Source organism: Nomascus leucogenys, chromosome 21 (genome assembly GCF_006542625.1).
Source record: "Nomascus leucogenys isolate Asia chromosome 21, Asia_NLE_v1, whole genome shotgun sequence".
Lineage (NCBI taxonomy): Eukaryota > Metazoa > Chordata > Mammalia > Primates > Hylobatidae > Nomascus > Nomascus leucogenys.
The window spans coordinates 43,492,980-43,613,159 of record NC_044401.1 but is presented as its reverse complement, the minus strand read 5'-3'; the positions used below and the strand labels follow the sequence as shown (position 1 = coordinate 43,613,159).

Below are 120,180 nucleotides of genomic sequence, written 5' to 3'. Positions count from 1 at the left end.
TCTTGCACTGTTTCTCTTTTTACAGTGTCTCATAAACTCCCTTCTTGGATTCAGAACCACCCTTTCTTTCCCATTATCCTGTCAAACTGCTTCTTGCCATGGTCCAGGGGTAGGAGGATGGCAGGGAGGAGGTGCTTCTCTGGGGCTCTCCATTCTTCTGCTTTATCTGGGGTTTCCTTTACCCAGAATTTTATTATGTAAAATGCTTCACTCAGACTTTGTTCTAATTATCCAATTTTTGGCATACTCTAGAAAGTCTTTTGATATTTTCCTTCCTCCAACTTATCTATTTTTATTTCATAGATCTCTTTGGTTATCTCTTAGAATCACACTTTCCTGATTTTAATTTTTCAGATCCTTTGTCTTTCTCACTCCTTCTTAGGTCACCTTTTTTAAATTTTCAAATATATTCTTTGTTCAGCAGAGGGCTCCCTTCCCATCCCTCTTGCAGCACGGGCAGCTAGGATTTGAAGCTTGCCCCTTGCATCTTTCTCTCCCGCCTTCTAGCCATCAGAAACACTAGCTCACTTAAACTTGTAAACAATTCGGCCTCGCTTGTTGTGATTGCGCTAAACCTTCCGTCCTCAGCTGAGAACGCTCCACCACCTCCCTGGATCGCTCATCTCTTGGCTGCCCTCCCACTGTTCCTGATGTTATTTTACTCCCCGTATCCCCTACTCGTTCTTCACAATTCTGTAGGGTGCGTATTACTAACCCCAGTTTACAGCTGAGGAAACTGAGGCTTGGAGAGGTTCGCTCAATATCGCACAGTTTGCAAAGTTAACCCTAATCCGGCCAGTTCTGGCTTTCCAGCCCAGCCCAGCAGCCTAGCCTCCCTCTCTGCCGCTGCAGGTTATAACGGCTCTCCCCCGTTTTACACGAGGTCCCTTCCCCTTCAAATCCACAGGCAGGAAGATCGTTCCGAACTGACGGGGCTGGGGAATGTGGGAGTCCAGGGTGGGGTTTGGGGGAGCTTCCTCAGGCCCGGAGTGTTGGGGTGGGCAGGCCGCGCCGATGGCCCTCGAGGATGTCACATATCGAGATGGGGTGACCGAGAACCGCAAGGCGGGATGTGGCAAACGGCGGCAAGTGCTCGGAGTCCTAGGTCTCGCCGCCGGAGTGCCGGCCGGGGAAGGGGCTTCGGCCCACCCGGCTGGTAACCACACTCGGCAGGCCCGGGGCGGGAGTCGGCCGAGCAGCCGCGGGATGCAGGGCGCCCCCTCGCGCTCCTCCGCGCGCCTTGAGGCTGGCGGGTGCAGCGCCCGCCGCGGCAGGTCTGCTCTAGCCCCCCCGCTCTTTTTCGCTCCCGCTCCCCTCCTTCTCTGCCTTTGCTTGCAACCCCTCCCCCACCGCCCCCTCCCTCCTTCTGCTCCCTTGGTCTCCTCCTCCCTGCTCTCTCCGCGCGCGGGGTCGGGAGCTAGTTGGAGCGCGGGCGTTGGTGCCAGAGCCCAGCTCCGCCAAGCCGGGCGGGTCGGCAGCGCGTCCAGCGGCTGCTGGGAGCCCGAGCGCAGCGGGCGCGGGGCCCGGGTCGGGACTGCATCGGAGCACTGAGAGCTGGATGCCGTTCCTGCGCGGCCGCCCCATTCCCAGACCGGCCGCCAGCCCTCCTGGTTCGCCCCCGCCGCTCCGCGCCGCCCGGGAGTCGGGAGCCGCGGGGAACCGGGCACCTGCACCCGCCGCTGGGAGGTGAGTCCCGGGAGCCCCGGGCGCTTCCCCTGCGCGGGTTGGGGCTGCAACTTGCAAACTTCGGCAACTCGGGAGGGTATCGGGGTAGGGAGGTAGGGGTCCGGGCTCTGGCAAGTTGAAGCCAGGTAGGTGAGGCTGCGGGCGGGAGGACAGGGGGTCCCCTGGCTTCCGCGCCTCCCGCTGCCACCTCGGCTTAAGAGCCCTCAGCGCTGCTGCGTTCCCGCCGCCAGCCAGCTCTGGGTCCGGGTTGCGCTGGGCCCTGCCAGGGCTGTGGTCGGCGCATCTGGGCTGCAGCGGCGATGGGGACCCGGGACCCAGGCCTGGAGAAGGAGACGGACGAGTGAAGCTAAGGGACAGAGGGACAGACGTGCGGAGATGGAGGCTCAGAGAGGGCCGGCTAGTAAACAGCACTGAGCGAGAGTGCGGGCGGCGAGGCGCGTGGGAACGCGTGGCCCGCCCAGAGTGTGAAATCTCCCGCTCAGGGACGTCCCCGCTCCACCGCCGCCGCCCGCGGAGCCGCCGCCCGGATTCTTCCCAGACCCCCCTCCAGGACACTCTCGCCCTGACCAGGCCTGCGGAGCATGAACTCTGCCCGCCAGGCTCCAGGGGCAGTGGTTCAGCGCCCCGCAATCCCGGCTGGGAGGGTGGAGAGGGGTGCGGCAGCTGGAAGCGGGGACGCGAGCGGCGATTTCCCGATTTATGTTTCTCATGGTAATTTGTCTTTGTGGTTGGGGCTGCCCATTCACTTTCTGCTCACGTCCTGCGGGAGATCCAGCGAGGAGGGAGGGAGCGGGGGGCGCTCGGGCACAGAGAGGGATGCAGACGGGAGAGGGGATCGGGGACCGGCGCGGGGCGGGAGCCAAGAGGGAAGTGGTCGCGGGACCGGCGGAGGAAGAAGGCGAGGCTCCAGAGGACCCGGCCCAACCGAGCCGACTCCTTTGCCCACCGCAAACTTTAAACAAGGAGGAGGACCACCTGCAGCGCCGTTCTTGCCCCCTCCTCCCCGCCCCCCCCCCCCCACCCCGAGCCCAGTCTTTGGGTAGTTCCGACTGCCCGCTGCGCCAGGCGGGAGTGGGCCGCGAGTCTGGATGGGGAGAGAGGAGCGCTGGATTCTGCCCGCACCCCTGCGATCCTGCCCAGGCTTTCTGCAGAGGGGCGGGGTGAGAGCAGCGGGAGCCGGGAGGGCTGCCTACCCTGGCGTGCACTCATTCCCGGCCAACGGAATTGGGAGTGGGGGTTTGGAAGCTTGCCTGTATCTAGACCTCGCCACGATCCTACCTTCTCTGGCCCTAACCCCATCTTTTTCCTTCAGCCCCTAGTGAGTCCGACTGCCTTCCGCGTTTCTCAGGCACCCCAACCCACTTCGGCCGCGGGGCCTCTCCCCACAGCCCTCCCTGCCTGCTTGCTCCTCGGCCTCCCCACTTCAGCTCATCTTTTTAAGCCTGTTCTCTTCTTGACAATCAGCAGTGGCCTCTCACTTTTTCTGAGCCGGGACAGATGACCTTGAGGAACGGGCAAGAGGGGAACTTGAACCTTATAACTGGACCTCACAACTACGGAAAAGGGGGGCAGATTTAAAAGCAGCTTGCAAAGAAACAGCCAGTACCTTGCCCCAAGTCTAGATTTTCAACGGAGGAGGAAAGGAGATAAAATATAGGAGAGACGGGGGAACTTGCCGCTTGGTCACTCATGGGGCGTGAGAACTGTTCTGGGCCTTGGGGCGTGGGGGTTGACCACTTGGGAGGCAGGACTGCCTCTGGCTTGCTGTGTTGGGAAAGGTGTGTGTAGGTGAGTGTGGCTTTCAGGGGGAGCTCTTTTCTCCATATCAACACCTATCACCACCAGTTTGGGAAGGAATGGCAGATCTTCCATCTCTTTTCTTTTTCCAAGCAGCTAATGCCAGAGCCTTCCTCCTCCAAAGCCAACAGTAGCCACCATAATCATCACCGTGGACATCTAACACTGTTTAAGCACCTACTGTGTGCAATGCACCATGCTAAATGCTGGTAGATAAAAAGAGGTACAGGGCAGAGCCCATGCCCAGAGAGGTTACTAAGTTCACCAGTTTGATCCTGAGACACATGTCTATGTGTCTGGGGAGGGAGAACATGGAGAGGAACATGCAGTGGCTGTGCAGGCAGCAAGGTGCCTGATGACCCAAGGGTTTAGGAGAGGAAGGGTTAAAGAAAGCTCGATGACTCAGGTGGGACAGAGCGCTGGGCTTATTGACTCTGCCCTGAGATAGAACAACCAGCACCTCCTTTCCCGCTAGTGAGGGGAAAAAGTTCCTTTACCACTTCTAGTGCCAGACTAGAAAACCAGAGAAGCCTAGAGGTCCAGCCCAACACTGTAGATTGCTACCTCCCCATTAGGACTGGAGGAGCCCCAGAAACTTTCTTGTCTTAGGATGAACTTCCTGGCTTGTTTGAAAGACCCTACAGTGGTCACTTCTTATTGAGACTCAAAGCTGGGAGAGGCCCTGGAGATTGTCCATGTCAGGGGAAGCACAAATTCAAATGCCTACAGAGGGCAGGCAGGTCACAATGTGTTGATCAGGCAATTAGAGTGGCCCAGCTTATGGACAATTGGGAGTTCAAAGCCAAACTGGCCAAGTGAAATAGTCCTAACAAAATCAATTAACAGCCTTTAAGTAGCCTGACCCCTTATATCTATAGATTAAGATATTAAGATTCTAATAATGAGCTCATCTTCCTTGGATGTACATGTTATCTTGTCTCCCTGTACCTTGGGGATTGACTGGAATATCTCATGGCCTGGTTCTACCTCTGACCTGTTGGGCCCTTGGCTTACCCTCATTCTCAGGGCCCATTAAGATTCTTCTGTCAGATGATATGTTCCTTAAGGACGCCATCTTGTTTTACTCAAATCTGAGCACATCACATCCATTGATATAAGGTTCCACATGCAGAGCCAAGACTGGATTCAGATCTCCTGTCCCCATTCCCACTAGGAATCCAGTGGGTGTAAACCAATTTTATTCTTTACAAAAAAGAGAAAATTCAACCATAACTTTTTGTTTCATCTAATGTAGCAATAGGGTTAGATGAGGTAAGACTAGAAGCTCACATTGGATGTTTGCAGATTCCAAGGAACATCCAGAAAGCCCTGATGCCTGAGTGGGGATCTAAAAAGAGGGATCAGAACCCATCAAGGGGATAGAGGAACAGCAGACATTTATGGATGGAGTGTGTGTATTTGGGAAGATGATGCTATTGGGTCCAATTATTTGAACACTGACCATGACACTCCTGTCCTTAGTCTTGGTCACCCTCTTATATCCAACTATCTGAGTTAGCAACTCATTACCAGCCAACAAGTTCACCACTTTCATTGATGACTGAGGTGGTAGAATGGACAAAGAGGACAAAAAGACAAGATCCCTGATTAGAAGTGCATGCCACCTTGTTATGTTATATTGCCTTAAAGAACCCAGAGCTGAGTTCTGGTGCCCCACCACCTATACCCTGGCAGGGGACAGATGTTTCCCTTGATCTTCAAGTGTTGGCTTTGTCACTGCCTGGGTACAGGATAAAAGAGACCATCAGTGGCAGTAAACTCCTGTGTTCACTCACCTACTCTGTGTCAGGCACTGTTCTAGGAGCCATGGATACAACAGTAAACAACACATGCCTCTGATCTCCCAGGATGGGGTAAATCAGCATGACTAAGAGTACACAATTATCAGCATGGCCTCAACATGTGTGGTGATTTGCCGTGGTGTCTTTTCCCCTGTGGGTTTGTCTGGGGGACCTGACAGCTAATGTGGAGTTGTCCAAAGGACTTGGAGTCCAGGGTTTTGGGGGAGGGTGAGAGGGCTAGGATTCCATCACCTTAGCTGTTTCCTAGTTCCAAGTTCCCTCTGTGTGCCTCAGATTCCTCACTCATCAAAGCTAAACACCTACTTTGTACCTGTGGTGTAAATAGAGGCAAAGCCAGGCTCCTGGAGATCTGGGCATCTGGAGCTCTCGGGATGCACAAGTGCTTGGAGGGAGTGTTATTTATACTTAAAGATCTAAACCCCAGTGGGTTCTGGGGACCATGTTTTGCCTCATTCAGTCACCTTGATCACTAGTTTGTCTTCATTTCGTGTGTGTGTGTGTGTGTGTGTGTGTGTGTGTGCTGTAAATAGTTACTTCTAATGAATGAGTTTTCTTTACATTCAGATCTTTGCATTTGAGTTTACCCATCACTAAGTTGGCCTTAAATTTATGACAACACTTAACTAACTTGGTCTTAAATGTATGGCAAGAGGCCAAAGCAAATGCCTTGACTAATGGAATTTCATTGAATTGACAGAATTGAGCCCTTCGTTTATAGCTTGTGTGAACAACACCTGGATTTTTCACTGGCATCGTGCTATACTTTTGCAAACACCCTCTCTGTGACTTTTGGTTTGATGATGTCTGCCTTAGCTGAGGAGATGATCCTCTAATGGGTAATCTGGAACAGGATCTTCGTGTATGCCATTCTCTATTTCAGATGGATCTCCTCCAATACTTTCCTTCTGAAGAAATTTCCTTTATAACCAGCTTGAATTCTAGAAAATGGCAGGGAGAAGTTCCAGCTGAGAGTTGAGTTCTGAAAGGAAAGGGACAGAAGGGTGCTGAATGTTGTGTGGCTCTGCCATGATACTTCCCTTCCCTTCTGTTTTAGTGAGCATGAGAGATGAAACCCAAACCTTGCAGAATGGCCTCTCAGTCCTGATTTGAGTGGGGGACACACCAGTGAGAAATTATTCGACTTGGTGGCTTCAAAGTGGAAGAAAAAATGAAGATCGTTTTCTGTCCAATTTGCTGCTGGGCACAGGAGAGAAAGCAGAAGGAGGGACCTCTGGGATGGGGACTGGGTTCAGGAGAGTTTAACCTTGAGCTCTCTTCTTGGCAGTTGGTCTGCTGACTCTCCTCCACTCTCTGACTTGAAATAGAAGGACAAAGATTCCATCGGGCTTTCCCTGAGTACATGAAAGCTTTAAAGGCAATGCTGTATGTTCTGAATCCTGCCATGACACTGTCCTCATTGTTCTGCATTTAATAAGAATGACTTAATCAGACTTGCGCATGGAACTCGTTTGAATTTGAAGCCTTGTCGATATTATCAGAGTATCTTTCATTTGAACCAGAAATGTCCTGGCCAGCATTCTTCTGTGATGGGAAAGGTTGGTACTTGAAGGATGTTTAGTGACCATCTGTCCTGCCAGTCCCCTGAGGATCAAATTAGAGGTTTCAGTTACAGAGTGGGGAGGTTGGGTTAGAGGGAGGCTTTTCTGCTTGAGTACCTCTGCCAAACCATTGGGTTCTTCATCTGTGAAAGGGAGGTGTTCAGAAGAATCCTAAAGCCCTTTCTGGCCCTCAAGTCAGTGGTTTTGAATGAATATTGCAGTCACTTCTTGATTTTCCAAGAGTGGCTCATTGACTTTTCTGTGGATTCTTTGTGGGGAATGTGAGTCTCAGGCTAGTTTCCAGTTACCATCCAGCCCCCCTGTTGTTAACCCATCTGACCGACTGCCAGTCGCTGCATCTTCAGAGAATGCATTTTCCTTTTTGCCTCAGCCTGAGCCAAACATCATTTGGAAGGTAAATCTGCTGTATATTGTGGCATACATGTGCATATAAACATATATATATATATATATATATGCACATATAAATGTAGATGCAAGGCATTCCAAATCTGTGTGTTACCGGCTGACCATCGGATTAACCGCAGTTCTGTCCGCAGTTTCGTTCCCTGCCAGAGCTGATGTAAGCCCGCCCTGGGAGGCAACTTTAGGGAAATGGCTTGCGGGGTAACAATTTAGATCCATCCCTATTTGCCAACCCCACTGGTCTACCTGAGCCAAAGCTCCCTCCCTACTGCCCTAGCCATTGTCCCGAAGGCCCCCCAGAAGCCCCACTGTTAGGAATACAAAAGAGCTGCGGTTGGCTCTTAATTATTCAGGGATGGATGGATCCAGTGTGTGAAGCATCCAACTCAGTCCTCTTCTTTCCCTGCTTTCGGTGCCTTGAGTAACTCTATATCTGTAGTGAGAAGCTGGGGCAGATCTTATCATTTAATACAAACTTTTGTTTCTAGCGGCCAGCTCCCTCTGCTTCTCTTCCCTCAAGGCACCTGGGGGAAACTAGGAGCCCTCTCCGAGAGGCCTCATCCACTCAAAGCAAACTGCTTTTAAGGTTTACACATGGCCCTGTTGGTTGGTGTGTATTTCTGCCTGAAAGCAGGACAGAAGACGAAAATACCACTAGCTCTCGTTGATGCAGGGTCAGACCCCTGCAGATTTCCCAGGATCCGGGCTTTCTTTCCTTCCCCCTTTTGTACAGCCTGGACTTTCAGTGTTTGGCATCAGGAGTACCCTGGGTCCCATCAGGAGTCTAAGTGTAGAGCAGTGTCCTTGTGGTAAAAGCTCCAAACCGGCAAGGTCTAAGGAGCACTTCTATTAATGTCCCCAAGGCTGAGGGTAATGTTTCTGCACAGACCAGGTGCCTTGGGGCACATGCTCCCTTTTAACAGCTCTCCAGGTTCCAGAGTGAGACTGTCCTCACTTTCCTGCTGGGCCCTGTCCAGAGAGAAGGCGGCTGTGAAGTGGGGTGAGCAGCCTCAAGTCTACCTCTGTATACAGGTAACAGTGGCTTGGTCCAGCTCAACACATAATTCACTGGCTTCCGTAAAAATCACCTGCAGAGCTTTAAAAAATATATACTTGACAGCCCTATCCTAGACCTTAATTAAGGTAGAATTTCTGCGGAGGGAGCCTAGGCACTGGTATTTTTTTGAGCTTCGAATAGGCAGCCATGGTTGAGAGCCACTGACCTAAATCTTTTCTAGGCTCTACCTGGCCTAATGCCAATGGCATGCAGAACCTCTTAGCCCTCAACCCTTCTAAACAGCCAGGTCCTTTCTAATGGGCACCAGCTACAGCTTCTGGCATTCAGATCATAGCTACTGTTTGTGTTCTGAATTTAATGGCTTTCTATTATAAGCTGATTGTGAGAGCTCCTGTCTGGTTACTTCTTTTTAGTCATTTTTTTTCTTAAAAAGCATTTACAAAAGTAATGAATATTCATTCAACATTTTTGTGTGTTTCGTCTAGATAGGTATGTAACCAAATTGTGATTGTACTGTTTGTAACCAGCCTTTTCATTTAACAGCATATTGTGATAATTTCACCCTTCCTAAGTATCCTACTAAGATGGGCTTTATAATGGCTGCCTGGTATTCCATCATATGGATGCGCCATAATTTATTTAACAAACCCCCCGTGGTTGGACATTTAAATTGTACACCATTTTTCACTATTATAAATAATGCTGCAGTGAACATCCTTGCACATAAATCTTTGTGCCTATCAATGATTATTTCCTCAGAACAGATTTCTAGAAGTGGAATATTGATGCTTTTTCTCATGGACCATTTAGACCGTTTTTGACTGACTTCCTACAGCAATAAAAAGTTTTTGGATTCAGAGTTTAAGAAACACTTTTCACTGCTCTCCTCTGAGGCTTCGCACTGACTGCTTCCCCCTCCCTGATCTGAGGTCAGAATCCCTTGACCTAGCCTTGGTCCTAGGCTCTGCCTCCAGATCAGTTCCACAGAATGCTGCCTCTCCCTTCATAGGAACTCCTAGGCTCTCCTGCCCCCACCTCCAGCATCCTTGTTTCGCCTTTCACCTGCTCAGCCCTTTCATCTTCGTACCTCCAGCCCCTGAACCGTAACACTCAGTGCCTTCCAGCTAGTGTTCTGTAAAAACAGCTGTGGTTTATAGAGTTGTTACTATACACCAGCCTGGTAAACTTTTTATGTGCTTTATCTCTTTTAATCCTCAGGTGCCTTATGTACACATTTTAAAAAATATTTATTAATTTATTTGAGACAGGATCTTACTCTGTCACCCAGATCAGAGTGCAGTGGTACAATCACAGCTCACTACAGCCTCACCCTCCCATGCTCAAGCCATCCTCCCATCTCAACCTCCCAAGTAGCTGGGACCACATGCACGCATCACCACGCCTGACTAACTTTTGTGTTTCATGTAGAGACGGGGTTTCTACCCAGGCTGGTCTCAGACTTCTGGGCTCAAGCGATCCACCTCCCTTGGCCTCCCAAAGTGCTGGAATTACAAGCATGAGCTACTGCGCCTGGCCCACATATTATTTTTATCTCCACTTTCCTCATGAGGAAACTGAAACCTTGAGAAATAAAATGATTTGCCCAAGGTCACACAGCGAAGAAGTAGTAGAGCTGGGATTTAAACCCAGAGCCTACACATTTAACCACTACATACACTTTTCTCAATCCTCTTGGTGTTAACTCTTGGCTTGTCGTCAACAAGTTGTTCACAAATGTTCCCTCAGCATCCCATGGACATATGCTGTGTCTTTCTCCAGCAGAAGGGGCATTTCTCAGTACAAATAGCAGTAGAGTGGGGATGCTATTCATCAATGCCCCCCTTTCCTTTTTACTTCTTGGGTCATGTCCTCATCCCTTTATCCAGGTAACCCATGCTAGAAAACTTTTCTTGCTCCTCACTGACCAGCTGCCAAGATTCCAGCATGCCTTGCAGCTGAGCAGGTCCAAGTTATGATGTATTCCTATTACAGCTTCTCCAGCCAGTTGGAAGAATTTGGGTGCTACTTTCCCAGTATGGAATATAAGGCTGTCAGGGAGGCATGCTATAGTCATGATGGAGGATAGGCAGTTTGACTTCTACTGGAAATCAGATACTGCTTAAAGTGGAGAATTGGATGTTGGGGACAGACCCGATTTGGTTGAGGTCCTGAGAAAAGGTCTGAGGGGTTTAATTGTGCATAGGCTTCATCAGAGCCGACAAGGTGATGGGGTGGCTCAAAACAACACCATCTTAAATGGAGCTAAGAGAAATGTGGGGTCCAGATTGGGTTCTTCCTGGTCATTCTGTGCTTATTTATGAATATGGATTTGAGAGGGGACCCTGCCCAACTCAGGTGTGCTTCGTGGAGGGCATCTGGCATCAGGAGGAGGTTGGGAAGCCCAGCTACAAAAGGTCTGGTGAAAGAAGCTCCTCTGTTAAGACAGGGAGAAAACGCTGAGGGTGACTGTGGTCAACCACAAAAGAAGCAGGACTTCCTACGGAAAAACATACTCATCAGCCCAGGAGAACCAGAAGAGCCCAGAGTGAAAAGTACAAGAACCTAGGTTTTCTAGAATGAGCATCTTCCCAACCAGATGGGTAAACAGTAAACTGTTTCAGCACTGGCCAGCAGTTCTGCTGCCTGGCTTTTGCAGGACTCCTGCCCTGGGAACGAGTGGTCATCCAACCAGTGTACCTCTATGTCTTTGCGGCTCTGAGACTGGAACACCACTTCCTTTCCTGATTTCTTTAGAGCAGGAATTCTCAAAGCAAAGCCCCTGACCTGTGGCATTAGTGCCACCAGAACTTGTTAAGAATGCAACAATTCTTGGGCTGCACCCCAGACCCACTAAAAAGGTTCAACCAACCTTTTGCTGGGCTGTGGCCCAGCAAAAAACCCTTTTTTTTTTTTTTCAGATGGACTCTCACGCACTCTGTCGCCCAGGCTGGAGTGCAGTGGTGCAGTCTCAGCTCACTGCAACCTCTGCCTCCCGGTTTCAAGTGATTCTCCTGCCTCAGCCTCCCAAGTAGCTGAGATTACAGGCACCCGCCACCATGTCTGGCTAATTTTTGTATTTTTAGAAGAGATGAGGTTTCACCATATTGGCCAGGTTGGACTTGAACTCCTGACCTCAAGTGAACCACCCACCTTGGCCTCCCAAAGTGTTGGGATTACAGATGTGAACCACCGCACCCGGCCAACCTGTGCTGTTAAAAGCCCTGCAGGTCATTCTGTTGCATGCTAAAGTTGGAGACACTGCTTTAGACCACATTAGGTCATTCTTTCTGTTGCTAGATGTTTGTGGTGCTTATTTGAAACTCACAACCTGCAGCCCTTTACTAGGGAAGCACTGGAGAACCTTGGAATGAGTATGGGTTTGAAAATGAGACAGACTTGGCTTCAAACCCAGCGTGGCTGCTTTTTGGTTGTGAGTTTTGTATAAGTTCCTTTCCCTTTCTGAGCATTCTTTTTTTTTTAACTGTAAGATGAGGTAGGGCTGTGTTTAAAGGAGGATTAAATGAGCTCATTATTTAATAATCCTGGGAAGTATAGTCAGCCCTCTATATCTGTGGAATCCATGTGAGGATTCAACCAAACTTGGATTGAAAATATTTTTTAAAAATGCATTTGGGCCAGGCGTGGGGGCTCACGCCTGTAATCCCAGCACTTTGGGAGGCTGAGGCGGGCAGATCAGAGGTCAGGATATCAAGACCATCCTGGCTAACAGTGAAACCCCGTCTCCACTAAAAATACAAAAAATTAGCCAGGTGTGGTGGTGGGTGCCTGTAGTCCCAGCTACTCGGGAGGCTGAGGCAGGAGAATGGCGTGAACCTGGGAGGTGGAGCTTGCAGTGAGCCGAGATCGCGCCACTGCACTCCAGCCTGGGCGACAGAGTGACTGCGTCTCAAAAAAAAAAAACGCACCTGAGGCGGGGCAGAGTGGCTCACACTGGTAATCCCAGTGTTTTGGGAGGCTGAAGCCAGAGAATCACTTTAGGCCAGGATTATGAGACTAGCCAGAACAACAGCAAAGCTCTCCCTATCTCTACAAAAAAAGTTTTTTTTTAATTAGCCAGGTATGGTGTTATGCACCTGTAGTCCTGACTGCTTGGGAGGCTGAGGCAGGAGGATTGCTTGAGCCCAGGAGCTCAAGGCTGTGATGAACTATGATAGCATCATTGCACTCTAGCCTGGGCAACAGTATGAGATCCTGTTTCTAAAAAAAAAATTAAAATTTTTAAATGTATCCATGCTAAACATGTACAGAGACTTTTTTCTTGTAATTATTCCTTAAACAACACAGCATAACAACTATTTACGTAGTACTTATGTTGTATTAGGTGTTACAAGTAATTAAGTGATGATTTAAAGTATACAGGAGGATGTGTGTAGGTTATAGGCAAACACTACACCATTTTATATAAAGAACTTGAACATTTGCGCATTTGAGAATTTGCAGGAGGTCCTGGGACTGATCCCCCAGGTATACTTAGGGATCACTGCATCTTCTTACTGGCATCACAGTTGCCTCTCCTACAGAATACTGTCTTCCTGGTGAGCTCTCCCTGAGCCCTTCAAAGAGAGGTCTGAGTGTAGGTTCCTCTGTGTCCCCTCACAGCACACACCGATGTGGGGCTCCCTCAAGTTAGGGATCAATTAAGGCTGCCAGCTCCCTCACTCCCTGGATAGTGGAGAGTCAGGGCAGCTTTCCTTCCCACCCCTCATCCTCCTTGGACCCCTATTCTGTGAGCATGAGCAGGTTCATCCCTCCAGTGGACCTGGGTCTCACCAAACCTGATCTTCTGAGACTCATGATTCCCTGCGTCAGCACACAGTTTAATCTGCTGAAGCCATGGATGAACAGAGAGCCCAGACATCGCATGGTGGCCTCTAACTTTAAATAGGTAAGAATCTCGAGTTGCTGGTGTCAAGCCAGGCTGGGAATGTGAGTGGACCCTCTCTGGAGCTGCAAGTTGCCTGAGTCTTTGGCACAAGTCTCTACTGAGTGGTCAGCAGGTGGAGTCTTGAGTTAGACAAGAGAGTTCAGGTCCCCAAGAGATGGCCCATTTGATGTTTTGGGTGACACTGCCTAATATAATTCTTTTATTTCTCTGAAGTCTGTTTCTCTCCCTGTGGGTTCCATCTCTTCTCGCTATGGCTGGCTGTTCATCCCTCTTCCATGCCACAGCTCTTCAATCATTGGAAGTTGATGAGCTTCCCATCTCTTCCCCACTTCAGCAGTCCTACTCGGGCTTGTCTCTTCATCTCTGGGCATAGGACTCTGAAGATCTCCCACTTCTCTCCCGTTGAGGTCACCAGGACCAAAGGTGGCCCTCCAGGTGAGGCCTGACCAGCATACCCATATCAGCTTAGCTAGTGCACCTTCCGTTAACATAGCCTCAACTCTGATCTGGCTGTCTTTAGCAGCCACACAGCACTGCTGATTTCTACTGAGCTTACAGCCAACCAGCACCCCATGGTCTCTTTAACATAATGCACTCAGCCGCATCTTCCCAATTTTACCTTTGTGTTTGTATTAGTTTTCTAGGGCAGCTGTAACAAAACACCCCAAAGTGAGGGGCTTAAACAACATAAACTTATTATCTTCCAGTCCTGGAGGCCAGAAGTCTATGTTCAAGGTGTGGGCAGAGCTCCTTCTGAGGGATATGACAGAAGATCTGCTCCGTGCTTCCCTCCTGGCTCCTGGTGGTTTGCTGGCATTCTTTCGTGTTTCTTGCTTTATAGAAGCATCAATATAATTTCTGCCTTCATCTTTGCAACACGTTCTCCCTGTGTGCGTGTGTGTCACCAAATTTTCCCTTTTCATAAGGACACCAGTCATATTGGGTTGGGGCCCACCCTCCAGTGTGACTTCATCTAACTACATCTGCAACAATCCTATTTCCAAATAAGGCAATCATCTGATATACAGGGGGTTAAAACTTCAACCTGTGAGCTTTGTGGGGGGACATGGTTCATCCTACAGCAGTGCTGTAGCTTTTTGACCTCCTGTTTTGAGACTTTACATTTTTCCCTAATTTATTTTATCTTGAAATAATCTCTCCAGCTGATGAAGATATTGCGGATCCTGCCTCTGTCATCCAATGTATCTGCTGTTGCTCTCAGCTTCAAGTGCTTCTTGTATATTGATCCAAGGATTTGCTAAGAGGTTGAATGAGGTGGTGTGGGCTGGAGCTCTGCAGCATGGCCCCTGGACACTTCCCTGCAGGTGACCGGGATCCATTGCTAAGCCCCCTTGGGGTACAACTGTGCAACCAGCTATACGTTCCACTAATGCTACTGCCTTCCAGCTTCCTCTCTCTAGCTTATACACAACGATTTCATGAAGAGCTTGTCAGATGTTTCATTTAAGATCTGCTTGATGGGCAAACCCCATTTCCCTTGTCTACCAATATGGTGACCCTGTCAGTGGAGGAGATGTGCTTTGCCTAACAGGACTTTGCTACCAAACACACGTTGTCTGCTGGTGATCTCAGCTGCCCTTCTCAAATGCCCACTAGCCTTCGTTTAGAGTCTCTGCAGGAGGCACATTGAGTTGACTTCTGTGGTTTGCAAAACCCACCTCAGACCCCTTTCTGGAAGTGAGGACTGCGTGGCCCACTGGAGGCCTCCCAGCTGCCCTAGTGCTTGCCAGGATTCTATCAGGATTCCCATGAGATCAGGAATCTACAGCTGTTCTAAGCCTCATTTGCATGTTCCCTGTTCCCTGGATGTGTGTCCCGGCCAAGTGGCTTGAACACATTCAGAGCAGCTGGAGCTTCTGTGGGCCTCTCACCAGCCTCCGGCTTGGCCCTCCCATGCCCAAAGCTCCTCTCACTATTTCCTTCCTGTGGAATACCGCACCCTGATGGGGAAGACAGAAGCCAAGCTGGAGACAGCTGTAGGACGTGCCAGAGAAGCCTCCCAGATCGATGAGCAGCAGCCTCATTCCCCCTCAGCATCCTTTACCCTCCAGCTCCCCTATTCCCTGAAGCCTTTCCCTCTCTCCTTTCTATTCTGGCTCTTTGACTCCGTGGGGAAGGCACGTAAGTGAAGATGAGGTGTGTGCTTCCAGAGGCTGGACGGGGGTGAGTGAATCTGGCTAGATTGGGAGCAGGGAGGAGAGCTGGATGTGAGGGCCTCAGACACTCTGCTGAGGAGTAGGGCTTGGAAGCCAGCTTGGGGTGGGAGGAAAAGCCGGGAGCCACACAGACTGGGTCTGAACACCTACTGTGCCATTTACTGTTAGAGTGGCCTTTGGGCAAATTATTTCTCCTCTCCGAGGCTCAGTTTCCTCATATGTAAAATGGCAATCATACCTACTTCAGAAGGTTGTCATGGGAATTGAATGACACAAGTTCCTTTCTGTGTAGCAGGTCACCTGGAAAAGCACCTGAGACCTCAAGGTACCAAGCAAACTGGTCCTTTTGCAGAGTGGGCTAGCGAGCTGCAGCCCAGGACTCAGCAGTTTGCAGAAGGGGGTGGGTGTTGTGAGGATTTCCTGGTTTCCTGAGAGCTTACACTGTAGCAGTTTTAAAAGCTGCATGTATTTCAGCTCATGAAATTCCTCACAGCACCCCCATTTTACAGATGGAGTGACTGAGCCAGGCTGAGATAGGAAGGTATTAGATAACCAGTAAGCCAATCCCAGGCTTCCTAGCCATATGGGCCAGTGCCTCCCAACTCTCTCCTGTGTCTGACCGGTGTGTTCTTTTCATTCCTGCTTTTCCTTCATCCATTGCATTGCCTCCATCCCTGGCTCCATTCTGCAGGACGCTGCATTGAAAACAGTCCTTACACTGTCTCCTCCTCATGGTTGGGTTGGGGGCGGGAGGCGACTCAAGGCTCTGTCCATCTCTAAGGACACCTCTCCAGGCACCCTCCATGAAGTCCTAATCACAACCAGGTCTGTTCTCTCCACTCCCTCCATCCATCTGTAGAAGAAAGGATGTCATCAGTTAGACTACAGCTGATGGAAGGCAATTCTGGCGTGGCCTGGCTGGAGAGATTTAGGACTGGGGTGGAGGAGTGAAGGAGGAAGAGGAGGGGGAAGGTAGTGTGGGTCCCCTTCTTGCCTCCTGCAGCCCTGAACCTCTGGATGCATGATGAGAGGAGGTGAGGTGCTCCTCTTGGCAAGATGGCTGCACACCTAATTAACCTGTGGCTTTAATTACACTTGGCAGTGCAGTCCTGCTGGGAGGAAGGATTGTTCAGAGATTGTCACACTGGGCTAAGTGTCTGCAGCGGTTTCCACTTCAGGAATGCCTCTCTTTGAAAGGGTAGGACCGGGGAGGATGGCTCCATACAGACTTGGGGCCTAGGTCGGGTAGGGATGGAAGGGCCATGCCTGTGGCTTTGCCCTGGTCACCTGCTGGGGAAATCTCCCTAACCTAGGATGAATCTTGGCCTGGTTCGGTGCTGTGGCCTCCTCCAGGGGCACAGAGGAAAATGGTGGTAGGAATTGGGAGAACATGGGGGAGAAGGCATAAGAAGCCTTAGGGGTGGGTGAAAGCCTTCAGCCCCAGGGATTCTGATGGGATCTGCTTCGTATTCTCAAACAACAACTACCATGTGTGAGGACTTACTACGGGCCAGTCTCTCACTGAAGTCCTCATAAAGGCCTCTGAGGGAGTGATGAGCCCTGGTTTACACACGAGGAAAAGACCTCAGAGAGGTTAAGAAACTTGCCTAACATCTCACAACTATGCAGAGGTAGAGGCAGGATTTGAACCTAGGCCACAGTGAAGCCAAAGTGTGCTCTTTCCACCTGACACTGGGCCTCTCCTATGGCTCTTGCAGAGCACAGTGCCAGACAGAGCCCAGGAAATGCATGTGGTGTTGGAGGGAGATTGGAAACCAGGAGGGTCAAGCAATTTGAGGAAGCAGAGTTTCCCTGCAGGGATGTTGTTCAGAAGCGCTGTCTTGCTGGGAGCCCCAGAGGGGGGTTTCTGGCTCATTCTGTGTCCTGGAGAGGTGATGGGAAGCCACTCTATCCTTCAGTACAGGAAGTGCTTTCTCAATGCTTTCTCAACCAGCATTGCCATGGCCTCCTCCTCTCTCTAGCCCTGTACTGGTTCCCAGGCTGTCCCTCTCCTGTGGCCTCTCTGGGATAGCAGCCTTGGTGCCTGCTTCTCTGTTAGGCGTGTGTGTCCTGGGCTCACTTTCTGAGCTTCCAGGATGCAGGCATTAACCTTGGATTGCAGGCTCTGTGCATGTGTGTGCTGGGCAGGCCTTCATTTCACAGAGGCCCAGGGGCAGAGTCTGCTGTCCTGGGGAAACCCCACCTTCCAGCTGGGCCGGAATTCAGGATTCCCCCCTTCTTGGGCAAAACCCCAGATTCCATCTCAGATCTTTCCATATGCACAGGGAATGTGGGTACATCAAGGCCTGGGACGAGCCCCGGCTGCCCCGCAGTCTCCTACACTGAACTGCACAACCCTGACCTTGCTCAGGTGTGACACAGAGGCTGAATGTGGTGACCATGTCTTGGATGCTCGATGTGACAGGCATTCTGTTCTCTAAACACAGGCTCCCTAATCCCCAGGGGGCCATCCCAAGAGCTGTTCCTTCATCTCATGAATAGGGAAACCAAGGTTCTGGTTGCTAAGTCACCGACCCCAAGACACACTCTTTCCATTCCTTTGCCACTCTGATGGGGGTGGGAGAGTGAGGGTCGTGAGATGGCAGCTTTGGGAAGAAGGGGCTTAGCTGTTACATGAGAGAAGGGGCTTGCTGTACATCTCCCCCGACTTCTGTGTGCTCAAGAACGGCCTTTGGGCCTGTGCACTTGAGAGTAGGCTCCCAGGACGGGTTGTCTGCCCCCATCTTCACAGGAATGTCCTGGCCTCGGTGACAGAGCCCATGGCTGTCAGCCCACATGTTCAGCCTGATTCACACCCGCTATTTGCTGTAGAGGTTTGGAGTGGTGAGTCCCAGATAATTCACCTTCACCTGCTCTGGGCTAAATAATGATGATATTGAGAGAAACCTTTTTTTTTTTTTTTTTTTTTTTTTTTTTTTTGAGATGAAGACTCGCTCTGTCACCAGGCTGGAGTGCAGTGGTGCAATCTCAGCTCACTGCAACCTCCACCTCCCAGGTTCAAGTGATCCTCCTGCCTCAGCCTCCTGAGTAACTGAGACTACAGGCACGTGCCACCATGCCCAGCTAATTTTAGGTATTTTTACTAGAGATGGGGTTTCACCATGTTGGCTAGGATGGTCTCCATCTCTTGACCTTGTGATCTGCCTGCCTCAGCCTCCCAAAGTGCTGGGATTGCAGGCGTGAGGCACCGCGTCCAGCTGAAACCATTTTTTAATGGACCACTTCGCTGCTGTTGAAGGACATCTGCATCCTCATTTACTTCTCCCAGAAGCCACAACTTTCCTTTCCTGAACTCCATGCCAGACACTGTTCTAATGCCTTCTGTACATTATCTCACTTAATTCTTAAAATTAGTAAGTTCTGAGTTTGGTACTGTTATACCCATTTTAGAGGTGAAGAAATTCTCCAGAAAGGGTATGACCAAGGACGTACATCTACTAAGAGGAAATTTGAAACCCTTGTCTTCCAATTCCAAATTCCATGGTCTGTCCCATCCTACCACATGGCCTCTGCTGTTGGTATGAGCATGCTGGGGGATTATGGGGTGTCAGGCCCCGGCCCTGAGCCCTGGGGTTCCAAACTTCCCGAAGGCACTCCCCACCTCTCACCCATCCAGAGCCAGCCACCTCCGGTCCTCCAGGCCCCACCATCAAAAAGGAACTCAGTTCATCCAGCGAGGAGCTTGGGCATCAGCATATTTTTTAGGGCTCCCGGGTCAATCAGGCACCTTTTCCTGCCTTTGCCTTCAGCACCTGGTGCTGCCTGTACTGCATCACCATGTGGTCTCCTGCTATGAGCTTCATCTCCCAGGGCAGGGACAGAGCAGCGTTTGTCTTTGTGTCCCTTTGCCCAGCCCAAAGCCAGGCACCAAGCCCTCAGTAAATGTGTGTCGAGTTATTGTTAAAGAGAGAGCTAAAGCCATAAAACATCCCAGTTTCCCCCTCCTGTATCTTTCTTTCAAAGCCTGGATAGAGCATCTTCTCAAAAAGGAGATCCTTGATTTTCTATTTCCACTGTAGGGTGAGGACCAGAGGTCCTGAACCCCTGCGGGATTTCAAGGTCACTTGATGAGCCTCACTGGCTAGAAATGGAGCAAGGGACACAGGCTGGTTGCTGTGTGGAGCAACCATGGAATAGCATTGTCTTTCTTTTTCTTTCACTTTTTTTCCTCTCACTGTCTCTCATACACACACATGCACAGACACACATACACACACACATACGTGTGAATTGAGCGAGTAAATCTTTAAATACAGTGGTGGGTGGGCACGATGTGCAAGGCTTGGGGGAACACATTTTGTACTCTCTGTGTTTATCCCTGATGTGTTCACAGGACCCTCCCTCATCCCACAGAAGAAGCTTAGATAATTAAAACCTAACACATACCTCTCCCTTACCCACAGTCCCCTCACCTAAAGACACTCCCACTGTGAGTTCTTCCCCAGAAGGAAATGAGGAAATGGAGAAGAAAGTAGGGAAGTCTCAACCCCACTCCCTGCACTGAGAACTCCTCTCCAGAGAGTGGAGAGTGGAGTGTGGGTGCATTGATAGGAGTCTGGGTAAAAGCTCCCTTTCATCTCAGGCTGAAACACTGAGCCTTGATTTCCTGCCAGCCGCTCTGTCCATAAAACAATTGCCCTGCCACGGGTCCACCGGGTCCATGTCTTATGCAGCCTCGTTGAAAACTGGGTGGCATTGATGGAGCAGGCTGCTCTGGGAAGCTTGGGTTTCCTCTGCCCAGCAGTCTGAGCCACATCAAAGGTGCACCTGTGGTGGGAGGCAGGGCACTGCTCTTTGGGCTGTCCTTTGGTGACACCCAGCCCTGGGCAGCTGCAGCCCCCCAGCTCCAGCTGCAGGCCTCTGTGCCCCTCAGCTCCTGAACCCTGAGCCCAGGGGAAACCCCTGCCACTGTTGGTTGACACCTACCTGCTGCTTGGATAGCCATGCCTCTCTCCCCCTGTCTTCAAATGGGCCCAATTTGGTCCTTCTCCAAAAACCTGCACCTATCTCAGCTGGCTCCTGGATTGTCTACGCTTTTTCTTGTCTGTCAAGCTTTCGAATACGTAGCCCCTACCTACTACATCTGTGTAATCTCCCAAATTTGACATTGTTGACAACATCTTCTCAAAACCCTGTCCTTCCCTGGCTTCCTCCTGACTCTCCTCCACACCTCATCCTCACTCCCTCCTCTGCCTCCACTCTCCTCTCCTCCCATTTGGATTTCACCCACCCACCAGGGCTATATCCAGCCATACCTGATGCACGAGGCCCCTTCTCCTGGGCCCCGAACTCCGGAGTGCCTTCAAATAATCCTTTAACAAATACCCACTGTGCATCTACAGGTGCCAAATCCTCTTCCACTGCCTTGGAATGGGAAAGTACTGACAAGGACCCTGTCCCCATGGAGTTTATATTCTAAGCACGGGAGATAGAAAAAACAGTGTTCGATTCTCAGTTTATTATTGATTAGAGGCCAGACCTTATGAAGCTAGATGTTAACATACAAGTGGATAAGTTGCAAGTGATTTTTACCAAGTAGAGATGCAAATTATTTCTCTCCAGTAGAAGAGATAACTCCAAAAGTTATGGTGTTATTGTCCTGTAGGACAGTTCTGTCTCGACATAACAGGCTTATTTCTGCATGCCTTTGTTGATCATGCAAACCCCGTTCTTCAAGTTCTTTTGAGCCAGCTTTGCTATTCCTCATTAATGAGTTAAATAAATGTACATATATAAGAGCATTTTGAAAATTATACTTTGACAGTGGCTTATACATTTTCTGTGTCTTTCCTTAGTTTGGTCTGCCTCCTGGCATTTCTGGAATTGGAATTATGCTATATTGGAGTATACTGGAATTAGATTTATACTGTACTTGGTATCTGTCTTAGTTCATTTTCTGTTGCTTATAACAGAATACATGAAACTGGGTAACTTATAAAGAAATGGAATCTATTTGTTACTGTTATAGAGGCTAAGATGTCCAAGGTCGAGGGACTGCATCTAGTGAGGGCCTTTTTGCTGTTGGGAACTCTACAGAATCCCGAGGTGGTGTAGGGTACCACATGGCAAGGGGGTCAAGCATGCAAATGTGCTCACTTAAGTCTTTTCCTCTTCTGGAAGGAGCCACCTTTTCCCCTTCCATGATAACCCATTAACCCATGAATGAACTAGTCCATTCATAAGGACAGAGCTCTCATGATCCAATCACCTCTCAAAGGCCCCACCTCTAATACTGCTACACTGGGGATTAAATTTCAACATGAGATTTGAAGGGGATGTTCAGACCATAGCAGTATGGATAAGGGGAAGAATCAATGTTTCAATTGAGAAGTGCTTAGCAGATATCACTTAGCTCTCTAGTGAGGGTGGAGGTGGCCAAAGAAGGTTATCCTGGCTTTGGCTTCCCTGTGATCTACCCTAGAGAATGAGGGGAGGGTCAGGGTCTGTGTATGTTAGAGGTAGTCCCAGGGGCTATCTAGTGAGCCCTTGTCCACCCTCAGCTCCTGAGAGCAAAGCCCTGATACAGCCCTAACAATGAGTGGGGCAGAAGGAAGGGGGCAAGAACAATATCGGTGTGCATGAGTAGGTGTTGGGAGGTCAGGAGATGTCTCCAAGGGTACGCTGGCTTGCAAATTTGCCCCATGCTCAGAGGGCAAGGGTAACATTGTGGGAGTGTTCTTTTATGTCTAAACATTACCACCCTCTCATTCCTCATGCTTTTCTGGGTGGGAAGTTCTGCTTTATATTTTATTCCAATTATTCCATTATAGTTTAGACCCGGGGATGCAAAGAGAGGCTGGAATATCTGAAAATGCAGCTGGGATTGTAGTGGGAGGGCTTGTTTGTGGTGCAAAGCAGCTGCCCTTTTCATCTAAGCGGCTGTGTTTCTGTTCTGAGAATGGGGGTGGTGGTGGTAGGGGATGTGTATGGAGCAGAACTGAACATAGATGGGCGGAGGGTGGTAAGGATGATTGGATGATTCTGCGGGTTCCCAGGCCTGGCCGTTGCTCAACACAGAAGACCAAGGCTTCCCTTGGCTTAAAAAAGCCCAATTGCCATCCTGGCTCTCTCAGCCTCCTGTGTGCCTGTTCCTCCAGGAAACCAAAGCAGCCCAGAGTTAGGGAAAGAGTTTGCCCCACCCCAAGCTTCGAATCTCCCAATTCCTGGTTTCAGCACTCAATGCAGCACCAGCAAGCCCCTTAGAAGGCTGTTGTTTAAAATAGGGATTTCCATTCAGTTTAAAGGTTGAATGTGTTCAGTGTTTATATAAATTGGTATGGGAAAGCTTTACTAACATCCTTTTCTAATTGGAGCTGAGGTGACTTTAAAAAGTTACCTAATCAGTGCTGTGGGCCACTATTTGGGGAGCATTGTTATTTCCTCGAGACTGAGGGTGACAGGAAAGGAAGGACATTTCTTCTTTTCTCTTTCTTTCTTCATTTTCACGCTCCTGACTTGTCAGTTACTCCCATCCTGCTCTGTCGTCCTCTCATTTGGTTCGTGTACCACCCAGCAGCCACCCCTCGGGGGTCATTTACCAACACCAGACATTGGAGATGCAAAGATGGATGAAATGCTTTTCCCAGCTGCAGACACTCTTAGCCCAGTGGACAGTGACCCTTCATGAGTGGGCAGTGCTTTCAGGTTGACAGAGCACAGTCACATTTGTTGTGTTTTGAGTCTCATGAGAACTGGGGAGACAAGCCAAGGCAAGCATTAACCATCTCAGGAGGAAGTTGAGGCTCAGAGAGGTTGCAGAACAGCTCCAAAGTCACACAGGTGGTGTTTGGCTGAGCCAGAATGATAAGCGCCTTCCGGGTAATGGCCAAGCCCATAATTTCTGGCCATGCAGGGGCTGGCAATCAAAGGTTAAAGGAATTGGTGGGATGGAGACAAAAACAGTCTGCATGGCAGGAAGGCCCTTGGGAGCAGGATCCCCCTGAAACTGGAGTGTTACAGGGATCAAGATTGCTCTCTCCATTGCCTAGAAAAAAGTGAAGAGCTCAAATGACCCCCTCAGGCCAACCACTCTTTCATCCCTGGGAGTCACATTCTGGTGGCCAAAGAGTCCTGAGTCCCTATTTATTCTCTATTCCACCTCCCTACCCTCAACCTCAGCCAGTTACAATGAGAGGAATTGGAGTTAAATATACAATGAAGCCTGGGCAACATAGCAAGACCCTATCTCTCTAAAAAAATACAAAAAATTAGCCAAGTATGGTGATGCACAGCTACAGTCGCAGCAGTTCGGGAGGCTGAGGTGAGAAGATCACTTGAGCCCAGGAGTTTGAGGCTGTAGTGAGCTGTGATCGCACCACTGCACTCCAGTCTGGGCAACAGAGCAAGACCCTGTCTCTAAATAATAATAATAATAAGCATCAAATGAAGAACATTTCTTCAGTGAGACAGGATGGGGTGGGGAGTAAATTACAGAAGGAACTTGTGAAGTAAAAACTGGCATGATGTCTTTTAATAGGTGACAGAAAATGTCCTTTCTGGCTGGGGAGGACTCTGATGCTGTCAGGGGTGGGGACAGGTGGAGGAAGGCTGTGGGCAGGAAGAGGGTGTGTAGGGGAGCAGTGGGGTCTGAGTGGTGGATTGGCTATGGTGCTTGAGTGAAATTGTGCTCATCCCCAGAAGGAGTGAGTGCTCAGGGCTTCCGCCATTCCTCTGACCTTTCATGCTGGCCTTCCTGAAGGCAAGAGAGGGTGCAAAAGAGATAACCTCTCAGAGTTCCACAAGGCCCTGGTTCTCCCATTCAGGAAGTTTTTCCTACAGAGTATTCTGGATTTTCAGGGAGGCAGTGTGAAATTTGGTCAGACTGATCATCAGATTTAGTAGGGGAACTTTAAGAAAAGACTGAGTATGGGCCCACCCATGAGATTTAGATTTGATAGGTCCAGGCGGGGCTGGGAGCCTGAATGTTTGTTCTAAAAGAGCAACATCCTAATCCAAATACCAACTATTTGTTCACTGGAAATGAGGTGCAATCAATGTCCATCAGTGTGGAGGAGAGTGGTGAGAGGCCAGCCGTAACATACTGTTGCCTGGGTATGTTATATTTGCAGTCTGCACCCTAAATCCCAGCTCTCCAGAGAAGCTGGGGTGGGTCATTCTAAAGTGTAAAGTGTTCTAACACACTTTAGATTGGCCTCTTTAAGCAACAACAGTTTTACATTGTTAGCCATTGTGTTTGTGGTTCTCTATAAAATGTGTTATATGCATCCCTGCCTTCTTACACGGAGCAATGCAAGCATAAATGTAACCTTTTCTTGGTGTCCCAAGGGTATGTTAGAAACCTTAATTAATGGACTGGGCTCTGATTCAGTGGGGTGTATGGGACAATTTGCTTACGCCAAATGGCCCCCTGAGGTTTTGAGTTTTGTGCCTGCTCTTTCCTTTTTCCAGCTATGCCTCTTGCTGACAGATGTCCCTTCTTGCTAGACACAATGTATCTGCCTAAAGCAGATTTTTCTTCACTTTTAATTTGCATTTCTTATATGGGCTTGGAAAATGGATAACTAAAGTCCTTATAACTGAGTAGGGCACCTTGTGGTAAACTTCCCGTCCTCTATTCCACACCTTCTCCCAGAGTAGCTGCAGTGAAACTTGGGCTTGCCTAAGGAGATGGCCTTGACAGGTTTAAGGGTACGTATGCTGTTTAGCTTTAGCAGGGGTTGGGCCATAAATGGACACATGACATAATTTTGACTAATGGGATTCGAGGAGAAGTTTTTGATTTCTAGGAAAGTTCTTCCTCTTTGTCAATAAAGAGCCACTAGAAGTCATTCTCTAGGTAGATGTTAAACAAGGAAGGCTGCCCTGATTGTTCTTGGCAGCTGAATTAAAACTTCAAGAACTTTCTTTTTTTTTTTTTGAGACAGAGTCTTGCTCTGTCGCCCAGGCTGCAGTGCAGTGGTGCAATCTCAGCTCACTGCAATCTCTGCCTCCAAGGTTCATGCGATTCTCCTGCCTCGGCCTCCTGAGTAGCTGGAATTACAGGCGCCTGCCACTGTGCCTGGCTAATTTTTTGTATTTTTAGTAGAGACGGGGTTTCACCATGTTAGCCAGGCTTGTCTTGAACTCCTGACCTCATGATTTGCCTGCCTCGACCTCCCAAAGTGCTGGGATTACAAGCGTGAGCCACTGCACCTGGCCACCTTCAAGAACTTTCTTTGGGAAGAGGCCCCCTGAGGATGGAGAATTGGCAGGATGTGGAATTTTAGCAGCTGGCAGAGATGGAAAGAACCTGAACTGCATGGTTTTTTTTTTTTTATCTCTAAAGCTCCTCTCATGTGAATTATTCTATTTTCTCTGGTTTAAGCCTCTTTGAATTGAATTGGGTTTTGGGTTACTTGAACTAAAAGCATGTCAATGGTAAATACTGAGTGGATGAACTAATAGTGTGTGGGTGCAAGGGGAAGCCTGAGGCTTTAGTGGGGGCACTTTGTTACTGTGTTTCGGTTTCTCCAAACGTGGTTTTATGTTTTGATTTGGAAGTAGGCTTATTTCTTTATGAGATTTCCAGGTGGGTAGTGACTGCTTCTCATTCACTTTTGTGTCCTCAGTACTTGTCGCAGTGCCGTGCACTTACTGGACGTTCAAAAAACTTAAATTGACTTGAACTCAGCCATCTGCAGGTGTCCGCAGCATGCTTTCCCTTTCTTGGTGGTAACTATACCTGCTTGTTGATCTTTACCTATCACGGTCACTGGGATGATAGATATATGACACACTATGGATGCTAGTAATTTTTTTTGTAGTGCTTTCCAGGTTACAAAGCGCCACCTCATCCTTATCTGTGGAAATAAGTATGTCTGGGGTCATCACCATTTTACAGATAAGAAAACCAAAGGGCTCTGTGTTTACGTGAAGTTTAATTTTCTGACTAGTTCTTAACAAATTTAATTTGGAAATGGCATCCAAAGCATTTTCTTTGAGAATAAATAACCTGTGCTCAAAAAGGAATCCCTCTTTTAATACTTCTCCTAAACAAGTGTCCCACTGTTTGCTGAGACGTGAATGACTTATAATGATCAAGGTCCGCAGGTCGGGGCTTCAGGAGGCTACTTTGGCTGGGGACTGCCCCTGCCTCCCACGGCTCCCTCCAAAGAACTGCAATTTGCTGTCAGGTTACAACTCTTCAGGATTCACAGCTTGAGCTTCTCACTTAGTTAATTGATGCTTATTCTTCAAATTGGGTTGTTTTCATCAGTAGAAGAGAAGCAGGAGTTTGCATCCGTCTGCTGCTTTTGCAAGCTTTGCAGCAAGAAAATGAACTGGGAAACTTGAGGTGTCTCTTACTTAGAACGGTGATTATCCACACAAAAGCATTTGGGAGCAGGACACTGAGTAGGTCTGCTTCTGAGGGAATGCATGGGTTCTCCTGTGTCTATCAAGACTGGCAGGCTCCTTTGGAATGCAATGCACTGGGTTAATGGAATAGTGAAAGTTGAGCTCCACCTGCAACCCCCATCCGTGACGCCTGTCCACCTGACTCCAGCACAGGGCTCCAAGAATGATGCCCTCCAGACGCCTCTTCCCTTGCTCTCTCCCCATTACCCCATGGGTTTCACCCATTTGTGTTTTCCGGCACTTGGGTTTCTCCATCCTTGTGCTCACTGGGGCCTCTTGACATGCTGGGATGCACAGCCTATTCTGATTCTTGTGCTTTGGTTGTCTAGCTGATTTCTCTTTCACTTCAAAACACCTACAGAAATTGTTGAGGAGAACACTTATTTTGACATTGTTTCAAAAATGGCATTGCATGTGTATCTTGTCTCCTGGAGGGCAAGGATTGCGTTTTACATTGCTTTTGGAGGAATGAGCAGTGCCCAGCATGCACCTTATCATGTAGAATTTAGAGTTATCAAAGGAGTTGGTTACCCAGTAAGTGCCTGAGGAATGTCATCACCTCTTCTTTTTGCTATATGGATTCCCTGTGCTCGCTCCTCCTGCCACTAAGTACCTTGCCTGGCTACTCGCTGTGAGGTTGAATGCAGGTGTCACCAGGCCTGGGCTTTTAAGGGCATGAATGGGTATGAACTTAGCTCATGTTGTCTAAATGCATTCTTCAGTACATTACAAATGTAAATTATAAATGTACATTCAGTACATTATAAATGCATTCTTCAGTACATTATAAATACATTCTGGATTTTTGATCACTGGGAATTATGAAGGGGAGAGAGGTAGGAAGAGGAGAGTTGGATAGAGTGGGGCAGATGTATTGAGTATGAAGGGAAAAAGGTTTGAAGATTCCTCCACTGCCCCGATGGCTGCAGCTCTTTCTGAATTTTCTGCTGCCACCAGCTAAGGTTTAAAAAAACAGTGGGGGTCAGGGTGGGAGTGCTTCCTTCTCCAAAATCTATGGTTCTTGGACTTGTTTCTCTTTTTCTCTATGATACACCTGCTGCTCCCCAGGCCTCCACAGAAAAACTCACCCCAGGGAGGCTGAGCTGTGGCTGGTGGCTGCCACCCACTGTGTGAGAGAGGGTGGGGATGCTGAGGTCATTCCCACATTCAGACTCCCCTGAGATTTCCCTTCAAGCATTGGCTGTGAGTTTATGGTCTCTTCCCACTGTCTTTCCTTCTCCAGCATCACCCCCTACCCCCTGTCGCATCTTGCTGGGGCCCAGTACCTTGAGCTCTGGGGGGCTCTTGGATACGAAATCTGCCCTGCTCCTCCCAGGGCTGCCTCCTGGGGATCAGCCAGCTCCCCGTCTAGTGCAGTCCCTTGCAGAGCGAGGCCAAGCCTCTGAGATTCAGCGTGTGCTCCCACTTCATCCTTATTTCTCACCTCAGGTGGTTCTCCACCTGGAGTGGATCGACTACCACCACGTACGCAGGTGTCTGAAAGTATGGGGCTGTTTTGGGTATCCAGGTGACTGGGGTACCCTACTGTCATTTGGTGGCCAGGGATGCTAAATCCTTGCAGGTCACCAGGAAGGTGCATCCCTCAAAAAATGCCATGGCTCCCCTGTTAAGAAGCACTGTGCACCCCAGGCTGGAGTTCCGGCTTTAGTTGGAGTCACAGTAGGTTTGAGTCCCTGGGTTTGAGTTCCTGCTCTGCCACCTATTGGCCCTGTTACTTTAGTTCCCTAGCCTCTGTCTCCTCACCTGCACCCTGGGGTGATGACAGTGACCCCACTTCACAGAGCTTAGATAGGGTTAGATTTGTGAATATACCTAAAGCACTCTGGACAGCGCCAGGTGCGTGCCAAATGCCAGAGACGCATTTGCTGTTATGATGCCCTTTACAGCCTCTTCCTGCCTGGCCTCCAGGGCCACCCCTTTGGCCTCAGGTTGAAACTGTTGTCTTGGCACTTGCCTCAGGACGACTGGGCCGTGGCCACCATGACTGAGAACCTTGGCCCAGGGTTTGCACCTGCGCCACCTCTGGGACCTGCTCCCCATGCCCAATTCCTTCCCAGTCCAGCTCCTCCCTCCTGCCCTTGCTCTATTCTATCCTTCGAGAGGGTTGCTCCTTTGTTCCTTTTTTTTTTTTTTTTTTTGAGACAGAGTCTTACTCTGTCGCTCAGGATGGAGTGCAGTGACCCAATCTTGGCTCACTGCAACCTCTGCCTCCTGTGTCCAAGCGAGTCTCCTGCCTCAACCTCCCGAGTAGCTGGGACTACAGGCGTGCGCCACCACGCCCAGCTAATTTTTGTATTTTTAGTAGAGATGGGGTTTCACCATGTTAGCCAGGATGGTCTTGATCTCTTGATCTCATGATCCACCCGCCTCAGCCTCCCAAAGTGCTGGGATTACAGGCGTGAGCCACCGTGCCCAGCCTGTTCCTTTTATTAGGAGTCTATTTTCATGGCTCTCTTTTTCTCTCTGTCCCCATAGCTGTTGTGGATGCTTGTTGTTTTCTTCTTTAGAACCTATTTTAGCCTGTGTAGATTCTTAGGCCCCACTCCAGAGATTGTGCTGCAGGATGTCCAGTTGGGACCAGGTATCAGCGTGGAACCAGATGCTGGCTGTCTTCATGGAGCCAGCTTCCTGCTCCATTGGTCCTGTCTGTATGACTGCTCCTCCCTGGGGAGGGGAAGGGGAAGGGGAGGGTCCTCGCTGCCCTCAGCCCCAGGAGGTAGAGGCTCATTTGTGGTTACAGCTGGTCACCATTTGCCTCAGGTACAGATGTCATTATCTTTGGTGGGTTTTTTTTAAAAAAAAATCTACTTAAGGCCGGGTGCGGTGGCTCACGCCTGTAATCCCAGCACTTTGGGAGGCCGAGGCAGGTGGATCATGTGAGGTAGGAAGTTAGAGACCAGCCTGGCCAACATGAGAAAACACCATCTCTACTAAAAATACAAATCAGCGGGGCGTGGTCACAGGCGCCTGTAATCCCAGCTACTTGGGAGGCTGAGTAACGAGAATCGCTTGAACCCGGGAGGCGCACGTTGCAGTGAGCCGAGATCGCGCCACTGCACTCTTGCCTGGGCGACAAGAGTGAGACTCCATCTAAAAAAAACTACTTAAAATTCTACATTTATATTTTCTTCCAGCTGGGGACATGCCTCAATTCTAAATTGCTGCTTTGGGAAATGAAAGATGATAGAAGGTGAGAGATGGCATTGCTTTCCCTTAGGAATGTGGTGTAATGGGAAGGGGGGCCTCTGGGCTGGAACTTGACTGCCTGGGTTTCTAGCTCCGACTCCATCACTAGCTGTTGTGTGACCTTGGTTGAGTCACCTACCATCTCTCGCCCTCATTTTCCTCATTTCTAACATGAAAGGGTTGGACAGGTTGGACTTGCTGAAGTTGTCTTCCCACCCTCAAAGTCTGTAAGTCAATAAGTCTATTTAATTGTGCTGACAGCTTTAGAGTGGCTAATTAATGAGAGTTTAGTGGGAACACAATTAGGTGATAATGAAGGCCTCAGAAGTAAATCTCTCTACTTCTTGTAATGAGTTGAGCAGATGAGACTTGGAGTGTCTTTTCACTGAGTGGAGCCCCTGGGAAGAGGGAACAAAGAGCCCCAGGCTCCTACCTGGGGACTAAAGGAGGCCAGGAGTCAGGGATGAAGTCACACCTCAGGGGAAGCTGGGTAGCTAGCTGACTGTCCTGCAGCCAAATGGCTGGACTAGCAGGGTAGGCCTGGAGATTTGTGGGGTGGAATGGAATATTGGCAGCTCTGCAGACCTGGGTAACACTGACTCAGCCTTCCATCCATTTCCAGAACATGTTCACCTGCTTCGCCTTGTGGAATCCTCTCACATCTGGAGAAATAGATAAGCCTGGAACTTTTATCTTTCCCATTTAACAGATGAGAAAAGGAGGCTCAGAGCAGTGACTGGCCCAAGGTCAAGGAGCTGATAAGTGATAGATCAGGATTCAGCCAGGATTCTTGATCTGAAAGCCCTGTCCTTTCTGCTCTACCTGACTAGCTCCTCCAGTCTGCAAGCCAACCTCTGTGGTCTGCTGTGAGTGGCCGACCCCAGAGTGAAGTGGGTCTTGCTGTTCAGAGCTATCCCAAGAGGGTTTGCCAAGCCTCCCTGTGCCTTGGCTTTATGGATGGGCCCCGGGAGAAGGAAAGATCAGGTTGGTATACGAGGTGGGGATGCCTGGTCTGTGGTAAGAAGGCCCCAAGGGAGGCTTCTGTGAGGCTTCTCAGCGTCCTGATAGGCTGTGGCCTTGCTGCTGAGAGCTGGCTCAGCCAGGTACATCACTGTCACCGAGCTCACCATGGCGGTCGTCAGGCAGTGTTTGCTGCCTGAGGTTGCATCAAGCTGGGAATGCCCTAAAGTGGGGGCGTGAGGAAGAGAAAGGGTGATACCTAGAGGCTGGGGTATCTCTGTCCCAAGGAGACAAACTATAACAAGACCCAGTGAGGAGAGAGGCCCACTCTGGGTGGTGTGGGGCAGGGACAGGGTCTCCTGGCCTGCGGGTAGAGGCCTTAGGCTGATGAACTTCCCTCAAAGACTCTGGCTGCTGGTGACTTTGGCTGCAGAGATATAGACCTTGACCTTTCCCTTCTGAGTGAAACAGGGCGCAGGCATTATGCAGAGATGCAGCATCTTTGCTGCAGAGGGAGGGAAGCGGGAAGGGAGGGAGGGAGCAAGCGTTCGTCTGGGTCCTGCCCTAGAAATGCTTAAAGTAATAAAATCAGGATGACTTAAGAAATCCATTACCCCTCTTGGCCTCCCACGGCCACCAGCATGCCCTGGTGGAGACAGGGAGGGGAGAGGCCTGGGGACCAGCCAGGTAACGTGGCCTCAGTCTCCTGGTCTGTGAACCAGGGGATGGGGTAAGGTCCCTATCAGCTCTGACCTCAGGCGGGTCTGGAGGAGAGAAAATCTTCTGGGGAGGGGCAGAGGAGGGATTGAGAGGAGATGCCAGAAGGAAAGGAGAGAAGAGGAGGAGCTAGAGGAGAGGAGAGGAAACTGAAGGAGGCTGAGGGGAGGGGAGGTGAAGAAAGCCATGAGAAAGCGAGCAACCCACAGAACACAGGTGTTCCAGTCTCTGCCTTGCCACGGAGAAGTCTGTGACCTGGGTCCGGTTAGGCACTCTGAGCCTCGGCTTCCACACCTGAAGAGGAGATGGCAGTGCCCACTGCACTGTTGTGAAGGGGGAAAGGGCAATTTACAAACCATAAGTGCCACACAAAATGATATGTTGAATTCACAAGAAAAAAGCAAGAAAGGAGGTAAGGAAGGTGGAGCCAGGGCAACAGGAGAGAGCCTTTTTGGGGCTTCCCTTCCCTGGGGTGTGGACACAGGACAGCGGGTGGGAGTGACAAGTAAAGACCCCAAAGGTGGACCAGAGAGGGAACTAATCCTCCCTTGGTGAGGCTGTTTGCATCCCCTCCAGGAGACAGAAACCAGGGGCTCCCTGCGTCTCTAGCTGAGGGATCTTTGTCTGTGCAAGAACATTCCTCATGGGGGCTGGGCAGGTTGAACGCTTCTCCGGCTTCCTTCCCAGAGGCCCAGGGCAAGGACAGGGCAGTCTTGGGCTTTGGGGTCTCACAGAACGTCCCAATTTCTGTCAGACTTAAACTCTTGAAGGGCTGAGGAGGCTGGTGTGAGGGGTGCACGGTTATAAAAGAAAGCCCTTGACAGAATCCTGCACAGGAAGGCTAGAAAGACAAAAAGAGAAAAATATGGCTGAAGAACATTCTGGAAAGCCCCAAACCAAGACAGTGCTCGCAGTCCATGTGGGCCCAGCCCCACAGTCCCTCCTTCCACTGCTCGTGCCTGGATCTTGGCATGTGCGAGGCCAAGGCGGGGAAGCACGGGGCCGGGGTCAGGGCAGCCAGCTCCCCTGGCAGGCTAGATTTATGATTTGGCTGAGCTGGGGAGAGAGGGAGCCTGCGACAATCCAGGGTATGAAAGGCAGCCCAGTGTTTCCTAGAGCAGCCGTGGTGCCAAAGGCAGGGACGTCCATCTGGCCTTTTTATGTGGTACATTTGTCACCCGGATCCCGGGGCCTAGACGACCTCCCTTCTGCCACCCGTAGCCGCCAAGGCCAGCTCGCACCTTCGGCAGCCTCTGTTGTGGGACCTGCAACCCCAGTAGATGCTGAGTGTGTGTTGGGGAAGAGCTGCCCCTTCCCTTGGGACCCTCTTAGGCTTCGCCCTCCAGCTGGCGTCCATCCAAGTTGGTGTCTACTCAGTGTTCCGTGGGGACGAAAAGCCCTGGAGTCAGAGAGGGGAAAGGCCCTCAGACTACTGCTGTGATCTCAGGCTGTGTTCTGAGGTGTTCGGAGCACCTCCAAGCCACCTTAAGAGCTGCTGAAGGAGGCTGACAGCCAGGCTCCAGCCCTTGACCCATCAACGTAGCTCTGCTTCTGTCTGATCTGGATATGTACAGGTATTTTAGGTAAGATGTCACTTGAATAATGAGAAATGGAGGCTCAGAGTGGTGAGAATGGGTTCTGCTGCTGAAAAGTAAACAGTTTGAAGACCACAAATCTGGTCTCATTTCAAAGAGGAAGATACAGTGGGCCAGAGAAGACCAGCAGCCCAGCCAATTGTTGGCAGAATAAGGACGAGAACCCAAACGTCCTGGCCCCCCAGCCATGATCTCCCCATGATACTGGGCTGTCTCATTTGAGGGGCTGGCCTGAGCATTTATGGCCATCCCTTCTTTTCAGCCCCAGGGCCTCCCTCTCAAGCTTGGGTGCTGTGTCCTCTCAGCTTTACCTATGCTGGGGTTGGGGGGCTTCAGGATGTAAACCATGTGTGGCCCAGGCCAGCCGCTTTCAGGTATGAATCAAGACCTCTGTGGTTGACCCATGATTACAGCTTCTTCTGCCCAGAGCCTGTCTCTAGTGTGGCAGGGTGTGGCAACCCTGTCATCCTAGGGGCCGTTGGTGGTTATCGAGGGTTTTCTGGTAGAGTGTAGGCCATTCCCTTTTCTTCCCTTTTGGTCTCTGGAGAAACTTGTCCTGTTCTACTCAGGCCTCCATTTGTCCATTTGGGATTCTGATGGTTGTTGCTGACTCAGCCACCCTCAGCCATGGTCCCTGGGTTCTGTTCCAGAAAACCCCAGACTAACATTTTTCCCAGGCAAGCAGCTGTCTCCACCCCCACCACCCAATGCCCTGCTTCTCACAGGGTCCCTCCAGCCCTGGCCATGGTCCTGGTCCCCAGCTTGGCTTGCCCAGGGTTACATTCCGCCTCCTTGGCTGGACTCGCTTTTCCAACCTGACATGTTGCCCCTCCGCCTCTCCTCTCTGGGTTTACACCCTGGCTTCCCTTCTGCTAAACACCCCACTCAGCTCCTTCCAGCCTGGCCCTTCCCCTTTAAGCAGCTCACCTGGGGGCGTCCTTCCCACTGCAAGAGCCACCACCTCCGTTTCCCAGGATTCCGTAGAAGAAGAAATAAAGGATCCAGCATCTCTGAGGGCCAGGCATCGTGGACGGCACTGTATCCATTTCATCCCATTTGATTTCTCACAACAGCCCTATGAAGTAGATATTAATATTCCCACTTGTCATATAGGGAAACTGAGTCTTAGAGATTTAGCAGCTTGCTCAGGGTCACACAGTTGATAAATTTACACTCCTGGTCCTGCCTAACTCCTGAGCCAAGGCAGTGAACCACAATAGCAAGCTGCCTAGGCGGTCACCTCTCATGGTCAAGCCAATAACCCTTAGGACTAGGATGGCACAGCCTGTGGTGATCTGTCTCCAAAGAGCTCCTCCCAGTACCAAATCCCTCACTGTTTACCTTGTTCCCCATTTCTCCCTACAGACCCATCAGCACACACCCATCATGGCAGGGAAACGTAGGAAGGAGAGGTAGGGGCCTCCCCACTTTCACAGGCCAAGAAAGAGTAATCACTTTTGTACTCGTTGAGAACCACCATGATTGTTTGCAAAGAAGGAGGTAAATATGAAAGCCATAGATGGGGTCCTGGCCCCCTCTGTGGTAGCCAAGATATGAAACAGAGAGGTGTTCAGAACTACAGGTGGCTAATCTTACAGGAGAGAGAGAGACGAGAGGCTGTGGAATATCCGCTACTCCCCACTACACTCTCTGCAGTCCTGGCTTCCCTCCAAATGAATTGTGCAGGCAGCCTGGAGTTACCACTCACTCTTGTTATCTGTGGGGTGTCTTGGTGGGCAGCACAGAGGAGGGAAAGTTGAGGAAGTCGGGCTGCAGTGGCGCCGGGCTGATGGCACACTCCAGAAGGGCTTGCTGTCCTCCCAGCCCAGGACCCGCAGGAAGCCTGGTGAAGAGGATATGGCTCTGAGATGGGGCCAGGTGGGGAGAGGCTTCTGACGCTTATGGAGAATGGGCATGGGGACAGGTGGGCTTAAGGCGCGGGGGACAATGACCAAAATGGGAGCATAAAAGGACCTGGGCTGGGAAAAGGAGGGGCGATGCCGCTGACTGTTTCGTGAAATGCTTCTTCCAAAGTTGTTCCCCGAGAGTATTCGGCAGGGGGAGCTGACTGCTGACAGCAGCAGCTGTGGGGGAGGCAGGAGCGGGAGGGGTGGCATTATCACCCTCCCAGAGCGGGTGGCAAGGGGGCGGGGAGGAAGGGATGGTGTCTCCTGCCTGTTCTGGAATCTGTGTCTCTCACTGCCCATCCCCCCGTCTCCAAATCCAGGAGGAGAGAGGGATTGGATGAAATTAGAGAGGGACAGATAGATACTCTGGGAAGATGCACGCACTGCTTCTCACCCTCCTCTCTTGCTCACATACACACATACAGTCTCTCACACACTCTTACACACACTCTTTCTCTTCCTCCCTGTCTCACTCTCTAAGCCAGGGCATTACACCACTGCTCTCTGGTCCAGCCAAAGTTAGAGTATTCCTGTGATGAATAATCCACCCCACGAGGATAAATCATCCTAAACCATCCTCAGGCAGCTTTGAGGAAACACAGGAGAGGAAGCCAGCCCTTGTGGGGTGGCCAGGGCTCGGCCAGCTGGGAGGACAGTCTGGCGCTGGTGATTGGTGTGTCAGCCGGGCTGCGAGCTGCTTCCAGCGCTTTTGTCTGGTGCTGGGAGTGAGGCTCAGCATTGAGAGGGACAATTGGAGCTGCTCGGAGGCAGGCTGCCGCGTTGTGTCCTGCTTTCCTGCGGCCAGACCAAGCTGCCTGGAGCTGCTGGTCAGGTTTTCTTGCTGACCTCACCTGAGCACAGTGGCCTGGGTGGACTCTACAGGGAAATGTTGTTTTGTCCCTGTGAGCAGTAGCAGCAGTCCTGGCTACCCTGGACTGAGAACTCCTCATCAGCCCCAGGAAGCCCGGAGCCCCTTTCAGGGATCTGGAACCGGCGTGCCTGTGGCCCCAGGTCTGCTCCCAGGTATGGGCTGAAGTCCTGACCTCTGTCGCTGGGGGCGAGGAGTGGGAGAGCCCAGCTGCTGCCTGGGCTTTGGCAGACAGCAGGCTGATGGTGCTGGCTTCCCCGGGACTGCTTCTCCTGCCTGCTGTCTGATTTCCCTGCATGGTGCCCGCAGCTGAGCTGCTACGGGTGAGTACTTGGACAGATGTCCCTTTCTGCGTTCGCTAGGATGTACCCAAGCGAATCACAGTGGACCAGCTCTGAAGCTGTATTTTCAGAGAGACTAGACATTAGTTTGCCTCACCTCATGCCAACTGGATGGGGTGGGAGATCTAGGGAGCAGGGCCAATAGGGGGTGAGGAGGTGGGGCATCAGGGAGCTGGGCCTGCAGGTATTTTTCTCAGGAGTCAGGAGACCCTGGAAGAAGAAGTTTCTCCTACTGCTTCCCTCTCCTGGTTGGGTAGAGATGTGTCTAAGAGCATGTGGAGGGATGGTGTCTGAAATGCCCCACATCCACAGGTGCTCCAGGCTTTCACTTGTACTCTTGCTGCATAACCCCTGCTAGGTGAAGCGCACAGAACGCAGAGTGAGATCTGACCTTTCCTTTCCCTGGCCATGTGGCTTATCCCTCCTCCCACGCTGTCATTATCGTCCCGGAGCCATTGAAAAGTCTCTGTGATCCTTCTGCTTTTGCCCTGGAGCCCCTGACCCGTGGGCTGCTGGGCTTCACAGACTCACTTTGCTATCAGCACTGCCAGGAAAGGGCACAGGAACTCTTTTTTTCTTTGCAAACAGTGGTGGGTTCCCACTTTGAACGTGCACAAAATGAAACACAGTGAGGCTGGAGAACCACAGCCCTTGGACCCAGGGACCCTCTGTTATAGCCTGGACCCCTGCCTACCCATCAAAACCCTTCCCCTTGGTGGTTACAGTTTTGCTTTCAGCTTGGGCTGCCTCCGGGAATAAGGAGGTCTGGGAGGTCGCCACATGCTTCCTGTATCCGTAACGGGTTCTCAGCCATCTGTTTTGCCGTCACAGGGATGCCCATCTTCCTGGAATTCCTAACATGCCTGCGATCATGTTTTCTCTCCTTTGTGATAGTATGGTCTTTGCTTATATCTCGCTAAGTTTCATACGATGAGTATGTTTCGACAAGATAACCTCTGAGGTCCCATTGAGAACATTTCCAACTTTCCAGAGGGTTGTGTGTGGGACAACTCTGTGGTGCACCCCCACCCCCCCCAGTATACCCCAATCCTTTGGAGCTTGCCTGAAATCTAAGGCAGGGCTGAAGGACCGTGATTCCGACTCATCTGAGATTTTCCTTCTTACAACTCACTCAGTAATCATGGCATGGAGGGTGCAGCAGTGTTTAGGTCAAGGTTTCTCAACAGCAGCACATTGAACATTGGAGATGGATAATTCTTGGTGGAGCGGAAGGGGACTGTCCCATGCCTTGTAGGATGTTTGGCAGCTTCCCTGGCTTCCACCTGTGAGATGCCAGTAGCACCTTCATTTGTGACAGCCCAAATGCCTCCGGACATTACCAAAGGTCTCCCAAGGGCAAAATTACTCCTGGCTGAGAACTACTGGTTCAGGTTAACACTGCTGCTGCTACACCTTCTCCTTGGGCCCTCATGTGGCCTTTGGCCCCGTGAGACTCGGTCTCAAGATGGCCAAGTATTTGGCCAAGGGCAAAATCCTTCTGCTTAGGAAGTATTTCCTCCTGTGTAGGAAAAAAGGCACCGCCCTTCTTTCCATGTCTCCCATTGACTCTGCAGAAACTTGTCCTCAAAGCTGGAGGTCAGTATCACCAGCTCCCCCTTAGCAGAGGAGGGACTGATAGGAAGCCTCATGTTGCAGAGAAGTTATTGGCCAAAATCCAATTTGTGGAAGGGAGCTGAGAGGTGCTCCAGGTGCCACAAACCAACAAATCATCTCTTAATCAGCCTGCTGGGCTTTGAAATGCCTTGTATGATCCATTTCAGCAGATTTTATCTCTAATGATGCTTGATTCTAGGTAAGTGTACAATCTCTAAATAGCATCTAAAGAACAGGGACAGGGAGGTGGCTGGACAGTGCTGCCTGGGACCTTTAGTCAACCCAGACAAGCCACAGCATATTATTTTTAAGGCCCCGAGTCTTCATGGTCTCTACCTAACTACGCAGAATCAGTTTGCCCCCAGCAACTGGGAGCCTTCAACCTTCTCCTCTTTTTCTGACCTTTACTCCCCCAAGGAACCACTTTTCTCTGAAAAGCTCAACGGACATTGGAGTAAGGGAGAGAAATCTCGCCAGATGGGCAGCTTTGGGGTAATAAGCAATTCTGTGATTTGCACCTTTCCAACCTCTAGGGCGTAATGCTCTGAGGTTCGCAGTTTCATGGCCCCATGACAGAGCTGGGTCCCATCTACCCTGTGTCTATTCTGTTCTGTGCTGGTCTGTGAAACTTCCAGAATTGACATGAAGATTACCCCAAGTGGAATAGAGACAGAGAGGTCCTTCAGCACCCCAGAGGCCCTCGTGGGCTGCCGTAGAAGGCACAGCACATGTCCATGAGACCAGGCATGGAATCAGGAAGCCTTACCAGAGCCCTGGTGGGCCAGTCCAGGGTCGACTATGAGGGGAAGGTTCAGAGCCAGGACACTGCCTCTGCAGCCTCAGTGCAGCTCTGCACTTGGGACCTTTCTCCCCACAACTAAGCCTGGCAACATCAGGCAGCAGACCGCAGCTCACAGCCCTCCCTGACCCACCAGCAGCCTCTGTGTGGCTGCTGGGAATCTGCAGGGCTCTGAACCTCCCATCTGAAACTGATTGGACAAGGGGCCGTCTGTGGACAATAGGAGCTTCTCATAACGTTAGGGATTCCAAGACTGTTCTCCCAGAGCAGGGGTGTGGACTCTCTCAGAACATATGCTGGTTAGATGCGAAAAGATTGTTTTCCTCTAGCAGAGCAGGGAGAATGATGTGGAGGGGACATTTTGGAGAAGAGGGACTCCTGTGCCAATTAGCAACAGAAGCCCCACTGGCCATCCCCAGCAGGTGGGATTACTCGGGTGGGATTCCTCTTGAAGTACACTGATGGCAGAGCCTGCTTCTCCAGAGCAGAAGGGCTGCATTCATGCCTGCATTCATTTCTTTATCCAACTTTTACCTAGTGCTTACCAGACTAGAGCTAGGTGATGTGTCTCTGACTTCGAGGAGCTCCCAGTCTCGAGGAGGACGAGGCTGATTGAGGTGTGGTATCCCTCACGGGCATGAGAGCCCAGATGAGGTGAGATTAATTGGTTTTCTGGCCATTCTCCCAGCAGAGCTTTCCAGGCCCCACCCCAAGGCCTTAGGAGATAACAGATGTGAAGTCAAGTCACAGCTGGAAGCAGCAGACTTGCTGCCAAACTGCCAAGTCCTAGAGAGGCTTGTTAATCTGTGCCCCCCATGGCTGGCAGAAGGCTCCCCAGTGTCCCTCAATTGTCCACTCTGTGTTAATTGCCTTCCGTAATCTGTGTGCTCCATCTCTTCCTCCTGCTGCTGTCTGCCTGTCCAACTGGTTGCTTCATCCTCAGTTTCCCATTCCTCCCCTCCAGTGGGATCCAGGTGGTTGGGGTTCTGTAGACTTGACCTTAGCACATGGGGGATACAGACGGTGTTTGATTTTAGCTGGGTATGGGCTTTGTCCTCTCCCTTCTGCCTCACCTCCACACTGGGGTTTCATGCTAGAGCTGGGTGCCACACCTTCTTTTCAGGAAACCTGGCTGTGAGTTCCTGGCTCTGCCATTAAAACCCTATCGCCTCAGTTTCCTCACCTACAAAAGGAGGGGTTTTCTAGAACAGTCATTCTCCCTGTGTGTTCCTTGCACCAGCAGCAGCAGCATCACTTGGGGACTTTTTGAAATGCAGATTCTCGAGTCTCACACCAGAGGGAGAATCAGGATCTCCTGGCTAGGGGCCAGCAGCCAGGGTTTCTGCATGGCTTCTGGGTGGTTCTGATGCAGCTCAGGTTTGAAGACCACTACTCTTGTACATCTCTGAGGCCCCCTTCCAACTGCACTTCTGTGGCTGGTCTCAGCATTTTCCAACTCGCGATAAGTAACCAGTGACTTGCAAAGATCCACTAACCACATTCTGGAGCACTGCCAGCTATTTGGCAGGTATCATAAAATTCTCAAAATTAAAAAAAAAAATCCAAAAACCCAACCCCAGCAAAACTCACTACTTATGTCCTGATTTTTCCAGAAAGGGATTCAAGGTAGTTTACATCCCCATTAATTTCAGTGGCTCTCTTCTCCCAGTCCCTGTCAGGAGGAGGCTGCAGAGGTATCTGTGCAGTCCAGTGACCAATACAGGGCGTCCGTCCATAGCACACCATGGCCACCTGAGAACCACTGCTGCCCCAGCAGCATAAACACTCCTGCCCTTTCAGAGCCTCTGGGGAGAGTGGTGCCTCAGTGGTTTTCATAAGGGCTCTATCCCCAAGGAGCAGAATGCCCGAACATCTCTCTCCTGCTGCTGGCATTTAGCCCATTGCTGAGTTAATTCAAGCAGGACTAATAACCAGTTTGAGGGAGAGAACCTCTTGCAGACCCCTAAATCCTACTCACTGGGGTGCTGATAGCAGGATAAGAATCCTGCCTGGCCACCTGCAGCCATTCAAAAACAGCACGTAAAAGTCCCGCTGCTAGCTGGATTCTATGGAGATACCAAAAGAAGTAGAACTTTTGTCCCTGTCCTTTGTGAACCCATGTATTGGGGGGGACAAGACTATGTCTTCAATGTTTAGTAGATTCTCCCCTCTACCTGCTTTTTTCCAATCCCAGGACTTTCCCCTCTCCAAGCTCTCTCTCTCTCCCTCCCCTGTCTTCCCGGCATCACTTTCCTGGAGGTCCTCAAACCCCGGCCCATCTGACTCCACTGGGTTAAGTGCAGCATCCCTTTTTCCGCGGGTTCTGTGAGGGCCCAGCCCCAGCTGAGACCTTTCCTGGCCTTTCTCTGGTCTCCAAGGAGCCTGCAAGAAATGCAGCCTGAGAAAACAGCCTCCCTTCCCTTCCCCCACCTCTCTGTTCTTCTTCCCCACAATCCCGGGCCCCACACAAGCTCCCCAAGGCCTGCTAGCTCACGGCCCTCCTAAACTCATGTTTTATGCAGGAACATCCCCATTCTCACGGAAAGTGCAGCAAAGTTTGGGAAAGAATTTCAAACCTCTTTTGAAGATGGTGGAGCAAATGCAGGGTTATAGGGTTAACTTCAGCTGAGAGTTTTTTCTTGGCTGAGTGGACACCCCCTTGGCAAGTGAGTGTGTGTGTGTGTGTGTGTGTGTGTGTGTGTTCCTTCCTACCCACCATTTGCATTGCAGGGAAGTAGGGGGAAGACCAGCACGCTTACACACACCACACACACACACACACACACACACACACACACACACACGTATGCTCTGGGACTGCCTCATCTCCCAGTGCCCCCTCCTGCCTCTCTTGCCTCATGAGGAGCAACGGGAGTGACTTATCTTGGATTTAAACATTCTTTGGATGCACAGGGAAAAGAAATCATTTGTTTTTCTAATATTAGAAGGAAAATGAAAATTTGTGTGCAACTTTGGTTTTGGTGATTTTTTAGAAGATCTCATGTCTCTGTTTTAAAATGTCAAAAATGGTTGTATATAATTGATTTAATAAACATGAAACTAGCTTTTTGGGTATATCAAATTGTATGTTGCAGTTTGCTCTGCTAATAATTTCAAGTTTCCCATTATAAAAGCACCTGTCCTTTCAGAAGTCTCGCATCCACTCTCTTCTGACACTTTTTAGTAAGTAGGCAAAGCCTTGAACAGAAGAATCCATCTACAACGCACTTAGAGTAAGACAAAGGACAGTATTATGCTTTCTGGACTTGGTGTTGGCAAGAAACAGAAAAGCACTTATTTTCAGTAAAGGAATTGTGAAAAGAAAGGAGAGGGAAACCTTTAAATCTCATTGAACACAATTTACTCCATAGAATTTTATCTAATCAGCCTCATTCTTTGAGCCATCACCTTGAGTCATTTTTGATTCTACTAGCACTTCATTTTTATCGTCTTCCCAGAATCCTGAAAACTGAAGATTTGCCTAAATTGGGACAAGCTTCTCTCTCTTTTCACATGTTAATTTATTTCTTGATTTGGACTATGTTTTTCCAAATATGGCTCCATTTCTTTTCACATGCAGTAGAAGATGGAAGGGGCAGATTGGAACCATAGGCTGGCGTGGCCACCCTGTTGGGGGATGGGATTTGCTTGGGAGATCCCCCAGCTTTCTCTGGGCTCACACTTCCTCCCGAAAGATTCCAGCTATCTGCAGCAGTGAGCAGCTGGGCGCTGGGGTTTGGAAGCTTTTTGGGGGTAGATCTATCAAATGCTGTGGCCATTCCCCTTTTACTTCTTCATAGATCTGCCTCCAAATCCTAGATCCAGTACTTTCACAGAAGCTGGAGGTGCTGAGGACAACATTTTTCTTTTTCTTTTCTTTTTTTTTTTTTTTAAGAGACACTCTATCACCCAGGCTGGAGTGCGGTGGTGCAATGATAGTTCACTGCAGTCTCCAACTCCTGGGCTCAAGGGATCCTCCTGTTTCAGCTAGGACAGAGTAGCTAGAACTACAGGCAAGTGCCACCCACCAGGCTAATTTCTTTAAATTTTTTTTTGTTTGTTTAGAGACAGGGTCTTGCTATATTGCCCAGGCTGGTCTTGAACTCCTGGCTAGAAGCAATCCTCCTGCCTTGGCCTCTTAGAGTGCTGGGATTACAGGTGTGAGCCACTGTGCCTGGCCATTTTTCATTACAGTAATCCATTTTACTTCCTCTGTACTTGTAAGTGGAAATGTACTTGGATTCTCAGGAACAATTGATTTTTCTGTAGGTCATTTAGAAAGGAATGTCAAACAAGTTGCATCATTATATGCAGATGAAAATATTGATGTAACTTTTTTAACTTAAAATCTTACTGTGTAATTTTTAGGAGTGGTTGGGGAACATAAAAATACCCTATCCTAGACACTTTATTCATTCTAAAAAGTTTTAGGATCCAGAAACATATTTGAAATCGTATGTTTCAAAGAAGTCTTTGGGACAAACAGGGGGAAATTATTTTTTTCCCATATGTGATTTTTCTGGACCTTTACATTTTCAGTTGTGTCCCTGGGGAATTGCCTGTGTCAGACAAATTTAGAATAAGATCTAATTTCCTCTTTCCTTCTCATAAGCTTTCTTTTTAATTACTTTTTTTTTAAGTAGAACTTTTTTTCAGTTTAAATTTTCCTTCAGATTCAGGGGATACATGTGCATGCTTGTTACATGGGTATATTGTGTACTGGTGGGGATTGGGCTTCTAGCGTACCCATTACCCAAACAGCAAACATTGTACCCAATGGGTAACCTTTGTCGTTATTCTTAATGAAAACTATTTGTGATGTGCCCAGGATTCTGCTGTGGGTTTTTGTTGGAGCAGAGGAGCCCTAGAGGGAGAGAGAGCAAAGAGACAAAGACATGGACCCAAACAGAGGCCACAGACGGACGTGAAGAGGCATGGGCATTTTGGCAGCCTCGACTGACAAGCAAGAGCAAAGGGGGGTCTTAGTGACAAACCCGGATGCTCTCCTTCTGAGGCCACCCCTGCTGGCCAGAATGGGAGTCACAGGGTTAGTGGGAGGACCTCCAAACACTTTGCCAGGCTTCTTCATTAGCTGTGCGGTTGGGGAGGTGAGGCAGACAGACCTGAGTGGAGGGTTCCCGCTGGACCTTCAGAGCCTGCCTGCAGCTTCCAATCCCTGAGGGATGGCCCTATGGCCCTATGTGAATGAGCCTACAGCGCCACGGTGGGAGGTGGGAGACAGTGAAGGAGAAGAGAAGAAGGAAGTTTACTTAGAGAATTATGGGCAAGCCCGCCATAGCAAAACGTTGTAGGAAGGAAAAGGCATCCTGATAGCTGTTTATTTCTTTACTCCTCTGCACGTAGGACCAATGATGAAGCGTATGATGTATTTCCAACTAAGAGCCAAACTCTTGGAATGACCTGCCCTTGCTTCTTGCTCCTTCCTCCTCTTTTCCCTACCCCTCACCCTGTCCCTTGCCGCTCCCTTTCCCTCTGCTTCCACAGCAGGGGTAAGATAATCATAACATTAACGTTTATTGAGCAGTTACTGGGTGCCAGGCTCAGGTGAATTGGCCCTGGTCAACCAGGTCCTGCCTGACTCTTAAATTCAATTTGGTAAACATCAGTAGCCTCCAATCTTTTTTTTTTTTTTTTGAGACAGAGTCTCGCTCTGTCGCCCAGGCTGGAGTGCAGTGGCACGAACTTGGCTCACTGCAAGCTCCACCTCCTGGGTTCACGCCATTCTCCTGCCTCAGCCTCCTGAGCAGCTGGGACTACAGGCGCCCACCATCATGCCCGGCTAATTTTTTTTTTTGTATTTTTTAGTAGAGACGAGATTTCACCATGTTAGCCAGGATGGTCTCGATCTCCTGACCTGGTGATCCACCCGCCTCAGCCTCCCAAAGTGCTGGGATTACGGGCATGAGCCACCGCGCCTGGCCAGTAGCCTCCAATCTTTAGTGGTAGGTGAGGGCTGTAGGCCTCCTCCTCACCTCATTCCTGGGTTATCATGAAAGTCAATCTCAGGCCAAATTCTGTCTGTCTAAGATATTTGTTAGCAAACCAGCACAAAACAGTCACACAACCTGTTCTGGAAGCTCAAAGAAGTCCTGGCTCTCTGATCCTTTAAGTGCTCTAGCAGTACCTGGCCTGAAAGTTTCCCTCGAGGCCTGAAAGATTCCCTAGAGACAATTGTCAAAGGATTTGGTCAACCATCTGGTGCAGGGGTTCTGAGCCTTGGAGGAGATGCTAAAGAAGTGGGGGTTGTTCACCCTAAAGGAGAGCTTCATAGGGGAGCCTGAATGAAGACACAACTGACTAAACACTCTGATGATATATTTTTTCTTTTAATTTTCAAACTTTGAGATGCTATAAAACAAATATAGAAAACCACACAAAGTAGATATTTTACTAATGGGTTATTATAAAGTTAAGCTCTTTACATCATCACCCAAGTCAAGTAATAGGACTCTGCCAGCCATTCTAGAAGCTTCTCTGTGCTCCCCCAAAAGTAGCTTGGCTTTCTTGTGTGTCTTTATAGGTTTTTTCTCTCCCCCAGATGATTTATTGTGCACAAGGTGAGGCTCCAGCTTCCTGAGCTCAGAACAACCCATAATGCATTGAACCTGCAGGAGAAAAAAATTAAGTTAGACTGTAAAAAGAATGTTCAGGATTTTAGAATACTAGAAATAGTGACATGAGGACAGAGAAAAAAATGAAACAAAACCAAAAAAAAAAATCCTTGAGATGACTTACATGTACTTCTGGTTGGAGGCAGGGAAATAAAGGAGACGAGCCTTAAAGATCACCCCAATGCCTGGAGCTGCCCCTCAAAATTAGACTGGCCACATGCCCCTTGCCTCTTCTGACCAGCAGGAGGTTGAGGAGTGCTGCAGGTGGGGTTGGGGGAATGGACAACAGTGATCGCTTCATCCCGCAGCCGCCCTGCCTGGCCAGCTGGGGTCGGCCTGGTGTCTATAACCCTTCCTTCTGTGATCAGAGGCACGCTCTTCCTCCTGACGTCTTTAATCCTGCCTCAGCTAGGCAGAGAGAGTGACTCTCCAAAGAGAGAATGACCAGCTGGTGGACAGGCCTGGGATCTGAGCCCACCCCATTCCTGGGTGACCAGGGCAGCCGAACAAATACACTCTGGCCCTAGGCCTGAGGGACATCAGGCAAGGTGCCTGGAGGAAATGGGGCAGTAGAATAAGAGGAGAGTGAATGGTCTCCCTGCTTTTTCTCCATTCAGTGTGTGGTTTCCATGGGACTCTAAGTGTGTTTACAGGCAGCAGACCTGCGGGGTGGGGGGTGGTGCATGAAGGGATCTGGGCTTCGTGGCTGCAGGGACTGGAAAGGGAAGACCAGGGGTTGGTGGGGGAACAGGAAGAGGGCTGGGGACTTGAAAAAACCAAATAAAAAGCTGGCTGTTGAATGCTTTTTGCCAACCGTAGTCAATTCTTAATTATCCCCGTAATGGGCGGGAGCAGTGGCAGAAATCATGCAAAGTAGCAAACAATCCCAAACCATTTAAGCTACATGATTTTTTAAAAGAGAAGATTTCCCTTCCTAATGATGTCTGGCTCAGGCTGATGTTAAATGAGGGAAGTATTAACAGCGAGCTCCCCAGGGATCGAGGCTAGAGCCAGTCTTATTTAATGTGTTTATGAATTATTTAGCATCCACATTTCCTGATTTTGTGAACTAGTGCTGGGAGGGGGCTGTCAGTCCTTCCAGGAGCCAGAGGAAACCCTCTTCCGGAGACTATGCCCTCACTCGAGGAAATCCTCCACACGGGAAATGAGGAAGGGTTTGGAGGTGTCAGGCCAACCAGCTGCTGCTCACAGGACATGAGAAGTCAAGAGACACGACCCTCCACCCTTGTCCTACCTGTGGCTAAAAGGAGAGTGAGTCTCTGCTCTAAAGCATTGCAGAGCTCCCAACCTCTCTCTAAATTAAGTGCAGCCAAAGCCCTCCACTGTATTGTCCCAGCCTCTGCTCCTGTCACTCCAGCCCTGACTTGAGGCTCACAGTCCGCAGGGGCTGATGACCTGCCATGGTCACGTGGCCAAATGCAAAGCACTTGGAATTATACCCAGACTTCCGACTCAGAGACTCCATCCATCCATGTCACACCAGATCCTGGTTGCCTCCCAAACCCACATCACCTGTTTCTGGAATGTGACTCCTGCTCCTTCTATCTGCTGTCAGGATTCTGTCTATCTCAAGTGCCACCTCCTCTGAGAAGCTGAGAAGCCTTCCCTGCTCCAAAAGTGTTCTTTATCTGCTCAAAAAACAGTGCCTGTGTGCCTCTCTCATGGCGTGGGTCAAGCTCTGCCTGTGTGACAGCCTCGGTGTTCTTGTCTCATTCTGCCTCCAGCATGCTGCTTTGTCCTCCGTGTGCTGTTCAGGAGTTCGTTGAGAAGAGAATGGGGACTTCCATGGGAAAGAGAGTAGGAAGTGAGTATAGGAAGTTAGATCTGACTCTCATAGCCCAGATATGCTCTCGGGGATGTAGTGACCTTATTTCCCAATGGGGCCCTCTCTGTTGGTTTTCCCAGGAAGCTGTCAAATGCAGCCTGGCCACACATGAACCAAGGCTGGGGTCATGTCTTTCCCTTATGGAACATGGAGCAGCCCTGGGACGGAAGGCCTCCCAAAGTGGGGTGCCCAGTCCCCTACCTCAGCATCACCTGTTGCACCGGGCCCAACACAAGCTCCAAGGGGCCTAGGACCCACATTGTGACCAGCTTTTCAGGTGTCTCTTATGTTACACACAGGACGGTCTGAGAACTGCTCCTAAAGGGAGGGAGGGCAGGCCCCTGGGATTCGTGGAGGGCACTTGGAGGGGGTGCACAAGCACATGTCCATTTAACACACACCAGCCCGCAAGAGCCAAGTGTGTGTTCATGCCCACATTGATGGGTTCCATTCCAGTAACTATGTCCATTCTTTCTTTGCCATGTCCCCAAAGTGCTATCTGGTGACATGCTTTAAAAAATAACTTAGGGATACATGCTACAACATGGATAAACCCTGAAGACATTATGCTAAGTGAAATAAGCCAGACACAAAAGGGCAAATACTGTAAGAGTCCACTTACGTGAAGAACTTACAGTAGTCAAATTCAGAGACAGAGAGTAGAAATGGTGGCTCTCAGGAGCAGGCGGGGAGTGGGGATTGGGGAGTTATTGTTTAATAGGTAGAGTTTCAGCTGGGAAAAATGAGTAGGTGCTAGAGATGAATGGTGGCGATAGTACACAGCAGTGTGAATGCACTTAATGACCCTGAACTGGACACTGAAAGATTGTTAAAATGGTAAATTTTGTATTATGGATACTTCACCACAATAAAAATAATAATAATTTGGGCCATTGCCCAAATGGAAGAGCATCCAGGAAGAGCGCGGCTGGCCAGAGTGATTGGCCTTGGTCCTGGTCTTGAAGCTCTCCAGGGAAGCTGACCATCAGTCACCACCGCCTACCACAGCATCCCTGAAACAGGGAGCGCTTCCTTGCTCCTTTTTTTTTGACACGGAGTTTCACTCTTGTTGCCCAGGCTGGAGTGCAATTGCACAATCTCAGCTCACCACAACCTCCACCTCCTGGGTTCAAGCAATTATCCTGTCTCAGCCTCCTGAGTAGCTGGGATTACAGGCATGCACCATCACACCTGGCTAATTTTGTATTTTTAGTAGAGATGGGGTTTCTCCATTTTGATCAGGCTGGTCGCAAACTCCCAACCTCAGTTGATCTGCCTGCCTCAGCCTCCCAAAGTGCTGGGATTACAGGCGTGAGCCACCGCACCCAGCCAATTCCTTGGTCCTTTAGATCCACACCAGAATACGTCATCCTGGGACTGGGATGGGGTTTTGTGTCATGAGTCAGAGATTGGCTTAAGAATGAAACAGAAGAGAAATGATACTTTTTAGGTGGGAGATGTCAGTAGCAAAGTCCAGTACAAAATGTGGGTAACATCAGCAGCTTCCAAGTGATGAAATGTCAGGCGAGCTATTGCATATGGCCCAAGTAAGTGTAGCATCACTTTACCCTGGATATGCAAGGCCACACATTTAAGGGAAAATAAGTAAAGTCATATCCACAAATGGGGAGTTTCCAGTGCTCTGACATAACCCAGTAAATCTAAGGAGCTGTCAGAAATGTTCCCTTAAAGGTTTTGAGCCCATATGCTGGTTTGGCCAAAACAAACAGCCAGATAGTCAGGCATTATTGCAAGGGGCTGGAGACAACATGGTCCCGGCCTTGGGAAAACCAGGTGGATGGCCTGTTGTTCCTTCTTTAAGGGATTGTCTTTCTGAAGTGAGATGAAATATCTACCAGGATCCCAGGACAGAGAGGAAAAAGTGATGGGGGGACATCCCAGTTGTGAATCCCCCTCTCCCTTAAGGCTGCCATAGGGTGACATGCGGATTTCATCTCCAAGTCCCTGAAATCACAACAAGACAGAAGGGGAGCCCTTGAAGGCAGCTAAAAGAAACTGTAGCACAAATGAAAGTAAGTGCTATTTATATAGCAGGTAGTAAACCTATGTGGAACTGGGAACCCCCAGAGGTGGCACAAGCTAAATCCGGGAAGAGAGTTGGAAGGATGTGAAAGTGTTCATGGATGGCGGGCTGCTTGGCTGGCTCTGCAGTCCATGTCAGGCAGAAAACCATTTCTTCCTGGAGACACCCAGGCGATCTCAGAGACAGAGGGGCTCTCTGCTGCTCTGATCCTGAATGTTCTCCTCGGCGGGTCTTTCCACTGTCCACGTTCACCTTGTCTTGTCCTGAGAGTGATGGTGTCTCTGGTCATCCTCTCTCAGTTATAACCCTTCAGACACCTGAGGACTTTGCTTCTTCCCCCACCTCCCATCCCATTTATCCCATTGTTCTTTTCCAGCCTGCAGAGCCCCAGTGCTTTGTCCCTTCTTTTCAAGACATTCTTTGTGTCTTGCGTCTCCCTCCCTGAACCACTTTCCCAGCGGCTGTGCGATGGCTCACAGGGCAGGCTGAAGATGGCTAAGCAAGACCTGGGCAGGAGGACGGGCATGAAGAGAGCCAGGTGACATTTGAGGTTGCACAGGAGTGGAAACAGAGCAGCCAGAGCTGCAGGATGTGGTAACAGGTGTAAAAGGTGCCTGGAATAGGGGCAGCACTAGCCTCCTCTCCTCTTGTTTTACCCTTTGCTCAGTTGAGCTGAACACGCATTTATTGAGCACCTATTTACTCCCCATCAGGCAAGGCCCTGAGGATGAACGCCTCTTCTGACACGAAGCTGGCTGTCCATGCCTCTCCACCCCCGGAGGCTGCCCAGCGGAGGGGTCTGCCCCCAGCCTTCTATCACACTGAAATGTTTAGAACGCTGGTCCTGGGAGATGGACCTAACTCACCACTGAGAGTCTCTTTCTGCCCGGACGCTGTCATTCTCTGGCAGTTACCTATTTAGCTGTAAGGTTTTCAGGGACATAACTCTAACCACCAGTCTATGGGAGTCTATTAAAAGAAAAAACCCAGCTCTGTCATCATGGGCTTGTACAGCCCAGGGTTGATTTTCTTCCTTTCTGAAGTGTTTGGGATGCTGCGCGGGTCCCTGTGGCCCTATGCCCCGCCTCCCCAGCCGGCCTGTGAACATTCAGCTGCCCGCTTCCCCAGCTCAGTGAGTGGTTCTTTTCAGGGGCAACCGACTGCACAGAGATTCCTGAGCCATGATCTCATCGGCTCATGAGAGGCCGAGCACGTCCACCCACCGACTCGCATGGGACGGAGAAGGGCACCCTGGGGCCCAGGTGGGGCCAGGCCTGGTTCAAGGGTTTGCCCTTTGGGTTAGTGCCAGGGCTGGTGGAGTTGCCCTCTGCCTGCAGCCCTGTCTCCTGTGTCTGTCTGCAAACTCAGCTGTGGGTCCCTGCCTGGGGGCAGGACTGGGTGGCTGGTTCCCCATCTGCCATCACTCCACTGGGGGCCATTCACAGAGACCCTAGGACACAGTCTTGCAGAGGTGGTCTGGCCCTGGCTCAGATGCCTTCCTGCCCACACTCCTACCTCCAACATCCCTTTAGTCGGCAAATATTTATTGAGTGACAACTGCAGTGCTTCCCAAAGTGGGCCCATGGAGCCCTTGGATCGCAGCCATCTGGAGTGATGGCTAAAATGCTGGCTCCTGGGCACTGTGCCAAACCTAGTGCATCAGAATCTCTGGGGTGGGGCCTGGAGACCTGCATTTTAATTGGCTCTCCCCAGTGAGACTTTTGTACTCTAATGTTTGAGACTTGCTGACTGTGATGGTTAGTTTTATATGTTAATTTGGGTGGGCCACTGTGCCCAGATATTTGGTCAGACATTATTCTGGATGTTTTTGTGAGGGTGTTTTTGGATGACATTAACATTTAAATCCTAGGAGCATGAGAGGCTGGCTAGGCAGAGCTGTAGTCCCTGTTGCCAGCCCTGACTCTTCTCTGGGTAGAGGGTTCCGATCCTGGTGCTCTCCATAAGACAGGACTGAGTTCTAGGAGTGCTAGACTTAGCAAGTAAAAATATAGGTTGTCCAATTACATTTGAACTTCAGGTAAGCAACAAAGAGTATTTCAGTATGAGTATGTCTCAGGCAATATTTGGGATACACTTACGCTAAAGAATTATTTGTCATTTATTTGCAATTCGTTTATTATTCAGCGATCCTGCGACAGCTCTGGACACCTTCCTCTCCAGCACGGAGTCAGGGATTGCTTTCTGTTAATCACATGACCCTTTACAAAGGGCTTTCTCAAATGTGATCTCATTCAATCCTTGTAAGAGTGGGACAGGGAGGCATAGTAGGCATCCTCCCCCTCCTCCTCCTCATTTCATAGCAGGAGCTGAGCCTAAGAGACTGTCAGTTTCCCACCTGGGATCAGAGAGGCCCTGACTGCACAGTGTAACCATCTGGAGGGCTTTTTTTCTTTTTCAAGACCGTGTCTCACTCTGTCGCCCACGCTGGAGTACCGTGGCCCGATCTTGGCTCACTGCAATCTCCGCCTCCCAGATTCAAGCGATTCTTGTGCTTCAGCCTCTCGAGTAGCTGGGATTACAGGTGCGTGCCACCATGCCTGGCTAATTTTTGTATTTTTAGTAGAGACCAGGTTTCACCATGTTGGCAAGGCTGATCTCGAACTCCTGACCTCAAGTGATCCGCCCGCCTTGGCCTCCCAAAGTGCTGGAATTACAGGCGTGAGCCACCGCGCCTGGACCTGGAGGGCTTTTAAATCACTCAGATGTGTTTGTGTGATGTGTATGATGTCTGCAACTTACTTTGAAATGCAACAAAAAATAAAACGGATGAGTGCATGGGTAAATAGATGTGTGATAAAGGAAATATAGCAGAATGTTGGTGATAGAATCTAGATGGCGGGTATACAGGTGTTCACTGTGCAGTCTTTTAACTGTTTTGTATGTTTGAAAATATTCGTAATAAAATGTTGGGAGACAAAAAAATCATGGATGCACAGGCCCAACCCCAGATCAATGGCCCAACCAGCTGTATTTTTTCAAAGCTACCCAAGTGATCTGATCTAACCCATCATTTCTATCTGTGTACCAAGCATCACCTATAGGGTACAGGTACCTTACATCAGTGGTTCCCCAACTGAGTGTGCAATAGAGTCTGGAGGGCTGGTTAAAACACAAATTACTGGGCCCTGCCCCCAGACTTTCTGATCCAGTAGGTCTGGGGTGAGGCCTGAGAATTTGCATTTTAAACAAGTTCCCAGGAGGTGCAGATGCTGCTGGTCCTAGGAGCACACTTTGAGAAGCACTTCTTGCATCTGCACAGCCCAACACGGGGTGAGGAAGTGATGAGAGTATACAAACCACATGGTGCATCTGTCAGCAGAGGAAGTCGTTGGCTGCATGAGGGTCAGAAGGAGCTTCATAGATGAGCTGGCGTTTGGGAGAGGGCATTCTACAGGGACGGGCGAGCAGAAGCGAAGGGATCAAGGTGGGCAAGTGCATGACAGGAAGAGTATCTAGATTTGGGATGTGTTGAGGAGGTTGGATGGAGGGGGAATGGCCAGAGAGGAGGCAGGAGAGGTAGTCTGAGGCAGATGGAAAGGCCTTGCTATGCAGGGTGTTTGGATTTGGTTGTGTAGGCAGTGGGGAGCTGGTGGGGGTTTTAAGCAGCAGAATAATGTGACCAAATCATTGCTGTAGACTGTGTTCTGGCAGCTTTGTGTAGGACGGATTGGAGAGGAGAGATGAAAGATAGGAAGCTTACTTAGGAGGCTATTGTGAGCGTCTGGAGAGAGAGATGGAAGGTCCGCATAATCACAACACTAATAATGATGATAAAATAATGGCTGACATTTATTGAGTGTTTTCTAGGTGCCAGACAGTGCTATGTGCTTCCGCAAACATTATCTTTTAATCTTCACAACTGCCCTGTGTGGTTTTACAGTTGAGGGAACTGACTTAGAGAGGCTAAGGGAGCCTGGGCTAGGATTTGAACCCAGGGCTGCACGTTTGTGGCATGGGTGCTCAGTGTCAACCCAGGCTGTGCCAAGGCAGGGGGGTGGTGGGGAGGAGAAGCGGGAGAGCAGGTCTCTGCCTTGGTCTCCACCTCCTCAGGCAGACATCCGTGTTCCCTGGCTCAGGGTCTCATCGACCTTCCTTCCCCTGCCAAGGCTGAGGTGCAGCTGGGCAGGGGAGCATCCGTCACACTCCTTCCCCGCCAGCCAGCAGCGGCAGCTCTCCTGGCAGGCAGGGGATCAGCTGTGCCTCTCCTTACTCCACTGCTCCTCAGTCCTGGACCCAGGGCCCACCCTCCATCTCTCCTTGTCTGGTGCTCCCCACGTCTGCCTGCAGACCACACCTGTGGGCACTGGACTAAACCTTCTGGTAGGAAAATGACATGGTTTCCCACTCCCTTCCATTTCTCTGCTGTCCTTGTGGACCTGAGCAGAGGACACTTCCACACTCCCTCCCCAGAATTCTGGCATTTCAGATGCTCCTCCAACAGGCCTCTACGAAGATAACTCTATTCTAGTTCCATTGTGGAAAAGGAGAGCTGGGGGTGGGGGCCGGGCCTGCAGGGTGAGTCATAGATAAAGTCCTGCAAATAGTAAGCCTGTTAGCTGTTATTCTTATTATAACTGAGCTCTATGAATATGGAACTCAAGGGGCTTTGGCACCAATGGCCAGGTTTAAAGAGAGACATTCATTAAGCATTGGAAGGGTTTTGTCAGCCCTTGACCATCTTTCTGTCTCCAAGAAGGGCTTCTTTTATACCAGATCAGAAAGAGCTACTGTGCTTCTCTTAAAGACCCCCGTCCCCTTCTCTTCCCACCCCCTGGCCCAGGGCTGGAGCTCTCTATTCTGCCCACAACCAAGCCCCATGGCCTGCTCACCTCCTGGACACCATCCACCTGAGAGGTCCTCAGGCACGTTTCCCTGCCTCACTCTCCCCAACCCATACACCCAAACCCAGAACGACCAGTCACCTGCCTTGTAGGTGCTCAGGGCTGGGGCAGCAGTGAGGCTGCATCATTGCACCTGCAAAGAAGCTTTGAAGGAATGATCTGGATCTCAGGCATGTGTGCAGGCGAGTGTGCACCCACTTACACATTCCTGTGTCTGGGGCAGTGGTGGTGGAGTCCCAGGCCTGGCCTTCACTCAGACCTGTCTTTCACCTGTGTGTGTGCAGGAGTGAGGAGGCTCACCTGGCAATGGGAGTAGGGCTGGGAGCAGTTCTCAGAAAGGCTTCTGGCCGGGGCTGGACAGTGGGTTTGTGCTGGTCCCTGTTCTTTCTCCCAGCCTCCTCTCTACATCAGCCAACCACCTGCAGGCTTCTCCCTCCCCGCCTGCAAGCATGTGTCACATGGCAGGAGCAGATGGGGGGTGGTGTGCCTGGGCTCTGTCTCCCCTCAGCCAGCCATTTGCTCTCCAGATGGATCTGGGCACTGACAGGGTGTACATTCGAGGAACGGCAGCCTGCTCCTAGCCGGCCCGAGGCTGTGCCCTGCTGAGCTGGAACACAATTATGTTCTGGAAGTTCAGGAATCTGAGCTGGCAGGACCCAGAGTACCAGGAATTGGGCCTGGTGAAGAAGACTCACGGCCCTCCAGAAGGAAATCCTGAAGGAGTTTAAGGAATTTCTCCCTACCTTCTCCTCCCTCTCCGCCCATCCCCACTCCCATACCTCTGCCCCTTTGTCCTGGGCTCCACACTTGGTGGGTTGCAGATTCCCAGAGTGGGACAGGGAGGCTCCACATTACCTGCCCTCCCTGGGAATCTACAACCTCCCAAGTTTGCAGCATCGTGCAGCTCCAACACAGACCCCAGACACTTTCCCTTCACTGTTTCACTTACTGTACAAACACCATCATAAATGCAATAACATAAACCAAAAGAAACAAAACTCTGTCCATTTCATGACCTTCACAGATTAACTGGCCTCAGTGTTCTTTATTCCCTTCTGGTCCCTGTTGATGTTCCTCACTCATTTTCTTTTTTCCTCTCTAAAAGAGGAAAGGGAGCAGAATGCGGCACCCTCCACCACCCGCCAGGCTGGACCCCACTCATCTTGGGGTGGGGGTTTGAGGTTCTGCTTTTGGCTGGTCACATGGCAGAGGCTGAGTTGGACTAGCTTATGTCCTCTGGGTTAGCAGCTCATTGGCTGCCTCCCCTCAGGGCACTAGAGGCCCAGGGCCACTTGGCACCTAGACTAGAAGCTAGGGGTGTAAAGGGAGAGAAGGACATAAACGTAGCCTGAACACAGGCTGGAGTCGGGGCTCAGACTGGGATAAGAGTCCATCATTTTTCTTTCCTGCCCCAGTCTCAACACTGCTCACTCCCCAAAGACAGTATTATGAGTGATTTTTCTGAAGACCTTGGAATCCAATTATGTTTACCTCTTAGATTTCCAAAACAAGGTATATAGACACTCTGAATGACCTGTCATTAATCTGTAGGGTTTCTCCCACAGTTTCCAGGCTCCTAACTCCCAGTGGCTCGGGACCTTATCCAGTGTGAGCCATCACGGCTTGACTTGGGGAATAAGGGTGTTTCTGGGAGCCTGGATAGGCTGCGGGGTGGGAAGGCAGACCTGGGCTAACTTCCCACTCTGAGCATTTGGATCTGTAGCTGCTCTCAGGGCCTCTGGCTTCTCATCAGTTAAATGGGAGCCATGACGAGCCTTCTGCAGACTTCACAGGGAATCTGATGGCATCGTGGTTGTGAAGAGCAGCAAGGACCCACTACGTGAAGGGGACTTGCATGATTCCTGACACCACCTTTCCGCTGGTCACCTATGCTGCACCCAGCCCAGCATCCCAACAGCTCTTACCAACTCAGGTGGGGGTCTCTCTCCCCAGTGCTGGCCCAGTTACATCTGTGGGATCATCTGGAGCCAGTGGTTAAAGAGCTGAATAAAGTCAAATCATAGCACAGATAATGCAAAACAGGGTGTGATCCAAGAACAATTTTTAATTTTAATTTTATTTGATTCAAATTTCAAGGGTGACTGATCCAGGCTGAGTTTTGCACACACAAAACTGGATGAAGGGAGAGATCTGGAGTGTGCCACATGCCAGGGAAAAGGGCTGGCATGCTTTACACATGGGCAGCAGAACCATTTGTGTTACCATGTGGCTTGGAGTTGCACTGATTTAGATACATCTTAAGTCATTGCACACTCTCCATAACATTAGTTCCTGACTCCAAAAAATCTGTTTCTGCTGCTTTCCTGGAAAGGCAGGGGAGATCAGTGTTAGAGAGAGCTTTCACCAACTGCCGGCCTATTCCTTGTCACCACAGACAGTGGAGTAAGAGGGTTTAAGTTGCAGCAAGAGGAAAAGTAAGTCAGGTAGTGGCAGAGCTTCCTACCTGGAGCAGTGAGGGACTCTTCTCAAAACTCTCCACGCTGGAGAAGTGACCCAGCCATGGTGGATCTATCAGCGGATCCATGTGGACAACAAGCATTTGTCGAGTGCTTGTCCGCTCTCAGTGCACAAGTATTTCACACAAGTATTTCACCTTCACAAGTCTGTGAAGAAGTTGTTATGATTGCTTTGTTGTTGCTATCATTATTCTCTCTGTTTTAAAGAGAAGGGAGGCAGCGGGGCCCACAGTGCCTGTTGCTCCCACTGGGATCGCGTCTATTGATGAGTTCAGGAGTGGCTGACATCAGGGCTTGCACCATGGCTTCCCACTCCAAGTCCATGCTCTTCTCACCGTGCCCCACCTGCCTTCCAGAAAGCCTTGGGGAAGGCTTCTTGGGCAGAGGCCTGCCAGCACCCATGCAGCAATAAGTGTGTGAATACCTTCCCCACTGGGCATTCAGGAGGAGAGACTCACTTTCATTCATTCAATAGACACGGGCTGAGGATCCAGAGGTGAATAAGACCTTATTCTTGCTGGCTCTTGGCAGACCTGTTAATATCTTTGCTTCATGGCCCATGATGGATTTGGAAAACATTTCCGATCAATTACCTGAAGCAGAATTATCACCTGCCATATCTCCCTTCTCAAGGCTGGCTGCTTTATGAGGGTCTACACTTTCAGCCATGAGTGGGCACATTATCTGTAGTCCCTTTGGCTAAGAGCAAAGATTCCTTGCCCTTTGTTCCACCATTCAGTCATTCTCTCATTCAACAAATAATTCAGCGTCTCTTATGTGATTGGTGCTGGGTTAGCAGCTAGGGATATAGCACTGAGCAAAACAGACATGGTTCCTGCCACCAGTTTGCAGACATTAACCAGATAATTCTCCCATCCTGCTCTGATGTATTCCCAAGGACTAAGGTGATTTGTTCAGGAGTGACTTCCTCAGGCCTGGCACTTCCAGGGCACTATGCTGCCCCAGGGTCAGCCCTCCTGTCTCCTGGGAATTATAGGCCACTGGGTAGTGCTCCAGGACCAGGTCTTTATTGATCATTCCCTTTGGAAGGAGGCAAAAGACTCTCCCCTCTCCAAGCCTTCTGGCTCTTGATCCAGCCCTTACTGTGAGCTGCCCCGATGGACAAACTTAGAAGGGCCCCTAAAGGGAAGGCTATTCTGCTCAACCCCCAGATAGAGGGTATATTTTGCAAAGAGGCCCTGATTCTCTGGGCAGTTTGATGATTTGGGAAAAGCATGGGCACTGGAGTTAGGCTGTTGTAGATTTCGGTCCCAGAATTGTCCTTCCTAGCTGTGCGGCCTTGGGCAAGTCATGAACATCTCTGTGCTTTAGATCCTCAGCAGTAAAGTAGGGGCGATAATACCTACCTTGCAGGAAGGCTGTGATGATTAAACGAGATGTTCATGAAAGCTTCTGATGCATATTTGCCATTTAATAGATGTGTCTCACCCTTTCTTCTGACTTTTAGCTTCGAAAGGACACGATTACCTCTTGAGTTGACACTTACCAAAAAAAGGCTTGCAAATACTAAAAGGTAAGGAAGTGGGAAGCTCTCCTATTCTCTAGCTGCTGGGCTATAGCAGTGGTTCCCAAAGTGCGGTCCCTAGACCGTAAGCATCACCTGGGAACTTGCTAGAATTGCAAAATCTTGGGCTCCACCCTAGATTGACTGAATGAGAAACTCTGGAGAAGGGGCCCAACAATCGGTTGTAACAAGCCCTCCAGGCAATTCTGATGCACATTAGTGTGAGAACCACGAGGCAGGAGACTGCAAACCAGTTGTCAGTGGGCCAAATTCCTTCACAGATGTGTTTTGTTTGGCCTCTGTCATCAGCTGGAGCTGAGGAGCAGCTGCCCCTGAGAAGTGATGGTGCCTTCCTGAAGGGGTTCACAGTCCTCGCTCTGCCATTCCCTTTTGTGTGACACCAGCTGGCCTCACTTGGCTGCCCACCTGCTGTGGGCATCCACATTTGCAGCCCAGGCTCTAGGTCAGGGGCAAGTGTGGTTTCTGAGCCCTAGAGAAGTAGCAGTTCTGCTTCAGCTGGTCCTGAACATCAGCCGAGACACGGAGTCACCCAGCTCTGCAGGAAATAGGAACAGGGTGGACAGCTTTCTAATTCCTGAAACCAGCAGCCAGGTCCTGCTGGTTGAGCTTCAGTATTTGGTTTGAAGTATTGTGAATTCCTAGCATATAACACACACCCACATTCAACTGTAAGTCCAAAAATACCTTCCACAGCCAAATAGAGACGATTCTTACATTCCCCACTACCTCAGATTATCTGCCTCGCTGCTCTCTGCCACCTCCGCTGTTGGCACAAACTAATGAGCAGTGACTTTCCCTGCATCAGGGAACTTGGGAAAGCAGAAGGGGCCAGTGACTCCAACACCCACAGCAGTGAGAGGGACACAGAAATATCAGTGCAGGTGGGTGCCAGGAAGGCTGGGGTGACCTAGGGGCTGTGATGTCCATGAGGTGGAACAGAATGAGAGTGGAGCTGGGAGCTCTCATTGGAGACACTGGAATAGAGAATTATGATCAGAGGCCCTGGCAGTAGCAGGCATACCGACCAGGAGAGAGAAAAAAAATGCATCCAGAACCCAGCACAGGATAGGATGCAGGGAGGAAGCCCTGGGCAGTGGGAGAGGAACTGGGCTGGACTCAACTTTGGATACAGGGAATCAGGAGGAGACCTGGGTGGCATCCCTTCTCTGTGCCCCCACAGCCAGGAGAGAGCACCTTCACCTTCCTTCCTGGGGAATGTGTCTCCAAAGCATCCCTGGAAGGAGGTGGGAAGCAGGCTGACTAAGAGCATGGGCTTTGGCATCAAAGAGATCTGAGGGCAGATCCGGCTCTGCCACTTCTGGTGTGACTTTGGGCAAGCCACCCAACCTCTCTGAGCCTCAGTTTCCTCATCTGAAAAAAGGCAGTAAAGCTTATTTTATAGCCATATGGTGAGGATAAAATGAGATCACATTTGAAAAACAATTAGCACACTGTCTGTCATAGAAAAAAGAACACAAGGAAGCTTAGATATAATTAAAATTATTCGAGCACAGAACCCATGTATTTTCACCAGAAGTCCTGGTATCTGGGATTTGACAAGTTGGGGATCATTGGTGAGAAAACTGGAGTCAGATGTAAGCACTGGTAAGTGAACAGAAGATGATAGAATGCTCAAAAGAGGGGTTCTCCAAAGAGAGAAAATGACCTGCCCCAAGACTTATGGCCCATAGCATTTATTAGGATCCTTGATGAATGTTGGCTCATGTGGCAGAAAAGATGTAAGAATGTCCTGACAGTGATGGGTACCAGACACAGCTGAGGTCACCAAGAGATGTGGCTGGAGGAAAGCTACCCTGGACTGAAGGAGGAACTGTCTTTCCTGGAGCCTGGAGGATGGACAGGATGACCTCAGATGCCCACAGAGACATTATTAACCATAGGAAGATCCAAACTGACCTGATTTCCACTGCCCTTTCACTTCTACTGGAAAGAAATGTATTTCCAGTAGTGTTGGGGCGGGCGTTGGAGTAGGATACATATAGTGCAAACAGCTGCTTCTCCCACACTTCCAATCTAAGAGGCACAGCACCTTGGGGCTGGACCCCCATCCTACCCTGCTACTAGGTCACCCCCAAGGCGACCATCCCTCTCTGACTCAGGTTCATTGCCTCTAGGGAGGCAAACCCTGAAAAAAGAGCCTGGGGTTGGGGATTTGCATCCATGCATTTCCATCTCTGTTCACCTGTGTAAATGGTCCAGAAGAGAATAAAGCAGACCATAATTATCGCAATTGTAGTGAGAGGGGAGTGGCACAGATGCAGAAGTATAATCCAAATTAAACTGTGAAGGAGGTAGCTACATCGCCTCCCAAGGCCCTTTTTTACACTAATACTCTGTGAGTCTCTGAGCCTAAACCTTCCTGGGGGCCCAATTCTGATAATGTGGTGACATAAAGACCAGTTGATTTTTGGATTTACAGTTTTCTGGGAAAGTGTTGCTGGGACTTGGAGAGGATCTGCACATTTTCTGGAGAGAAGGTGATAGCCGGGGAGGTCAGGAGAGCATGGAGGATGCAGGAACACATGCTAACTCTGGTCAAGGCTGCAGTCCTTGGGCGGGCTGAGGGCTGGGCCCGGTGCATGGTCTCTCGTACACACAGTGAGAGGGCAGAGCCCTGGGCCAAAAGAGAAGTGTGCAGAGCTTAGTCTTGATACCAGCCTGCTTCTTCCCCTACCTCCTTCTCAGTCCTCATCTGGGAAGGCAGAAAGAGCCTAAGGGCCTATCTCAGGCCAGGTTCCCTGGAAGAAGCAAAGCCTGAGCAGATATTCTTGAGCAAGTGACTGACCGGGTAGTGTCCTCCAGAAGAACCAGGGTAGAGCAGAGGACGAGGCCAAGGCTACATAATCCCATGATCCCACAATCCCACGAGGAGCCCTGGAGCATGAATGGCACCACAGAATCCACTGCACCTGGAGATGTGGGGGCTGGGCTTCTATACGCCTCTGTCAGCTGGTGATTGCCCAAGTGCCTTGGAATGGTGGTGAGGGTTGTAGTCTCCAGGAGTCTGCATTGGGTTAAGGGCAGGCCTCTGGAGAAGGTTGCAGGTGTGAACTATTAACAGCCAATCTGGATGGGTGCACCCACCTATGAATGGGGCAGGCACCAACAGCACCTGCTACTCTTTCTTTCCTACGAAATGCCACGTTAATTCAACTCGAGAAGATCCTTGCTTACTTCTGAAGATAGTTTAGAAGTCGTGTGGGGGTAGTTAGGAGGAGGAAATCTAAGGTCCTTCACCACCCTAAAATCTACAAGATTACATTCAAAAGTGAATAATTGCTGGGATAATTCTTCCAAGACTCATCACATTTAAAGGCTTATTATAATAAACATTCTTAAGGCTGGGCGCAGTGGCTCATGCCTGTAATCCCAGCACTTTGGGAGGCTGAGTTGGGCAGATCACTTGAGGTCGGGAGATCGAAATCATCCTGGCTAACAAGGTGAAACCCCATCTCTACTAAAAATACAAAAAAAAAATCAGCTGGGCGTAGTGGTGGGCGCCTGTAGTCCCAGCTACTTGGGAGGCTGAGGCAGGAGAAAGGCGTGAACCCGGGAGGCGGAGCTTGCAGTGAGCTGAGATAGCACTACTGCACTCCAGCCTGGCGATAGAGCCAGATTCCATCTCAAATAATAATAATAATAATAATAATAATAAACATTCTTACAATGAATTTCCATGCTGAGTTGGCACTCCCCTCACACAAAACTGTTGCTGACAGTGGTTGTTTCACTTAAGGTGACTCAGCTAGTCAGTGTAGTCCATGTCTGACAGTACAATTTCAGGCAGTACTACAGACTTCTGGGACTATTCTTTTTAGGAGGGGCTCTTCCCTGAGCAACTCTTTAAGTCACAAACTTCTTTGCACCCTCCAAAGCATCAACTTCAAATGAAAACATTTATCAACTGTCTTCAGTGTTCAAGACACTGGTAGGTCCTGGAGGCTGAAAAAGGAAGTGGTATCTGCCTCCCGGGGTTTGCAGTCAAACCAAGAGCCATATTTGGAGCAAATGGGGAGGTTTGATTAAGTGCCAAATAAGAGGGTAGGTGGGCATCATAGGAAGTGGGGAGGAGGAGGGAACTTCTGAAGGGGAGAGGTGTTCCAGCATGGCCTTCTGAGAAGGGTCTGGAATCAGAGAGATTCAAGCTAGCTGCTGGAGAGTCCCTTCCTTCCAGCTGGTTGTTGCTGGGCCACCTGTGCCAAGAAGTGACACATTCAGCCATTCATGTATCCACACAAACCCGTGTCGGCTAAGCTCCCACTGTCTGGCAGGCTCTGAAAGGACTCCCTCAGAGCTCCCATCTCATGCGGCCATGGCCTACTCTACTATCTGCTTTCCAGTTCCTAATCCTGGGTCCTGGGCCATCTAGATTGGGAGGCACTCTGAGCAGCATGTCTGCTCTTGAATTTACCCCACTCTAATTAAACAAGTGGTCACTTACTTATCTCCCTAGAGAGAAGAGATTTTAGGGTAGGGAGTGTATCACTTAGGAATGCTTTTGGATGCATGTAACAGAAAACACCATCTACAATAACTTTAAACAGAGGGATTCATTTAATCACTTCACAAGAGGTTTTGGAAGTGGCAGCAGCTGCTGGTCTTTGCTCACTGGCTCAACAGTATCAAGGTATTCTGTTGCCCTCTTGGCTTGTCTCTTGTCTTATGGTTAAAACAGGGCTGCTGTAGCTCAAGACATCACATTCAAATGCAAGGGAGGAAGGTGGAGAAAGGAAAGGGATTGGTGCCCACTGAGTCTATCTCTTACAAGGAAGACAAATATCTTCCCAGAGCCTGTAGCAGACTTCTGCTTATTTCTCCTTGGTCAGACCTGAGCACCCGTAACTTCAAAAGAGGCTGAAGAAGCAAGTGTCTCACCTGAGGCTGGGAACATTGCCACTGTGTGCAATGTGGGAGTTTACTATCGAAGACAATGGGGGAATGAATTTCAGGGAGGCAATCACGTTAGCCACAAAGAGAGCTGGGGACTTCCTTGTATAATCCCAGGCACTGAGCTCCTGCCCCCAGCTCCTGCCCAAGAAACTTCTGGACAGCCCCTATCACTGAAATGTCAAGCTGCTTCTTCCTAGCCTGTCCTTAGATGAACCTTGAGAACATTATGCTAAGTGAAGTAAGCCAGTCACAAAGCTACCCTACTGTCCTCTTTCCTCCAGCACATGGAATCAAACACCAGCCTCCTCGCCCTCCCTCCCTGACTCAGCCAGGAGGCTGTTCTCCTGGTTTCTGCTCAGTTTCACCCACTGTGGAGCCCCTCTGGGAAAGTTAAAGGGAGGGAGAATGAAAGAGGAGGGAGAGTGTTAATTAAACACCAGATGTTTAACTCTGTTAATTAATGGCTCTGTCACCCTGAGTGGCAGCAGCCTTCTCTTCTCTGTCTCCTTCCCCCACACTATTCTCTTTTTCTCTGGAGGGCCTTGAGTTTGAAGCTAAAGAACTCAACATTTGTTCAGTGGGGCCCTGAGACCAGCGAAGGGTAAAGGGAGAAAGCTGGCTAGGGCGACCCAGGAAGAGGGGGTTCCCTTGTCCAGGAGGGAGGCATGGACATATTGGCAGTAGGAATGGAAAGAAGGAACAGTGGGAGAGAGAGACCAAAGCCCAGAGGTCACAGAGAGACATGTTTTGTTTGGTGCACATAGGGATTTCAAAAAATGCAAGCGGTTGCAAGCATTTAAAAATGGGAAAAATTTCACATAAATCCAGATGTGCAGATCTTCTTTAAAAATAGGCAGGTCTGGGCCTGTGTCCTCACACAGCAACAGTTAGCTGGTGGAAAGTAGAGCTGGGTAGCTGGTAGCTGTCCTACCCAGACGAAACGTGTGTCCTCCCATCCTCCTCTGCCTCCACCCCACATACTTAGCTCATATGTCACATGTCACCTGCCATCCCATCTGGGGTTGGGATCCACTGAGGTACAGGTGCCAGGACTCGACAGTGGGTTGCCTGTAGGAGAAGAGAGAGAGGAGAGCCTGAGAATGCTGAAACATGAGTCAGGACATTTGGGGAAATTGTAGGACCAATGACAGAAATGAGGAATGTGGGAGGAGCAGGTTAAGGGACAAAAATGGCAAATTTATTTTGGGCAGGCTGCAGTAGTGATGCCTGGATGACATGGAGACGGAGGTGGCCTGGTGGTCTGGAGTCTGGAAGAGAAGGGCTGGCAATCCGCAGAGCTGGTGGGGTAGGGGTGGAAGTGGAAGCCTTGGGGATGGAGGAAGGGAGGGTGGCTGAGACCACCCAGTATTGGCTACAGTGAGAGAAGAGGGAATTGAGGATAGAACCTTTGAGAACCACACATTTGGGAGAAAGAACCAGAAAGAAAAGTTAGGGCCAACTGAGAGGGTAGAAAGAACCCGGACTGTGTAACAACAGAGAAGTAGAAACAGGGTTCAATATTTTTATGGCACCTTCCTCTATATGATCTGTTTTGATGCCCAAGTGGTATTTCCAGAAAGCCAAGGGAGTCAAATGTTCTGCTCCTCCCGATACCCCATGTTCTCTGTCTCCTTTCTTATCTGCTACAGCTGGCTCCCCAACGAGACACAAAATCAGCCACTTATATCACAGCTTTTTGACCTCTTTCAGGCCATTTGGATTCTTATCTCTAATAACTTTAGAATAAAATCAGCCACTTATATCACAGCTTTTTCTTTTCTTTTCTTTTCTTTTTTGAGTCAGAGACTTGCTTTGTTTTCCAGGCTTGAGTGCAATGGCACGATCTTGGCTCACTACAACCTCTGCCTCCCGGGTTCAAGTGATTCTCCTGCCTCAGCCTCCCAAGTAGCTGGGAATACAGGTGCAGGCCACCACACCTGGTAATTTGTTTGTTAGTAGAGATGGGGTTTCACCATGTTAGTCAGGCTGGTCTCGAACTCCTGATCTCAAGTGATCTGCCCACCTCGGCATCCTAAAGTGCTGGGATTACAGGCGTGAGCCACTGCACTCAGCCAGTTCAGATTCTTATCTCTAATAACTTTAGAAGGAAAGGCTTGGTCTGTAATTGAAAGTTTCATTAACATCCCAGAAATGACCTGCTAGGTAAGCAATAGCCCCTGGTGCTGTCTGCTCATCTACTTTAGCGTGTAGGAGGGATGTAGCTTCTGTGACCAACACAGACACACACACAACTCTTTGCCACCCTGAAAAGTCTCTGCTCTCTGTGAGTGGCCAAAAGAACGGGGCTTTGGGGTCAGAGTGCCCTTAGGCCAGACCAGACCTGTAGCCACCCATTGTGACTTTTCCCTCCTCTCTAGCCTCTCTAGTTTATACATGTGTCAAATGAGAGTAAGGGTGGTGCGTGCATTAAATGGGATAATTTTCATGGGGGGTCAGGGGGTTGGGGAAACTGGGGCAGAGTCTGAGCCCATCACCACAGTCTGTGGTTCTTTCTGTCTCCCTCTGACACCACCAGCCCAGAAAGCAAGGAAGCAGATGTTACTGGTCTCACTTCATTTCCATAGATTTGCAGGCATCCCTTTATGTGTTACTGAAAAATTGGGTGTAAATCCTATTTTAAGAACACAGTGGAGCTCATTACTTAAAGAACACTTTGGAAAATCCTTTTGGGAAGTGAATAATGATCACCTTGTGTGCCGGTGTTGATGAATTTCTTTTTGTTGGAGTGCAGTTCACCTGGAAGGTCTTCCCGCGATCTCCCCTTTCTATTTTGTGGCCGTCCTCTTTCTCACCGGACAGACCCTGTTCTCCTTTCCTGTGCCTATCATTTCCACATCTCTGCTCCTCCCTCTGCCCCGCCCCCCGGGCCTGCATGTCCGGCTTCCTGATGTTCCCCCAGCAGTAGCTCCTTCTTCTCTGAGAACATGTGGCCATGACTTGCCGGGATCCATTTACTAGCTGCTACTCCTTCTTCAGAAATTCAGTCACAGATGAGTCTCTGGATGCCAGAAATGTGTTTGCCATGTGGGAATGACTGAGTGGGAGTCCCTAGGGTAGGTGTGGCAGGCAGAATAATGGCTCACCAAAGATGTCCATGTCCTAATCCCTAGAACCTATGAATATGGTGCCTTATGAGGCAAAAGGGAATTTGCAGATGTGATTCAGTCAAGGACCGTGAGGTAGGGAGATTATCCTGGATGATCTAGATGGACCCAATGTAATCACATGGATCCTTAAAAGTAGAGAACCTTGCCCAGCTGTGGTCCACGGGAGAGGTAACAGTGGAAGAAGGGTTAGAGATTGCAATGCGGCTGGCTTTAACTATGGAATGTGGGCAGCCTCTAGAAGCTGAGAAAGGTGAAGAAATGAATTCTCCCCCAGAGCCTCCATTGAGGAATGCAGTCCTGCTAATGCCTTGATTTTAGCCCACTGAGACCCATGTTGGACTTCTAACCTATAGAATCATAAGGTAATACATGTGTGTTTGAGGCCTGGCGTGGTGGCTCATGCTTGTAGTCTCTTTGGAGAGAGAGAGAGGCAGGAAGACACTTTGGGAGGCTGAGGCAGGAAGATCTCTTGAAGCCAGAAGTTCAAGACCAGCCTGGGCAACATAGTGAGATAATATTTCCAAAAAATTTTAAAAATTAGCCAGGTATGGTGGTGCAACCTGTTGTCCCAGCTACTTGGGGGTGTGAGGCAGGAGGATCTTTTGAGCCTAGGAGGTCAAGGCTGCAATGAGCTGTGATCATGTCACTGCACTAGACCCTTGGCAGCAGAGCAAGACCCTGCCTTAAAAAAAAAAAAAATTTGTTTCAAGCCACTACTGTGGTGATTTGTTAAAGCAGCACCAAGAAACAAACAACAGCAGTAACCATGTGGTCCCTGGGGCAGTCTGGCCTCATATCTGACCTCATCTCTTTTGCCTGGTTCATCATGTATCCCTGACTCACCCAAAATTCTCCCCCTTCAGTGAGTGGTTCCAGCTGATGCCTGGCCTGCATCTCTTGGATGCCCTGTGGCTTCACTCCGTCTCCTGTTGCCCACCACCTCGTCCCTGGGCCGCCCGATACCCCAGCCCAACAGCTAAGGTGTGGACGGACAGTAGGGGGCTGGCTTCTCTCACTGGTCAGGGGTAAGTGTGCCCAGGGGAGTGTGAGGGGGCTGCAGCAGGTACCAGACTGAGGGGAGAGCAAGGAGAAGACCCCCTCATCTGGGGCATCATCAGCATACCTCCTAGGACCTCAGTCCACTGTATTTGAGCAGCTCTTCCTTTTTAAAAATTGTGGTAACATATATATAACATGAAATTGGCCATTTAACCCTTTTTAAGTCCATGGTTCAGTAGCATCAGGTACACTCACATTGTTATGCAGCCATCACCACCCTCCATCTCCAGAATACTTCATCTTGCAAAACTGAAACTACACCCATTAAACAATAACTCCGGCTTCCTCCTGCCCCAGGCAAGCACCATTCTACTTTCTGTCTCCATGGATTTGACTACTCTAGGTACCTCATATAAATGGAATCGTGCAGTGTTTATCTTTTTGTGGCTGGCTTGCTTCACTTAGCATAATGTCCCCAAGGGCCATCCATGTTGTAGCATGTGGCAGAATTTCCTCCTTTTATAAGGCTGAATAATATTCCATTGTATATACCTTTCACATTTTGTGTATCCATTTGTCTGTTGATGGACACTTGGGTTACTTCCACCTTTTGGCTATTGTAAATAATGCTACTATGAACATGTGTACAAATATTCGATATCCTACTTCTGGTTCTTGTGGATATATACCCAGAAGTGGAATTGCTGGATCATATAGTAATTCTATATTTAATTTTTTGAAGAACTGCCAGACTGTTTTACATAGCGGCTGCACCATTTTACATTCCCACCAACCCATTTTAACTATTTTCAAGTATGTGGTTCAGTGGCATTAAATACATTCACACCGTCCTGTAAGCATCACCACCATCCATCTCTGTAGGAGCTCTTTGAATTACAGAGAACTAACTCTCGGGATGTGAAGAAACTTACTGGGGGAAGTGAGTAGAAATGGGCCCTCCCCACAAAGATTTATGCTGAGCAACTGAATTGATGCTGGAAATCCCAAGAAAATCCAGGGCTTTAGTTGGATTTGCTGCCTGTTTTTGAGCTGTGGGCATGTTTTCAAATGCAGTTTTCATTTTATGCAGCAACTGAATATCTGATAGTGAAATGTTTCTACGGAGAGAGCCTGCCCATGGGGAGGAGGAAAAGGAGGCTGCTCTAATGAATAGATAAGCTTGATTTGCGTCTGGTGACATCCTTAGCATTTAATTTCAGCAATTAAAGTAGGCAAGTCTGCTTTGTTTTCTTTTTCCTTGCAAAAACAATAAAACATTACAGAATGTTTGGTAAATAAGAAACAAAATCCTACTCATGATATTACCTTAGTAAAACCACCACCACCATTTGTAATGCTAATCTGTGCAAGGCATGAACCAAACATGCTATTCACCTTATTTCATTTAAGCCACACTGCTACTCTATGAGGCAGGGGCCTGGTTCTCCCCGATGGTTGCATGTTCTCTGCGCATGCATTTGGTCCATCTTCCTCCACATGCCTGTCTTCTACACAATTGCCCTCATGATGTTCACACTTTGTTTTCCCAAGTGATGTAAACATTCTTGTTATATTCTTGTTTTCAGTTCTTACTGTGTGTTGACTTACTCTGTCTGGAGGAGCAAGACCAGTCTCTATGATCACAAATACAGAAGATTATAGACCATGTTTATGAGATTTTCGCCATCTGCAAACATTCCCTGGAGTGGCCTGGGCTCCACCCACATGGCTATGTCAAATAATGTCATTTTCTAAATAGCTGAGTCCTGTGTGGTGTGCTGGCATCGAGTAAGGGGCAGACTCCTGAGCCCGACTGCCTGGGTTTGAATCCAGCTTTTACCAGTTTGACCTCATGCAAGTTACTTTAACTGGTCTGTGCCTCAGTTTTCCCATCCATGAAATGGGGGTGATTACAATATCCGCCTCACAGGGTTATTGTTTGGATTAAGTGGCATAATATAAAGAGCATAGAACACTTCTGGGTACATAATAACATGGTTCTTGTTGTTGTTGTCACTGTTACTTAATCCTACTATTACTTAGTCTCTGCCACGAGCTCCCTGCCCAATCTTGCTGTCTCCTCCCATTCTCAGTTTCTTCATCTATAAAGTACAGTGTTGAATTATGTGATCTGTGTCAGAGCCCTTCTTGTTAAACTTTTGGTCATCACCTTGTTCCTTTTATCTTCCCCATTGCAGCTGGAGGGATGTGGGTGGGACTGCAGGGAGGACTGCCAGAACACTCATGACACACATGTGTGACTTGGAGGTTTCTAGGAATATATGGAGGAGAGAAGAACGCCGCCCAGACTGCAGAAAGCAGAGGCAGGGGATGAACTTGCCCCTGGGAGAGGGCAAGGGGGTGGGGGTAGGAGAGGCTCCTACCCCCCCCAATTTTAGAGCTGAAGAGTGCTAGGAAGGCTTTCCTCCCTCTGCCCCTCCCCGCTCTGGTCCAAACCTTCCCTCTGGGCCCCAGTCCCTCAGATGGTCTAAAAGGGAAGAAAAGAGGAAAATCCGTATCAAATCTGCTCTATTCAGAGCAATGGGAAGGCATCTGCATCTCAATCTTATCTTTGTGCTGAGTTGGGCTAAGCTTGGCCCCCCAAGTGGTGAGTGATGGGTGGGTGGGAAGATGCCTTCACTGCCCCCACGGAGAAGCCCACTGCTAGGCCACCATACTCGGTGGCCCTGGGCAGGGGCAGGAGAGAGCTGCCCCCACAATGCCTTTCCCTCCCTGCCAAACTGCAGACAGTACACATTCTTCCCTGCTCTTGGTTTCCCCTCTATTTCCTCTTCTTTTATTTTCCTTCTCTTTTTCTCCCCCTTTCCCAGGCAGGCAGCCAAGTGGAGACTTTGAATGGAGGCAAGGATGGAGGGGACCCGGGGAAAAGGGGACCATGGATCCCCTTCCCCAAAGATCCTCATGGACTGAGCTGGAGGTGGAGACTAAAGGAAGCATGGCCTTCCTTCCCACCCACACTGGCCCCTGGCTGTCAGGCCTGGGCTGGGGGAAGCTGCCAGGTGGCTGTCATCGCGCTAGGCTTGTGGCTCCAGACTCTGCCCTCTCCATCTGGAACCTCTAGAATTTTTTCTCTGGAGCCATTCAGGACCCGGGAAAAACTGCCTCCCACAGCCCCAACTCACAGGAGGCTGGTGTGCAGCAGGAAGTCAGCTTAATAATTTATAGCCAGAAAGCACTCTCTGTAGTAAGGAAGCCAACTCAGAAAACCAAATTAAACTGGGAGGGCTGCTTGGAGAGCACGTGGAGCCAGGGCTGTGGAATGCAACCATAGGGCTGGGGCCAGTTTGTCCTCCAGGGAGGACGGTGAGTGTAGCGGCCCAGGGTGTGGGCTTGTGCGGCAGACAGTCTCGGATTCAAATCCCAGCTTCACTGTGGCAGTGGCAGGGGGACCTTGGGCAAGTGCCTCAGCTTCGAGAATGATGCTTATGTGGGCACCTCTCGGCCTTCTTTCAAAGCTGCCATGAGATCTTGCATGGAAAGAGCTTGCTTAGCACAGTGCCTAGCATGCTGTCAATATGCTCCAGGCATTTGTACTCAAGCCCTCATCTTTTAGGGTCGTAAGTTGTCTTTTTCTTCCTGATGACACCCTTCCATGGTTTTTTTCACTAAAAAGAAAAGACGTCTGAGGTTACCCTGGAGAGGACCTCCTTGTCGGCCGCAGTATGAGTGGCCGTGCTGCTCCTGCCTGAGTGCAGCTCTGTGGGCCACACAGCTTCCGACCTGGTCCCTCATTCTCCCTGCTTCTGTCTGGAGCCAAGCCCCGCAGTTGGATTGGGGAATTCTGCACAAGGATGCAAATGGGGCTGAGATCCAGCTGCATTCTGTGTGCAAGACCAGCTTCCCCATGTCTAGAGTTGCCCTGCTGACAAATGGCCTGCTCTAATCCACCTGTCCCCTTGCTCACTGCTATCAAACTTCCCAAAGCATGCACGGATCTGACCACATCTTTCTACTGTCCCAAACTATCCACAAGTCCTCCGCTTCAGCAGAAGGAAAACTCCTGAATCTTTAGGTTTGTGCTCAAGTCTCACTGTGATTTGGCCTCGGTCCTGCTTTCCAGACTCATTTCCCTCTCTGCCTCTCTCCACCAGCTTCCCCAGATTGTTGAAGGATAGGCCAGGGCCAAGTCTTCCCCCTGCTGTGCCCTCTGTCTGGAATGCTCTTCACCCCGATGGCTGGGGAAGCTCCACCCTTGTTCCCTTCAAGAGAGTTCCGCCTTCTACATGAGGCCTCTTAGATGGCCGCCTGATTGCAGCCCGTCACCCGCTTTCCCAGGACGTTTTTTCCCTTTTAGGGCACTCACATCAGCTGCTTCCCGCTGCTCTACCCATGCGTCCGTCTTGCTGGACCCTGCAGGAGAGCCGGCCCGATGCATCCTCGTGCTGAATGGAATGGTCCCAGTGCGGCAACTCAGCTGCTACCCACCCCAGAGTGGTCAGGGCAGTCCCCTCTCTGAAAACGGGGGAGGGTTCGGGGGGCACCTGTTGGGAGACTGATTTGCGCTCTGTGGGGGAATTCAGCTCTGAAACGCACTCTCTTAGCCTCTGTCTCCGTCATCCTTCGCTCCTGAGCAGAGGGCACCCGTCGCTCTGCAGCTGCGGGCCTCTTGATTGCTCTGGCCTTTTCTCCTGTCCCCGCTTCTCTGCGCTCCTTCACTGTCACTCGCCAATTTCACCCACTCCCCCTGTTACAGCAAACCCTTTTTCTAATCTCTGTGCTGGGAAAATGAGCCCAGGAGAAGTCCCATACAAGGCGGGGAGGCCTCGGGGGGTGTGTGCGTGGGCGTGCCTTCTCTAACACACATGCGCGTGCATTCACACGCCTCCAGGCACCATTAGAGTGACCTCAAACCCAGAACCCACAGGGAACTGGGACAGCAGTGTGAGAGAAGGCAAGAGAAGCTCTGACCGAAGATTTGGGAAAATGCTTTCTTCACCGCTGAAGATTTCCCAAAATAGCAGGAGTTGGCTGGTGCTGCATCTCCCCTCCCCCACTCCTACAGCACCCTGCCCCAGCTCCAATGCCAAGCAGGCCCGAGGCAGGGCAAGGCACGCACCTTCTGTGCCCCCTTCCTCATCCAGACCCGGGGCCATGGGTCACTGTCTCTGCTCACTGGAGACATGTCTCTTTTCCTCTTTTAGACTGTAAGTTTCTTGAAGGCAAGGACCATGCTTTTGTCTTGTGAACCTCCCTCCTCCCCACTTTCTCATCTATACAGGGCCCAGCACGTAGTAGGTGTTCAGTAAATGCTCAGTGAAGTATTGTATAAATGAATGAACAGATACTTAGGTAACTAGTGGAATATGTTTTACATATACTAGTAAACTAATATGAATGGATTTCATAAAGAGCCTACTCGGTACCAGACTTAGTGCTGGGTGTATCGAAGCATTCTCTCTAAGCAAGAAGCTATTAACCTGATTTCACAGGTGATGAAACCAAGGTTTGCAACCAGGTAGGGCAGCCTCCCAAGCTCAGGGCTTTCTATGATACTATACAACCCTCGGGATAATTGGATTGGCTATATACTGCTGGTGGGAAATTCTGGAATTATTTTAACATCAAATCAGGCAGACGTGTTAGAAATAGAAATTTCTGTTTGTCTTGGGAGTATTTCGTCGTATGTATGAGAAACCAAACTGTATGGGATAAGAATTATATTTAGTTAATATAATTGAGATGTGAAAAGCAAGGGCTTAAACTAGTTAAGACTGTATTATTTGCTAATAATAATAGCACTTAGACAATGCCTACTTTGTGGCAGATGCTATTCTAGGCCTGTTAGATAAAAATAACTTATTTCATCTCCACAACAGCTGTGAGCTGGGTGTTATTATTCTCCCTATTTTGCAGAGAAGGAAACGAGAGACACAGCAAGCATAGGAAAGGAGTCTGGAGGTAGACAGAATGGAGCTGGTTCCATCTTCAACGTCCCAGGTTCCAGCTACCTTAGCATATGGCTAAAGGTCACGTCCTTTGTTTTTTTAGAGACAGGGTCTAAAAAAAGAAGAAGAAGATGATGATGACTACTCAGGTAGGCTCAACACCTGTAATCCCAGCATTTTGGGAGATTGAGGTGATAGGATAGCTTGAGTCTAGGAGTTCGAGACCAGTCAGGGCAACATAGTGGACACTGTTTCTACAAAAAAAAAAAAAAATTGCCCGGCCTGGTGGTATGTGCCTGTAGTCCCAGCTACTCTGGAGGCTGAGGAGGGAGGATCGCTTGAGCCTGGGAGGTTGAGGCTGCAGTGGCTGTGATCATTCCACTGCACTCCAGCCTAGGTGGCAAAGTGAGACCCTGTCTCAAAAAAAAAAAAAAAAAGATGACAACTCCACAGGGCCCATATTTATCTGTTCCAGTTTCCCCTACAAAGACTGACTTGACCTGCTTTGCTATCCTTAGCATATGGCTAAAGGTCACTTACCAGCTGCAGATGGCTACTGTGGCACCATTCCTCCTATCTGCCGACCACTCTGGAAAAAGGAAAGCCCTCTTAGAGCACGTCCCTGTAAGCCCCACTGACAACCTCCTCATGCATCTCATGGGCCACCTCTTCCTGAAAGACTAGGAAAAGTTTTGAGCAGGGCAGGTTGCCTCCTGCCCTCGTGAAGCAGAGGCTCCTTTAGAAAGGAGGAAGGCAAGGACAGACTGAGGAGGCAATGCCTGTCGGCAACTCCTAGTCTGACACAACTCCAATGGGATTAAGTAAAAACGGGAAATTTTATTTTATTTTATTTTATTATTATTATTTTTTTGAGACGGAGTCTTTCTCTGTCCCCCAGGCTGCAGTGCAGTGGCATGATCTCGGCTCACTGCAAGCTCCGCCTCCCGGGTTCATGCCATTCTCCTACCTCAGCCTCCCGAGTAGCTGGGACTACAGGCGCCCACCACCCCCCCGGCTAATTTTTTGTATTTTTAGTAGAGACGGGGTTTCACCATGTTACCCAGGATGGTCTCGATCTCCTGACCTCGTGATCCACCGGCCTCGGCCTCCCAAAGTGCTGGGATTACAGGCTTGAGCCACCGCGCGCAGCAAAAACGGGAAATTTTATTACAAGGATCTGGGAGTGGGGGTGGCTCATGGAAGCAGAATGTATTTAAACCTCAGGAAAGGGCTGGAACTGGGAACTGGAAAGCTGTCAGCATGCCTCTGTCACCTGTCACTGGTCTTTATCTTCAGATTGTCCTCAGCTCACATGGCAGGTAGCAGATAACCACCCCACGGTGGGCACAGAGGCTCATGCCTGTAATCCCAGCATTTTGGGAGGCTGAGGGATTACTTGAGGCCAGCAGCTTGAGGTTACATGAGCTATGATCATGCCGCTGCATTCCACCCTGGCTGACAGCAGAGTGATATCCCGTCTCCTAAAAACAAAACAAAACAAAACAAAAAAACAAAAACAAAAAAAAACCAGAAGAATATGACCACCCCACACATTTACATATTCCAGTTTCCTCTACAAAGACTGACTTGACCTTGGGGGTTCACACACCCACATTGCTGTGGGAGAGACCTGATTTGTCTGTTTTGATCACATGACCATCCTGGTACAAGCAGCTATGGCTGGGATGGGGATCCCATGGTACATATGGGGATCATGGTACATGCTGGGGCCTACCCCTTTGACCATAAATGGAGGGGAGATGATTTCCATAGATGGGGAATTCTTGGGAGTTGGGAAGTCACCTCCCAAGTCTAGAATTCGCCTGGAAAACTCAGACCCCGTAACATTTCCAGTGATATGGGAACAGACCACTCTTCTTTTTTCAGTATGATCCTGCAGTTGTGCTGAAATTTGCAAAGCTGCAGGCATAGACTCCTTGCTCTTGCCTCACCTGGAGGGAAGGTAATTGAGTAGAGGAGATCCCAGATCTAGGCCCTCCTCCATCCCTTCCCCACTCATCATGTCCTGTCCTTCCCTTCTCTCCTGAAACAGCAGACAGACGTGCTGTGCTGGGGCCCAGGTGAACACAGTAATATTAATCTAGCAATTACTGATTCAAGAGGGACTTGGAGGACATATTTACATAAAAATCATAATGAGAATGGAACTTCTGCTGCAAAACTTAGGTACCTTAAGGCCTGAGGTTCAGGGTAGAAGAGGCCCAGGATATGCTCCTAATTCGGGCCCCTGGAGCTCAGGATCTGGCCACATAGAAGGCCAGGCCTGGGGCTCTGAAGATGGTGGTCAGACCTGGGGCGGGGAGGCAGAGAGGCCTGGGAAGGGAGCACAGGTCAGCGGGAGGGTGGGAAATAGTGACGGGAGAGGAGGGCAATTGTCCTGGCACCTAGGATGTTCTTAGGGGCTGACAGGAGAAAAGCCCCAGCTAATTAAGGGCTAAAAAGCTGCTATTTGCATATGCATTGAGTATCCCTAATGAGGTGTTCTATCAGTCAGGGTCCCCCTGGGAAACAGATGACATACTCACTTGGGGCAATGCGAGGGCAGTTTAATAAAGGAACTGTTTACAAAGGTGTAGGACGGGGATTTGGGAACCATATGGGACAACTCCCTGTGCAGTACCCAGGGGCTGGTAAGCAAGGAGGCGGCACCGCCCCTAGTTCTGAAGGAAGGACAGAGGGAGCGATTTCCTTCCGAAGCCTGGAAGCAGATGAGCTCTGGTCTGTTGAGGGATGCAGCTGTGCTCACTCTGCTGCCTTCTCCTCCCTCTGTTGGCCAAACCCAAGCAGGGCCTCCTTGGATGCCGTTCCCCCACATCCATCCACCTCCCAGGCGCAGAGCAGGGAGGAGGAGAGCCAGGGCAAATGTGGAGGTCCAGGCAGAGGGCATCCAGCATAAGTGTCAGAGGGCAAAAGGAAGTGCTCCAGTCCCTGTTCCTCTTTCCCCAGAGCACCAGAATAACTCATGCTAGTTGATCACTCAGTGTCGGCCAGGTACTGCTCTAGGCCTTTTAAAGGTAATAACTCCTTTCCTCCTCACAACTGCTAAAGAAGTTGATATTGTTATTATCATCCCCAGTTTGGAGAAACTAAGGCAGAGAGAGGTTGTTTTTCCCAGAGTCACACAGCTAGCAAGGAGGAGGGCTAGGACTCGGCCTCGGGTTATCTGGCTCCAGAGATTTGGCCTTGCCCTTTGAATCCCTCTTCCCCAGCCCCGTGGCCTTGTTTGAGGGGCCAGGGGTCAATGTCAGGAAAAGGGGTTGGTGGGCTCCAAGAATGGGCAGCACGGCCAAACCCCATGCCACAGGACGGACCCAGGCTAGCACTGAGGAAAAATTCCATGTGAGTGACAGTGTGAAAAACCATTCAAGGGAGTAGGTTTGGACCAAATCTCCCTCCCAGAGGGTCTCTGCTAAGAGGAATGATTAGGCCCTTCTGGGGAGGAGCAAAGTATGAACAAGTTTGAGCCTGAGGATAAGGGGATCAAAAAGGTGCTGTGGGTCCTAATTCCCTGTGGGGTGCAGACCAGGGAGAGAGTGAGGGGAGAAGGGGCCAGTTGGATGAAGCTCTGGCTTCATCCTGTTATTTCCTTGGAGGCTTGCAGCCATTCAGTGATGGGTATTATTCCATTTCACACACACGTGAAGAAACTTAGGCAGGAAAAAAGTAATCTTACTGTAATTTTCCAGACCTGGAGTAAGGTAGGGGCAGTAGGAAGGGAAGAGAGAGGAAGGGTTGGGGCAAAACTCTTAGAGCAGGAAGGAGCCCCAGCCCTCTAGTCCTCCAGATTCTACCCTGGGAGCTGCTCATCAGAATCACCCGGGAATTCCATACCTGCCAGCCCAGGACTCTGCCCCCTCAGGGGGATGATTCTGATTCACCCCAGCTCCTGTCGGGGATCCCTAATCTAGTTAAACCTTTCATTTCATTGCTGAAGAAAGTGACACCAAGGAGGTCACTCTGGGTTAGAGACCTTTGAGATACGTAGGGTCAGTGGGGCTTGGTGACATGTTGGATAGACTAGCGAAGGAGAGAGGAGGTGGAAGGCGACAAGTTAGACAAATGTTAGGCCTTTTCCAGGAGTTTTAGTGAACCCAAACTAGTTGTTTAAGTTTCTTAAATCTAAAAACTTTATTGAGTAGCCAATATGTTTACCTGGTCACAAATGAAAATAATGTAAAAAGATATTTACTGAGAAGCCTTGATTCCCATTTTGCTACTTATAGATAACCTACTAAAATTAGTTTTGGTTTATTTTTCTAGTGTATATCAATGTTAATATAAGCAAATATAAATACATATGTTCTTATTTTACCCTCTTATTTTCACAAAAGTTACCATGCTATTAAGCTGTTTTGCACCTTGCTTTTTTTACTTTTTTGATATGGATATTTCTCCATATCAAAACCTAGAGAAAGCCTGGGCAGCAGAACAAAACCCCTCCACTTACAACAGAACATGCCCCTCTAGCCAGGCATGATGGTGCATGCCTGTAGTCCCAACCACTAGGGAGGCTGAGCTGGGAGGATCACTTGAGCCCAGGAGGTCAAGACTGCAGTGAGCCATGATCATGCCACTGTATCCCAACCCGTGCGAAAGAGCAAGACCCTGTCTCTCTAAAAATAAAATAAAATAAATAGAGAAAATCTTCACACTTTTTAATGGCTGCATAATATTCCATTGTGAAGATACACCCTAGTTTATTTGGGCAATCTACTGTTTCTGAATATTTGGTTGTTTCCTGCCTTTCTTTTCTTTCAAAGAATGGCACAATGAACAATCTCGTTCGTAAGTCACTTTGCACATGTGCAGGTGCCTCTGTGATCTGTTTTTGCCTCTCAACTATCTGTGAAGAGGCAGGTTTGATTTTTCAATTTACAATCTGTCACAGATGGATACTTATGTAAAATTCAATAAAAGTAAATTACTAGAGAAATGAATTTAAATAAAACATGAAGCGTACAAGCCTGAATATTTTGTTATTAGATTCAATACACATAAAATTACTCTGTCAAATTATTGTAAAGATTTTTAAACACTGACTCTCAAATCTCTGCATTTCTGTGACTGTGGAGTTGTTCCAGTGTGTGAATCGACACTGGTTTGTGGAACACACTTCAAGGAGCAAGAGTGTAGACACAAAGAATTAGGTTGCTAGGTCAACGGGTAAATACATGGGTAGTTTTGCCAGATATTGCCAGGATCACTCCACAGGTATTGTACCATCTTGCACACCCCAACCCCCACAGCAGTATATGGTAGTGGCCCTCTCCCCACTGCTTCACTGAAAGACTGCAGCATGTAAATTGGATTTTTGCTAAATCGATAGATGAGAAGTGGTATCTCAGTCTATGTTTTAACTGGTGTTGCTCTTATTATGAGTGAGGATAAGTGTCATTCATATTTTAAGCCCCTGTTTGTATTTATATTCTTTGCCTATTTTTCTACTGCATTGTTAGTCTTTTCCTTCTTGATTCCTAGAAGTTCTATAATCACCCGATGAATTCATCTTGCTCGCTGTCCAGAAAAGCCAATGCATTGAGAACAGTGGGTTTTTGCAATAGAGAAAGAACTTAATAGATGCAAAGCCAGCTAAGCAGAAGGACAGGAGTTTATCATTATTCAAAGCAGCCTCTCCCAAAATTCAGAGGTTAGGGCTTTTAAAGGGTAGTTTGGGGAGCAGTGGGGCTAGGGAGTGGAGAGTACTGATTGGTTAGGTTGTGGATGAAATCATAGGGAGTTGAAGCCTGTCTTCTTGTGCTGAGTTCAGTTCCTGGTTGGGGGGGCCACAAGGTCAGATGAACCAGTTTAGCAGTCTGGGTGGCACCAGCTGATCCAACAGAATGCAGGGTCTGAAAAATACCTAGAACACCAATCTCAGGTTTTACAATAATGTTATCTATAGGAGCAATTAGGAATCTTGTGACATCTGTCTGAATGACTCCTGAGCTATACTGTCTTATCCTGTGGCTAATTTGTTAGTATTACAAAGGAGGTCTGATCTCCAAGCAAGGAGGTGGTTTGCTTTGGGAAGGGGCTGTAATCTTCTTTGCTTCAAAGTTAAACTGTAAACTAAATTCCTTCCACAGTTAGCTTGGCCTAAGCCTAGGAAAGAGCAAGGGCAACTTGCAGGCTAGAAGCAAGATGGAGTCTGTTAGGTCAGATTTCCTGCACTGTCATACTTTTTGCAAAGGCAGTTTCAGTTCTTTATATATTAGGAATATTAGTCTCTTGTCTGTCATATGAATTGCAAATATTTTTTCTAGTTTGTCATTTTCCTTATGATTTTGATTGATGTTGTTTTTGGGGAGAGGAAGGGGAAGTGCAGGTGTTTGTTTTTTAATGTAGTCAAATTTATCTATCTTTTCTTTGATGGCTTCTGGATTTTGAGCCATGATTTCCCATGCCAAGATATAAAGGATCCTGCCTGAATTTTCTTCTAGTATTTTTATGATTGTTATCCTTAATATTGAAATCTTTTGTCTGTTTGAATTTTTTCCTAGTATATAAAGTATGAGTTATGGATCCAGATTTATCATTTTACAAATAGCTACCCATGGCCTCAGCTCCATTTATTAAACTCCCTAAGATACTACCTTTATCATTAAAACTAATTTTAAACCATTTGGGATCATAAATAGAAAAGGCACTATAATTTGTCCGTTTTGTACAGAATGCTATTACAAGGGAAATTAGCTTTCAGGGAATGATCTATATCTTTGCATTTACTAGAGCAGAGCAAACTCTGAGTAATATAAATACAATAGAAATTTATTTTTCAAATCCTGTGGGGGCACTGATAACTACAAGGAAATTGAGGGAAGTGGGCCCAGATGGAGGGAGCGCTTGGTGAGACTGAGTGTTTACGTTGCAGGTCTTCTCCCCTGTCTGCCTCCCGGAGCTAGGACCGCAGAGGGGCCTACCATGGTGCTTGCAGGCCGCCTGGCTGTCTCGCTGCTGCTGCCCAGCCTCACACTGCTGGTGTCCCACTTCTCCAGCTCCCAGGATGTCTCCAGTGAGCCCAGCAGTGAGCAGCAGCTGTGCGCCATTAGCGAGCACCCCACCGTGGTCTTTGAAGGTAAGAGCTGCTTCCTACTTGGCCCTGTCTTGCAATGGCCGTGTCCTGAAGGACTTAGGTCAGACCTTGGCAGTATATTTCTGGCTGTTGGATGTCCTCGGGATGTTCATTAACTGCTAGGTCCTGGGGTCCTGAGACTCTACCTCTGGTGCTGGGTGTTTTAAGAAGGATGGGCAGCAATGGGCTGGAGGGGTCTAATTTTTGTCTTTCGGTAATTTATTCAGGCCCTTCATGCACGCCAACCTGGGGAAAGGGGTGTCTTTTGCTAGAAAAGGAAGTTGTGGATGCCCTGGGTGGGGGTGGCCGGGGGTCTCAGCATGACTCATGCATTAGGAGGTGCCTGGAGATCTCTGGAAAGCTTCCTTCTGCTCTAAGGGGCTTCAGGGATCCCTCTCTTTAGGGTCTTGGGAAACCCCAGTGCAAGGGCCCTGGTGACTCATAACTCCTTCTGTTTGTCAAGGGAGGGTATGAGAATGTCCTATTAAAGTGTTTCCCAAACTGAGATCTGTAAATCACTGGACATATTCCAAGGGGTCTGGAAATTCTTGATAAGAGTTTCTAAAATTAGTATATACATTCTAATACTTGCTAAAAAACAAAGCACAAATACCAGAGCATCCCAGACATTGTCTCACGACCTGTTGCCCAGTTTGGGGGGAGTCATGGTTGTGTTACAGTCACATTAGTACTTCTTGAACCACCACCTCCTTGGCAGCTCACACTGGGATCTGCAGATGTAGTCTCAGGGGTCCTCAGGTTCTTAAGTTTGATTGACACTGGCGGGTTTCCTCCTCATAGTAACCCTGTTGGGGAGGCAGTGCCAGGAGATCGTCACTGCCTTTTACAGATGGGAAGGCCTAGGCGTGGTGGGCCAGAGAGGCTTGTCAGAGCCAGTCCTCAGTGCTGGGCTCCTGACTCCACGTGCAGTGCTCTGTCCACTGCCCACTGCAGAGTGATCCGTTGTTCTATGCTCCGGTGGTGGCCCATACAGGAGGACATGCAGAGCATCATCCTGCAGGAGTGGGTGGGGCGAGATGGAACCCAACTGGAAAAATCAACCAATGAGGCCTAGGATTTGAGAGGTGGGAGAGGCAGTATGCACGAGAGTCTGGGGCAGTTGTGGAAGGGTGGGATTCCCAGCTGTGGGCTGGCTCCTCTCAAAGAGGAAGGTTTCCAGCTGTCTTCTCGGCGCTGTCTTATTTGAGCTGGGATCCAAGGCTTTGAAGGCTTAAGTGGATTAAAGTAAATTAACAATGTCCTAAGCATGCAAAATGCATGCACACCCTCAGACTTCTGATGGCTCCTGGAGTGCTGGTGGCTGTCACTAAAGAGGACAGAGGGGGACAGAAGGAGTGGATTCTTAGGGCTACCCTCCTCACATTGGGGCCCTTGTAGCAGCTTCTAATGAAACATTTCCTCCCAGGGGCTTTGTTGGGGGCAATATTTGCCTGGCTGAGTCTGGGGGCAAGGACATGGAAGGAGAGCCAGGGAATCCCTGTCTCCCGACCAGGCAGGTCTCTATCTGTGCAAATTGGGTTGGGGGAGGAAGTCAGAGAGGTGGGAGATGTCTTCTGTGTGTGCCTGGGTCCCTTGAGACCATTTTTGATCCTCAGGTATGAATTGAATGAATCTGACTTCTCACCCCATCCTCCTACAGAATGAAGGAATGCCCCCCTCCTCTTCCCCATTCTGACAGCTTTGAGTTTCCTATCCATTCACCGAATTTTTATTGGGCCCTGCTTTGTGCCAGGCATAGAAGGGGATGCTGTGGGGCCTCGGAGGTGAACAAGAGTTTCCTTTGTGTACCTAATGATCTCGTATTGTTGGTTAAAAGTCACTGCCTTTGGTCCCTCAGCCCAGCTGGTACTGGTTCTGGTCTTGGACCAGGACTGGTTCTCTTGTGTTCCCACATGCCTTAGCACTGCTGAGCACACAGTAGGGACTCAATTCCCATTGGGCAAAAGACTGTGCTCTGGGGATGCTGTGTTCAGGAGAAGTTGCCCTAATCAAGGACAGCACCAACCCCAGCCTCCAAGCCCCCTAGGATGTTACACTTCCTTTCTGACCAATCTGTAGGCTGCCAGCCTTGTATCTGTGAGTTTCCCTCTCCCCTGACACCTGACTGAGCTGTGAATAACCCCTAAATACCCTAGAGGAGCTGCCAGTCGCAGAATCTGACTGCTGTTTTTCTGTTTTGTAAGGTTAAATTTTCTCCTGTGGGTTTCTCTTAAGGGGGGCCAAGCTGTGTTTCTCTTCAGCCTGCATATTCTCTCATTTGCCAGTGTTACCTTTCCAGGCAGCAGGAGAAGCCAGCCTGGACTTAACACTGGCGGTGGTTAATCCACAAGGTGGGTAATTGAATTGACTATAATTAAAATCACAGGCACGTCATGGAGAATGTCATTTTTCTCTTAAAGTCACTGTCCAAAGCCTTTGCCGCACACGGAGCTCAGAACGTGCTTGGTGTTTTAAAGACAGCCTTCCCTCTGGTCCCCTTGGCCTGTTTAATATGAGCAGGCTGGTTCCCTTCCCAAGGCCCCCCCAGGATCCCCGTGCTATGCCCGGCCCCTTCTCTCCCCACTTCCCCCATTCCCCTTGCCCATGTGGGTGAGGGCTACTGGGAGAGGAATGGAAACTGGAAGAGGCCACCACCCTCCATGCCCCCACCCCCACCTCCCCATTTTTATCCCATCTTCTACCCTGTTTCCTCTTCTTTTCCCCTCCTCCCCAAGAAAGGGCCTAAGTGAAGACTGAGCTGGGAAGTCCCCAGATGGAGTATCTACTGCAGACCCGTCATGCCACCTCCTCCTTCATTTAGCTGCCTACATCTGGAATGCCCTTGTTGAAAGGGAAGGAGGAAATTAAGGTGTTTGCTGCTGTTAGGGAGCTCCCAGTCTCATAGGGATGGGGAAGACCCCGCCCTACACACACAGAAAATATTTGACCACATTCAAAGTGGTCAAATACACCATAACATACAATGCGAATGGAATGGAAAGAATAGACAGAATCTGGAGCAAAATAAGATCAGGGTGGAGAGGTTGTAATCCAGGAAGGCTTCCTGGAGGAGGAGGACCCTTGGTTTCATTTCTAAGGTAATATAATATTTTTTCTGAGAGGTCAGCTAAAAACCTAACCCACGAGACTCCAGATCCACTTCTTATCCTATATTGCCCAAAAGCCATCGTGACTACATGACAATTCTTGCCAACCTATAGTCACCAACCTATAATCACCTGCTGGGGGCAAAGGCAGGCCCAAGGGGTTTGCTTCATTTTGCTGCAGAATTTCTTTCTTCTTCTTTTTTTAATCATGCCTATCACAGTTTTCTGAAAAACATCCAACTCGCAAAACCTCCAGTTCTCCAGGGAGCGATTAAGTGTTTGCCTGTCGTGCAGAAATGAAGGGCTGCTTTTACTCTGTAGTGGAGGGATAATGAGCAATGATTTATTTCCTTTGGATTACACACACACACACAGACTCTCTTTCTCTCTCTCTCTCTCTCTCTCTCTCTCCCCTCTGGCCCTTCTGTGAGTCAGTTGCTAAGGTACTGTGGGGAGAAAGCATAGTGCCTCCCATTACCCTGAATCTTTATCACCATCGGCAGGAAAGTTCCTCTGCTCCATGGCTCTCTCCTTACTGCTGCCAATTCCCACCCATCCATGGGTCATGCATAGGCTGAGGGAGAGCTATCAGGAGGCTGTGAATCAAGAAGAGAGAAGTGTGTCTCCAGCAGGAGGGAAACAGGGAGAGTCAGCTGGCACTTTCTAAGCAGGCCCTCCCAGACCACTCCCCATCCACCCAGAGGCTGTGAGGTCTCCTCTCTGCCCACCCAGTCCCTTTGAAAGGCATTGATTGGGAACAACCTTCCTTGGAGGCAGGGTGGACACTGACCACCCAATCTCTGCACCTCCCACCTCTGCAGAATCTTGTCTGAAAATCCAATTCCCCTCATACAAGAAGGGATTGAGGATTATTCATATATTTGTTCAAACACTGCTAGGTGCTGGACTGAGCCTGGAGATCTAGGAAGCAAAGTCTTTCTTGGCCCCCAGGACAAACTACCAGGCTAGACACACAGTGTAGCAGTAAAGTAGAAGACTATGGGAGCCCTTAACCCTGGCTTGAAGCAGGCAGGGAAGGCTTCTTGGAGGAGGTAGGGATGGGGGTGAACAGGAATTGTTCCATCGAGGGAGAACAGAAGCACAAAGTTTGCAGGCTCTTGTGGGATGGATTTGGGGCAGTGTGAAGTGTTTGTTTAGTGTGGCTGGGGTGGAGAGTTTAGGGAATGTAAAAGGTGAGGCATCATTCTTTCAGGGGATCAGTAAATAATCACTGTGCCAGGCACTGGACTTGGGAGGACAGTGGGCCAGAACCCAAGGGCCTTCGCAGGAGTTGGACTTTTCCTGGGGGTAGTTGGGAGCTGTGGATGGGTTCTGGGCTGGAGAGTGACATGACCACATTTGCATTTGAGAACAAGCATTCAGGTTGCTTTGTGGGAAATGGACTCGAGGGGCTGGCCTGGAAGCCAGGCTGGTTAGGAGGCTGTTGGCACTGCTCCAGACAAGAGCTGGTGGTGGCTTGGATGGGGGTGGGATACAGTGGGAAAAAAGTGGATGGATTTCAGAGGCAGTGTAGAGGTAGAACAGGCAGGATTTGCCAGTGTGTACTCCTGTGGCTAGTGAGGGTCTGGGAGAAGTCAAGGGCGAGTATAGGTATCCCTTCGTGCCTCTGCTGGGAAGGTAGTGCCCTCCTCTAAGCTAAGGAATGTGGCAGAACAATGACTACAACACACACTCCCAAGTCCCTGGGGGCACACAGAGGTGGGCAGGTGGCACCAGGTCTCCCGGGTGCCACTGCCCCACTTCCCCCTGACTTTCACCCTTCTGTTCTGTGGTCTGCCGCGGTGCAGCTGGGATCCCCTGGCCCAACAGTAACCACAGGGTTGCCTCTCCCTCCACCAGATCTGCAGCCATGGGTCTCTAACTTCACCTACCCTGGAGCCAGGGATTTCTCCCAGCTCGCCTTGGACCCCTCCAGGAACCAGCTCATTGTGGGAGCCAGGTAACAAGGGGCAGAAGGGTCGGGGCCGGAAGTGCAGGGACCTGGAGCTGGGTGGAGGGAATATTATTCAGGATGAACTCACCTGGGCAGACCTGTGTGCTGGGCCCCGTCCTCTCTGCTGGGCCCTCTCCATGTGGATGTCTGTCCCCCCACAGAAGGAAGTGTGTGTTGGCTGGGTGGGGGTGGGGGTGACTCTTGACCTCGCAATCTCAGCCAGCTGCAGGCCTCTGTGGTTGGCAGTTAGTGAGGGCAGGGACGCCTGCTGGCCACCTCCTGCCCGGTCCCTGCCCGGCTGTCAGAATGGTTTTCTGGGCCAATTCCCTGGGAGCTCCATGCAGAGAAGGTGCCCAGGAGCCCCCTGCTGGCCAGCTGGCGGCCTGCACCTGAGACGGCTGGGTAGGGGTAGAACCTTTCCCGAAGGACCTCACCTGCCTGTGGCCTGACCTCTTAGTCCACTGTTCAGATCCAATATCAACAGATAGTACTCTCCGGGGGGACCTGTGGAGATTTTCTGGGTGGACTAGGAGGAGCTTATTCCTCATGAAACCACAGACCATTGGCTCTGGTAGGGAGGGGGCTTAGAGAGGGCCAACCCCAGCGGCTCTCACGGTGCAGTCCCTGGTCCAGCAGCACCTGAGAATGTGTTGGAAATGCAGATTCCTGGGTCCTTCTCAGACCTCTTGAGTCAGAAACTCTGGGAAGAGGCAACCTGTGTTTTAGCAACCCTTCCAGGTGGCCTGATCACACTCAAGTTTGAGAATCTCTGGTGTCATCCAACCGTCCTTATTTTAAATAGGCAGTAGCAGAGGCCCTGAGAGGGGAAGGTGACCTTCCCAGCATCACATAGCATCATGACAACAGGGTGTGGGGACTAGAGCCAGGTCTCCTTAACCCAGGCCTAGAGTTTCTCTGCAGGTCTGTCTGTGTTATCGCCTGGGACTGCACTACTTTTCAGCTCTGCAGCCCAGAGGTTCTGACTCAGTGGGTGTGCGGTTGGGGAGAGGGTGGCCACGGGGTTGAGCACTTCCAGTCCACACTGTAGCTGACCATCCTTGCCCTGGAGCTTTCCTTAGTGTCTCCACCACTTCATTTGCTGTATGAAAATGAGGCAAGTCAAGAACAGAGCTCTGGATTAGGTGTGGATGAGCTGGGTTCCTGTCCTGGGGGATCTTGACCTTGTAGCCTCAGTTTCCTCATCTGTAAAGTCTGGGTTACAGTCTCTGTGCCACCAATCTCACAGGGCTTCTGTGAAGCTGGGCCTGAAAGCATTTTTCTTTTAATTTTTCAATTTTTAAATTAACTATTTTGTCTTATGGTAGGACATTCAAAAGGTACAAAGGAGTATATGGTGAAGAGCAGGGCCACCCCCTCAAACAAGCAGGACCCCTGACTGAAGGTCCACCCAGTGGTGAGGTTCTTGACTGTGCCCCCAGAGGGAGTCTGTCCATATGCAACTATACAAGAGGATGGACTTTATTTTCCCAGCAAAGAGAGTAATTATTTTACTCTCTATTTTGAGATGATTGTAGATTTACACGCAGTTATAAGAAATAATAGAGAGAGATCCCATATACCCTTCACCCAGTTTCCCCCAAGGCTAACATCTTGCATAACTGTAGGACATTACAATCAGGAAACTGGCCTTGATGTGATCCTTCAACCTAATTCTGATTTCACTCGTTTTACATGTGTACTTTAACAAACCCAAATGGTAGCGTCCGAAGACTCTACTCTGAACCTTGTGAAATCATTTCGAAAGCTGCCATTTATTCTGCACCAGCCATGTGCCAGGCACTACTTTATGTGTCACGTATGTAGTAAGTCAGTTACCGCATGTAGTAAACGTAGTAAATCACACATGTATTTAATCTAATACATGTAGTGAATCATGCCTGCAGTAAATCATTGAATCTTCACAAGTGGGTGAACCCAGGAAATGGGTTCTATGTACCCCCATTTTATGGACCAGACCAGGAAACTGAAGCTCGGAGAGGTTAGGTTACCCTATGACTGTGGTCACACTGTTCTTCCTCATCAGCTCTGTGGCTTCCCCAGAAAGTGGTTATGTTTTCTGTCTGGAGGCTTCCCACACAAAGATGGAGGGACATTTTTCCTGCATCCTTGAGCCTGGCTATGCCCTCAGATAGATGGGGAAAATCAATTCTAGACCTGGTCCCTTAGGCTTCTTAGAGCCAATGTAGTGGGTCTTTGGCCACTTTCTTTTCCTGTCTCCAGCTCATTTTCCTTCCTCCTTTTCTTCTGCCTGACATTGTCTTCCCTTCTTCTTGATCCCCTGGACCTCTGGAATTCAGGCTAGGGAAATTTTTTATTCATTTATAACCCTCCCTTGTTCCACATGGGATTTAGGGTGGGTCAGGCTACAGAGATTTCTCTCTGTTCTCATATTCCAGCTCCCAGGAGAGCTGACTGCAATGTTGTGATGAATGATTTTTGATGGGATAAAAATGAATAAAGTGATGCAATGTTTCCCCTAATTTGTTAAAGCTGTGAGCAGATGCCTGTGTTACCTGAGCAGGCAGCTGGGGCACAGCCATAAGCTGAAGCTCATCTGTTCCCAGGCCAAGAGGGTGGGATGGGGAGAGCTCTGCTAAGGACTTGGGGAGGGGGTTGGAGAGGGACAGCAGAGGCCTGGAGCCAAGGTCACCCGGGAGGCCCGCCCAGCCCCAGGACAGCAAAGAAGCTGAGTGGGGCCTGGGCCTGGAGCCAGAGCTGGGAAGAGAAGCCTCCCGGCCTGTGGCATCTCCTTCCGGCTCTGGATTCCTTCAGCAGGGGCCCTCTTTCTCTTTCTGGCCCACTCCACAGCCTTTCCCCTCATTTCCCTCCTCAGCTGAGGTAGGCCAGAACTTTCTAAAGTCTTTATTCCTAAAAAGTTTAGGAACCAAAATAGGAATAGCCCAAAAAAGACACAAGAACCAAAGAGAGAAAATTGTTGGGGAAAACCAAGACTTTGCATCTGTTCAGCATGAACAGAGCCTTTAAATGTGCATCACACCATTCCTCTGTCTCCACAGTCCTGTGAAATAAGAAAGACAGCCATTCACGTCCCCATTGTACAGATGCAGGCACTGAGGCTCTCAGAAGGTGGCAGGTGGCTGAGCTGGAATTCTCCCTGTCTGTGCATGGTGGCCTTCTGACTCCAGCATCCATGCAAAGAAATTTCAGCAGCGGCTGACACTTAACGATACTCAATAAGTGTCTGATATCATTATTACTAGTAGTAGTATCCTCTTTATTACTGAAGGTGAAAACTGTTTGAGGTAGATGAGTCTGGAAGCCCTGTGCAGGCTGGACTGTGGGGAGAGGGATGGTGAAGTGGTGGATGGGGTCGTTTGGGCTAGAGGAGAGAGGGTGGTCCATAGAGGTGGCCACAGAAAGGTCAGACCCGGAGTCACTGACTGCTGGAGAGACTGCAGGAGATGAACAAACAAATCGGACCCAGGACCCAGGGACGTGGAGCCAGGAGAGATGGCTGGCCTGTGTGAGGAGGGGCGAGTCAGGGTGGCGGGCCAGAGTAGGAGGAAACTGGCTGTCTGCATCCCTGTAAGAGTGCTATGAGGCTTTACATTTAACAGCCTCCATGGTTGGAAAAGGTGGGGTCAAGGGGTTCCTCCCAGGGCCAGCTGAGTTGGCTGGGAGCAGAGACAGCATGGGACTTAGAGGAAAGTCTGGGTTTGACCCCTAACCCCTTCACTTACTATCTTGGTGACTTGGGCCATCTACCCACCTTGCTTCCTCATCTGTAACTTGGAGCTTCCTGGATTTCCTCCCAGGGTTGTGTGAAGATTAAGTGAGTAAATGGAGGTAAAGCTCTCCTTGGGGGTTGACCCTAGGCAATCAGCACCCAGTCCTGGCATCCCAGGAGGCCCGAGCCAGGAGGCTGCTCCCTGGGTTCTGCCTGCAGAACCAGCGTCACTTAGGATGTCTGTTTCCATTTTCACAGGAACTACCTCTTCAGACTCAGCCTTGCCAATGTCTCTCTTCTTCAGGTATGATTGCTTTCTTCCCTTGCCTTCCTATAATTTCCCCTATTCCAGAGCCCAAGGCAGGGCAACACAAGTGGCGCCATTCAGAATTCAGCCTCTAAAGTTGAAAACAGGAGCCACTTGTTCTTTTCACTGGCCATGGACTCAGACCCTAGCTATCAGAGTCACTGCAGGCAATGTATGTGGAGGGAGGGTGTGGCTCACATATATGCAGAGGCATACAAGGCTCTTGCATCATGCAGCAAGGCTGCTAATGAGGAAGGGAGGAAAAGAATGCCAGGCTGGGGTGACCAACTGTCCCTGTTTGTCTGGGACTGAGAATGCAGAACTTCCAGTGCAAAAACTGGGACAATACTGGGCAAACTGGGTTGGTTGGTTATTGTAAGTCCCCAAACCTGGCTGCACAGGAAGGTCTCTGAGTTCAGGCCTCCACAGAAAGGGTGTTCCTAGTTCCTTTCTTAGCTCAGTCTGAATGATCCCATTCTAACTCAGCATTTTCTCTGAGCTGTGATTGATTTATTATCTGCTGCCAAGAAGGACTTCCCAAGCATAATTCCCTAAGTGCTCTGAGAGGCGTTTTAATGGGACTCCTTGATCCAGAACATTTATCCCAGATTGAGAAACAGATGCCAAACCATCTTTGCAGAGGCTGAATATTGTAGAGAAAGGAAGGCCATCTCTTCTTCTTCAATGAGAGGAGAGCCTCAATTCTCATGTCCAGGAGACATGTTCTAGTCTCCCAATGATTAAGCATTCATTGAGCACTTACTGTGTACCAGAACTCGTGGCTAGGGGCCATGAGACTATAAGAAATGCAGAGTCTCTGGCCTTCAGGAAAATATGATGAGTGACTAACCTAATCAGAAGTTAGAACTTAATCATTTGCTGGGCTGTTTGGTATAGAGTTTCACTGCCACAAGGGAGACCTTCTTGGGGAGCTGGTATGACATTCTGGTCACACCTGGGTTCACACACCCAGGGGCATTGCAGCTCTTGGCTGGTTGCTAGAGGGGAGGTATAAGGAAGCAGAAAATGTGTGCCCATTGGAAGGGAAGGGTTGGGAGGAACTAGGGCAAGTTGAAAGAAAATGCCATTCATCCATTTATCTGTCCATCTGTCCTTCTATCCATACCTTTACTAGCCAGCCTGCCCATCCATCCATCCATCCATCCATCCATCCACCCATCCACCCAATAAACATTTGTTGAATAACTACTAAAGGCCAAGTCTCATCCTAGGCATGGTACAAGGCATTTGAGTTCTAAAGTGAATCAGGCCCAGTACCTTGCCGCAAGGAATATGCACATAAGAGATCACATATGATTCCCTTGAGGGGCTGTGCAGCATATTCCTGGGATCTGGGCTGGAGCAAGGCAGGGGAAGTCCCCCAGAAGCAGCATGTTGTGGCCTGTGAGCTCAGTCACAGGCAGCCAGTCCAGAGCCTAGTTTCCACTGGCAGGAAAGTAAGCCAAGATGCCAAACCCAGCAGGTCAGTGCCTGGGAGAAGCCAGTGCAGAGGAGGTTCAAAGTGGGCGGGAGGAAGTGGACCCAGGGATCCCACCCTGAGCTCCAGGCAGCTGGCTTTTTATTTGGTTCCTGTGGTGTGCAGGTGAAGGCCTTCTAGGAGCGTAATGTGGCTGAAGGGAGGAAGAGAAATAGATACACAGATATAAAAGCAAGGCCGTTAAGACTCTGCACCTGATGACTGAGTTCTGGGGTTTGGTTCATCCCGGTCAGTGTTGACCTGGTGTCAGCCTGGGGCAGGTATCTTATGGCAGCCCATAGCTCAGGCTTGGAGCAGGGTCTCAGCTCCAAGGGCATTCCCTGAAGGGCCCTACAAACAAGCCCCCAAAGCGCCAGGAACTGGCTTGGCCACCCTTCCCAGTGTGTCTCTTAGGGGCCTGACCTCAGGATTTCAGACTGGATTCACTGTGACAGAACTAAGGAAATAAATACATTTTATGTCCACATTCCCACCCGGGTGCGTACCATCTGTCCACAGAGGGGAGAGAACAAGCAAGAGGTTGGGGTGGGCCGTCCAGTGTCCCCTGGAGCAGAACTTGGGCTCTGGTCTTCTGCCCGGTCCTCCTGTCTGTTGTCTGGCCTGGTGAGGAAGCCCTGACTTGTAACTCTCGAAGCCCTGACTTGTAACTCTCAAAGCCTGACTTCAGGGGTTGCCCTGCCAGTGCCCTCTCCAGGCGCTTTGGGTCCCTGGTTATAAGCTTTCAGTTCTCAGTGTCTGCTGTCACCAGCAACCAAGTGCTAAAAATGATCTGTACCACTTTGCTGACGGGCGGCTGGGCCACCCCAGCCCAGCTTCCTCTACTCTCCCTGTGGCCTGGGGCCACACTTGGGTTAAAACTCCCCATTACGGAGCCAACTGATTCTCCCACTTGGCCCCAGGGCATGATTTAAGCAAACTTAAAACTCAGTGCTTTATTGATAGTTTAAATAATTAACATTCCGTAAAGAAAAATCTAAATGTAAACAGTTTTTGCAAACGAGTATCCATTAAGGGACTTCTAAGTACCTAACCCCTATTAAACAATTTATGTAAACCACTCTTCCTTAAAGAAAATCAAATGCCCAGCTCCCTCCCAATCCTCCAAGTTCTGAAGTAGGGAAGAGGTGCAGCTAGGAGCAGATGGGGCAGTGCGTGTGTTGGGGGTGGAGGAGTGGGGGGAAATCAGATCAGCTCACCTGTGTGGTTATTTATCAGTGTAACTTAATAAACTGGTACTGGGAAAGAAAAGGAGGCCAGTGATCGACAATGTCCCCGGGCTGCTGAGAGGACCAGCATGATGAGCTGTCTTGGAGTTGGCAATTAGGAGCTCGTGAGCGACCTTTGCCAGAACAGTTCAATGGGACGACCTGTCTGGAGGCCTAATTGCAACAGATTTATGATCTCGGTTTGCCAGATATCCCGCGAGGCAGAAACGAAGACTGTTCTGCACATATGCATCAGGACGCACAATGGGGCTTTGTTCGGGCCTGGGCAGACATGGAGGGCAATGCCTGAGCTCTCTTCCAGTTTATCTCCACGTCCTCCAAGCTCAAATCTGGCAGCCCTGGAGTGGTTTGAAGTTGAAACTCCACTGAGCAGTGGACTTAACGCTCCAAAGATGCGTTGACACTCAGCCATTGTCCCTGGCCCCCAAGTGTCCGTGGGAGTTGCTGAGTTTACACGGAGATGATCCACGTCCCTGGGTGTCGCCTGCTTCCTCTCACAGCATGAAAACCACACAGCTACTGTTACTAGAGATCATCCTGGAATTTCTGGGACAGCCCTTGTTGAAAGCACTCTGTGTTCCAGATTGGTCAGACACGTCTCTCTCCACCCCTTCATAAAACTCCACTAAAAAGAGTGAGAAATTTTAAAGGGTGCACATTCACAACAACAGAGAGAATGAAAAAGATGTCAGTGAAGAAGAGATTATGCATTCTAGGGCAATGGAAAGTGGATAGAGGCTGGGCACAGTGGCTCACGCCTGTAATCCCAGTACTCTGGGAGCCCAAGGTGGGCGGATCACCTGAGGTCAGGAGTTCAAGACCAGCCTGGCCAACATGGTGAAACCCCATCTCTACAAAAATACAAAAATTAGCTGGGCATGGTGGTGGGTACCTGTAATCCCAGCTACTCGGGAGGCTGAGGCTACTCGGGAATCACTTGAACCCGAGAGGCAGAGGTTGCAGTGAGCAGGGATTGTGCCATGACACCCCAGCCTGGGCAACAAAGCGAGACTCTGTCAAAAAAAAAAAAAAAAAAAAAAAGGAAAGGAAGAAAGAAAGTTAAAGAAAAAAAAGTGGATAGAGCAGGTCAGCTTGCAGAAGAGATGCAGTGGACAGGCAGTTGACTCCTCAGAAGGGCCCCAAAACTGGGTGTCCCATATTGTGTGATGTGAAGATGAGGTACAAGGACAAAAGGGAGGATTGATTGAAATTCTCTAAATTAAAGGGTTGGGACCCAGGTCTCCTATCCCATCCCAAACAGCAATCCCTTCTTCCATCTTCTCCCTCCCTCCAATAAAGGAATCAAGACCCTTTCTCCAAAGATTCAACTGGAAAGGCTCCATATTTAGAGACTCCTAAAGGGCACTGATGGGGTGTGATCAAATGAAAGTCTACTTCCTCCTCCCACCCCCTGCTCCCCCAGCCCCACTTCCAGGCAGAAGACTGAGGGAGTCTTTGCTGGAAAAACTCAATGACTCCAGAGACAAGACTTTTAGAATAGGACATAGAGGGTCTCCCAGTGAAAAAGGCTCCTCACCCAGCACCCCACGAGAAGCCCACCAGTCTCTATGAGCCCTCCCATGGAGTTTCCAGTGAGCTGCTTAGTACTTTACTCTTAAAGCAAACAAACAAAGATGCTTTTTTATCATGTAATTTCATACACACACAAAATCAAAGAGAATTGTACATGAACCCCGTGTATTCAATAGCACTTAAAAGCTTTAACAATTATCAGCTCATGGTCAATCATCTTTCATCTACATACGTCCCCCCATGTCCCTGTCCTAAAGCAAATCTCAGACATACATAACATCCAGAAATATTTCAGTATACATTTCTAAAAAATAGGGATTTTTTTTTTTTGAGGTGGGTCTGATTCTGTCACTAAGGCTAGTGGCACAATCATTACTCACTGCAGCCTCCAACTCCTGGCCTCAAGCTGTCCTCCTGCCTCAGCCTCCCAAAGTGCTGGGATTACAGGTATAAGCCACCATATCAGGCTGGGATTCTTTTTATTTAAGTGGCCCAAAGTTAATAACTTCATATCACTAAAAGTCCAGTTAATGTTTACATTTCCCTACTTGTCTTATAAAATTTTAAAATAATTTTGGTTATTTGAATCAGGATTCAAATATGCTGCAGTGTGTTGATATGTCTCTTTAAAACAATATTTCTCTCTGTGCAATTTTTTATTGAAGAAACCTGGTCACTTGTCCTATCGAGTTTCCCACAGCCTGGATTTTGCTGATTGTAATGCAGGTGGCATGACTGAACATGTTGCTCTCTTCCCTGTATCACCTGTACATTGATTGTTAGAGCTAAAAACTTCATTCAATTTAGATTCTGGCAAGATTACTTCATAGGTGTTCTTGTGTCCTTTCTTTAGGAGGTACATAGTGTCTGATTTTCTCTCTTTTGATGTTAGTAATCAATGATGATCTTTTTCTAGATCCTTTAATTCTTTAGGTATTACAATCAATTAGCTGGGCTACTTCTATAAAAACAAACATTTTAGGCCGGGCGTGGTGGCTCATGCCTGTAATCCCGGCACTTTGGGAGGCCAAGGTGGGTGGATCACCTGAGGCCAAGAGTTCAAGACCGGCCTGACCAGCATGGTGAAACCCTGTCTCTACTAAAAATACAAAATTAGCCAGGTGTGGTGGCATGCACCTGTAATCCCAGCTACTCAGTGAAACTCTGTCTCAAAAAAAAAAACACCTTTTCCTCATCTACTACATGATGACCCAATGATGTAGTCATATAGGAAAGGCAGGATAAATATTTGATATTCCATCTTTACCTACCAGTTTTCAAATAATGAGCTGATTTGCTAGTATCTTTCAATGGTGATCAATTAGTCTTTTATTCTTATGTTCACCACAGACTCGTGGATATAAACATTGCTGATATCTTTCAATCCATTGCAGTTACCTTTCATGACTACCCCATCTTTCACCAGTGGGGACCTCTTCATGTTGGCTCCCGGGTCCTTTAGACCCACCCTAATCATCTGTGATTACGTCCTTGCTGTCTGATGTGACAAAGTTTCAGCCTTACCTTGTGCATTTGCTGCCCCAGATCTGGAATCAGCCATTTCTCCAAGAAGCCCTGGTTCCTTTCTGGGGGAAGTGGTTAGTAATTTATTTTTAGGTTAGAACAAATAGCCAGAAATCACCAGACATTTGAGGAAAGCCTCTAAAGTGAAAGAGAAGGCCAACACAAGCAAATGGAATGAGAAATACTGTCAGAAACAGAAACAATGAGAGAAATAATTTAAAAAAAAATTTGGCTGGACAGGGTGGCTCACGCCTGTAATCCCAGCACTTTGGGAGGCCAAGGTGGGTGGATCACCTGAGGTCAGGAGTTCAAGGCCAGCCTGGCCAACATGGTGAAAGCCCATCTCTACTAAAAATACAAAAAATTAGCCGGGCATGGTGGCAGGCGCCTGTAATCCCAGCTACTCAGGAGGCTGAGGCAGGAGAATCGCTTGAACCTGGGAGGTGGAGGTTGCAGCGAGCAGAGATCGTGCCACTGCACTTCAGCCTAGGCAACAGAGCAAAAGTCTGTCTCGAAGAAAAAAAAAATCAATTAATGATAAATAACCAATTAGTATCTTCTGAGATATACAAAATATTTTGTTTATAAAACAGTAAACTTAAAATATGGAAATTTAAAATGTGATTGGAAAATAAACTTTGAATTGAAGGATTAGAAAATAATGTTGAAGAAAAACCTACCAGAACAACAAAAAACAAGGAATGAAACATAGGAGAGAAATATCAGAAAACTAGAGGATCAATGCACAAAGGCCAAGAGTGGATTGGAATATTAAGCATTCCAAAAAGAGAACAGAGGAAAAGGTGAGGAAGAAATTAAGGATGAACTAACATAAGAAAATTGGCTGAAACAGAGAATGAGTCTTCAATGTTAAAACGTTGACTGAGTTCCCAAAAGAGACCCGTCTTAAGGCACATCAGTGTGAAATTCAGGACACTGTTATGAAGGAGAAGATCCTCAAAGTTTCCAGGGCCTAAATCAAAAAAGAAAAAGAAAATGTCATCAGACTCCTCAACAGCAATGCTGGAACCTAGAAGACAATGGAGGAATAAATGCCTTTAAAATTCCAAGTGAAAATTATTTTCAACCTAGAATTTGGTATCAAAACTACCAATCAAGTATGAAGAGAGAATAAATCAGACATGCAAGAATTTGAAAAATTGATCTACCATGTTCCTTTTCCCAGGAAGATACTGGAGATGTGTTACACCAAAATAAGCAAATAAATCAAGAAAGCGGGAAACATGGGATTCAGAAAGCAAGAGAGGAAAGAAGGTAAGTCCCAGGCTAACAGTCAAGCAGGAGGCCTCAAGAGCAGCCAGAACACTAGGCAGGAGGATGGAGGTTGGGGGATGAGGAAGAGGATGGGAGCTTACAGATTATCTGAATCATTTGTGCATGCAGTAAGAAAATCATATTGAGGCCAGGCACGGTGGCTTACACCTATAATCCCAGCACTTTGGGTGGCTGAGGGGAGCAGATGACTTGATACCAAGAGTATAAGACCAGTCTGGGCAACATAGCAGGACTCTGTGTGTACAGATAATTTTAAAAACTAGCTGAGTGTGGTGGTGTGCACCTGTGTTCCCAGATACTTGGAAGGCTGAGGCAAGAGGATCACCTGAGTTCAGTGTTAGGTTTTGAAGGGAAGGTGAAGGTTAAAGAAAGACACACACACAGCAAGAGGGTGGCTCAACAGCAAATGCAGGCTTTATGTCCAGCATAAAACCCACAGAAGTGGGAAACTAGCCTAACGCCAGAGCCCACTGCTGCTTACAGGCTAGGGGTACTTATAGGTATGGGCGGGAGGGGTCTGGGCAGTATGGCTTGCTGCCCAGCGGGATATTGATAAGATGTTCCCATGATGAGGCGGTTCTGGCCCTTATTCCCGTGGGATGTCATCATAGTGTTCCTTGGACCTTTGCCCAGCAAGATATGATAGGGATGTTTCTTTAGTTGGGCCTTTGTCTACCTTGTGGTCAGGTGATTAGGAAGGATGTTTCTCACAGCCCAAATGCCTGGGAAATGTTTCACTTTGACCAAGGTTTGCAAAATAGTGGGGAAGCTTAAAATGGTGCAGTTTGGACTAACACCCAGGAGGTCGAGGCCGCAGTGAGCCATGATCGTGTCACTGTACTCCAGCCTGGGGGACAGAGCAAGACCTTTTCTCCAAAAAAGCAAAAAAAAAAAAAAAATCATATTGAGAGGGATGTGTAAGACCTGTTGGACATTTGGGGAAAATCAGTGATAGGGCCGTGCAAAACAAGCAAATGGAGACAATCAAGACAATTATTCAGTCCAAGAAAAACAAAACATTGTCCAAAAAAGGAAACCTTTTCAGAATATGAATATTTCATTGATTCTCACTCACGTGCACATGTTTTCACATTTTAACGAGTCTGAAGTTGGGACGTGTCTTTCAGTCAAAGACATCTGACAGTCACTATCAGCCAGGTGCAGTCTTGATGTTGCCATGCCCGTGCAGGTGTGAACTTAGTCATTTTTTCTGGTGTTCTGACCAGACAACAGCAACCCCTCGACGTTTCAGTCCACAGACCATTTTAGGATCACATGAGGGAAGAATGTGAGTCCTGGTGTGTCAGAAAACCTGTGGGCATCTTTTGGTATGGTGCTCACTCTGTAAGCGTCCAGACTTGCAGGATGAGGCCAATGGTATGGGAGAAAATTGTGGAGATCAGAGTGGAACGCTCTTTAAGAATTATTGCAACACTGACACCTAGGTAGTTCAAAGAATGGTTCTCTAAACAGACAAACACAAAAATGAGCACTGACAACTCTAAAAAGTGATTCAGAAGAGATGAACACTGAATTCAAAGGTTTAAGGATACTCAATTTTGCATATATTTTTTGTATGCCAAGATTGATATATGATAAAACATATGTCTGAATAAGAGCACTTTCAATATGTGTACGTTAAAATTTTAACTAATAAGAGCATTTGATTGGCAGCAATTTTCTTTCTCAGTGGTTCATATTACAAGTTGATGGTGCCATACATTCAGTGAAATCTGGGGTACTGGCTGTAAATACCAATGTTGATTTTAATTAAAACTGTCATTATAATGGGAGGATGGGGAGACGGGAAATGTTATGTGTGCTTTGGTGCGGGGAAGAACGGTGGTGGGTAAGTGGGAAAAATCTTCACCTCCGTAACAGGAATTCAAAAGATGAAGACTGAGATTGATACATATTTTTTAGAAATCGATTTTAAAAAACAGAGAAACAACTAAAAGAGGTGAAGGTGGTTGTCCTTGGGAAAAGGGGTGGGGTATGGGAGGAGTGGGTCGCCAGGGTTTTAATTAATACGTTTTAATGCTATTTAACTTTTTAAACTCTGTGCATCATTAATTTGATAAAAATAATTTTTGAAATAAATTAAAAATAAATAAATGGTCTCAAAAAAGCCATTCTGTGCTGTTCTCTCTATAAACATATATACGCTTTTTGGGGCATATGGCCTAACTTTTGGTTAGAGAAATCTATTCACTGTGAGAGGCTGCAGGATGTGGCAGAAAGAGCTTAGTTCCGGAGACAATTGTCTGGATTCACATCTTGAGTTTCTCGCTTACTAGCTGTGTGACCTTGGGCAACTTGCTCCGCCTCTCTGGACTTTAGTTTTCTTCCCTGTAAAACAAGCAAAAGGCTATGTGTTCCACTGTTTTCTGTGAGGATCGAAGAGAAAGTGTGTCAAGTCCCTGGCACAGTGCCTGTCCCATTGTTGAGTTCAGCATAACTTTAACTCCTTTTATGGTACAGCCCCCCCTTCAATGGGATGAAGGCTGACCCTTTGATGTGCTGCTCTGCTCAGAGACTCGAGGACCCTTTGGTCATGCGGTGCTCCCAAAGCCACCCACCATCCAGGGCTTTTGGCTTGCACAACTGCAATGTTTGTGGCTCATTGCTCTTTTCTGTCCCCCGAAGCCCCGAGATTTCTTATTTATGTCCCTCTCTTCTCTCATATCAGGCTCAGCCTGGGAGTATGACAGTGCTCAGTTGTTTCTGTCCAGATGAACACCATGGCTCTGTGGCCAGACTCAGGGGTCCTTTGCTCTTCTCCAAGATCTGGGAGACACAGAAGCCTGGGCTCCAAACTCATCACTCAGCTCCTGAATCCAGGGTGTGCAAGAGTCAGCCTCCCTCTGCCTTACAAAGCAGCCATCACTGGGGCAGGTTGGCTGTGGGCTGGAAAGCAGAGAGAGGCCTGCTGCTCGCTCTCCTGGCCCCCTGCCTGCCCTCCCACACTGCAGCCTCTGGGGCTCTGCAGGCAGTAACTTCGTGGCTAGAAACAGCCTTGTTAGAAATTAAAAGCAGGTGGGCTCTTTTTTTTCCCCTCCCCATTTGGGTGACAGAGCTGCTTGCTCAGGGCTCCCTCTCCCAGGACAGGTAGGCCGTTCATGTTTATACATGTGACCCAGAAATATATAATGAGCCACACCAGGGCTGTTGACATTGCCTGGACGTGGAGGGCATCACGCCTCCCTTCAGCTGCTGTTCAGAGAGAGTAGAGGCAGAATAGATGAAGGGGAAGAAGGGATCCTGGGTTGGGGACAGCCCTCCCCTAATGCCATGGGCATGTGAGAACATGGCATTGTCCTGCAGGTCCCCACATGAAAGCTGTGTCCCCAGACACATTATCCCACGGCAGAGCATGAGCGATGCTACCCGGGAAGCCGGAAGGAAAGTGCAGACAGTGGGGGTGGGAGGGAGGAGAGCAATTAGGAGAGGGGAAGTCCTAGCCCTTAAGACTGTGGGAACACACACAGCCTTTGGAATCAGAAATGTGGGCTCCAGTCCCTGCTCTACACGAGGTTCTGTGTGACTTGCTTAGGTCACACAGAACCTTGGTTTTCCCCATCTGTTAAGGAAAAAGCCCAGAGTTGTCACTAGAAAACTAAATCTCCTACATTCAGGGTTTGCCAAATGTTTTCTCCCTTCCTGCCTGCCACTCAATTGAGGGCCATCTGGCACAGAATAGGCGCATTCCCCACTCAGGGCCTGGGGTGGGATTGAAGGTCCTTCGGCCACTTCCAGCTCCCTGGCTGACTCTGAGGGCAGAGCTGCGTGGGGATGATGAAAGATTCAGAAGCTGTTCCTCCAGGCCTCCTCTGACCCAAGCAGGCAGTGGGGTGTTGGGATGAGGGTGCCCACCTGTGAAAGTCCTCTGGGTAAGGAGATTGGGAGCCCTCCCAGGTCCATGTGGATGTAGTGAGAGGAGCCCTCACACTGCAGACCATCCCTGCTTCACAGCTTCCTGTCCACTCCCGACACTGGCTGCTGCCTGCTCTGGTGGCGAGTGGCAGTGAATGACACAGCCATGTGATGTCTGTGTGTTCCTGTGTTCCTCCCCCAGGCCACAGAGTGGGCCTCCAGTGAGGACACGCGCCGCTCCTGCCAAAGCAAAGGGAAGACTGAGGTACGTGGTCTCGGTGGTCCAGGGGCCTAACCTGGAGCTGGAAGGAGGCCTGTGGTTGTGGGGATGGAGGGGGTACTTTGTGGACATGAGGTCCCCTGCTGGAGAGGCCTGGCCGGGATGAGCTGGGGCTCCTTGGGCAGGTGGGGATACAGCCCTGTGGCAAGCTGGTCCCAAGCATCTGAGTGAGCAGTGATGCGGAGAGATGACCTTGGTGGGAGGGGACGTCCACAGATGTGACTCGGACATCGGGACAGGTGGATCTGGGGTCAAGTGGAGTGTTTAGAATACTTGTTGGCATCCATGACGCAATGGTGTGAGGGTGAGATATCCAGCATCGCACCTGGAGAGCTGTGCTGTCTGCTCCTTTCCTTCCTGCCTCAGGAGGAGTGTCAGAACTACTTGAGAGTCCTGATCGTCGCCGGCCAGAAGGTGTTCATGTGTGGGACCAATGCCTTTTCCCCTGTGTGCACCAGCAGACAGGTGGGCAGCTCAGGGTGGAGCAGGCTGAAGGGGACACCATGCCGGGGGTTCTCCTGCCCAGGCACACAGCCTTAAAGGGGGGTTGCCAAATTTTGCAAACAAACAGACACCCAAAACAGAAACAAAAGGACACCCAGTTAGATTTGGAGTTCAGATAAATAATAAATGATAGTTTAGCATAAATGTGTCCCATGAAGTATTTGGGACAAACTTATACTAAAAATTTACTCCCTGTTGGTCTGAAATTCAAATTGAACTGGGCCTTCTGTATTTTGTTGGTCAGGCTTACCTTGGAGGGTCCTGACTGGGGCTGGAAGCAGATGGAGCTACTGGGAGGACTGCTCCCTCAGAGGGACCATGAGCCGGGCAGTGAGATGACGCTGGAGGAGGGGAGAGGCCCAGAGAGACTGGGGACCAGGAGGAAACAAAACTCAGATGGAAAGAACAGGCAGCCCCAGGGCCTCAGGGAAAAGTGTCCGCTTCTCCCCATTGTCCCCAGGTGGGGAACCTCAGCCAGACTATTGAGAAGATCAATGGTGTGGCCCGCTGCCCCTACGACCCACGCCACAACTCCACAGCTGTCATCTCCTCCCAGGGGGAGCTCTATGCGGCCACGGTCATCGACTTCTCAGGTCGGGACCCTGCCATCTACCGCAGCCTGGGCAGTGGGCCACCGCTTCGCACTGCCCAGTACAACTCCAAGTGGCTCAATGGTAAGGAGGCCCCCGTGCCAGGGGTGGGGACTCCCCTGGTTCTGATCCCACCAGCCCACCCTGAGCCCCCCATTCATTCTCCTTCTTGCCAACCTCTGCAAGCGCTCCCACTTGCCTCATCAAGGAAGAGGTCCAGAGTAGGGCAGAGTAGACCGGAGCATGCTAGAGATGGGCCCCAGATGAAATCACAGATGATGTCCCGAGGCCACAGAACAGATGGAGGATGGGCTATTAGGAGAGAGGGAGATAATTAGGAATTGTTTAGGAAAACAAGTTATGGATAAGAAGAAATTATGGGGCCAGGTATAGTGGCACATGCCTGTAATCCTAACACTTTGGGAGGCTGAGGCAGGAACGTCTCTTGAGGCCAGGAGTTGGAGACCAGCCTGGGCAACATAGCAAGACCCTGTCTCTAAAAATAAAAATAAAAAATAAATCAGCCAGGCATGGTGATGCATGCCTGTATTCCTACCTACTCAGGAGACTGAGGTGATAGGATGCCCTGAGCCTAGGAGTTTGAGACTGCAGTGAGCTATGATCACATCCCTGAACTCCAGCCTGGGTGAAAGAGCAAGAGCCAGCCTCTTAAAAAAGAAAGAAAGAGAGAGAGGTTATGGAAAGGGCCATATAAGTTTCCTAACCCTTGGGGTTGACCCCCTGCTTCCTCACTAACTATTAGGTTGGTGCAAAAGTAATCGCGGTTTTCGCCATTAAAAGTAATGGTGAAAATTGAGATTCCTTTTGAACCAACCTAAATAGCTGTGTACTTGAGCAAGTACTTAACCTCTCTGTGCCACAAGGTTGTATCTGTAAGATGGGGATAATCACAGGATTTACCTCATATGTTGATCAACTGGATTAATCCACATAAAGTACTTAGGATAGTGTCTGGCACCCAGTGACAGGTGGGCGGTAGCACATGTTTAATATTATAGCTGCCCTTGGTATTGGAAGTGGGAAGCGAGTTAGTTAGGGCCCCCAGGTCACCAAGCTTGCAGAGAGAGAGATGTCAGGATGCCCATCTGGGAAAACTGAAGTAGTTGAGTCCTCCCGACTCTGCCGTCTTCTTCCCCCCTGGCCTGCCCTGCCCCTTGTTCCTCTTCTGCCCACCCAGAGCCAAACTTCGTGGCAGCCTATGATATTGGGCTGTTTGCATACTTCTTCCTGCGGGAGAACGCAGTGGAGCATGACTGTGGACGCACCGTGTACTCTCGCGTGGCCCGTGTGTGCAAGAATGATGTGGGGGGCCGATTCCTGCTGGAGGACACATGGACCACATTTATGAAGGCCCGGCTCAACTGCTCCCGCCCAGGCGAGGTCCCCTTCTACTATAACGAGCTGCAGAGTGCCTTCCACTTGCCGGAGGAGGACCTCATCTACGGAGTTTTCACAACCAACGTGTGAGTCCTGCCCTCTGCCAGCCCCTCGCCTGTGATGTCAGGAGCTGGCCTGGCCTCACGGCCTGGTGGGCTTCATCTATAAAATGGGGACTGCCGTGCCTCCTGCTGGGGGTCATCTGAGGATTTTGTGACTTACTGCTTTTGGAGCGGTAAGCACGTGTTCTGGGTTGCTGGGAAGGGTAAGCCTAGGCCAGAGATGAATAAAGCAAATGGATCTGGCTTAGGCTGCATGAAGGAGGAACAAGCTGGTGATGAAGGTGGAAAAGCCTGCCTTGGATGAGGGGATGTAGCCATGTGGGGGAGGGGAGCAGGCAGCAATAGCCACAGGGAGGCTCAACAGGAATTCACTAAGGTCCCTTCCTACCTCAGGACTATGTGATTCTGCTGAATCTAACCAGCAGTCTTCTGGTAACCCTGCCATCACCTCCCACCTAGACTGTGCTGGAAAACCAGGCTGGGAATGACAGCCCCTTTTGTTTCCTAGGTGTGAGGACGAGTAACCCTCACAGATCATGGGACCCTCCTCCCACAACCTCCCTCTGTGTAAGAGGCTAACCCAAACAGGTGACTTTGCTATAGACTAAGCTTGTCCAGCCCACAGCCTTTGGGCCGCATGTGGCCCTGGACAGCTTTGAATGAGGCCCAACACAAATGTGTAAACTTTCTGAAAACATTACAATACTTTTTTTTCTTTTTCTTTTTCTTTTTTTTTTTTTTAGACGGAGTATCTCTCTGTCACCCAGGCTGGAGTGCAGTGGTGCAATCTCAGCTCACTGCAACCTCTGCCTCCTGGGTTCAAGCGATTCTGACTCTCAGCCTCCAGAGTAGTGGGGACTACAGGCACGTGGCACCACACCTGGCTAATTTCTTGTATTTTTAGTAGAGATGGGGTTTCACTGTGTTAGCCAGGATGGTCTCAATCTCCTGACCTCGTGATCCACCTGCCTTGGCCTCCAAAAGTGCTGGGATTACAGGCCTGAGCCACCACGCCCAGCCGGCGATACATATTTTTTTTTCTCATCAGCTATTGTTAGTGTTTAGTGTATTTTATGTGTGGCCCAAGACTATTCTTCTTCCAGTGTGGCCCAGGGAAGCCAAAAGATTGGACACCCTGATATAGACAATGATGGACGGGCACCGAGACCAAGGAAGGCACTGGCTGCACAGCGTGCTTTGTAGGAACACCAGAAGCCTATAAGCCATGGAGTGGTGTTTGCTCACTTTGGGCCCCAGATAGCAGGCACTGGATGAGGGCCAGGCTAGCTATAGGAAAGACAGTGTGAGAGGGTGGACCGAGATGAGAGTCAGGAGTAGGTGGCGAGGCATCGAAACTGACCCCATCAGTGTGGATTCTAAATAGTGTATTTATTGCATGCCTTCTCCATGCAGGTGCTTGTCCTCGTAGGGGTGCGGCGTCAGGGAGCAAAAGCAGACACGGTTCTGCCTTTAAAAGCTTAAACAGGGTGATGGATATTAAACAACATATTTTAATCATGATAAATGCTACAAAGGGAAAGGGCAGTGTGCAGAAAAGCCTCTAACAGTATAGAGGAGTGGTGATCAGGGAAAGCTTCCTGTAGGAAGTGACATCTATAAGATGAATAGGAATAAACTAAGGGAGAGGAGCATTCCAGCCTGAGGGAACATGTGCAGAGGCTGGAGGTGGGAAGAAATGTTTCAGGAGCTGAGCAGAGATCAGTGTGGCAAGACATTTAAGGGTGAGGAGAAGAAAGACAGGAGAGGAAGATGAAGGGGTAGGGCAGGGAGGGTATGTCCCAAAAGACAGACTGCTTTAATCTTTATTCTAAGAGCAAGGAGAAATTATTGACAGGTTTGAAGCAGGCCAGCAACCAGCTCGGAGGTGCATTTTGAAACGCTCACCACTCTGGCTGCCATGTGGAGAATGGATTAGGAGACTAGACAGGCTGCAGGCAGACCACCAGGAGGACAATGCAGCATTCAGGGGACTAGAGTGGGGCTGAAACCAGGCAGAGGTGGAGAGAAACGGACACATTTGGGAGAAGAACTAAATGCGAAGAATATAACTGAAGGCGTTTGGTATGGTGGTTTCCTCTCTGTGAGCTGTTCATGTAAGATTCATGGAAACATGCTTCTGTGACTGAAAGGGTCTCCTGGGTCATCTGAACTCAGGGTGTGGCAGGCTATGGCATAAATCAGTGGTTTGGTAACCAGCTTTTGTAAATAAATAAATCAGAGTAGAATGAAATAAAATATCAGAGTCTTAACATATTTAGTAAGGGTAAGTTCATAAAACTTCTTTATGGATGTGTGCATATTATACTGAGTTGTAGGGTAAAATATATCTCTTACCATGGGCCATGGACTACAATGTTTGAAAGCCACTGTATTTCAGCCTCCCGCTGGATAAGGGAGGGAGGAAGGGAGGCAGCAGCACAGAAGGATTCACCAGTGCTCCTTGTCAGTGGATCGTTCCCAGGGGGTTTACAGAGTGTGAGGACCACATCTCCTCCCTTTGAGATCCCCCCGTGGTGTGCCAGACTCATCATAGATGCTTACAGAGCCTTGGGAATTGGACATGACAGCTGGCTATGGGGTTTATGAGGAGGGTGCCAGGTCTTACAGGGAGGGCCTTGCCCCACCACTTCTTGCCTTTCAGAAACAGCATCGCGGCTTCTGCTGTCTGCGCCTTCAACCTCAGTGCTATCTCCCAGGCTTTCAATGGCCCATTTCGCCACCAGGAGAACCCCAGGGCTGCCTGGCTCCCCATTGCCAACCCCATCCCCAATTTCCAGGTACAGAATCTCCTCCTTTTCCCTGTCTTCACACACTGCCTTATCCCCAGATTACCAGCCACAGGCTGATTCCTAACTGCTTAGCACAGACACCAGACCTGTCCCTGCCAGTCCATGCCCATCTCTGGGGTCCACAATGGTTCCCTGAGGGTATTAGCCTCTATGACTGTGAGGGAGAAAAGGAGAGTGGGTGAGGGGCAGTGCGAGGAAGCATGCTCGGAGCCGTCTCTAAATGTGAGCCCACACGTCCAGGGAGGCAGGGAAGTGGGACCTCAGCTCTCCACAGTGTAGAGGACCAGGAAAGCACTACCCAAGCTGTCTGGCTGGAATTTGGGAATGTTAGCCAGAGCTTTCTCACAGTGTGTTCAACATGGGTACTAATTCCCGGAAGTGGTCAGTGCTAGGAGTGGTCAGGGTGTGGTCAGGGCCCAGCCGTGGGTAGTGTGAGCATCCCCCATCCTGCAATGGAGAAGGGGAAAGAACCAGGGGGCAGAGGAGGCTGCTGATGGTCGACTTTCCTGTTCGCCCAGCTTCCCACCCAGGGGGTGGGATGGAGCTGGGAAAGACCTCAAGCTTTGCAGTCCTACCATCTAGCCTATCTCTGTGAGACCTTGGACAAAAAAGTCATCCAACCTCCTTCAGTCTCTTTTTCCTTATCTGGAACTAGGGATAATACTGTAAGAGATAATACCTCACAGATATGTGAGAAGGTTCATATGCCTGGAATGTAGCAGATGCTCAGTAAAAGGTGGTTGGCTTCCAGCTTTGGTTTAGAAATCATAAGAACTTTGAGCTGGTAAGGATGCAGGAGAGGGACAGCAGGCTTGGCCCAAGGTAGGAGAGGGGCATCTGCAGCAACAGCATAAAAATCACCAGACACTCGTCCACACTCAAATTATCTGTTTTTAGATAGTCCAGTCCCCTTTGCTCTCCTCCCTCCTCTTCCTCAACCGTGGCAGGATCCTCCTTCCCCAACTCCCCAGTCTCCTGTTCTTAGATCCCAAAGAAGAGGCATCCCACCCTGGAAAGGGTGCAGGACGCCCAGCAGGGATGCTGGGGGTGGGGGTGCTGGAGAATCAGCGTCCGCTGCTGTGGCCACCTGGGTTGCCAGGAGGAGGGAGCCGGCGGGGGAAGGCGGTAGCCCTGGTGGCCGGGCGCGCATGACCTGGCTCCCCGCGGCAGTGTGGCACCCTGCCTGAGACCGGTCCCAATGAGAACCTGACGGAGCGCAGCCTTCAGGACGCCCAGCGCCTCTTCCTGATGAGCGAGGCTGTGCAGCCGGTGACACCCGAGCCCTGTGTCACCCAGGACAGCGTGCGCTTCTCACACCTCGTGGTGGACCTGGTGCAGGCTAAAGACACGCTCTACCATGTACTCTACATTGGCACCGGTGAGCCGGCCCGGCCCAACCTGGACTGCAGGTCGGGGGTGGGTTGAGGGACGGGGCGGGGCTGCAAGCTTCCCGGGCCTTCAAGGCCACCTTGATCTGGCTCCCCCTCTCCCCCAGAGTCGGGCACCATCCTGAAGGCGCTGTCCACGGCGAGCCGCAGCCTCCACGGCTGCTACCTGGAGGAGCTGCACGTGCTGCCCCCCGGGCGTCGCGAGCCCCTGCGCAGCCTGCGCATCCTGCACAGCGCCCGCGCGCTCTTCGTGGGGCTGAGCGACGGCGTCCTGCGGGTCCCACTGGAGAGGTGCGCCGCCTACCGCAGCCAGGGGTAAGCCGGGACCGGGGCGGCTCCCGAGGCCCCCACTGCGGAGGCGGCGCTTAAGAGGCTGGGCTTTGGACCCGGGAGACCTGGGGTCGGTCCCTGCAGTCTCCACTAGTGTGCCTTAGGACAAGTCACTCCACCTCTCTGAACCTTGGTTCTCTGCTCGTAAAACATCTTGCAGGGTTTTTGTGAGTGTTAATTGAGATAATCTCCATAAAGCACTTATCAGTACCTGGAGGAAGTGTGTGCTTAGCAAATTTTGGTGGGCGGCTGTTGTTATCCCTGTTGACAAACACATAGCTAGGGCCAGTCAACCATCTCTAGCCCACTTGATTTATTCTCAGTCCCTTCTGTACAGAGACGTCTTTATCTTTGAAGCCACAGCACTTATTGCCCAGATATGGGGGCAGATGGAGATGATGCTTTCAGTGAGCCCCACGTTTTTGCTCCTCTTGCTTCCTTCCTTAGAAGAGGTAGAGAGGGCTGCTGCAGGTAGGGCAGAGGTGAGGCGCCACGTGGAGGAGTTGCCCTGGCTTCCCACTGCTTCTGAACTTGGTTCTTCATGCCATAGCTTCAAGTGGACTCACAGATTTGACAACTGTGGCATCAGTGGTTAAGGGGGAAACCAAAGCCTATTCCAAAGCCAAATGGAAATGCAGCCCAGACTCCTACCACCCGAGGCTCTCCCAGGCTGCATCGCCTCATTTTCATGATACTCAGAAGCTGGCACCACCACAGCCACGTGAGCTTCTGTGGCCTTTGCAACCGAGAGTCCTGGCTGTGCCATCTGTCCTCAAGATTCGGAAGACAAATGGTATCCATGATACAGGGCTGTTCTTCAGCTCCAATGGGGTGTGCTAGGAGCTGGGCAGAGGCCTGTGGGGCCAAGAAGAGCTGGATGATCTTGGTGAGGCAGCCAAGGAGGGGGAGTCTCAGGGCAGACACTCCAGCTCCCTTCAGCCCCAACACAAGTCTCCATCAGTGAGACACCACACACTTACTAAAACCTACCATGTTCAGGGCACTTTGTAAGACTGTTGGTGTGAGAGAAGGCAAGAGAAATAGGCCCCAGACACTGACTTCCCTCAGCTCTCCAGATATCTGGGTAGGAAGAGAACCTCGGCCTATATCAGACATGTGGGGAGAGATGGTCGGGTGTTGGGGGAAGGACTCACATGGCGGAACCAGACACACCTGGAGCTCCATCTCAACTCCATCATCTACTAACCATACGATCTTGAACAACAGAATCTTTTTGAGCTTCGGCTCTCTCATCTGGAAAATGGGGAGACATTTGATGGAGCAAATGATGTTTAACAGGCAGAGTTGTAAGGATTGGGACTAGTATTCAAAGTGCCCAGTGCAGCAAATCACAGGTGGTAGCTGGTATCTTTATTACTTTTTATCTCCCCAAATGCATTTAGGAGCCCTCCAGCCTCATAGGCCCTCTGGAGTCTCACTGAATATAGTCAGTACAGCTTGGCAGTGAATCACAGGCTTTCACATATGGCTTGTTCTCCAAGAGGTTGTAAATCCTTAAAGGCAAACCCAGTGTCCCTGTATTTTTTATACTCCACCAGGGAGCCCCACCCAGCCCAAGGTACCAAGTGGCCTTCCACACATGACTGATCCTTCAGTTGACTGATTGTTTGGCTTGAGAGGAGTTTGGTGAAACTCAGCAGAAACATGGGGAATGGGACTGGAAACTGGATTGAGGCCAACTGAGAAGGCCAAGGGAGGATTTTGACTTGAATCGTGTGGCTGTGGGCACTGGAGTGGTCCTAGAGCAGTGGAGTGCAGTCACGGGCTGTGTGAAAAGATCAATCAGACAGTGGTGAACAGCACTGTCATGTAGCAGGTGGATGGTCCAGGTGGGCTAGTATGGCTCTAAGCCAGATCTGAAGGAACGGGGCCTGCAGTGGACGGGAGGAAGGAAAGGGGCTGGGATGTTCAGCTCCAGTGGGGTGTGCTAGGGAGGCCTGTGCTCACGTTCTGCAGAGAGGGGCTGGGGAGCTTGTGTAGTGTGCCCATTGCACTCTTGCCCTGGAGCAAGGCAGAAAGAGGTCAGTTTGGAGTTTGGTGCTTTCATCCTATTTGGTTTCCTGACTTTGGGATAGGAGCCCTTGATGTGTACAGTGAAAACCCTGCTAAAAAACTATAGGTGAATCCAAAAAGTGTGAAACGCAAGGTCACATTATCGGAAGATTAGAAAAATGGCTACAGCAAGTACACACAGTCAACAAGCTGTGCACTCCAGGCGTCTGGGAGCCAACTGCCACAATATATTAGAATTTGCACTGTTGTGGGGTGTGTTGTCACAAGGTTTTACTGTGTCCTAGGATAGACATTTCATGCTTTTTCCCTCATGCCTTCCAAAACTGGCAGGAAGATAAGGGTGGGTAAGCAGAGGCCTCTTCAGGCTCCCTCCTCTGCCCAGGATCCAGGGGCTTATCTCCAACTGCCTCTTTTCACTCAGGAGAATCTCAGCCCCACGGGGCACCTCCAAGACCTGGCCTGACCAGAGAGAGATCAGTGCTCCCACGAGGAGGAGCTGGGGAATAAACTGCTGACTGGCTCTGCAAAGCGGGTGTTTTATGCATGAACCACCCCTTTCCTCCTTCCAGCATGCCTTTCACCCTGCCTTTGAGAGGGGTCCTCTACCCCCAACTCATTCACAGATCTCCCCTGGCTGCCCCATGAGCACAAGGAAGGCCCACTCTCAGCCATTTTTTGCTCACAAGCTCCAGAGATACCTTTTCCACCCTGGACAGCTCCCACTGTGAGACTACTACACCACAGTGCTGGAATCGGCCTGCCTGCAACTTCCATCATCCATCTCTGTCACGCCTCCGAGCCCATGGAATGAACCTGTTCCTTTTTGTAATGGCTGCTTGAGACACTGCAGTTAAAAACAAAACAAAAAAAACCACACACACACACACACACGGTGATATATTATTGGTCTGATGGCTCCTTTATGAAAAGAACTCTAAACTGCCACCCATTTCTACAGTCAGAGACACACTTTAAGTCTCTTATCCTTGGAGCTTTCATTTTTCTTAAGAGCGTTCCCTGCTCTGTAAGCTTTGAAGTGGCCTTTGGCCAAAAGCAGCAAACGTGGTTCCACTTGAGCCAAGGAGGCAGTTATCCCTTTTATTCATGAGAAGAGAGCTCGGGCACTGGCCCCAAGAAGCCTCAAGGGTCCCCTCAGGCTGCCAGGGAAGGGGCAAGGCAGGCGTGTCCATGGAGAATCTGGTATCCTCTTTCTTCTCTGGGACTTAATTGAGGGCAGGGGAAGCTGAAGGGGTGAGAGGGCTTGGAGAAAGGAGGTTGGAGCCAGCATCTACTCCATGCTTTTCTTCTTTCCTATTCTGCCATGGTTTGGAAGGACAAGACACTTCATCCCTTGGCTTGGGAATCTTGGCCAAAGTGGCCCCTGGCACAGCAGTTCTCAACCATGGGTACACAGCAGAGTTATCTGGGGGGTATTTAGAAGATTCCAGTGCCTGGGCCTATTCCAGTCCAAAAAGCCAAAGTATAGCTTAGTGGGCTTTTTGTTTTGTTTGCTTACGCTTTTTAAAGGATGCCCAGGAGATCCTAATTTGCAGTGAAGACTGGGAACTCCTGCTGTAAAACTGGTTAGGCTCTAGATGGAAGAAGGAGCAAGAGGCCAATTGCATTTCTCCAGAATCTTCTGCATTTGTCTTATATAAGCTGATTCGGGTTTTCTTGTCTTACCCATTTTCTCTGCTGACAGACATTTGTTTTTGATGAATAGAATATTGTTTATTATTATTATTGGTCACTAGGTATGGCTAATTCTTTTTTCCAGTTAATTTGTGTCACTTAGAAATGCCACATCAGCTGCCTCTAGAGGTTGATACCCCTTTTTGAGGGCTGAAGGAAATAAATTCAGGAGTGGGCTTTGCTGAGTTCTCATTGGTTGAATTTGCTAGCAGACCTCTTGATCCCAATGTCAGCCAGTAAGCGGAGTCTCAAAACCACAGGTCGCTGGGACTACTTGTGTACATGTGTTGCATGTAGTCCCACGATCTCCGGTTTGATGGACTCTGCTGATGAAACACCCTCAAATCAAACCATTGATCCCAGAGGAAAATATGACCACACTTATCTTGTACATTTTACCCAAATTGTCCTTGAGTGAATAAACTGGAAACAGATTCCCAAGCAACAGTTAAGTATTCTGGATTCCTGGGTGGGCCACAGTGTGCTCACCGGGCTTCCATGATTGCCTCACTTATATGAGGCTGCAGGTTGGCCCCGAGCAGCAGACAGTACTGTCCTCTTTGCCCTCCTTTGGTGACAAGGAGAAGCCCCACCCTCTTCTTTGTATAATTAACCTCATTTTTCTCTGGGGCCTGACATGATCTAGTGAATTCACTGCAAGTTAAGAATTCATCTGACGGGTTACTCTCCCTGAAGCTTCAAGAGATAAGAAAAATTCTACCCCAGGGACGCCAAAAGCTGCAACTCTTAGCTCTTCATCTGTTTGTTTGCTTTTGGTGTATCTCTTTAGCTCTAGGCATCTTTGGCCCCTTTGTCCAATGGGAAGATCCCTCAGCAAACTCACAGAATGGTGTGAACTGCCCACCAGGCTCCATCTTCTTTGCAGGCCGGTACCTCCTTCTCCAAAGCCTCTTCTGTTTTCCAACCTCCAATTTCTGAGCTCCTGCTTAGTGCTCTCTCCAGACCCTCTTCAGCAGACTGGCTCAGAAGGGGGTGGAAGCTGGGGACAGGAACCAGAGGGATCGAGGTATCCCCCAGGATTGGCAGTGGGCTGAATGTTGGAGGGACCCTCCTTCTGGCACCAGGATTGGATACTCTCTGTACTTAGCAATGGATAGCAAAGCCTGATTCCATAATCCCCATAGACTTTTTCTCCCCTTTGAAGTCCTACTACTGGAGATTAGATTTTGCTGTTAAAAAATTACATGAAGACATCAAAAGGAGAAAAAGAAGAAAGGAGCTCTGGACTATGAGAAGTGGAGGCATTTGGGGCATGCATCAGTGTGTGAACCAGTTATCATTTTGGGGCCACTGTAGAGAGACCAGCCCTCAGGGTTGAGGAACCGAGAACTGGGATGTGACCTCCTACAGCTTGAGCTCATTCTCACGATGCTAAAGCACTAGACTCTGATTCCTGCCACTAAGCAGCACAAGCATGTGGGTGCTCCAGGTGACCATGGACAGTACCCAGGTGTCTGCTGATCCTGTGCTGTGTTTTGAGGGACGGGCTCATATTCAGTGTGTGAAATCAGACACAACCTCCTGTGGGAAGCAGAAGTGTTAGGGGAAAAGCATGGTCAGAAAGCTTAGGTCTGGGACCAGCTCCACCACCTATGATCTGTGTGATCTCAGGGAAACTACTTATCTCCTTGCCATGGTACAATGAAAAGGTTGTATAGTGGATCCCAGAGGTTCTCAGCCTGGCTCCCATTAGAATCACCCAGGGAGATTTTAAACACTACTTTGCCCCCAGAGAGTGTTGAGCGGGGTGGGCTCAGGTATTGATATGTTTTGAAAGCTCCTCAGGTGATTCTAATGTGCAGCCAGGGTTGAGAATGGCTGGATTAAACCATCTGTAAGGCTTTTTCCATCTCTAATGTTTTATGACTCTATGATCACAGCATGTGCCAGGGAGGCATTTCCTCTTTAGGTTCCTGTTAACCACATCTGCACCTGTGGCTGTGGGTGAGGAGTATGGGGCACCCATATTTGGGGAAAGCAGTGCCATCTCTTTTAAACGTGCAGTCTCTGGAGGATGAGGGTTTGAGTCCTGAGTCAGGTCACTGGGTTTCCCCCAGATAACATGGGGATAATAACAGTACCCACTTCACTGGGGTGCTGGATTTAAATTAATTCATGCTTATAAAGTGCTTAAAATGATGCCTTACACACAGTAAAGGCTCAATGAACTTCATTATTATCATGGAGGACAAATGGATGGAAAGTGGTGCACAGAGGGGAGTGTTCAGGTGTGTTCCTGAGATGCAGGTGAGGCTGGGAAGCCAGTGGGCTTGAGTCCCAGGACGTCTGTCTGGCAGGGCATGCCTGGGGGCCCGGGACCCGTACTGTGGCTGGGACGGGAAGCAGCAACGTTGCAGCACGCTCGAGGACAGCTCCAACATGAGCCTCTGGACCCAGAACATCACCGCCTGTCCTGTGAGAATCCCTTTGTGTCCTCCCATCTCAGACCCCTCCTTCAATTCGGGCTATGACTCCCCACCAATATTCCCCCAATCCCCTGAGATCTTGTGACTTCCCTGCCCTTGCCTTGGATAATAGGGGTACTGTCCCCCATGTGTGTCTGCAGGTGCGGAATGTGACACGGGATGGGGGCTTCGGCCCATGGTCACCATGGCAGCCATGTGAGCACTTGGATGGGGACAACTCAGGCTCTTGCCTGTGTCGAGCCCGATCCTGCGACTCCCCTCGACCCCGCTGTGGGGGCCTTGACTGCCTGGGGCCAGCCATCCACATCGCCAACTGCTCCAGGTATGTGAGGACAGGGCTCGCATGGTGTCTGCCTTGGACCAGGATGGGGAGAACTAGGGAAATGGGGCCCCCTCACTCGGGTGTTTGCACTAAGGGACAGAAACCACTTCAGGACTGTGCTGGGGACTAGATAGGTGTCTAATATCTGAGGCAGGAAACCTGAGCCCTGAGGGAGTTTCTCTCTAGTGAGAGAGAAGTTTCTATCTCTTGGTGACTCCTGATGCAAAGAGGAATGCTGGGAGGGCATGGAGGTCACTCCTAGACAAAAGCGAGCCTCAGTAAGTCTCATCCCAAACATGAGGAAGAGCATGGGATGGTGGCAAGGCAAGCAAATCTAGTGCCAATCCCGGATTGCCACTGTCTGGAGGTGTGGCTGTGGCCTAGCCACCTAACCACTCTGAGCTTCTCTTAGTGAGGATTATAGTACCCACCCAAGAGTTGTTGGGAGGGTTAAATGAGATACGGTATATACAGAGCTTGCACAGTGCCTGGTGCCTGGAGACTCCATAAAATAACTAAGCCATAATTTTAGACACTTTTCTTTTTTGAGACAGCGTCTCACTTTGTTGCCCAGGCTGGAGTGAAGTGGTGTGATCATGGCTCACTGTAATCTCCTGCCTCAACCTCCTGATTAGCTGAGACTACAGGTGCCTACACCATATCCAGCTAATTTTTAAATTTTTTGTAGAAACAGGAGTCTCACTATATTGCCTAGGTTGGTCTCAAACTCCTGGCTTCAAGTGATCCTCCCACCTCAGCCTCCCAAAGCTCTGGGATTACAGGCATTGGCCACCACACCCAGCCTTGGACACTCTTAAAAAAACTATTTCATACACATTTATTAATGTAGCCCTCACAGCAACCTCTTGGGGGTAGGAATACAATCATTATCCTTACTTTAGAGTACTATGAGGAACAGAAGGTTCTGGTAACTTGCCCAGGGTTTCAAAGCCAGCAAATGGTAGAACCCAGATTTGAAAATTGGAGTCAGAGTAGGCATGAGTGAGCAGTGTCTGAGGCCAGAGTGTTGGTTTCAGTGCAAGGACTGGGACCAGCTAGGAAGGCTGAAAGGGAGGCTGCAGATTGGAAAGGGGACTAGGGCCTTCTTCTCTAAAGAGTCTGCCCTTTTGTTCCCTGTGAGATACGTCCTTAGTCCTGAGCACAGCCTGATATATAGAAGAAGGCTCTCGATACATGTCTGAAGGAGGAATAAATGAACGGATGGATGAGCGAGTCTGCCTGAGATACCTGTTTAGGAGAAGATATTTCTATGTCACTGTCCAGCCCTTTCTGACAGCAGTAGAAAATACATCGGCCCAGAGACAGACTAGATCTAAGAAGCTAGGGCTCAGAGAGGCATCTGTCTCTGTCCCCTCCCACCCCGCCAGGAATGGGGCGTGGACCCCGTGGTCATCGTGGGCGCTGTGCAGCACGTCCTGTGGCATCGGCTTCCAGGTCCGCCAGCGAAGTTGCAGCAACCCTGCTCCCCGCCACGGGGGCCGCATCTGCGTGGGCAAGAGCCGGGAGGAGCGGTGAGGGAGTACAGGCTTGCTCTGAGGTCCCACACTTTCCCGGCCCCCCAGAAAGTGGCCTGGATTCTCCTCGTGATCCCGGGGACTCTCGTCCTTTCCGGTCTTGCACTCCCAGGGACCTCTTGTCAGGGAAGGGGGTCCCCCTCCCTGGATTGACGCCTCTGCCCCGACCCCAGGTTCTGTAACGAGAACACGCCTTGTCCGGTGCCCATCTTCTGGGCTTCCTGGGGCTCCTGGAGCAAGTGCAGCAGCAACTGTGGAGGCGGCGTGCAGTCGCGGCGTCGGGCCTGCGAAAACGGCAACTCCTGCCTGGGCTGCGGCCTGGTGAGGGTTGGGGCCGTGGGCCAGGGGCGCGGTGTGGGGGACTGGAGCCAAGGGGAGGGCGGGCCTGGAGGCCGCGGGGCTCTAAAGCTGCCTCCGCCGCCACCCGCAGGAGTTCAAGACGTGCAACCCCGAGGGCTGCCCCGAAGTGCGGCGCAACACCCCCTGGACGCCGTGGCTGCCCGTGAACGTGACGCAGAGTGGGGCGCGGCAGGAGCAGCGGTTCCGCTTCACCTGCCGCGCGCCCCTTGCAGACCCGCACGGCCTGCAGTTCGGCAGGAGAAGGACTGAGACGAGGACCTGCCCCGCAGACGGCTCCGCCTCTTGCGACACCGACGGTACCGCCCCGCGCCCGGCGCCCCCCTCCTTCCTCTCTCCCAGCCCCGGAGCGGTGAGGGCGGGGGCGGGGGCGGGAGCCCGGGGAGGCCCAGGCCGGGGTCGGGGTGGCCAGGCGCCCAGTCATTGAGGCCTAGCCCCTCCGCAGCCCTGGTGGAGGACCTCCTGCGCAGCGGGAGCACCTCCCCGCACACGGTGAGCGGGGGCTGGGCCGCCTGGGGCCCGTGGTCGTCTTGCTCCCGGGACTGCGAGCTGGGCTTCCGCGTCCGCAAGAGAACGTGCACTAACCCGGAGCCCCGCAACGGGGGCCTGCCCTGCGTGGGCGATGCTGCCGAGTACCAGGACTGCAACCCCCAGGCTTGCCCAGGTAACCCTGCACGGAAGGAATCCTTGGCCTAGGGAAACCCTGTCATCCTGGAGGCCCCAGTCCCCCGCCCCAGGCCTACCCAGGAACCCCAATGCCCAGGTGACCCCTTCTCCCTGCCAACTATGTGCTAGGGACCCCCAGAGCAAATTTCTGCCCCGGCCATAGATGCAATGCCTACTCCAGTGGAGTAGGGCCTCAACTTATCCTCCCTGTCCCTTTTTTTTTTTCACCCTTCTTAATGAGTTAGACAGGTAAGAAGCTTGATTGGAGGTGGAGGCGGTCACTCTCCCTCCGGGTGTCTCTGCTGCTTCCTGCGTTTCCCTCACCTGCCGGATGGGGTGGGGGCACTCCCTAACAGTGGACTGTTGGGTGGCGGGTGGCAGGGCAGAGTGGTCTGGGCTGGTATGGGATGGAAGACCGTCTTGGGCCCTGCCTGCCCCTACAGCCCCTCACACACCCCGTCCCCTTGCAGTTCGGGGTGCTTGGTCCTGCTGGACCTCATGGTCTCCATGCTCAGCTTCCTGTGGTGGGGGTCACTATCAACGCACACGTTCCTGCACCAGCCCCGCACCCTCCCCAGGTGAGGACATCTGTCTCGGGCTGCACACGGAGGAGGCACTATGTGCCACACAGGCCTGCCCAGGTACGAGGCACATCCCGCCAGGGCTGGGAAGCGCCACGGACCCACCAGGGGGGCCCTGGGCAGTTAACCTCATCCTACCCACAATCCCCAGAAGGCTGGTCGCCCTGGTCTGAGTGGAGTACGTGCACTGAGGACGGAGCCCAGAGCAGAAGCCGGCACTGTGAGGAGCTCCTCCCAGGGCCCAGCGCCTGTGCTGGAAACAGCAGCCAGAGCCGCCCCTGCCCCTACAGCGAGATCCCTGGTAGGTCTCCCTGCCAGCACCTGCACAGCAACCCTTCCCAGCCTGCACTCCCGACTTCCTTCTTCTTCTGAAGCTTGTGTCCTGGTGGGGAGCAGGGGACGCAGGATGAAACATGGAGGTGGAGGGAAGGAGATGCCGAAAGAAAACTCCCATATTTGCCTCCATGCGCACATTTAGGGTTTGGGCCCTCCTCATCCTGTGGATGGGCTAGCCCTTCTCAGAGGTGGGGTCTGAGGAGAGACGGAGGGGAATGAAGGCCCCCACGCCCAGTCCTATGGCTGAGTGTTGACCTAGAGGTCCTCCCAGGCTTACGCCTACCCTGCAGGGCCCCCCTCCTCTCGTCTCTGCCCCTGACACCCTGTCCGCTGGTCTTCCTGCAGTCATCCTGCCAGCCTCCAGCATGGAGGAGGCCACCGGCTGTGCAGGTAAAAGAAACCACCCCTACCTTATGCTGCGGTCCTCCCAGCCCTCCGGCACCCCACTCCAAAGTCTGGACTCTTTCCACATCCTGTTCCAGACAGCCAAGCTTTGTTGGGGGTCCCCACTGCTTTGAGATGGTGTGTAGGGTGGTCTGGGCAGTTCCCTCCATGCCCCCCAGCTAGGAAGCCATCATCAGTCTGTACCCAAGGAAGAGTCATCTGACTCTAGACCCTCTGGTTGCCACCTCTGACTTGAGCCACAGGGTACCTTGTGAAAGAGGTCCCCAGTGACAGCCTCCCCAGCCTCCCTGTTTCCTTTGGCTGTGGCCTCAGAGCCCTTTTCAGGATGCCTCAGAGCCTCCTGTTGCTGTTTCTGCTCCCAGGGAGGCAGGCAGGAGTCTGTCCTCTTCACAGTGGCCCTTATCTTACTACCTGCCTCTCTTCCCCCAGGGTTCAATCTCATCCACCTGGTGGCCACGGGCGTCTCCTGCTTCTTGGGCTCTGGGCTCCTGACCCTGGCAGTGTACCTGTCTTGCCAGCACTGCCAGCGTCAGTCCCAGGAGTCCACACTGGTCCATCCTGCCACCCCCAACCACTTGCACTACAAGGGCGGAGGCACCCCGAAGAATGAAAAGTACACACCCATGGAGTTCAAGGTGGGAGCCTTCTTGTAGAAGCAGAGGGCAGGGTAGGAGGGCAGGTTGAAGAGCGCAGGGGTTCTGGCCCTCAGCTGGGCGGAACTGGGCAGTGGTGGTGTGAACAGGGCACTGGATCCGCAGTCTGAGTGTTCTTTCATGACTGGCTTCTGGACTCCTTGTCCTGGCCTGTTCCCTTCCCCTGTGTGTTCCCTCACCCCTTTCTCTGGTTCCTTCTTCCTCCCACAGACCCTGAACAAGAATAACTTGATCCCTGATGACAGAGCCAACTTCTACCCATTGCAGCAGACCAATGTGTACACGACTACCTACTACCCAAGCCCCCTGAACAAACACAGCTTCCGGCCCGAGGCCTCACCTGGACAACGGTGCTTCCCCAACAGCTGATACCGCTGTCCTGGGGACTTGGACTTCTTGCCTTCGTAAGGCACAGAGCAGGTGGAGATGGGACAGTGGAGCCAGTTTGGTTTTCTCCTCCTGCACTAGGCCAAGAACTTGCTGCCTTGCCTGTGGGGGGTCCCATCCGGCTTCAGAGAGCTCTGGCTGGCGTTGACCACGGGGGAAAGGGCTGGCTTCAGGCTGGCATATGGCCACAGGTCCAGTTCAGCCCAGGTCTCTCATGGTTACCTTGCAACCCACTGTCACGCTGACACTACGCTGCCATGCCTGGGCTGTGGACCTACTGGGCATTTGAGGAATTGGAGAATGGAGATGGCAAGAGGGCAGACTTTTAAGTTTGGGTTGGAGACAACTTCCTGTGGCCCCCACAAACTGAGTCTGGCCTTCTCCAGCTGGCCCCAAAAAGGCCTGTGCTACATCCTGATTATCTCTGAAAGTAATCAATCAAGTGGCTCCAGTAGCTCTGGATTTTCTGCCAGGGCTGGGCCATTGTGGTGCTGCCCCAGTGTGACATGAGACCAAGGCCAGCGCAAGTTATCCACCTCTCCCTGGAAGTCTATACTCTACCCAGGGCATCCCTCTGGTCAGAGGCAGTGAGTACTGGGAACTGGAGGCTGACCTGTGCTTAGAAGTCCTTTAATCTGGGCTGGTACAGGCCTCACCCTTGCCCTCAATGCACGAAAGGTGGCCCAGGAGAGAGGATCAATGCCATAGGAGGCAGAGGTCTGGCCTCTGTGCCTGTATGGAGACTATCTTCCAGTTGCTGCTCAACAGAGTTGTTGGCTGAGACCTGCTTGGGAGTCTCTGCTGGCCCTTTATCTGTTCAGGAACACACACACACACACACACACACACAATCACAATTTGCTACAGCAACAAAAAAGACATTGGGCTGTGGCATTATTAATTAAAGATGATATCCAGTCTCCAAATGTCTCTGTGCATCTGTGCGTGGCCTCCTCTTGCATAGTCTAGGCAATCTGAGCAATGCATCAGAGTGGCAGATGGTCTCTCAAGGCAGAGGAAATGCCCCAAGTAGCCTTATCTTTAATAGATGATATCTTCCCATTTGTGGAATGGAAATACACACACAATGTACACATACATTGCCCTACACCCTTTTTGGAAAAGATGTTGGGGATAAGCAAATTCACAAGTGGGG

The 120,180-nt window shown here is 50.0% G+C and overlaps 1 protein-coding gene across 2 annotated transcripts; it reads left to right on the top strand.

The window, feature by feature from the left end:
• The first annotated feature begins 1,382 nt into the window (after positions 1-1,382).
• On the top strand, positions 1,383-119,950 carry SEMA5B (semaphorin 5B). 2 transcript variants are annotated; one of them, XM_030801896.1, is made up of 22 exons: positions 1,383-1,686; positions 80,020-80,223; positions 85,188-85,287; positions 89,249-89,294; positions 100,450-100,512; positions 100,894-100,992; positions 101,492-101,705; positions 102,820-103,105; positions 105,744-105,879; positions 107,062-107,269; positions 107,387-107,594; positions 113,654-113,771; positions 113,923-114,104; positions 115,493-115,636; positions 115,813-115,960; positions 116,070-116,295; positions 116,442-116,660; positions 117,133-117,303; positions 117,395-117,544; positions 117,925-117,969; positions 118,414-118,619; positions 118,848-119,950. In XM_030801896.1, the coding sequence occupies exons 2-22, from the start codon at positions 80,070-80,072 to the stop codon at positions 119,004-119,006; spliced, it is 3,282 nt and encodes a 1,093-aa protein (XP_030657756.1). In that variant the 5' UTR covers positions 1,383-1,686; positions 80,020-80,069; the 3' UTR covers positions 119,007-119,950. The 2 variants fall into 2 exon arrangements, with proteins under 2 accessions (XP_030657756.1, XP_030657755.1); XM_030801895.1 differs by lacking the exon at positions 1,383-1,686 and adding an exon at positions 67,084-67,247 and having other exon boundaries at positions 118,848-119,946.
• Positions 119,951-120,180: the final 230 nt, after the last annotated feature.

What these genes read in the sequence shown, in the direction of transcription:
- SEMA5B (XM_030801895.1), top strand. Translation starts at nt 67,124, where the DNA reads ATGCCCTGTGGCTTCACTCCGTCTCCTGTTGCCCACCACCTCGTCCCT. An exon ending in CAGCTCATTGTGGGAGCCAG is followed by an intron (nt 85,288 to 89,248) that starts GTAACAAGGGGC and finishes CCATTTTCACAG; the next exon opens with GAACTACCTCTTCAGACTCA. An exon ending in GCCGCCTACCGCAGCCAGGG is followed by an intron (nt 107,595 to 113,653) that starts GTAAGCCGGGAC and finishes TCTGTCTGGCAG; the next exon opens with GGCATGCCTGGGGGCCCGGG.